The sequence below is a fragment of the Helicoverpa zea genome, chromosome 1 (genome assembly GCF_022581195.2).
Source record: "Helicoverpa zea isolate HzStark_Cry1AcR chromosome 1, ilHelZeax1.1, whole genome shotgun sequence".
Taxonomy (NCBI): Eukaryota; Metazoa; Arthropoda; class Insecta; order Lepidoptera; family Noctuidae; genus Helicoverpa; species Helicoverpa zea.
This window is the reverse complement of record NC_061452.1, coordinates 6,496,701-6,640,879: the sequence shown is the minus strand read 5'-3', so window position 1 is coordinate 6,640,879 and position 144,179 is coordinate 6,496,701. Positions and strand designations below refer to the sequence as shown.

General features: G+C 35.8%; 2 protein-coding genes across 2 annotated transcripts; one reads left to right on the top strand and one right to left on the bottom strand.

Moving 5' to 3' along the window:
• The first annotated feature begins 25,267 nt into the window (after positions 1-25,267).
• LOC124631231 (lachesin-like) lies at positions 25,268-109,478 on the top strand. The gene is made up of 9 exons (XM_047165494.1): positions 25,268-25,472; positions 62,647-62,763; positions 94,958-95,064; positions 97,338-97,523; positions 100,706-100,898; positions 107,048-107,176; positions 107,443-107,562; positions 107,972-108,142; positions 108,404-109,478. The coding sequence occupies exons 2-9, from the start codon at positions 62,703-62,705 to the stop codon at positions 108,655-108,657; spliced, it is 1,221 nt and encodes a 406-aa protein (XP_047021450.1). The 5' UTR covers positions 25,268-25,472; positions 62,647-62,702; the 3' UTR covers positions 108,658-109,478.
• On the bottom strand, positions 53,853-55,280 carry LOC124631241. The gene has a single exon (XM_047165506.1). The coding sequence runs from the start codon at positions 55,081-55,083 to the stop codon at positions 53,869-53,871; it is 1,215 nt and encodes a 404-aa protein (XP_047021462.1). The 5' UTR covers positions 55,084-55,280; the 3' UTR covers positions 53,853-53,868.
• Positions 109,479-144,179: the final 34,701 nt, after the last annotated feature.

Genomic DNA, 144,179 nt, shown 5'->3' with positions numbered 1-144,179 from the left:
TTATTGCAAAACGAGCAAATTAAAATAGGATCTTATTAACTGCAATGTTTTCCATTTGCTTCAGATGAAAATTGTTCTCAAAATAAACGTGAGATAGAAATTTCAGGTAGAAAGCAAAAGAGATTCCTGTTATACCTCATAGCAAGGAAATGTAATTAGGCTGCAATTTTCCTGTTTTGTTCAAGTGTCAATAGCACAATTTGCAATGACAGTTTTGTGTCTGACGTGTCAAAAACACACAAATTTTTCATTCTAATAATAAAATGAATATTTCATATTTTTAATGTAAAAAAGCAGTCGTCATCTGACATTCGATAGCTATGAAAAGATATCAGTAATAGACTATTATATATAAGCCGCCTTGATATGAACAAGGAGTTTGAATGCTCTGTGTCAATACAAAAAATGCGATTAATTCTTCAAGTTCTCAGCATTTGAACATTCTTAGAATTATATTGGAACGAAACGAAGGTTTATCAGGCTGACTTTTTTCTAAAATCCTATTTAGCAATGCAGAGAGAGACAAGAAAAAATCAAGGTATCAAGTCTTACGAGTTAAAGTCGTGGATAAGTCGGCACGGGCATTAAATTCTAGTCTTTGTGCAATTTAACTACTGCAGCTAAAGAGATAATGCTCTCAAAGTGATTTCACACAGTTTAGCTCTTAGTCGGCAGGGGTAGTCAGCTGGGGTATATTTATGTTATCTAATATTTTTGATACTTTATCTTAAAATGTGTACACAACGCCTTAGAGACTCGTACTAAAATTATAACACTACATTTTGGATCGAACGCTCAAACGCCGCATTGAGGAAATATTATAAGTAACCACTACGTTATAAGATGTCCTTTAACGTAGAATATCAAATATCATTATATTTCGAGATACCTGCTACCAAAATAACCTTTGAAACAAAGCTCCAGAGACCAAAAAGTGAAAACGCAAGAATTAGCGCAACCACCCCACTAACAACGACCATAATCAACCAAAGAGGTTAACATACTTCTACAAAAGTTAGACCCACTTGACCAGCATAAATACACTATGGCCGTAACATTGGGAGGCAGGAATTGCAATAGCTGCAGTGAACAGCCCGTAATAGGTCGCTAGCTGCGCAATAGACACCACAATGGCCCATTCCCCCTAGTTGACTCTTGCAGCTTGCGTGAGATGACATACTTGCCCCCGAGGGGGGGAAAAGTGTTGGCGTATCAAATATTTATTGTATTACTATGAGCAACAACAGTGAGTTCTTATGTAAAAAGTGATGAGTTTTTGTTTATTTTTATTACCTTTTTACGTAAACGTATATCCTACTGATTACTGTGTACTTTTAGCACTTTATTAAAATAACAGAACAATTGTCCGCAGTGTCATTAATTGCCAACTGGATTCATATGATGTTCAGGTAGATCATCGTTATCACCCAAGAAAAATACTGCAACATTGACAATGTTATACTACGTAGGTACTACAGTTACGGTTAAAACTGCGTTTCATTGCTGTGTCTGGCTATCGAGAATTGTCCTTAAATAGTGAATACGAAAATTCTATTCTTGGATCGAAATTAACCGTACTACCGTATCCCATAAATTTTCTAGCAATGGCAAAATTTATCCTTAAATCTGGCAGCCAATGGGGTTGCATGCTCACATATTGATATTCAACCAGCAATGCAGAGCCGTGCGTCGAAATATAAACAGCACTAACATAGCTTTATTTCAAAACGAACTTTGGTTTCCGATTCATAAACGCTGTTGAGAATTTCATTACAAGAACCTCTTGCTTTTACAGTCTGATTGGTATTTATATTGTACTCTATATTTAAGATTTTATTAAGCCTTGATTGAAGTAGGTATTTAATTAAGAAACTTCAAAAAGGACGAAGAATGTGGGTATTCTTTGAGTAATTTGGACATTATATTCATAGCTAAAATCCAATCGTTCTTTTATAGTTAATCTTTTATTTACTTTAACTTTATAGATTTCAAGAATTAAAAGATCTCTCTTGTTAATTAATAAACTTACCTCAGGTTATCAACTAAGCAGGTTTTGTTCCATAAGGAACAATTATATTAACAATTGCTGCTGAATACCCTTGTAGTAGGTAATGAGTTCCTGAGCCAGTCACACGATACCCCTTGGAATTAAGATTTTCTAGCTGCTGAACTGCCAGAGATTATAGCGTTTTCTGAGTCACGGAATGGATTTAATGGATGGGTATGAAATGCCAACCAGGCATTGACCGCATAAAGCGCCTTAACCGCGCGTTAAACCTTTAGATTGATCGACACACGCGCCTGGTCTTGAGCTAAAAGTTTCTGAGAAAAATAAACAAAATATGTTATTGCAATTGCAAACAAAACGTAGCCTGATACGCGATTCAACCAATACAATATTTTCTGAATCAGATAAAAAATGACGGTTATCAAAAAATACACCTTACAAAAATACACCCACCACAACTGGATATAAATCTCTTCGAAGTAGCGGCACTACAGTTTTAGTGAGTCTGCTAATCGCTCTGGTCGCTCAAGTACGGCTAAAATCGACTATTGAGTGTACCATATTGGTTCATAGAATGCTATGGCCTTTTCGAATAGTGGCGGGGTGAGATGTGATGGCATACGAATGAACACAAAGACACGATACTTATTTAGATTGTTATAGGCAAAATTGAATTCGTAAAATGAAAAATCATTTGTTAACGATATTTTTTTTTGTCAAACGATACGGAAATAGATTTGTACAAAGAAATACCAAATGAGGACGTGGGACGAATTAACATAACAAGGGAATATATTTCGCAATAATTTGACAATTACCCGTGTATTATTTATTATACATGGAAATCATCTAAATACAAACACTTGAATCACTAACACCAGTCTATATCCCAGCCAAAAAATAAACCAAAAATGTCTAACGAATTTTAATTACTCCAAACTAAACGACGAAAGTAATTAGGAAAATTACAGCACGTACGTAAGCTTATGGTCTTAAAAGTTATAATAGAAAGAGCACTTTGTCATGTCAAGCTTTTAGCAGCCTCTTTAATTTCTCTTTGTGCAGTAAATGAAGACATTAAATCGTTTACGTCAGGGCATAATGAGAGAAAGTAAATGAATCAGGACCTACGTACAATATGAGTTTAATGAATTGATGTAATATTACAAGGGTCTGGAGGAGTGCTGTTTACTTTATTATTGTACTTGTATGTGTAGACTTCTTCCGAGGTATATTAACCATTGAACAGGTTTTGGAGTGTCTTTATTACACAGATATTTAACCTTAATTGAATTTGTGCAACCGTAAATATAAATTTGTTTTATACCTGACCATAGTCTATCGTTTTTAATAATTTGACATGCAGATTTCAGCGGAAAAAAGGATTGCGCCTTCTATGAAATTTCATTCGTTAAAATATCCATATTACTCGGACCCTGTCAAAAAAAAGTAAAACATAGCAGAGCCCTTCAGGGTACTCGCTAATTATATTCTTTGCTAAACTTACAGCAATTACACTAACTGAAAAAAGTACGTAATAGAAAAATACAAGTGTAGCAATATAATTAAAATTTAATCTGTACGCAATAAAAGGAATGGCGTCGGTGCGTAATAAAGTCTTTGTTATGATTCCATTTGAAACAAATGAGCTCGAGACAGAAGCCCTTAAATACTAATTGCAGGTTTCAACCACACACTCAAAGCTGCAAGTTTAAAAATAAATAAATTGAAATATAAATTGCTTGTATTATCTGCTTTTTATTAAACGTATATAAAAATACAGCCCTTAAATACTAAAGGATTGGAGATAGTTTATATTAGGCCACTGCAAACTGTAGTGGCCTTACTACAAAAACTTTAACCACTGTTTTACACTTGTCTAAAAAAATGTGGCTCCAAAATGAACCATATGTCAACGTCATAATTTGTCATTTTTTTAGACAAGTCTTAAACTGGCGTTAAAAAGTTTTTGTGGTAAGACGGTAGGTGTTTATATATAGTCTACGAATTTCATCCTAGTAACCTTTCTGCTAGGAACCGAAGTATCACAGAGTAGATACCTCTATATTAAACACAAATTCCATGTACCTGCATTATACCTCTGTAAATGTATCAATTTCGAGAACAGTATTCACATACATCCCACACGAGTAATGTTATTTCAAGGAACTGTTATTTTCATCGATGTTCCTTATTATTTATATATCACTGATTAATTACAAAATGATTAAATAAATATTCGAAAATTAAATTTTGAACCTTTGTAGAATACAAAAGCATTGTGCCTGTAATACTTGTATCACAGCCCGACTCGTACTGTAGATTCAATTTTAAGAATTTGCTCCAGTCGACGTTCGCATCCTGAATAGCAATGAAGCCAAGTTATGAGTAGTGCTTTCTAAGTATTGTTCAGCGCGTTATTTTAATCTATGGCTTAAGTTTATGAAATTTTATTAAAATCTTTTAAATATTCGATCTGTGTTCGGTTTTTGATAGGATAATTTTATGGATGTACGTGAGAGCTGGCGCGTGATATTATGGAGTTTTTTTCTTTTTATTGTTTTAGAATAAGAACTTACGCTTCAAATGCACTAAAATATAGTTTTCAGCTGTTTATTAATTTTGATATAATTTTGAAAAACGAAAAAACAAAACAGAACTTGTTTTTACATTTTTGGCATTGCAATTCATTTTCATTTCATCGTTTATCTAACGTCCTAAGATGAATAATAACACTTTTGCCAACGGAAGAATCTATTCCACAAATAAGCAAAACATAATCATTCCAAAACTACCACAAATTCATTAATTAAAACCCAAACCCATATCACAGATACGTCATTTTACACCGAAAACAACGTTCGGTATACGGCACATTCACCAGTAAATCGCAGTGCTATCAAAATCTTCATACGTTTCAGTCAATAATACGCCGCTGTCTGGCACGGTATTCGCACATAGCACCAACGGAAATTGAATGTGAACTATCGACTATGGACAGACCTGACATGATGCCGATGGACGTATACATTCGACTGACGTATCTGTCCATCAGTTTGGACAAAGACAGCCATCTAGCGTCCGAAACATCAAAGACTAGTTGACATGTTTCAATTATGAACGAGTCATTGCGATTGCTTTAGTGTTTTATTTTGTTATGTTTGCTCTCGGCTATTTCGATTTTGTTTGGTTCGGTGACAATGGATTTTTAGGCCAATGTTTGGTGGTGCTGCCGATAGGGCAGAGTCAACCGTTTTATGGAATTCCTTTGTTTGTTGCAGGTTTTTGGGAAATATTTTTTTAGAACTTTTTGAAGACTCGTCAAAATAAAAACTTTTTCAAAATAAAACTACTCTTCCGGCTCTGTGTTTTTTACAAGTTATAGTTAATGACACAATGTAGGTAACAGTTAAATTATACAAACTATATTTACCTGGTTATTTAATAACCTCCCTTTCGAATAGTCTTGAAATAAACTAGCAATGTTAAATCAGCCGTGAAAAGTTCCTTTCAAAGTAATTACAATATTCCCCTATTCATATTGATTGAAACCTAATTAGTTTAATAATCTACCGTCGTATTATGGTCTAGTTCAGTTTATATTCAATATTGATACTGAAATAATACTCTGGAACATTAATTAACTAACATTTTGTCAGAATTCCGAAATTGACTGTGTGAGGCTTATGCGATAAATTTTCATGTAAACCATAAATTTCATTAAACTTTTAAGTAAAAATTATTACCTGGATGCCTGCTCTGGTATTAAAGGCTCATAAAATGTATCCGTGTAAACAGTTTTTAGGGAACTGCTTTCAGATTTTTCTGCCGGTAGATTTTCTTTAATCTACTTTTAAGTAGAATTGGTTGCGTTATATTTTTGAGATTTCCTTTATATTGCGAATGAATTTAGAAATACACACATTTTATTATTTTGCGAAAAAGAGCAGTTTTTCGTATTTTTACCGTGTCAACCACATAGCTAATAACCGTTAGTCAATAATGACCTCAAAATTATCTTAACATATCAATAAACCCATCAAACCCTACAACAGACTACACAAAAATAAAAGTTCCTACTAAATTATTATGTTTCTCTCAAAATGATCCTACCACTAATAGGCCTCATGAAGAACTTTCCTACAAAAGCAGAAAACTTTTCTTTCGGAAGCCACGTACCTAAGTAGCAAAAGATTCCCCAACTATCAGCAACTTTCAATAATCCCGGTAAGTCGATTGTAGCCAAACTTATTTGGGAAGACGAGTGCGTGTAGTCGTTTTAGATAAAGCAACATCTGCCTTATAGACTTCTCTTCAACATATATTTTGTTATTTTTCCCTATGATCTGAGCAGAAGTTTGAACGCTTCTATACTTGGTGATGGCTCTATTCTAGTATATGGAATGACGGGTTTATTCTAGAAGGAATATGAAAGGGCGCTTCTATCGTACCTTTTTACGGAATAGTTTTTGTGGAATGGTGGCTTGAGAATATGTAGAAAAGATTTCGATGAGTAACTTTGGTATATTCTTAAGTATTTTAAAGTGAGTGCAAGTCTCAGGAAAAAACTAAGCTAGATTTACTAACAATTTTTTTGTGGAAATGCTAAGGTATTCTAGAAGAAGGATAAACGGTTAATTTACCTAAAAATGACTTTATATACTGATAAGTAATATTTTGTGTTACTCCAAAACATAGGGAAATAGACAGAATTAATGTAATATGTCCATTGAAATTAATATTACTTAGTCCTGCTATTACATTATAACGCGGGTAATCCTCGATCAATCATCTAGCTGCACATGTGTAGGCCACGCTAAGACTAGAACTAACATAGGATTAACATAAATAATATCCTCGGGCCCTAACTAGGTAGTAGGTAGTATGTGCGGGACTTAAACAAAAACAGGTTTTATAACTACGGGGTGCCATAACTTACCTAGATTGCAGAAACTAAAATCTTCTGCCCTTTTTCTACTGCTTTTTCATATTTATTAATTTAATAGGAAATACATTGTTATGGTCCATTATCCCGGGTTGAGACGGTCAGATAAGCAGTCCTTGTAAAACTCTAGTACTCAATTGCATTCGGTTATACTCGAAGCCGACCCCAGCATAGGTGGGAAAAAGCTAGGCAAATGATGATTGTGATACATTATACTTATGACCAGTTCCTGTAAATAAGAAACGATTTGTTTTTCTTAGGGTGCCATCCCTAAGCAAAACGAATCGTATTGACATTTACTCTACAAGCCTAATATAAAAAATCTACCGTCTGTCATCAAATAAAGCTAGTTTTTTTCCAAAAAAAGGTTATTATAATAAAGCAGAATATCAACATGTTTTTACGCTTCCGATAAAAATCTGGTCTCTTCTCTCGTAGAGGAAACGGCGCCAAATGAAATCTTTTACAACGATCTGTTAATTTAAAAAGATGCTAATCTCTGTGTGTAGGTATTGGGCAGCTCTGTTGTTACATGGTTCACACTTCACATGAATGGCATATTTTACACTCGTGTACAATGTTATCTCGTTCAGTTTTTATTAAAATTGTCGGTTCAGTCAGGATTTACTCAGCATTTTTTACAAAACAAAGTAAACATAGATGTCTGTAGCACACCTCCGCTGCGAAACCCAAAGGGCGAAACCGCCATAGTTTCGCTGTGAGTTGTGAGTTGTTGGGCGGCGAAACAATAGCGAAATTCCCTGCTCTAACGTACAAAACTGACTATGACGTTGTCTCTTTCTAACATGATTTCGCTCATTTGCTTAGGCGCCGTCTACATCTCCGACAACGGGCGGAGATGTAGACGTTTCGCAGCGGAGGTGTGCTACAGGCAAGAAATATATCATGGATAGTTATATAGCATGAACGCTTAATGTATTGCAATTTAGTTGTTTCTGATAAGTACTTTACATACTAAATCCGGTAATAATGAGATATGTGCTACACATACTACACTTGCATATCAATACATAAGGTACCTATATCTATATGACGTTTTATTGTTATTTATCTTGAAGATAAGATTAATAACAGCTGACATTACATCATCAGACATATTTAAGATATAGGTACCTAAATTAGGATATCACGAATGTCATACAAGGACGAACGTGATCACTAAAATAATTTTATCGCTAAAATTATTTGACTTACAATCAAAACATAGACACAATAGTCAAAATTAACTCAGAAATTAGGTTTCACTTATTAAGTACTAATGTTTTCTTTCGCCCACTGTTTGCGACGCTTTGCGTGGGTTCTCGAACTTCAAAGAGGTCGAACCTTTAACCCTGTCGAATAAAATATAAATTCAATGAGGTCAGTATAAATATTTATAGTGTTTACTCTTGCACACTTATTTATAACGTTTAAAAAAATATTCACCACAACCTGGTTCATTTTTCATGATCTTCAACACACCTTAGCTTAAAAAAACATGTGTATCTACTCTTATGATATTCCATAGTGCTGAAAACCGAAACAGTACTGAACAAACCGGATTTTCAATTTCCTATCCGGACCAAACACTTTCCTTGAGAGAGCATTTTTTATACTTTCACTATTTACCTATTACGTGGTGTCTGTGTACTTTGTATGTGTGGGTAACACATGAGTAAGTTTTCCATTTTGAAAGCTCTTCCGTGTGACGTTCGATGCTGAAATGAGGTTTCTGCTGATGAACCTGTAACACACCGGCTCTTGTTTATATTCATTTATCCAACTTCTAACCTCTAAAACATATTCTGTTACCTGTAAAAATGCTGAAATCTTAAGATTAACTAATACAATATATGCGGAAATAACTTCGTCGCTCTGTCGCCTTTTCACGCCAAGACACCTAAACCTTTTTAAATTAAATAGGTACACAAATAATCCAGATCCTAAGAAAGGACAAGCTATTTTTTATCCGGGTAAGACAGTTCCATGGAGAAAAGCCAGTACTGAATACAACTGAAACTAATCCGAAACCTAGATAAAAATAAGTATCAAAACTTGAAGCAATAGAAGAATGTCGCTTTTACTTTCCTTTTTCTAAAACCTTAATCAACGATTTAAAGTTCATTAACCCCACCAGCTTCATAAATACGGGTCTTCAGCCCATTCGGTTCATGAACAGCCAATAGGCTTTATGCTCTTAATTCCCAGATCAGTAGGAAATACGAGCTAAGCCGTGAAATTGCTAAACATTTATATAACGCCTACGTGAAAACTAAATATCATTCTATTTGATTTAATATTCTTTTACAAATTGTTGGAAATTATGAATAAAAGATGTTTTGTTCAGCAATTATTGTAACAGTTTCTTATCCTCTTAGAACTAATAACCATTGTTTTATGAAAGCTGAAAAAAGAAAAAAAATGTAATTACTTATTAATTTATAATTATCATACATGTGCATGTGCAGTTAAATATTGAGAGTTATTAGAATATACTCATAAATATGTAGATAAATATAAAAATACTCATTCTATATTTTTTATTCACTGATCATTAGAATGTCAATATCAAAAGTCAGATTCCAATACCAAAACCTAAGACAATAACCGTAATAAAACCAATTACAACTCAATTCCTAAACATTCGGCCACACCACTCCGTTAAGCTTAAATTAGTGAAATAGTAAAATAGTGTTGTACGAAATTAAGCAAGTTCATAATGAATATTTATTGGTTTAATACGCAACAGCTGGGCACCGCCGGGCAAACAATCGCCACTGCATACGGGGAATTGCAACGATAAGTGGCATTTTTTATTGCTGCAACTATACTCTTCCGCAGAAAGTAATCGAAGTTTTATATGGTTATGAAAAAATATTGCTATACGACTGTTGGGAGTAACCTTTGGGTTTCTGTAGGTGTGAAAGCAAAGATTATTGGCCAAATGCTAAAATCTCAGTCTATTTAAAGCAGAGATTTGACTGCGTAACTTTATTTTATTAACGTAGATGTCAAAAGAGCTAAAGGGTCTTTAGGTTTAACTAACTCAGCCTATATAGGTAACGCTTTTGGATTAAGTTCTCACTCTGTCTTTATAAGATCTATTTGGCCCAATTTATAACAAATTGTTTTTGTTTTTTTTTTCAGATTCCCAATAAATACACAAAATGTTTCTATTGAATCAAATTTTTTTAACTATTCACTATGGATTGGATGCAAAGTTTGCATTACACCATAAAATTTATTCTAAAGCACCTTTAAACAGACATGAAAAAATACCTGATTATTGTCGCACAAAACGAAGCGTTTGTAATTTCTTTTTATATCAATTAAAAGAAGTCTTTCCTTTTATTTTTTCAACAGCCAAGCCCATTGGCAATGCATTGATTAGGTACCTACTTATTAAATAATAGCTTTAAGATAAAGTTTGACACAGTGTAATAATCTCCACATCATGAACACTAAACAGTTCAAGCTTAACTTGACTTCTTAAACTAGTAAAGACACACAAGCCAAATACTAGCATTCAAATGACCTCTAACAAAGTCTAGAGAGTAGTTTTAACCCGCAAACATGTACCTGAATCCACTTAACAGTCCCATTGTCCCATAGGCACATCACTGCGGAGTCGAAATGCTCTGTTTGTGTCGCTAAATAAACTGAGGACTGCTATCAAGCTATCAAACCTTAGGAAATCGCCGCCAATACTGTGCAGTGTGGGCTTTCCTTGAATCAATTTGTATGTGATTGTTGTGTGAGCATTCCGTGGACGATAGTTTTTTTTTTGTCTTGTTTATTTTAAATTTTGTTTACTTTAATTGATTTTGTGTGTTTCTTTTATTAAATAAAGACGTTGTGTGATGATTCTTATATTATTACTTTAAAGGTCAGTAACAGATTTAGTTAGCCGTATAACATACCGAATACCACCACTGTATAATCATAATAATCCTCATTAAACTTGCTAATGTCGTTAGCGCAACAATCCTAATAATATTGTAGAAAAGGGGTGATAAAATCAGCTGACTTTAATGGTCTCAGCCTAGACTAGGTCAAGATAGGAATACAAAGGTCTCTTTGAAATGCTTTGTAAAAAGAAAAAAGTGAGCATCAAGTAAATGTTTTAAAGCTTTAAGCTTTAATTCCACATCAGTAGCTTCTTTGTGGTAGGAATAAAATCTTTCTAAAACTAAATATTGGTTGGTACTTACTTGCTTAAAACTTAGAGGTAAGTATTTTGGTGATCGTTGCTCAAAAATAAAATCATGCATATTATAGGTGTTCATTCAGTCTAATACATTTCTCTTACTTTTTTTATAAAATATTTAGTTACTGCAATAAAGTTTACACGTAATAAGGGAATAAACAATTTTATGTTAATACCTCTCAGTAAATAAATAACATTAAATTACAACATACAAAACAGCATATTAACCACCAGCACTACATAAACCAGTAAGAGATCGAACTAAATCAAAACGAAATCCTGAACTTCCCACAAAAAATCTGAAGCTAAAATACTCAAAGTAACAAAAGGAATGTCCACTATAGTTCTGTGCGCCTGGTACCTAAGTCGTATATTCCAGCGAAGACATTGCAATACGTTTGTTTGTTCCGGACCGTATCTTCCTTTTTATAAGATGTCTTCAAGACGCAGGAGTTACGGGTCGGTACACCTTGTGAAGTTCTCAACTGTTTAAAAGGTCTTTATATTGTTTTTTTTCTTTTTTAAATCGAAGGTTAAAAGTATTTTTTTGGTTTCTATTTTATGATAGTAAAAGGCCAAATTGATACATTATTTTTTATACACATACTTATAAATTTTTACATGAAAATAGTAAGAGTATTGATATTATGTCGAACAAAGCGCTTTATACTGTAAAGATCTGTCCGTATCAAATAGGATTTAAATACAATATCGTAACATATTTTGCGATAAAATTATCGCTACAGATTATTTTAAACCATGACCAGGCATCTTAATTTGCACCATAACATTAGACGATCGTCTATACTAGCACGATAAACAAAACCATGCAGACGCCCTCTAACTTAAGAACATGATAAAATTTTATGACCTCACACGAACTCTGAAGTACAGTCAAGCTCATTCCATTGGAGTGTGTATGCACTTATGCGAGTAATATATAGTACGCGAATGTCCGTTAGCTCATAGTTTGGTACGCTTCCTCGATTCCTCACATTGTTCGGACAATGCCACGGACATGAATCTAAATGACATTTGAACTGTGCGTCATCTGACTCGCGACAAGATTTGCTTAGAGTTTTACATATTCTAAATTTTGGCGTGGATGGTATAGTCGTAAAGTCATTTTATGATTCCGAAATATTCGTACAGACATGCCATTGAGACATGCAGTGTAAGAACTTTTACCGGGAAGTATCGGTGTCTATCTGAGTATGAAATATTTTTCTTTACGATAAAAAGGTACAGCTCAAACTTTATTATTTTACATATCCTTTCTTTACTTTTATTATATTATTTATCTTCAGATCAGATTCTTAAACCAGAAGCTACACCCGATACTCCCCAACCGTGGTCACAGGACTTGACAAACGGGTAATGGTCTGTCGACTCGTGTCCAACATGCAATGTAATTAGTTGTACGTTAATTTAGACGTGTGCTGTATCTTGATGGGAGAACAAGAGACTACTCTAATATGTTCAGCAATATTGGGGATATGACGTCGTAACTGGTGATGAGACTATGAACTACATAGGATATAGCTTGCAATTGTATACATGGTACATGGTAGAATCTTTTAACGTTCCTACTTTTTACGAATTATCATAAATATAATCATCATTATAAAAAAAAAACGCTGAACAGAAAGATTTTTTTGTCACTAAATATTTCCACTCACAACCAATTGAAATAATGGTCAACAAATAAGCAAACACTAGTTCGTTGATTACCAATAAAGAATCTATTAAGAAAGCAATCATGAGCGTCTGTCACTCTCGCGATGACTGCCCGTGACGACTCGAAGTTCTCAATGTCACGATAAATAGCCCCTAATATACTTAGGTGGGGACGAGGATCCCGTAATAGCTTGGGGCGTAACGTGATTTGCTAGTTCTCTATTACCTTAATGCCCCACAAGTATTCCAACAAAGGATCTTAATATAATATCGACGAGGCTATGTACCTACTAGAATTTGAATAGTCCAACAATTTGTAGGTGTATCGAATATTAGCTTAGCGGAACTTTGTTTTATTCATATTCGCTATTGAATTGAGAACTTTTCATAATTTACAGAACCGGTTCGAATTTGTTTTAACTTAGTATACCTATGACGGTACCGGTGATGTTTTCAACTGCTCTGTTCAACTTGAACAAAGCGTTGGCTTTTGAATTGTAACCTGACCGTATCGAAAATTATATCCTACGTAATTTTTTTCGACCTTGTTATAATATTTACTGTTGCAACATTTTTTAGATTTTCTGTCTTCTTTATCTTTGCTTTCCTCATTTGTCATAGCAAGCGGACAAAGCGTATAATTAGGAAACAAAAGGAAACAAGTCATATAGGACACGATATCGCAATAAATCACATTGAGTTCTTACCCAACTCTCTTTATATATTCTTATATCACAAAGATATTATAACAGTATCACCAGTAAAAATAAAGAAGACCAAAATCATCCACGAAAACGAACTCATTATCACGATGATACATGCAGGTCACGACTGCAGAGTACCATCCACATAACACATAGGACCGCTGTTTATCGACATTTGATTGGATTAAACAGCGCTCACTAGTTACCAAATGCGGAGCGTAAAGTTGGTCGCAAAGCCACAAGTTCCGAGGTGTAATCGCTAGTTGTGGTAAACCCATCATGCTAGCACTCAATCTGTGGAAACATGGTATAGACGGACGTGTTAATAAATAAGCATGTTTCTGAAGTTGGTACTTGTAGTATGGATAAAAGCTGTAATCAAGTTAGTTATGCAGATTATAAAACCATCCTACACCTATCCAACTATTGTGGGACGTAGGTCCGTAATCTGTCACGACACTGAACTCAGTCTTCACTACATAGTATAACACAAAGCCGCTTTTTCTGTCCACATGTCCCGTTATCCCTATGTAGGTACGCTTAAATCTTCAAAACTACGCAACCGATTTTCATGAGGTTTTTTAATAGGTAGAGTAATTAAAGAAAATGTTTTTATGTATAGTAACATATATTAAATAGTGGGGAAATACTGTCATCCAGTGCTTAGCCGGAACGGGTCGCTAGTTAATTATATTAAATCATTTTTGAACACCTAATGAGTGAATTTTCTCAATCCTAAAAGTTGGTTAAAAAGACAATTTCCTAAGCTTATTTAAAGAACGCCACTTTAACGTTTTCAGTTTATTTTCTAAGTAAGTAATCACATGAAAACCGATAGTTGTTTCAGTAGAAACTCTCGTCGACCAGAAGATGATAAGTTTTAAAACATTATAAAATATCGGGAGCGCATCAAATGTTGTTGAGATGCTACTTCGTTCCAGAGAACCATATTAACCTGTTTTACCAGTTTATGAGTAGTTTCGTTTGATCGTTAATACTATCAGGTGTTTCGTTGTTTCAGTATTAGCTCTACTCTCGCAAAACTTGATAGCGGTCCGCAACTATATTCTGAGCAAAAGCATGCGAATGTAGTCAATGACTCATGTTTTTCTTATCGCCTAAAATAGGTTTGGACTTTCAAAAGAACTATTAATTGATAATTGTTATTTTTATATGTATTCGTTTATAAGTATTGTAATTATTTGTGTATAGTACTTTCTATGGGCTTTAGTTGCCTGATGTAAAGGAACAAATAAAAATAATATAAATGAGATAATAATATAGTATTTAATTAAATTGCCAAAGAAGTTTTTAATAAACAGTGATTAGTCACTGTTAAAATAGTGAAAGGTAAAAAATCTAATTTTCAATCAGCTTCATATCAATGGCGAAATACTTCGTAGAAATCAGACTTTACGATTTCCAATTCATTTATCGAAATATTTTTTTGGCAGTTTTAACAGATTTTCAGAAATTTCATATTGTTTGAATAACATTCCTTTGCATAATTTTATGTTGTTGTATTGTTTTTTTATCCTGCTAGTTACAATTTTGATCGTTGTCATCATTTCTATACAGTAGTGTCCACCAAACGACCCGGTGGAACCATTTTCCGCGACCATCTATCTCAGGCTCTAACTAGCTATCTTTTGAGCTTCGTTTAAATCTGTTCAGCAGTTTTGGTAGAAATGAAGCAGACGAACAGAGTTTTCACATTAAAACATTAGTAAAGATTTTGATAAGTTAATCCAACCAGAAATAGTTCCAATCTCACTGATTCGATGTACATCGCTGTCTTAATATCATGGCCGTCGCTATCAGCCGTCGATCGCCATCTTAAGTGCACTCCACCGAGCCGTCACTCACACCGTTGGTAACACGCCCGATATTAGCACCAACAGACATTATGATTATGATACGTGTCACTGCCCCGAGTTCTGTGCACTTGTGTGTATTATGATTTTGATGCCCCATTTTCTATGGCTTCATGTGTATTTGAGGTTTTTGGGGAAATGGTCATTGCGTAGAACTTTTTAATATAAAGTTATTGTGATAAGATTACAGCAAAAGTTTGATTTTAGCTGAAAATTAATTTACCAAGATCTTCTGACCAACGTGATTATAGAATATTAAAGCACGACAGTTAAGCGACTTAATGCTTAATTATTACAAAATGTGAACGAATATATTTTTACCCGTTTCCTAGGAACTTATTATCGGTAATAAGTGGTAATAAGGAAAGTCTTAAAAGTATTGTAGGTACCTACATGCGTAAGGCATATCAAAACACCTACGTAACATGTTTTTTTTTGGTATCTATGTATTTCAAAAAGTCTTACACATATATCCCAGCATTTTATCTAAAGATAGCTATCTAATTTTATACTTGAAGAAAACCCTTACACACACAACATTTTATTTATTTGTTCCCTTTTTACAGTTCATAAACCGTAACGGTAATGCGTTATGGTACATATTACTTTACTTTTGAGCTCATTACTATCTAATAGCAATACAAAATATTACAACATTGCTTGTAATATTCAATTCCCGTCGAGTTTAGGCCATCAAGTCGGTATAACTTGTAAAATATTCGCACTAAACCTGTGTTTGACAAAGAGGGTTGTCACGGCTTCCCTAGGTTTGCAATATGGCATTGTGCAAACTACAAACAGTTTCCGTAATAACTTGATATTTTGCGTACATAATATAGTTGTATGTGCGACTGTGTATTCCAAAGAAAATAAGTTCGGAAACATATATTTCTAAGAATAACATAAATATAATCTAAGTAGGTACTATTTACTTCCAATTACTTTCATATACATTAGACTTGAGTACGTAATTATCTAAATTATCCCCTTTTTTAACCATCTCCCTAGAGTTGTCTATTGATAATATTGGTTCATACGTAATAATAGAAAGACGGTGTACCTTGTGTCACCTTGCGCCTGCAGTAAACCCACTCTGAAAATCTATTTATAAAGGTACTTAACCAACTATTTATCGTAGCAAAAATCGACAGTTAAACATTAATATCGCAATGCAAATAATAACTCACTTATATCACCTTTAAACTTCTTGCGCTACAAACTTAGTTATACCTCCGTATCTCTAGTAGGGACATGTATCGGCGACGCGGTCGGGCCAGTAACGTGATTTCCCAAATCGGACATCTACCGCTCTGAGTGCTCTTCAAACGCTCCCTCAGTAAAAGGCATATCTCGGATGCGCACTCAGCTGGCGCCCCTTGAAAACGTGATACTCGAATGAACATACACCACACATAGCTTAGCACTTGCTGTTTATAGACTTGAAGGCAATTAGGCGACGAAATTATGATATTGAGACTAAGTGTGACAAATGGTAAGGACCAAAGGGTCAGTTTTAATTTAAATATGCGACGAGAAAAAGAGATTTTTAGCTATTAAAAATAGAAGAAGTCCATAGAACTGGTCCATAGAACTCACCTAGATAATCTAAGAAAACAACAGTTCAATCAGGAATAGTAAAAATAACGTTTTTTGTAAGAAAACTCAATTATGAGTCAAGCTCGCCCTGGTACATATTTTTTTCCAAAATGTCTATGTATTTATAAATAGTGAGTGCAATAAAGGATATTTGTAAAAGTGGATAAGTGAGTAGATGGTAGGTTTCATCTTCCCTGATGTATCTCTGTCTAAAAACTTATTTTTTACATCCTTATTTCCGTTTGGCGGAATTTTATACCTGCTTTCAAAGACGGTGCAGTGTTTTTTTAGCGAAAGGAAACCTTCCGGATAGGCAAGGATTTACGCTTGACGGATTGCGGTCCAATAAATTGGCAACCAGCGCGTATATATTTCTAGCTCTTTGTAAGGCAACAGAATCACAACCAACCTTTGTGGAGTATTAAGTTCGTATTTCGACTCCTTGTTTATTGAACTTTAACAGCTCAAGTAGTTCTTAATTTTGAATAAAAGGAAGTCGCAACCTCCTTTCAAAATCTATTTGTATAGTAACCAATCTCCTTGAATGAAAAGTTTACTATATCTTTTGTTATTGGAGAGGCGAGGATCAATAAATACTTTGGGCCACTTAATTTGAAAGGTTGATTGCTTAGAAACTTAGAATACTATGTGATAATTGTCCTCACTTTCCTTTTAGGTAATATACACTATACAATATTAAAAATACGGTAAAACATTAACCTTTAACGTCCTTTCAAAATAAACTATGTAAGTCATTAGTTGGCTTATTGAACCAAGATTAACAAAATACAACAATACTTGACAGACCTTCAATAAGTATGTGCTTCAGGATAAAATTGACATAGCTAGCTGTAGATTGATACATCATTTCCACTTGTATCTAAAACTAATATAAGCACTACACGCATAATTACATTCGCTCCTAACAAGGTCACAATTAGTGGCGCTACTAATCGTTGTGCCACTTAACTCAGTTCAGTTATGTTCACAACCTTATGACATGAATGTAACATAATTTACATTTTCAGGCGAAGATTCAGACTAAGACTTTATTAGTGCAAAAATATGCGAACTCATAAGTGTTAGTGATTTGACTACATGACAATAATTTAGCTCATATAAAAACATTGCTAGCATATGATGTTGACATCTGAACTATTTTGACTGGGGCCAAGTAAATGGGTTAATGAAGGAGAAAATTACGTCATCCATCTTAGTTGGATTCCTCTTAGCATCGCCGTGCCGGGCTTAATTCACTTCATTAATGTTTTTTTCTCTCCCAGCTTTTTTGCTACCTACTGTACGAAAAAACAAAGATAAGCTGAAAAAATAACAACTCCATAAATGAGATTTGTTGACGTTTCTCTCATCTCGTTTTGTATTACATTTTAAGAATTTTTTGTACTTTTACTTTTCGTAATGGGAAGATAAATGTGGTTAACGGGAGAGATTTAAGATTCGTGCAGCATAGACGTCTAACTATGATGTTAAATCTAGTTGATAGTTCACGGTCTAGTGCCTCTGCAACTTGTTTGAATAAAATTAATGTTGCTGATAAAGCGAGAACGTAATTAATCTGGCTGGCGACTTAAATGTATGAATTAGTTGGCCGACTGAAAACTTTTTTCGAAACCCTTTTCGTATTGCTTGAAGTACGAGAATTGGTATCGTAGTGTGAGAACTCAAACACATAGCCGCATAATTAATTAGAAATGTGAATCGATTTCTCTAAATTGAGATAATGTTTATATTCTGCAATAAAGTTCTTAATGTTTCGGATTTTTTACAAAATGAAACGCTCTTTGAGAGTTGAGTGAAAAACTGAAATTAGAAATATTTTAGCGACCATACAAGTATCTTATTTCCCTATATAGTACTTTGATTTTTAGTAGTTTAAGCTAGTATCTAGTGAGAACATATTTACTGGTCTACAAAATAAATAGTTAATTATCATAGGATTTTAAAAAGTGAATCTACAAGGAGATGAAACTTTGCACTACTCGTCAATGCGACTGATGTTCGATCCAATCGTTAATGAATAAAAAGTAACATGTCTATTGAACACCAGATGTGACTACCACGATTAACACTCCATATATCCTGACAGTGAGCCGTCAGTCTGATAACTATTAGGTGATAACATTACGAGCGAAGGTGACGAAGTGTGGGCCTGACACGAAGCGACGGCCGACCATCACAATGTTATATATGCGGGGTAACTGCGATCACAACACACGAAGGGCGTGGCTTCTCGCAATTAAGCCGATGACCCACTGGTGAATCTACAAAGTGGCCCGCATACGACGTTGATGCTTAGTCCTAGAACACTAGGGTTATAATAAATACTTAATTTAATGCCCCTGAACTGATGGCTTCGAGGAATTTATGGAAGATAAAGTGGCTAATCAGCGTCGCCGTGAAATGCTGACTTGGTAATCTTTTTACTACGGTTTGAATTCTTGGTAGTTCGTATCGACTTCCTAGAAAAAGAAGATCGCGTTCGTCTAAGAACACCTGAATTTATTAGAGATACGAAAATGTCCTTAATCACCCTAATATTGTTCTGAGTACATTTAAAACTTCCCAGTACTGCGTGAGGTTTTCAATGAGTAACTGATTTGCATTGAACAGACCGCAGTGAATTTTTATCACCCAAAGATCATATTTGACAAAAATTCGTTACAAAATAATATCTCAAAACCTATATTATTTTACACGCGTAGGTACAATCCCTGAAATTTTGATATCGGAAAATGTTGCCATAAGCAATATTGTTTGTCTATCAAATACGTATTTACGCTCGTTTTCCTTTCAGCGGGCACCATTCCAAGAGTAGACAGGGACCATGCCGGCAACGTTTACCGTACTGGATATATTGGATTGAAGATCACAATACTGAAAAGGTAGTTTTAGTGCATTGTGCTCAAATAATGGCTATTATTCATCGAGATGAGGCGAGATATTTATCTAGTCATTCACGTCATTCACACAATACTTAGGTATTATAAAAAAACGCTTAAAGAAGTTTTTCATATTTTGGAATGCTGTAATTTAAGGTGGCAAGGTATCATAATATTCAAGTGATATGTAAAATTAATTAAACAATTGTCGACATCGAATCATTACTATTATATAATAACAATCTCCTTCCCAAACCCGCAACTGCACAGCAACAGCAGTCTCAGTAACAATCCTACCGAGAATTAAATTAAGATACCACACAATCCAAGATGACTGTTATTAGTTATCAATGAATATTCATCGCGTAAGCTGGACATAGTTCGTTAACGTCCAAACATCTCGGGCCGGCACTTATCCGGTACATTCTGACGGCTGCTGCGTTATCTCAGGGCATACAGATGAACTATGCCAGCTGTTGCGTTCAGAATGGTGAACCGAATTGTAGACAAGTCTGGGTTATTGGATCTTTTGGTATCAGTGATTATGATCTTCACTTAGGTACGCATATCTTGGTAAAGGTAGACCCTTTTAGAATAATGCTGTTACCGAAAAATACCATAAAATGAATCATTATTATAACCAGTTCAAAATGAAGGCTATAAAAAAATTAGGGGGTAAGTGTGTAAAACATAAATACTTGTCTGCGTCAGGATCCCTGTCACAACTCTCCGATCCTCTCGAAATACATATAGAGAGTTGCTACCTAATTGCTACCCTCTAGAATTAAACTTTTATAATTAAACACAATACTTTTGCGCCCTTTCTTCACACTGGGAAAAGTGACAGCCATCCTGATATCAGAATAGCTGTCACCTTTGGATGCGGAATATCTTCAAAACCACGAGGGTAGCAATTGGTAGCAACTAATGGTATCTGGTAGCATTTAGGTAGCAACTCTCTATATGTATTTCAAGAGGATCTATGAGTTGTGACGGCGGTCCTGATGCAGACAAATACTTAGCTCTAAAAAAGTTAAGGATTGAAGTTACGTAATGTGGAGGCAATAATAGTATTTTTATGAATCAAGATAGCAAAACTAGAATATGGTCTGCCACTGAAGCTGACGGTCCATCTGATTGCAAGATAAGTGCATCTCGTCTCGTGAGTTTGACAGAGCCGTTCAGTTGATAAAAAAATTCTATTGATAAATCCACCAACTATTTATACCGATGATAGTATGACAATATAAAATTAATACATACCTATTGTAAAAACATGGTAGGTATTTTTGTTTTTATGCAAAACTTGAAATTGTTGATGAAAACGTTTATTTCGAAAATTAATGATTTTAATTTCAAAGCTAAATAAATCGAAATGTACGAATCCAACATCAAAGGTCCACTTAAATTTTGTGAAATTTCAGAAAATCGTGTGCATCACATCAAACACCCACTTGAATCAAATTACCCTTTAGCAGAACCACTCTATTTTACAACAAAAGCATTCAAAACTATTTCTGTGTCACAAAATTCTGCAGTGAAAGATAATGCTCGGGCGATTCTATCACGGTGTATGCCCGATATCGCTAATCCGATTTCAAGTCGGACCCGCCCGCCCGCTCGGAACATCCGTACAAAGAACTTCCATTAACTGACAAAAAACCCTTGAAACGTTTTACCTTAACGCCTTTCGCTGGCACCGCCACATCTCACCTAGTCTGTGACAATAAAGCTTATCGATGCAAGTGCCGTGTAACCAAACCTTTATTTTTATTCGCGGTTTTTTGAGCGTTCATTTGCCACGTATTTAAGATTCGGTCCGCATAGCACTCTCTTTGCTTTTGTTTTGTCGCCAATTAGCAGTTAGCAGAGAACAAAGTTTCATTTGCTTCGATTTCATTTAAAATACCGTTTAATTAAAATAGTTTACTACAAGCGAAGCGCTCTGCTTAAAATAAAGTGGTGATCACACTAAATACAATAACATTTTTGTATAATTTGATTATAAAATTTGAATGCCACGTCTTTGAAATGGATCCGTTGATTTGACAAATTATAGTAAGTAGGGACATTCATTAGAAAGCACTCCTCTTAATTTGTAATATTTTTACTGAACTCGTAATTTATTCACTGAGCCACATTTTACTTAACTTTTCGCATCGGCGATCCAAAATCCAAAATTTATAGCGATACAGTTTCGAAAATACAGTAAAAATTCAATAAACTTTCGCTGTGAATTGACAGAGGGAATACTGGGAAGTAGTTAATAGTTGAAAACTTAGTTTTGATTACAAAAGAGGGAATATTGTAGTCATTTTATATGAGCTCGATCATTGTAGTGAGCAACGGCTGGCGTTCCGAGATTTTCGGATAATATAGATAATCCACGCTGCTCGAAATGAAGCTACCGGGGATCCTTTGCCGTTCATCCGACTCGAAAATTATTTATTCATTGCCCTGTTTATGACTATGATTATGTTGTTATGTTAATACCGTAATAACCGTAATGTTCAGCATGCTTTATCATTAATGAGAGTGAAGCTTTGGTTATTATTTGTTGCTGAAATGGGTTAAGCGGTTTATATGAAGTACTTACGCTTTATGGATCGAATATATCATATTTCAATAATCGGCCACAGTGTGGTAAGTTACAAAATGATATGTATGGTTTATCAGAAAGTAAAAAAATAAATGGAGTCATCCACATTTTTGTATTCTTGTCCTTAACTTAAAAAATCATCACCTTTCAAAAATAAAGGATATAAGAATTCACCGATAACCAAATAAAAATAAAGTTAGATCGTCTATTACTTATAAGCCGGCTCTCCGCCATGCTGTTCCGGCAAAGCACTTGGAAAGCGAAGCACGAAAGCACACAGTCACAATTGGAACTCATAATGATAAGTGGGCAACGCAAACGGATCGAGACCGCAAGCTATCTATCATGAAGCAATAATATTGAACTCTCACAAGCCATCCACAATATCTACTTATTATATTCGTTTTTGTTCTTGTCTTAGATCTGAAGTCTGAACATTTATTACTGTCTTATTGCTTGTGGAGTGCTTCAGGCCGCGGGGCCAACAAGCAGTTATTATGTTGGGACTGGCGAAAAATGAGCAAGAAAAGATTTTTGCATTCTGCATCGCCACGGAACACTTTGGAAATTCCAATCCGCATAACGATTAAACAAACATTTTGGTTTTATTATTTTTCTGTTTGTTGTTTTTTTTTTGGTTTTGCAAATGGTTTTCATGAAGTGGTTGTTATTGTGTTCTAACAGATTATTTGTTCTAGTGGGTATGGTGTATTTTTTGAAATACAATTTACGTTAACTTTTACAAATAATGGCCACGGAGGTCCAGGTACAAAAATTCGAAAGTAAACGGACACTATTCTTTTAACACGACTACCCACAAAAAGAAGCGTTGTTTATAAATATGAACATTATTTAACTAGGTAGTTATTTACTAGCATTAATGCGCACATAGCCAAGATTGGCAAGAATTTATTCCGCGACACTTGGCCGTTAGCCAAGGCAATAATAATTGTTGTCATTAATTTTACAATACCGTATGTTAATACAAGACTCCCGTTTAATGGCGCGTCATATTTTTACGCGCAATCTTTTTTGTAAACCGTACTCCCATATGTTTGACTTTTTTTGTAAATTGGCGCATGTTAATTGCTCAATTTAATACGAGGTGGCGTAAAAACAGACTCGAAACGTGTCGGGTTATACTACTTTATTAGCTTTTTTTGGGTACCGGTATGGGCAAACTACTCAATGTAACCGTGAAAAAAATCATAAAGCTGAAGCTATATTTAAAACAACTTCTATTGAGACCGGTTAAGATTTTTTCAGTGAAAGCGAACATACACCAGCGAATTCAATTTTGAATGTACAATGTATTGGTTTGCGTTTGCAGTCTCACTGATGGGCAAAGCCTTCATCCCATGCTTACAAATATCCAAGCCTTTTAGCACTGAACATCCCAACCAACCAGTATAATAGTTAAATTCTTTCGTTAATATAAATTATTATGGACTCATCCATTCTAACTTATTATGAGAGGTCGGCGCATCATGTCTTCTTTCATACCTTCTTATCTGACGTCATCTCTCAAGTAACACTCTTTGCAGACAAATTGTCAATCCAGTTTTCGTTTCTTTGGTCGATCTCATCATTTATAGACACCACATTCATGTTCAAAACCTTTCTCACAGGATCCTCATACCTCCATCAACATACTTATATACAATGTGTATACAAATGTGGTACAAATACAACATGAGTATAGCCAATAAACCAAAACAAGATACTTTATTGTTAGGTCCCAAAGTATCGGCACAAAGATTCGTCGGTGTTACGCCATAATGCGTATAAAGGTACATTTGCTAAGGATTTATGAAGAAGGCCTTGCTTGGTTTATGATGACAATGGCGCGCCGCCCCGAGCACCACCTCATTTCCTCACTGAAAGTTATAAAAACATATTGAAAATGAGATTCCCGCACTGAAGACCTAGCGAATGTTATCTTGTTTCGTGATTTGCCTGTTTTTATGTACGCCTCCGAGGAAAATAAACGTATTTTAGAATACTGAGTTGTGAGTACATTTTGTCATCCCTTACATTACTGCCTCGTTTTTTGTCACGCTGATGTATTACTTTGTTGCACGTGTTTATTTAGTTTAAGTATCCTTCTATGTCGTTATAATTAATTAGATTTACTTAAGTACAGACGTGAACATGTCGTATAATTTAGTTAACAAGTTTGTAACACGTAACTTGCCATTTAGCTAAAGCTCGCTCACAGTGCCTGGATCTAATTATATCCTGTAGGTAAAGCAAACTTATGTAATTTTAGGCTTTTAGCAGCATGCTATCACATTCTCTTTCTGAAACATTATGCGGTAATTTACGACTATTTTAAATATTAACCTTATGAGTTGCATGCAAATTTAACACGGCTTTTATGTCCAACAAACTTGCACTATAACAGGATTATTATACATACAAATTGTATCATTAAAAGTTGAATATCTACATATAAATCGCATCTGCAATTTACGAGTTGAGGAGATAAGAATCGTACTTGAAGTTTCTCCAAATCAACGCTATTTCTAAGATCTTAATCTACAATCAAGAGACTGAAAAGAAGGATTAAACTTAATTTAAAAGTGAGAAAAGCGCTGCCAATTAACAATATGACACTAGAGCAAGTTAAAAAGAGCGGGCGGAAGACAAAGCTCCCGTTACGCCCGTTATCCGTGCGAAAGCTCACAAGTTGCTGTTGTCTGTTGAGTACCACTATGTACAGGCAAAGATTGTCTTGTCAAGAGCCGGCGCTCAGTGCTACGCGCCCCTTCGCTCCGGGCGGACGCTACGCCGCGCGCTCGTAGAACCCTCTCGTAGACTCGTAGCCGACACGCTGCGAAAACTTTCATCTTCAATCGTAACTTTCTAAATTGATCATTCGGTTTTTCGAGTTGGTTTGTTGATTCTTAATTAGTGATTTATGAATTGAATTGCGAGTGGACAACTTTTTCTATTAGGATTTGTAAGTATTTGTTGAACACTATTTTTTTTTTTGCAACAAAAAATTATTACATAGTGATAAATCTACAATCAAATCACAGTGATAAAAAATATAGCAAAAAAGAAACAATTTTAATTTATATAGCTCCTGATAAAATTCAGTTCATTAATATTCCCACTGCATATTCGGGAAATTTAAACAGAATATAAACGAAATAGATTTTGGGGAAAGATAAGGGCTATAATTAAATTAGGTGCTCGTCCGTGATCTAGCTCCAACATTTCCATTGACTCGTGTCATAATAAACAAAGAGAAGCTCCGATCATGGCGAAGGTCCTTACGGTTTTATTCGAGCATCCTTTGTTTTCTATTCACCGTATTGTCAAAATCGCTTTACGTTGCCAGTACGAGATAAAAGGAAAAATAATTAGTAAAACGCTTTGTAGACTTAGCTTTAGGAGGACCTTTTCTTCTTAACTAATACCCAAGAGTTTTATGTTCTCGCTTGCCTTTTTCGATGCTTCAATGGCCGGTTTCTGAGAATTTAGTCATTCATTTGTAGTGTGTGCACTATTGACGTGACGTAATAGTGACCCAAGTTGAATATCCTTCTGGCCGCTTTGGGTCTGTGAAAAGATTTGAAAAGAAATATAAATGGAAACTCGACCGCACTTACTATGCTTATGTATTTTGTTATTTTGCTATTTAAGATTTAAGATTTTTAGTTATTTCTTCCTTTAAAGTATGGTTTATTTAAAATTGATTATAATTGTAACTTTGTTATTTGCCCAGGTTTTCAATATTTCCATTGTTACTTTTTTGATAATGGCCGATGTAGTTGTAAATATTTAAAAATATGTTCAATAGGGAAAGCGGGGCTTGTCATGTTATTTGAAATGCAAAGCCCAAAAATTTGAAAACAGAATTGTAAAACAAAAAACTTTTACACGATCAACCCCAGCGCTTCATATTTGAAGCTTGAATAATGGCTTAATAACACACTTCTGACGTTGTATTAATTAATTTAAGTTAGTTCAGTAATTAGGGTGGATTCGTGAGTTTTTCGTTTGTTATTGAAACTAGCCGGAGCCGTGTTTATTGTGTAAACAAGCCACAAAGGACGGTTTTGCACATTAATGACTTAGGCCGGACGGCTACAGTTCGGAAACTAGAGTAGAAAACACATTGAACGTCGCTGCCCTACTGGGTATTATTTACGGTATTTGACTGTTAGCTTTTTGGTTGTAGATAAAAACTTTGTGTACATAACGCTCTATTGATATAGGAACTAATGTATACCTACCTTTTTTTGGTGTTAGACTTTTACCGACTTAAACCCACCTTGTTCGTTCTAGAGCCTGTGCACCACCGCCAAAGTAACTCTTTCAAGCAATCCGGAGGAACTTATACTTAATGATTAAATCCATTATCGATACACAGATATACAGCAATTATCGACAAACTTGTAACTTCAAAAAGCCTTAGAGTTGAACTAGCCACAGTCCTTATTAACAAATACCGTTTCCACAAAGCTCCTTACGTTGCTTTAAACATAATCTCGGAATTCCAGGTATATATTTCAAACGTATTAGTATAGAACTTATCCCGGAATTTCACGTTTAAATTATATAAACTTGTATATTCGGGATTTCTATATTCTGTTAACAGACGTAACACGATATATCACTTAGTCATCATATGCAGCATTACCGAGCCTTGAATACAAACCTATTTCTTATTTGTATAGGTACGTAACAGCTTGGTAAGGCTAACAAACTTTTTGGCAGCTGAAAACAAAAGACTGGCAGGTAAAAGGTCTATAAACTTCAGGCCGATGAGATCTTATGGCTTCACGTCCTTCGCGGCATAGCACGTCTATATGATAACTATGCATCATCCCTATAACCTTGATCGTCTAATCCTTGCATCTATTTTGAACCTTGGGCTCTTCTTAAAGTAATAAAAAAAAATTGTCGGTAACATCACTTTTGATGTAAAAACATCACTGGTTAAATTTTATAAATCTAATAAAATAACATAAATAAGTTTATTTTTGTAGAGTTAATTATACAGTAGCAAAGCATCCCATTGATATAAATTATTGATAACAAAGCATTATCTTTCCGGACTGAATACTGCACGAATGTGTCAGATGAATGAAAATGCAATGTCATTTAAAGTAAATACTGACTACTAGTTTTCACTGGAACTTACAAATGAGTCGAGAGTGAACTACTCCCATCATCTGGATTTCTAAATAATAAGTCCCATATACCTGACTTCAGAGGACCACCAATCTCTGTGCCAAATTACACTTCAATTTGTTGAAGACTGCGTAACACACGGGCGTAGTTACTTTTGCATTAGAATTATGTGTTATGAATATTATTGTTTAAGTATTGAATAACCCTGACAAAGCCGATAGTGATACAGTTTAGCTAGTAAATCATTTAAACGATACAGCAATTAAACTTGCTTATTACGGAATAAACCTTAGAAGATACATACAAGTTGTAGAGGGTGTACCATTCATCCACTACTAATTACTTAAGGTATTGCTTACACATGCTTCGTCTCAGCAAATGTACAACTTTTAATAGCTATACATACATGTTATGCAAAGAAGTGTTCTAGAAGTCAACATCACTGTTCATAACTTGAACATCCTTTCTAATATTATGAAACTGTAGGGTTTGTTTGAGTACGCTAATCTCAAGAACCATTGGTCCAATCAGTGTTAGTATTTATTGAGAAAGGCAATTTTTTACTGGTGTTCGTAATATGTAGTTCCTCGGAATGCGATTGAAATCGTGTTTTTTGCTTGTTACCGCCTTCCCTTTTACGGAAAGATCTGGTAATTATAAGACAGGACTTTTAGCATTTGCGTTAGGACAGCATGAACTGTTTAAAATAGTCCCTCTAATAAATTTATGAGTACCGTTTTTAATTTTAAATGAAAAGTTTTGATAATCGCTCATGGAAAGTATTTAAATACAACGTTAATTGGTAGAGTAAAAATAAAAATAACTATGGAAATATTCAAAGGTGAAAATCAATAATCCTTTCAAACACAAGTGCGTGTATATTAGACTTAATTGTATTACAAACAATAGTACGGCTGTCCTTATTTGTGAATTATTTATAAAAGGCTGATATAATTATGTTTGATGCCTCAGATATCGGGCTCAACTAAAGGCTCATACTGTCAACGTAATAAATATTACATAGCCTTTATTTACCTGCTTTTATATGTGACTAATAAGAATTAATGATACGTGAAAAGAACTGTCAAGGTTTTGAAAAATAGAACTAAAAATCTTAGAGTACGCACACACTGAAGAGTAAACAGTTGCCCCACTGTTGACCCGGGCGGTGGTTGGTAAAAAAATTGTCCGTCTAATACCGAACGAATACCTGATACTGTGTGTGGTCATCTTTATACTGATTTATGTTAGCAATATCTACAAAGAATGACTTGGTTTTGCATTCATTTTGAAATTGTTTAAAATTGCATAAATTACACCCTTTATAAGAAAGTTACCATCACCCGCGATATAATCCCGAATTATTGTTCCCCAAAATTCAATTTCACCCCACTTAGTACGAGTATACCATTAGTAAGAAAACGATCACGTTCTACCTGAGTATCGCTAGTAGGTATATCGCTTGCGACAAGCACGTTAACGAACTTACACCTGTCTTACAAGGAAACAAGCTCGAGTGTGCAGTGTTGCGGTAATTTAGGCACTAACGCTTAACCGGGGAGAGAGTAAACCTCTTTATTGGTTTCTTGGTTATGACTTTGAAGAGATAGAGAGATTTTAACCAAGTTAGCATTGTTTTTATGCATAGCTCTTGCAACGAGTGTTTGGTTTCATTTTTAGGAAGCCGCAGAATTATTTGAATCGTTCCTTAATCAGTTTATATACCTAATTATAAGAAAAAACGGTCGAGTTATAAAATAAGTGACGTCATAATTTTAAGACGCACTGGTTTCTCTACAATTTGTATGAAATGTGTTTGTGTGACTGCTGAGCTTATTATCTGTAGACTAGCTTCTGTTATTTGTAGTATGGGCTCCTCTAAGATATATACATAAAGACTAAATGTGAACATACAAAATGTTATATCTAACAACTTCCCTGCTTCATGAGTCACATGTGATACACACTATTGTGTCAGTGAAGCAGCTAAACATGAGTCAACAACTTTGCAATACTTCCGAATACACACTATTAAAGTATTAATACACCAATAAAGATTTAATAAACCACCAAATATAAGTAAAATTATTAATAAATTAATAAATTATTAATATTACTATGTACACACATACATACACTATGCAAGTACCCGGATAAGTTCAGGCTACTTATATGGTCATGTGCAGAGCAAACGACAAAAGTTCAAGCGCTTATGGCAGTTTTGACGGCCTCTTGCCAGCCATTCTTGGACAGTAGTTGTCTCATTTCGGATACCGTTAGACCAGGATTTGATATACAGGGAATATAAGAACCTAGATTATATTTTTAATGACCAAATATAAGCTAACATTTGTATTATTCAGTTATTAGTTTATGATACACTAAAATCACTTTTCAAAAATGGAACACTCTCAACTTGAATACATTTCTCTATGATATACTTTATACATATTCCCCCTTACTTATAAAATCTCTAATCACCTTCTAAGCAACATTTTATCTAATCACTACTTAAAGTCTTAAATAGTCATTAAATGTTAATTAAGACATGCTTAAGCAACGTTTATAAGTAAGAATTTTCTTAAACAGCCCTTAAGTATTACTTATCTTTAATTCACGTTTATAAGTAAGGCTGATTATGTTTAACTTCATCTCATCTAGCGAGCGTTTTCCCAACTGTGTTGTGGTCGGCTTCCAGTCTAACCGACTTCTGCTGAGTATCAATGTTTTACAAGGCGCGACTGCCTATCTGACCTCCTCAAACCAGTTATGATTATATGCTGTGTAAATACAATATACATATGTTTAACTCCATCATTATAAAAGAAGTACGTAACTATTCAGAGATAGCCAAGTTAACAAGAAATTGCATAAAAACTTACGTATGGGGGTGGCCTAAGTTATAAAGCCTGCTATTAACATCATAATAAGACACATATCAGCAACAGGTAGCATGTTTTTCTTTGATTAACTTTCGTGTATATATTACCTGAAAGTTAGTGTACCAGTTTTCCTGTAAGTTATTAGCTACCAATCAGTAGTGAGTCATGAGGATAAACTAAACATTGCCTACATATCAGAATTTGACAGAATTACATGTGCGAGATAGCGTTGGGTTTCCAAATTATATATTTGTTACACTTGGAATAAGTACGAAATATATATTATACAAAATAATATCAAAATAATAGTTTTTTTATTGCATAGAGTTCTTTTATATAATTATTATTTAACATAGTATGTATAATTGTTTCGAGTGTTGAAAATCATAAGGCAACACATATGGAACTATGATTGGGAAAATTTTGATTAGACTAAAGTGAAGATTCAACTAAAGTCTTTGGTCTTTGGCCACTGAAAAACATTTCTTTACTTTTTAAATTTCCTCATACCTAAATTCTGTTTTTATCCAAGTTTGCTAAAAATAGTATCTTGATAATTGATCAGACCCACGTTGTGTGTAAAATGCTTACAATAAATAGGTACTTACACATTATAATTTTTGCCATCATCTTGTGTACAAAATTCGAAAGTTTAGATCTTCAATAAAATATTTTATCTAGATACGGCACTTTACGTTGAAGTTACCATTACATACGGAACCAACATTGAATGCCAATATAAATATTTGTTCCGTTGCGGAAATCGAACTCTCTACAACGCATTCCAATACCGGTATTCAAGCTCCTGTAAATCAGTCCTACTTACTACAAGATTTTGCTCTGAAATATATTTTATTATGATATTTATTAATAAGTGGGGTGAAAGTGGGACTTAAGATTTTTAATTTAGGTTAGGTTAAGTTTACTGATCTAAAATACCTTACCTTCCCAATTAATTTACCACCCATCTATGAAACCATTGGTACAAGCGTAACGTAACCTTAATCACTACACCATTTTAAGCTTGTTGAGTTATCAATAATTTTTCTTTGTGTTAAAAACTTTAGAATATCTTAATATATAATTATGAATGTCACAAGTACTTTTTCACTCTCTCCAAAAAGATACATACACCACATATAACACAGCCTAACACAATTTGCCCTCGCCTTGCAAACTCGCCTACAAACTGTTGTTTTGTCCAAATTGACAAGAATGTCATAGGCACAACCGTACTGTTTGATGTGTCCCTTCGTCCAGCATACTCACCATGGAATCCTGATATTTCATGAATGTCAAAAAACTGTTCTGAAATAGTGCTAAATAGTGCCCAAAGGAAAAAAATAGTGCTCTTGTACTTGCGAAGTTATAGCCATAGTTCGATGAGTATGCTGGACGAAGGTTTCGCCCAGCATACTCACCTCCGTCCGGAGAATCTGTATACGCTTCAAACATAATTCATACTTCAAAAAATAGTTCCCAAATAGTGCCAAACGGTTTCCAAAAAGAAAAAACAGTGCTCGAATAACTTCGGAGTTATAGGCTTCGTTCAGTGAGTATGCTGGGCGTAGGTTCTACGCCCAGCATACTCACCTCAGTGCGCGAATATCGAACGAGCTATAGGTACAATTTACGTCTCAAAAAATTGTGCTTGAAATAGTGCCCAATATCAGTCCAATTTTTGCTTGACTTTTGACCTAGAAAACCATTAAATTTGATTGTAAACTTCTACATACAATACATTGAGTACAGTCGAATACAATATTATTAACTTTCTTTCTAACAATTTTTGTCTTGTGTAAATTATTAATTGTCTATGTAAGGGAGTATTTACTTTAGAATCGCAATATTATTAATTACACATTATTTTAATAATACTTTATAATAATATGATTAAGCCTTCGCGCGTCGCATGGGACCCCGGTAGCTAGGAACAATGATTTTATATATTTTGTCTAGATCACGGCGCTTGAAGGATTAAGATATCAAATGAAGTAAATCATGCATGAAAAATAAAGTTGCTGTTATTAATGCTTACATTACAACCTTTCATTGATGAAACTATTGGAAAGAGTTTTAAAAATTTGTATAACTATGTCACAGTACTAGTTTTGACTGGTTATAAGTTTTGCCTGCAACATATATACAAAAAGAAACTGTATAATTTCCTTTTTACAATTTTTCAAGATATTAATTTTATTGGCTGCAAATGACTGTTTTTATTCAGACAAACACACAATGCAATGAAGTAATAGACTTCATTTACGCTTAAAGTTTCATTCATTTATTATTATTTATAAAATATATAATAATGCATTTAATCGAAAGTTTTTGACATGTGAGAAAATACCATAATTATTTCCAATAACATGAAGTCTACAATTAGAAAGTTTAATATTTTTGTCCAAAAACATGTGTCGACGACTGTACCCCATTTTACGTTAGTATGTAGAAGTTTACAATCAAATTTAATGGTTTTCTAGGTCAAAAGTCAAGCAAAAATTGGACTGATATTGGGCACTATTTCAAGCACAATTTTTTGAGACGTAAATTGTACCTATAGCTCGTTCGATATTCGCGCACTGAGGTGAGTATGCTGGGCGTAGAACCTACGCCCAGCATACTCACTGAACGAAGCCTATAACTCCGAAGTTATTCGAGCACTGTTTTTTCTTTTTGGGCACCGTTTGGCACTATTTGGGAACTATTTTTTGAAGTATGAATTATGTTTGAAGCGTATACAGATTCTCCGGACGGAGGTGAGTATGCTGGGCGAAACCTTCGTCCAGCATACTCATCGAACTATGGCTATAACTTCGCAAGTACAAGAGCACTATTTTTTTCCTTTGGGCACTATTTAGCACTATTTCAGAACAGTTTTTTGACATTCATGAAATATCAGGATTCCATGGTGAGTATGCTGGACGAAGGGACACTGTTTGATCGTCGCGCACTACAAAGTTGGCCAGTTACACAAGTGAAAAACAAAAAAAAAGAAACGAAGTTCGAATTGCGAAATATGTGTCGTGTCTTCTGTCGGCTGTTTTAATTGGTTAGCATTTTATGGAAGAGTGTTTTAAAAATGGAAAAAATTAAAATCAATGGAAATTTTCAAATTGAAAACAAATATTTTTATTGCTTTTAAATGCTATTTAAAGTTCGAATTCGAAATAAAAAGAAAGGTATTATTTCAAAGTTTCCATTTTTAATTTTATCTATTTTGAAAATAGAACGTCTTTATTCATTGTATTTTAAATCAAAGTTCTCATTCTCAGTACTCTTCAATGTAAATAATATTTTCTTGTATTTGCTCCCAATAAAAATAAAGTTTTTTTCATACAACAAAATAATATAATTGTTACCAACAATAGTTAGACGGTTGTTGCGATTCTGTATCTCCATTCCTTCAATTTCGCTGCAATTTGAAGTGGCTTCGCGCCGCCCGTTCTATTGACGCAAAATTTTTGAAATTGGAACTCCATAATGCCATTCTCACGAGAAGAATTGTTTTACACTTCGCCATTCAGGTTGATAGAAACATTAATTTATTCTGTCTTATATGGTTTCGTTAATTTAGCTTTTAACAGTATAGTTTTCATTACTTTTAAAATTTTTGGATCTTTGATTATAAGAACAAGAAATCTGCAAAATTTTTGACTAGGTACCTAATTTTATTTCGTAACCATATTTACCCGCAACCCTTACTTCCTACAGCGAACATAACTAAAACCATTCACGATAAAAAAATAACCCTCAAACGCCGATACAAACAGCAGTGCTCATATAAACCCGGGATAGTACCCCGGAAGGGACGCGTGTTCGCCTTGCAGATAACTGAAGAAAGTGTCGAAGGACCGTCTACGTCGTCACACTATCGCCGCCTCACAGTCATTAACGGCAGTGCTGTTGTCCGAACTTATTATCGTTTAATTTATGACCACACATTACCGCTTAAGGCGCCATTAAGCCGCTCCGGGAAAGACCCCGGGAATAAATAAACCGGGAAAGTTCACATGATGAACACCCCTAACTCGTTTCTCTCTCGGCACGTGCAATCGTTAATTTCTCCCGTCACAGATCATAAACTGTTTATTGTTTTCTATTAGCCGTCGAAAGTTTCATAATTTATTTTAATGGTTGTTGCTAGTGATACCTACAAAGTGCTCTAGTCATCTTTATGGCGAATAAAAGTTATTGATGTAGCCTTGATTGAGTATACCTACAAGGATGCTTACATTTTGATTCATATTGAAGATTCACGTTACTTTACCTATTTAGTTTTGATGATTTTAAACAGATGTGGTTCGCTACGTGGGTAAATAACTTGTATACAATAAACTTCAAATGTCTTAAAACCCATATCTATTTCACTATATTTCGTTATATCAATAAACTACTACTACTTCATACAATATCTCAAATAAAAATCTCAGAATATGTGGGTACACTTGTTAACTATTATTAGGTATCATGCAATACGACCACGCGGTTTTAAAAATAAAATTCTTATTTAAAAATAGAATATACATATGTATAAAAAGAATATATATACCTATACATACAGTCTCTCAAGAAAATTGCCAGAGTCCAAACATGATGTTTATTTTCATCATTGTATGGGAAACACAGCTGATGACCACATTAATAAAGTGCCACACTCAAATAAAAGACTGTCGTGTTCACAACAAAAAGGGGCGTTGCCCTAATGAGTGCGAGATAAACAAACAATCACATGGCCACATGGTCACTGTTCCCCCTATTTCCAAGGAATATAATCAAACAAAGCCGTTCTCCACAAAAAGTTAGGGAGTTCGACAAACGATACCGACTCGTCCCTTAATAGGAAGTTAATTGAATTAGTTACTCCATATAGGATAGTGGCCATCCTTTAGTGGAGAGATTGATAGAAGGGTTCACTAGCGTCTGGGTTCAATTAGATATCGATTTATTTTGACACTTGCTCGAGATACTTAGATAATGCAATTATATTAAACCTATTTTACATCTAGGCTAGCCTACTAAGTAACGCTGAACATACCTAAAATATTAGCCACTATGGTTGATTAAGTAAGAAGATAGGTACTACGGAGTCTTCCATTCATATTAGATACAAAATCTGTTTCTATCTACACGTAACTCATATTCATCCCCAAATATCCACGTTTCACGGCCGAATAGGTACATTCGCAGACAGAAGAAAAATATCCCACGGCGTATTTATATTAGGCGATTATCACACTGCCCCGCATGATGCAGCGTAGTGCGTGGATGCGTTTTTTTCCGTTGTATGGAAATATCTCCGTTTGTATGGAAAATACGCATAGTCCAACACACTGAAAATGCATCCACGCGCGTTCATGCGGATCACGCACATACATGCGGAGAAACACGCACCCCCGCGCGTAGGTGCGGGGCGAGACGCAAGGTATGGCACACTGAATCCCGCAATGCCGCGCGTGATTTTGAATGGGCGTGACGTGTATATTTGAAAATGGAACTCGCTGTGCGTGAATTTACAAAACGCACCTACGCGCGTGAGTGCGTGAAAAACCCGCACGATGATGCAGATCTGCACTCCCGCAGGAACGCGCGTAGGTGCGTCGACACGCAAGATGCAGCGTGATGCGGGGCAGTGTGAAGATCACCTTAAACCAACAACATGTAATGCTGAGAGAGAGGATAGGGAACGCCACCTGTCATGTTAAACATGAGTTACCGACCCGTCGACTGACACCGCATAAAGAGAGATTAAGGATCCTTGTTCACATAAAAGGGGTACAATCCTTTGTACATAAGGAATATGCAAGATCTTGTAATCTTCGGAATGATGCGATTGTGTTATGTGCTGTCATCCAGTCTAGGCAGTCTAGGACGTTTGCAGTTCCTGGGATAGGATTTGAGGGTTGAGGTTTATTCTGTTTGTATGCCCCTGTTAGTTAAAAGGAGGTCTTATATTTAAGACTGTACCTAGAACCAGTGATTTACTTAAAATCTGTAAGCTATTCTTCAGGAAACACAAAATTTCGGAGTACTTGGGTATGCCTTCGTACATAAATGTTTATGTTAAAAGCTAGCTTTGTTATCGTATCAGAATTTTCGGGAAAATTCATAAACCTAAGCATATGTATATGAGAAAGGGTTTGCCAGGCAGCTATGATAGGCTCATTGACCTCTAAAGAGCATCGGTTTTCCGATACACCGCTATAAGGAACGACCTTACGGGATAATGCATGCATAATCACTTGACAGGTGGAGTGAGGTAACAGTACCCGTTATCAGTGCTCAGTTGATTCAGCTGCCTACACAACTGATATTTTATGCCGAAATACCAGGCTTAGTTTGAAAGGCTTGGAACTAGCATCTATCTAGCGCTTATCAAAAATCTGAGATGTTCAACTAGGCTCAATACGTATCAATCTGTCCGTACTAAAAAAGATTCAGATCGAATATATTGCTGCATTAAAATAATGATTTTTCTTGCATACTAACAGTTAAAGCTCCCAAGTAGAATATTAGATCGCATATTCGTAATATCTATTTGTCTACTGAATCATTCAGTACCTACGCTTTCATAACAGTGACATATCACGCTTTTGGTTTGATATTCAAAAAAAGTAACCACTTAAACATTTATCTTGATAATGTTTTATCGATTTTCTGTCCGCCCAAAAACTTGGTGTCCCCAAAAGATTTAGCTGAAATATAGTGCTCCACCAAATACGAACCTTTTTGCATACGTAACAAGAAAACTGTTGCCAAACGCTAAAAGCCATATGTTAGCTGCTAACTAAAAGCTAACTTTACTTGCCGACTTGTTACAGATTCCTATCTTCCTGACCTTTATTGGCTTAAACTAGCACTCGAGGCTAGCTACCAGTCTTCGTATATTGACAAAAAAGGCCAACGGGCCATACTAACAGGGACAGAACGCGATATTAATGACCAATTATATTTTGTATCATTTATCAGAATTCTCAGTTCACGAATGTTATTTGTCAGAGAAGTCGTGCTTTTACCGAATAAACGAACCATTACATTATTCGGGAAGAAGTCCCAGAAAGATCACAGCGTACTCATCCTACCAGCTTAACAATTCCTGGCGAAATTTTCTACTACAGATTTACCATAAGATCTCTTTATAAATAAAGCCACTTGAACAATCAAGGTCTGTTTTAATAGCAAATAAACTTCTCAGCTAATCAATTCTAATTGAAATTCGAACTTGTCAAAGAGCTTTATTTTGTCTGTGAAGAGTTGATAATTAATTTTTCGTGACTGATTGTACTTGTGCTGTTAATTACAGGTATTAATTATTGTTGAAAACATTTTGGCGGTAGGGGTTGTTTTAAGTTTTTAATTGAACGTATGATTTTTGGGTTGTTCAATATAAACATGATATAGCACTAGTTGTTCTACACGGTTCCACTCGCTTCCCTAGGGAACTAAGTTCCACTCCACCGCAGAATAAAAGTAGCCTTTGTGTTGTCTGAGACTGTACCAAATTTCATTTGAATCGATTCAGTAGATTTGGCGCGAGTTGGAGTGAGTTTTGAATTTATAATATTACTTAAGGTAAAGTTTATACATAACTCATACATTGTCTTAATGCAGTTTGCCATGAAAAAATCACAAAAACGAATTAAGTATGCAGTGCCATTTAAAATTACCTTCAGTAGTCCTAAACCAAACCAGTCGCAATAAATTGTCGTGATAAAGAAAACCACAGGCTAAAAAGTAGGCACAAAACACTGAACAAAATCGCTAATGCATACTCCTATTTGTTTTCTTTTTGCAAACTTAATGCTTTTTTCGCTTGAAAATGTAGCCATTCTATGCCAGCACTAGATAACAAATAGCTGCGATTACCACGGCTAGTCTTAGCTAAAATGAACTTGGGCTTTTAATAATGAAGACTTCATTTAGACGTCAAGAATTACTCACATTATTCGTGTGATAAAATGTGTAATAGTGTGGTAAGATAACTTAGCAATGTAAGTACTTAGTGAACTCGTAACTACAAATTTTAATTTACTCTTGCGTTATCAGATAAGGTCTAAGTTATTAAAGCCCATACTTAACAGTTAAAATTGTACCTACTGATAATACTTGTCACCAGTTTTGTTAATCATGTTTTACTTAAATTTTATCTGTACGTACAAAGAATTTAGTCCAATAGATATTCGCAAAGGGATCATTCCTCTTGTCATACCGTCAGTTCAAATCTATAGCCGTGTTTGGGAGCGTTCATGTAGAAGCGTTTGGTTGATGTATTATATCGATGGCTATACCGCACCATGCATATCGATATCTCCGTCAAATAGAGGGAACAAATACGCTAGGTATACCTAAGTACAAAATTTTAAGAAGACTACATCAAACTTTATGGTAACTGGACATAACAATGATAGAGTGATAGGTGTGTACCTACTTGGGAATGAAAACATGTCTACCTAACACAAGCTTATCTAAAAACCTTCATATTTATTATTATGGTTTATTTTATCGGATTAAAACATTTACATTTATGAGCACGTTTTTATAGCCATCGTCATAAAGGTAACTGGATAATTCAATACTTAGAGTGCAGCGAAAGAAAATTCACGGTCATTAGGGAAGGGGTCAAATTCTAAATTCTACAGACAGATCTGACATTAAACATGAGTATGTTTGACATGTCTCTGTTTACCCAGTGTTCGTTACACAAACAAAAACAGGCTCAACTACAAGAATAATAAAGTCGCTTTTGATACGCATATGACTTACAAAGATTGTGTCAGAAAAATGTACTCTATGTGGCGGAATTTAGATTCGATATGAGATGTCAGGGTCGTCGATCCGAACAGGTACTTAGACAAAAAGTTTCAATACACTGTGGCATTTCTTGCTTGGGCAGTAGGGCACAATTTGCTGCGTAAAGGTACGGGAGATTACCTAGACAGGCGGCCGACGATAAGCGCCGAGTCGTTATAGAGGTTGTCGGGGACCCTCAAAATATAAACATGGTCCAGATGTCGCAGATAAGCGAGGAGAGCTTTTTGGCCTAATGGCAGATTACTTGAGTCGAATATGTTGCGAGCCCGCCCCCTCATGTCATGACTTATTGAATGGAAAATTCCTTAAGACCTGATAAGGAAGGCCGATGTTTGATGCTCTAAATATTTCCATCGATACCAATATCCACGAAATAGGTAGGTCATCAAAGTAATTTACCGATGTAGCAATGCAAACGTAAATTATTTACATTTTAGAGTCATCTGTTGTTGGACTCATAAAGGATATATTTATTTTATCATTTTGGATTAATACTTTTCGATTCATTTTCGCTTTGATCCATTTATTTAAAATAATTGGCTATATTAAAATTGAAAGGTTGAAAGGTACTGTGTTAATACTTTTGTGAAGTACATATTATGGAAAATTGAGAACGTTGCATTTTTTTATGTATATTTTGTTATGAAGTATCTCTTTGTTTATATGTCATGTCAATCGTAGTTAATGTTGTATATTATTATATATTGTTCGTAAAAAAAAGGAACCGTGAATTACAAACAGGTGGGTTCACATTCTCACATTGAGTTGAGCACTTATTAAAGTAAAGATTATGTTCAAAAATGTTTACTATATCAGAGAAACATGTGATGCGCCTACTATAGGTAAGAGTGTCACTGAAATACACATTATTATTTCACTGCAAATTTTCGTACTCATCCGCGCCATCGGAGAAAAAAGGCTTGTTAAAAAGTACAGCTGAACCATGAGTGAAACTGCACATTAAAACTCCATTTTTATCTCAACGGGGCTCGTAACACCATTCATTGTTATGCATACACCCCTCCCCCCCACCATTCATGTGACGTCACAGCACAGACGTCGCTTGTCTAAAACAATGTTAACACATTTTTCTGTTTTGTTAGGTTCATTATATTATTATTATTCATGAAGCACCATGTTTGGTTTTTTAAATCGATTGTTTGTATATTTTTAACAGGATATAAAAAAAAATATACATAACATAAAACAACATAATTAATGCATTTTTCTAAAAAGTATTTTGTTACCATTGCTTTCAATAATTGATAAAAATATGACCACAAAAGACATACGCAGTCTGCAAAGTCTTAAGGAAAGCAGAATAAATGATGAAGTTCCTCAATGTTGTCGGCCAAGGAAATTACATAGATAGATAGATAGATAGATATTCTTTATTAGGTACACCAATGTTACATTATATAGAGTGGCTCCTTCTAATAATGTTAGAATATATGCAATTCCCTTTGCGTGATAGTTTACCTTGGGACTTAGTATGCAGCGTCCCATTACACGAGGATACTGGCTAATGAGTAAAAACTACAGCTAAAAGTCTTTAAAAAAGTAATATCTACTTAGGGAAGAAAATGCTGAAAATACCGCTAGATTTTTGTACTAACTTTTTTTGTAAACAGTTCTAATTGATATTACATTCAATTACGTCTTTATACTACGTGTTAACAATCCAAGGATTAACTCAGTAAAAAGCAAACGGAAGTTTGATAAAACTCAAAAATAAACACTAAGTAATGCTTAAACCAGAACCACTTTAGAGCTGCATAACAATTTGAAAATCAACCACAAATTAAAAATATCCTCAACAAACTCGTTGTGAAAATTGCAACGGTGCATTATAAAATCCTACTTTCTTTTTTGCACTAAAAAAATACAAACGAGCTAGGAACGCAAATTTTCTTTTAGTTAGCAAAGGCAACAGGATGATGCCGTATTCAATATGGTTGACAAAGAATTCGTACTTCCTGCGCAACTTGCACGGTTTTCTCTACTAATTAAGGTTGGCTAATGAATACAGGGGGTTCATCCGTAGTTGTCTGGATAATTAACAGCTGAGATAGGAAATATTAATATTTATAAGACTTCGCTGGAGGAGGGAATTTTCGCAAGTACATTGTATATGTTCGGTAGAAAGTGCCGCGTTGAATTTCACATAGCCATTACACACGTAATCAACAGGGTGTTTGTATTCTATTTCCGTGTGCCGTGTGATAAAAGTGTGTGTTTTATTCACTTGATTAACGGCTGGTCTAGGGGACTCCCCTCTCGGCGAAAATAATTGCAATTTACAGCGCGCCAAGCATGGTTTAGGAAACGAGTAATTTTTGTTCATTGTGTTTGTAAAATGTGTGAAATAATGGTAGCAGAAAGTGTGCCTACATGTAGGAATAAAATTTAGGAAAAATACATATTAATAAAAAATCTATAGACTACATGCTGGAAGAAATGATAAAGAACAAACGAAAAAGTATTATTTTCACCCCATAAAATTAGAGCTACCATTCATTAAAAGAAGCATACTGCCAGTGTTCACGAGACCGGTACCTCCTAAGCTAAATTAGCCGGGGGTTAAAAGAGGTCTACCGCTGTAATTCAGCGGGTCGGCTTTCAATCCGCAATCCTTTGATCGGCACTTAATTCCCGACGTTTGGCGATTGTTGCCTCATTAGAGAAATAGACATATGGCTCCGTAGTTAAGGTTTTTTGTAAACTAAGAAAAGTGGGGTAGAAATTATGGAATATAATACATACCTACTAAATTAGTGTTAGTTAAGATGAATAATGTTAAACCTAGCTTTGTTTTAATATATTACAATAAACGATAATTTTGACAGAAAATTTGCCTCAATGGAATTTGTTTAAAAATATTATCACTTTATTCAACAAAAAAGATCCTGTAAATATGACTGAAAGTCCTATCTAAAAATTAAAAAAATATATATAATCAAATAAAAACAATATTACAACATTTATTATTGAAATTCTAATTCAAACAGAATAGCTCAAACACGGGTAGGCATACTAAATAAATTAACGTACAAATAAAAACATTTTTTCCGTTCATCGTGAGCTTTAACACCTACAGGGCCGCCAACTCGGAACGTGTACCAAATAAAAATTAAACAACGAGAAATAATCCCCAAGGGCAATTATGTGTTATGAATTGTATTAACATTCACAATATGTATCTAAAAAATGATATTTTCATACGGGATTATCTATTTATATTAGTTTGGTCAAAAAAGTTTATATTCAATTTTAAATCATGAGCATTATTGTAAGTATACCTAAAATTTTTCAAAGTACAAATATAGGTACGGCGTCAAAACCAAGGTATTCACATGGGGATATAAACTTAAGACCGTAGGACCAATTTCAATGTGTACTGAAAGGCACCTGAATTTTTATTTCGTCACGCCTTGGTCAATAATTCACGCTCAGTAACAATGTTGGAAAAATACTTCCAGACCACATCTTGTACAATCAAGGACGCCCTCAAATACTTACACAAAACTATTTGAATAAAACATGTTCCACAATGCCAAATATTCAATTATGTATGTAGATACAATTTTCTCCTCAGTTCTGTTTGTCATGGTAAAATAATGAAATGTAAATAAAAGTCTTAAGTAAATGACACGAAAAAATATTTCGTCGACGTAGTAGTTTAAATGAAAACGCTCGAAAATATGAAAAACGTTTATTTGCGGTCAACAAAGAAATATATCGCATTTTTTTAACAACTTTACTCGTGATCTGTGGCCGTGTATAAATGAAGCGACAATGTGCAATGTATCTCTGCAAACATGCGTATAAATAAACTTATGGAACTTAACTGTTCAGCATAAACGGCATGCTGTTAAATGTGATTTTATTTTTATTGCGCCAACAAAAACAAATCGTTTTATGTCGAGATTTAAATTTCAGTGTTCCGCCGACGGCTGAATATCCCAACTGTAATAAGGCGATGTTTTTATTACAGTGGGCCCTTCTAATAAGCGGACACTGTCTGTTTGCGCACAAACAATCATGCCGTTTTGTAATTTTACACCTATATTCCTCTAGCAAATGAAACAAAATTACACAGACTAATAAGTTGAAAAAACAACAGACATTTTTACGGTTGCTATGTACCTAGTTTATACAATAGTAGATTTTAAAAAAATAAAAAGGATTCAGCGTCTGTGTCTGTTTTTCCAGCAATTAAGCTTATTGAAAGTGATGTATGACATAAAAATTGTTCATTTTATCTTACTTAAAATTTAATCTTGATAAACAATAACCTAACCAGGCAAAAAGCCATTTCGAATAAGTTTAATGAAGGGAAATATAAAATTTATATATTCCAAAACGAATAACCAAGAAATTATGTAGCTGCCAGGTAATTAAATACGACATAAACACCGCGCCGGGCATGTATTATAACTGCATTATGGCATAAATATTCATGAAGCACAAACTTCCAGTGGGACTGGTGACGAATTCACCGACTTATCCGCCGCATCAAGTTTACCCCATGAATATGTAGAACTAAAATAAGGGTTCATATTATAACGACCAATTACCCCAGATTTCTCCACAGTTACACCCGTCAGTAAAACTTCTGCCAAGACTTGGTGTGTTGTGCAGATGTGCTGAGAACAAATATGGAACCTACATTTGTGCACATAGTTTTTATTTTTGTTCTATAAGTGACTTCAGGAGACTGCATTCTTTGAATGGCATGGAATTAGTTATTTGATCTGAATTTCACGTGAACAAAATAGATCTGATTAAAAAAAAAGAGCAACACCCATAAACTTAATATTATATCTTTCTACGTTTTATACAATCAATTTTAACAGTATCCGATATAATACAAAATACGGTTCAGTCAAGCTACAAATACGCACATAAGAATATTATCCCCCCCAACGTCAGATCTGTTAGCAGATGAAGATAAGCCGACGCGAGTAATATGAGGTATCGCTTAAATAAAAATCAATATCGCAATCGGTTGCGAGTTTCTTCTTACAGTCCATTTGCTTTAAGAACGTAGTGCTTTCTCAAAGGGATCTCTCGGCCCTTATTTCGAGATCCTTTAGGACCACACTTGAAAAACGGTACGGCGCCTTTAGGGCCCCGCTTCCGCCCTCCGAGAAATGCCCAAGATAAGAGAGACGTTTTGGCGCCATTCATGTTTATGGCGGGGCAAATGGCCCTAGAATACTGCGTACTTATTATAAACAAGTACCTATATACAATGTATTTAAAAACGCTTCGAAAGATATTGAAAACTCGTATTTGTTCAATGAGGAGAAGCATTTGCTTGATTTATTTGGTAATTTAAATATAATGTGTTTTCTTTTGGTAGTAAACACTCGTATTTAATGGGTATATCATCTTAGATAGGTCATCTAATTAAGGCGTTTCATAAAATTATCTCCTTAACAATATTTTACACACGAAGAAAATGTAATAGTTTTTCTAAGTAAAAGTTAATAGATTCTAAGGTCGCAAAAACTAGCGATGTCAAGTGTGGACGGGACGTGACAGTATTACTTTATTTTACAAAATGTAGTCTTCGTAAAATTCTATGAGGACCGTTTTTAGAGGGGAGCTCGAAGCACCGATCATTAACACTGTATCTATATACATATACTGTGGTGTTACTATAGTTTCCACCCGAGCCGTTGATTCCAATTACTTGCTTAACTGATAATATTGTTCTATTAGAAGCTGTATCTTCTAATTTCGGTTCGTTCTATAACGATATTAGAATCCCCGTCTACAAATCCCCTGGATTGTACCACAAAAGAGAAATATTACATACAAGAATATTTTTGACGAACAAAAACGGGAACGAGCGCTCATTTTTAGGGTTCCGTAGCCAAAATGGCAAAAACGGAACCCTTATAGTTTCGTCATGTCCGTCTGTCCGTCTGTCCGTCTGTCCGTCTGTCACAGCCGATTTACTCGGAAACTATAAGTACTACAGTGATGAAATTTGATGGGAATATGTGTTGTATGAACCGCTACAAAAATATGACACTAAATAGTAAAAAAAAGAATTGGGGGTGGGGCCCCCCATACATGTAACTGAGGGATGACATTTTTTTTTTCGATGTACATACCCGTGTGGGGTATCAATGGAAAGGTCTTTTAAAATGATATAAAGTTTTCTAAAAAACATTTTTCTTAAAGTGAACGGTTTTTGAGATATCAGCTCTCAAAGTCGTAAAAAGTATGTCCCCCCCCCTCTATTTTTATAACTACGGGGTATAAAATTCTTAAAAAAATAGAGGTGATGCATGCTAATTAACTCTTTCAACGATTTTTGGTTTGATCAAAGTATCTCTTATAGTTTTTGAGATAGGTTGATTTAACTGTAATTTACGGAACCCTTCGTGCACGAGTCCGACTCGCACTTGGCCGGTTTTCAAAATGTCATTTTTGTATCTAACAACTATTGAAACGAAACAATAGCAATGAATTCCTACGCATTCATTAAAAATGTGGGGAGCAGTAGCGAAACGTTGTTAACTGTCGGCGCATTGTATGCGAGCACTAACTGAAATAAACAAGCCATATTGAACGTGTCCGAAGCGTACAAAAAGTACAAATTGGAATAGAGGCAGAGGTCCGTCCTCCATAGGCCGACAGAGGCCGAGTTCAGGCGCGGTCCTTTGGGGCACTTGCCAAACAAAGTTTTTGTTTTATCAAACTGGTAATTCACATTTTTTGTTTTATTGCCCCAAAGCTCTGGAGATTTATAGCTAACCACTTTGCATTAATTTCGCATTCATTACAGATCTCTTGAATATTGGGCGTTTTTTTGCAACGAGATTGAGTGTAAATTACAGGAAAATTATGTACAATATTTATTCAGAGTGCGTTCTGAATATTGTTATAAATTAATTCGTTTATAAAGCTTTCCTTTTCCGTTAAAATTTTGTCATGCCGACAATAAAATTATACAAATGACTTGAAGAGAGGAGAAAGGAATTTAAAATAGACTTGCTTTTTTAAATATTAAAACTTCGAAGAAATGCATTATTAAAATTAACATTTTAACATCGAAAACCCATGGAAAATCTGCTTCCCCGTTAGCGTTTAAACACGAATAAAATATTAACGGCTTGTTAAAAGTGTACTTAATCCTAATTTGTTACGACATTAAAATAGTTTAAAGTAAAACAAAGGAGTTAAGGTCACATACAAGGCGTATTCTCTTGAGTTCGGCGGAAACCGCACATAGCTTAAGTGAACCATTAATGAAGATTAATTGTTGACGACGACGCTCACTACACCATACACACTACGTAAATGTTTGAATAGATACCTATAACAGCTGAGAAAATTACGTTAAATAGAAAATTATTTTCAACCATTAATCATCATCATACTGTTATAGTCATAAAAGCATGGCATACCACATTACCTCCCTTTTATAAAGGTGACCGACAGACCATGGACATTCGTGATATATGAAATGATGAATCATTAAAATTTATTTTTGGTCGAAAGCAAAACATTGTCCTTATGTGCGGGTGAAAGGACCAAATTGTGTTAACGTGTCAACCACGCCGGGTGCATTATTGGTCTTTTAGACACGTAAAATGTTTAACGCAAATTAAATGAAATCAAAATAACGTAAGGCTTACGTTTTCATTGTAAATACCTATTATTTCTTACTAATTTAAAAAGCATTTTAGTTACTACCTATCTAAACTATACTTGTAGCATAAATCAAATCAAGCTTCCCTTACTTCTTCCAACAAAAGTTAAAAACACAGAAATGTACCCAGTTTCTGCTAATTCAAGAAATATTTAATCCAAACAGAGGAGCAATTTTTTGATGCAATGTATTAGTTTTAAGTTGTATATATAAGTTTATTTTTATTTTTTAAAATTAATGTAAATATTATGTAAATACTTCAAATAACAATAAAAATTTAAATTACTTGGTTAAAAAAAAATCCAAACAAACAATTCTACATCAAACCAAGTGAAATAAAAAATACTTCAGGTATTGTACAAAATATGAACAGTCTTACGAAAGAATTTGAAATAAACTGTTACGTTCTCTTTCCTCGAAATGTGAGACATATCGAACATGACTGGCGTAATACAATAGAATTTCGAAGATTTTGGACCAGTGAAATCCGATATCTCGCATGCCAGGAAAGTGGCAGAATTTGTTTTATTACATATTGAAAGTGACTGGATTTATGAGTACATTATTACCAATGTTCAATTGGTTTGCTTTATTTAGATAGTTGGAAATGTTTTCGGATTAAAAAAATAGCATACTTACAGAGGTACTACAGAGTACCTTCAATAACTAATTATGAAGCCATTCCCTTGGCTATCTACAACGCTCTCCTGAATCTTAACCTTCTTACATGAATTAATATCACATAGTTGATTTGGTCGACGACATTGAAGGGTTGATTTTACCCGTGATAGTACAATGTAGAACAATGTATCTAAAATTATATGTTTCATGTGTGTTTACATCTATCATTATAACTTGTCTTTAGGAAATATACACCTTCCACTATAGGTAGTAGCTATTTGTACAAGCATTACGTATAACAGATTTGTGAAGTTTGCCTAACTTCTTGTTAGGAAAAAAAGCATTTAATTTCTGTATCTTAGTAGTTTTAAGTCAAATATTGCAGGAAAAGCGCACTAATATCGTTGTAACGACGGCAAAGATTCGCTTTTAATTAAGAGTGTATTGTGTTTGAATATTCTCTTTCGATTTTTTTAAGAAATTGATTCCTTCAAGGTTGTTCTTACTGCTCAACCTTTTCCGTCCCTTAACGGATAATGCACAACAAACAGCGAACGGTTCCGTACAAAAGAGATCCGTGTTGCCACACCGCTTCCCGACGTCCTTATCTCTAGGAAGTGTCGAGTAGTTCCCATTGTATCCTATAATAGTCGTAATCGACTGCTGAGCCCGCGGCTAACGACTCTTTGATTAGAACTGAACATTAACACATTTCGCTCTTGGCACGAATTGCCTGAGAAACGCTCTGATCATAGCTATGTGTGCAGAAACTCTAATCAACTTGCAGAGACAAATACGTTGATTTATAACTATGTAATCTTGTTACTTTGAGGTTTAGACGTAATCTACACAGTGAAATTAATGTCTGTCTTCCTGTCTATATGAGTCATATTTACAGCTCATACACTGGGTAGACATGCGTAAGATTTCACTCCAATAATGTATAGTCGAAACTCAAAAGCTCTCCTGTTATAAAAAGGATCTGATTCTGAGCAGACCAATCATTATCTATAAAAATGATTGGGCAAGTTTTAACAATATTATGAAAATCTAAAGTTTGAAAATCAACCCCAAACAGTTTAATTACAAACTTCAAAAGGTAGGTAGTCAATCATTTTAAAACATTGATTTTCTGACGCATGATAAGTGGAACCAACACTTTCAAAGTTGCAAAACTGTAGCAATCGCCCTTATAATGTAATAAATACATTTAATACTAATAAAAGCTGATCTATACATATAATAAATCTGTAGAAAAGTAATTTTTGTACATTGAAGAAATTGACAAAAAAAATAGCCAGCATTTTAAAGGATAACTAACAGAACCCATTTCCATCATTTTTGTCATTTTTGTCTGTTTGTCTGTTTGTCTGTTTGTCTGTTTGTCTGTTTGTCTGTTTATCTGTTTGTTTGTTCGGGATTCACGTAAAATCTACGAATTAAATGCAGACAATGCTTATATACAAAAATTCTACGTAACTTGGTGTATTACTTAGTTTTTGTTTCATCGAAATCGATTCACTCTATCAAAAGATATGATTAATTTTGTGAATTCAAGATGTAAAATATTACGACACGCAGTCTATTTGTCAAAACTGTACATTTGAATGTTGTACTTATATTAGTTGATCGGCCTATTATTAATCTTTACACAGAAAATCAGACCTTTATAAGTAACTTCGGAAGAAAAAAAAAAATGAAAATTTTGTTTAGCCAAGGTTAAAGTAGCTCCATCTGTGGTAAATAAAATACATCATCAATTTGTCAAAGGAGCGAGGTGGTAAATGACAATATTACCATACATTCTTTATAGAGGATTATTATTTCAACAGATGGAGTTGTGTATTTTCCGTAATTCACCATATTTTAACACGTAGTGTAATTTTTCGATAGACATTTCAATAGTGTTTGTCAGTTTGCCGTGCCACATCAAAATCCAACTATAATTATTACCTTGATGAAAAGAAAATTAATAGTTCTCAGCCAAATTTAAAACGGTGCCATCTTAATTATTTTTTGAACATTATGTCAAAAATGTTGACTTTAGTGGAACTATTAATTATCATTTAAAGTTACAGATGGAGTTCATATCAGGATTTTTTCATAAACATAGTTTAGCTTATCTTCCACTAATGTGGTGGCCTTAAAACAAATAACTTTGAGTGAGTAGTATTAAGTAGACCTTAATTATTTTTTCTGATGCAAAATATGTAAACTTAATCCTAGAAGAAATGAGGATCTATCTCTCGCAAGCGCTGCTAAGCGTGAGGTAGAAGCCCAGATACAAAGAGCAGATAAGAAATGGGAGCTCTCTCTATTTAATACCATACACACGTAAAATGCTTTATGCGTCTGAAAACGTACAAATTACGCGCCGCATTCCAGAGACATGCTTACTTTCAACTTCTGATCGCAAATACACTGTTCACGATTACGAACAGTCTCAGTAAGGTGATCTTCACACTGCCCCGCATCACGCTGCATCTTGCGTGTCGACGCACCTACGCGCGTTCCTGCGGGAGTGCAGATCTGCATTATCGTGCGGGTTTTTCACGCACTCACGCGCGTAGGTGCGTTTTGTAAATTCACGCACAGCGAGTTCCATTTTCAAATATACACGTCACGCCCATTCAAAATCACGCGCGGCATTGCGGGATTCAGTGTGTCATACCTTGCGTCTCGCCCCGCACCTACGTGCGGGGGTGCGTGTTTTTCCGCATGTATGTGCGTGATCCGCATGAACGCGCGTGGATGCATTTTCAGTGTGTTGTACTATGCGTGTTTTCCATACAAACGGAGATATTTCCATACAACGGAAAAAAACGCATCCACGCACTACGCTGCATCATGCGGGGCAGTGTGATAATCGCCTAAGACCCGAGCCAAGTCTAAAAACCCTAAAAAACACCTTTTATATAAAACTACGTTTGATGTCATTTAATCACAAAGACAGAATTGTTCTCTGTTGCAAATCCTATCCACCTATATCCTATCCTAATCCAGAATGCATTGCAGGTGTGCATTGCACAAAAACCAATGGTATCCTATTCGAGAAGTCAAAAGAGTTGACCTGCCAACGTCTGCTTCTGCGCTAAGCAAGTGTTCTTCATAGTACCATCAGAATTACATTCATCGTTGAATGAGGTGAATAAATTTTCAGAAACCACAATAACAGTAGGAGCCAAAGCGTATTATCGCTTCATAGAGCTCTGATTGGCCCCAGGTGACCAAGTCAGGTCTGATTTATTGGTTCATCAGATCTTTGAAAGTGTTTCGGTGGATACTTACTGTCGTCCTGTTTACGTGTGACACAAAATATGGTATATAAACGTCCTCCGCAAGAGCGAAATTTTCCCGGTGTGCGGTAGTGACGCACAGTATACAACACTTCTGTTTCTTTTGATTTGCTGGCTCCACCAAGAAATGACAAATTGCGAGCGTACATTCTGAAAATCTTGGCAAAACTGCAGGTTTCAAGTACGAACACATGAAGTGGACTCTCACAGATACGTACATTTTGCCTATTCGTGAACTAATGCAAACATTTCGGTGGAGTCCCGGCTTAGGCCACCACATTAGGCGTGCGCGATCCTCGGGCGTGTGAGTAGCGCGGGCGCCGCGCGTGCGTCGCGAGCGCGTTGCGTGAGCGTCGCGTTTTGCTGCCCTGCGGCATTTGCAGCGCGCTCGCGGCGCGCACGCGCCGCTCTCCTTGACGTTTAACTGCTAAGGCGTTTAGCGGGCGGCGGGGATAGCGGGCGAAGGGGTCAGAACGCAACTCGAGCGCCGCGTGCTCGCCGCGAGCGCGTCGCTTGCACTCTTCAAACATGCCGCAGGGCAGCAAAACGCGACGTTCACGCAGCGCGCTCGCGACTCCCGCGCTACTCACACGCCCGAGGATCGCGCACGCCTGATGTGGGGTCAGCCTTACCTTAGTGAGTAAGTGAAACTATCCTACCCTATGCACCTGCTGATGATGATGACTCATTTTATCATCCATCCAGCTATTCCCCAACTATGTTGGTGTTGGCTTCCAGTTACCGAATCCGTTTGAGTACCAATATTTTAGGGCACGCCACCATCGTGGCGGTAAGTCCCCTCTTTGAGGAGTGGCTCGGGAGGAGTCACGGCGCCCTCACGTACCGCATGACGCAGGTCCTCACCGGACACGGTTGTTTCGGGAGGTACCTGCACCGCATCGGTCGTGAGGAGGCGCCCGGGTGTCACCATTGTGCGGACAGCCCCGAGGACACGGTGGACCACACAGTCCAGGTGTGCCCCGCATGGGAAGGGCACCGCTGGGTCCTCGTCGAGGCTTTGGGCGGCGGCGACCTCTCGCGTCCGGCCCTGGTTCAGGCCATGGTCCGGGGCGAGAGGGAATGGGATGCCGTCGCCTCCTTCTGCGAAGCGGTCATGCTCGAGAAGGAGGAGGCGGAACGCCAGAGAGTTCGCACCTCTCATCCCGGCCGCCGCGCTGGACCAGGTAGACACCATGGGCGCCGGGTGTCGCGAGATGACTCCCGGCCACCGTAGGCGTGGGTCTGTGGGCGGTGAGTTCGGGTGGCTCATCGTCCCTCTGTCTTTCTAGACGACAGACCCGTGTCGACGGCGCGCGTTGTTCCACGCGCTCCTCAAAGAGATGTCAGCAACCCCAGCGGGGCCCAGCAGGGCCAAGGCCTGCCGGGGCTGCGGGTTGTTCGAAAGAGATACCGCGGCCCTGGTACATAAAAGGCCTATGACGGAACACGACGATTTTAGTCAGTAAGAGTCTGACACTCCCTCACCGCTGCTAACCCACAGCGGGAGGGGTCATTTGATGATTTTACGTCGCTAAAAAAAAAAAAAAAAAGTACCAATATTTTGCTTGGAGCGACTACCTATCTACCTATCTTCAATCCAGTCAACTACACAAGACGATATCCATGGTAAGACTGACAGACTTTCTGGCTTCTGATTAGTCGCAGCAGCTGCAGAAAATGTACAAATGACAGCTTTGTCAGACTCAAAGCATATAGACATAGATTATAGTTGTTTCCTGTTAAAATTACTTACGCACCATACGTAATAATTTTCCAAATTGGCTGACTAGATCCAGAGATATTCACAGCGTCACAAACTTTACTTCTTTTGTTTAGATAAATGGTCACATCCACAACACAACCTTGATGAATCTATGCGACTGCTAAGTGCTAATCCTAATTATACTGTCACGTGAAAGAATGCACCTACGGGATAAGTAGTATTTTGACTATTATATTGCCCACGCAGACGAAGTTGCGGGCAACAGCTAGTAATAACATAATTGAGAAATGAAATTCATTTACAAAAAAAAACTGTCATCGTTAACGAATTGGATAAAAGTATATAAACAAATGGTGCTTATCACCTATCAAAACAAGAACAACCTTACAAGAATTCACTTTATTATATTTTAATTTCCTGCGCCATATTATACAGTACCTAATTTACCAACACAAAATGGTTCAAACATCTATTTAACGATGACCAAATAAAATTATTAATGATGTGTTTACGTGAAAGGGGCGTGTCGTGACAGATTTCTCTTGTAGATTAAGTAACTATGTTCAAATCATAAAAGCAATCTGTTTGACGTTACACAATGAAATCAGGTCTATAGAGGTACGCTTTGTTTACATTCCAGATATTAACTGTCCTTTTGGATGAACATTTGCATGGTTAATATGGTTTATTGCAGTTAATCTCTCTATTTGAACATTGGTTTGAAAGCAGATAAATTTTATCTGATACCAAAAGTTATATAAACGTGTAGGTAAAATATATGTTCAATTTATAGTCGTTTTATTAACATAATTGTCCAGATGATTTCTTGATTCATATACTTATAATATTTAAAAAAACAAAACTTTATTAATTTCAAGCAATTTAAATTCCACAAGCCCAATGAAAACTATAAACAGGGTGTCCAGTGGTGGACATTTGGAAGTTTAATAATGAAAACCTCAGTTTCTTCGCAATACAGGTTTAATAATCTGAATTCTTGACATTTTACAAAATGAAATTATAGATTTTCTGGCGACGCAACCGTGTACAATATAGAAGTGAGTAATATAAAAGTTTGCGGGTGAACGTAAAACAAAAAATAATTATTTGATAGTATCACATCAAAGTGTAACTTGTTGCTATTAAAAATCACTAGGCGTAGGTATGGCGCAGACATCTTCCCCCTCGTTGAAAGACTCCTTTCAACTACATCAGTCTTCATCCGGTAAAGATGTAGGCAAGGGACAGATCCGAGTGAGAGGTCTCCTGAAGCAACCTCTGGTAGTTTGCACATCTGCGACTCGCGTGACTCCGTCGGGCCCCGGGAACAGGCGGCTGACTCGTCCCATTCGCCAACTGAGTGGTGGGACATTATCCTCATGGAGAAGAACTAAGTCGCCGACCTTTAGGGATGCTGATTTAGTACGCCATTTTGAGCGCTGCTGTAGCTCTGCTACATATTCCCTTTGCCAGCGCTGCCAAAAATGTTGATGTATTTGTTCAAGCTTCATGTAGCGTTGAAGGTTGTTCTGGTTCTCGTGCTCGAGCGATGGACCAGGCAATGCATTTAAGGCACGCCCTATCAGAAAGTGACCGGGAGTTAGGAAATGGTAATCGTTAGGGGAAGGGGAGAGTGGGCATAAAGGTCTACTGTTGAGTACAGCTTCCACTTGTGTGAAAAGAGTACATATCTCCTCAAATGTTAAATGATTGTTTCCCATAACGCGTTTTAAGTGGTATTTCGCGGATTTAACGCCAGCCTCCCAGATGCCGCCGAAATGTGGAGCATACGTGGGAGAGAACACAAACTTCACACCTTCATTGGTAGCAAAATCAACTACAGGCTCATGATTGGTTTTAAGAAAATTGCCTATTTCCTTAGCAGCTGCAACAAAGTTGCGGCCGTTATCGCAAAATATCTCCGCTGGCTTGCCCCGTCGCGATATAAATCTGCGTAATGTCATAATAAAAGCGTCTTTGGACAAATCACTGACGGCTTCCAGGTGCACACATTTATAGCGAAAACATACAAACAAACATAAATAGGTTTTAGTTAATCGTGCACCTCGACCCTTTCTATTTAGCGTGAGGAACGGACCAGCGAAGTCAACGCCAACAGTACGAAATGGAAAATCAGGTGTGATGCGCTGTGCAGGTAAGTTTCCCATCATGGGAGTTAATGTTTTACCTTGAATACGTCTACATCTGACACAGGCATGTACTGTGCGGCGGGCCAAGTGCCTACCGTTTATAGGCCACACAGTTTCTCTTACACAGGCCAGCAACAGTTGAGGCCCGGCATGCATGTTCCGTAAGTGTTCATGTTTGAAATATAATTTGGTGAGTGGATGAGAGGCGTGTAAAAGTATGGGATGTTTTTTAGTATAATTATAATTTGATAATTCTATTCTACCACCGACTCTCATCACCTTGTCATCATCCAAAAAGGGTGAAAGTGACAAGAGAGATGATTTGCTACTTAAATTTTTATTTTTTAACAAAATATTGTACTCTACAGCAAATGAAGTTTGCTGAGCAATTTTACATAGGCTAGTAAAGGATGATTCTAATTCAGTAACACTAAATTTACCAAATAATTTATCTTTAGGATTTTTATGTCTAATATTATGTATAAATCTATTTACATACGCAAATATGCATCTTAATTTTAAAAACGATGAAAATTTATCTATTTTTAGAATTTCTGTTACAGGTTCCTGGACAACAGCGGAAGTGGATTTCATCTCAGGTAAGTCTGTTTCATTTATTGATTTATTTAAATAGGGCCAATCAGATTCAGGCTGTATTAGAAATTTTGGACCTGACCACCACAAATTAAGATTGGTAATTTGATCTGGACTTACGCCTCTTGAGATCAGGTCAGCTGGATTCTGATCAGTCGGCACATAACGCCACGACGAACTATCGGTAAGTTCATTAATCTCGGCAACCCTATTTGCTACAAATGTTTTTAGCTTTGCAGAATTACCATTCAACCAGCTGAGGACAACGCTAGAATCGCACCAATAAATGATACGATCAACCTCACATCGTAGAGAACTGGTAACTGTCTTGCACAATTTTGCAGCCAACAGAGCAGCACAAAGCTCCAGACGCGGTATTGTCGTCGGCTTCAACGGCGCCACCTTAGACTTAGCACACAGTAAGTTAACCTTTACATCACCAGCTAAGTTGTGTGACCGCAGGTACACACATGCACCGTAAGCGACTTGGGAAGCATCACTAAAGGTATGTATTTCTATATAACTAGGAGCTTCGCATAGCGTTAATCGCGGGATCTGTAGATCTGATAAAAAACTTAAATTGTTAATAAACTTGTTCCAGGATTCCAAAATATCAGAGCTAACCGGTTCATCCCAGCCCTTTTTATTGAGCCATAAGGACTGAAGTAACATTTTAGGTATAATCACGCATGGACTGAGAATACCGAGAGGATCAAAAATCTTGAATGATGTAGACAGTATAGATCGCTTGGTAACTACATCACCTTTGTTGGGAATTACAATTGATATTTGAAGAGTATCGGTTTTAGGATTCCAATTTAATCCTAAAGTATTAGTGGATCCGCTTAAACTAACCTTGTCATTTTGATCAATGACCGATGATGACAAAATACTTGGTAAATTCGACCTGAATTTACGTAGTTTAAACCCTGCAGATTTTAGAGTGTCCGACACCTTGCGCTGAATGTATAACAGCTCGGACTCACAGTTGGATCCAGTGACCAAATCATCGACATAATGATCGTGTTTAATAATATTACCTATAAATTGATCATCGCAATCCTCTGCCAATACTGACAAACACTTGGTGCTTAAATATGTAGCACTTGCGAGACCATAAGTGACGGTTTTTAGACGTAAAGTTTTGATAGGATTTGACTCATCACTTCTCCAAAGTATTAATTGTAAATTACGATCCTTTTCATCTAGTTCAACCATCCTAAAGAATTTTTCAATATCGGCTGTCAAAATGTATTTGTACTGACGAGCTCGAATCAAAATAGAAAAGATTGAGTCTTGAACATTGGGACCGACCATCTGTAGGTCGTTCAGAGAGAAACCTGAGGAAGTTCGTGCCGATCCATCAAAGACAACACGTGTCTTTGTCGTTTCACTGTTTTGTTTAAACACTGCATGATGGCAAAGATAATAGGATGGAACGGGATTTATAATCGGACATTCCTCTAAATGGCCTAGCTCTAAATATTCTTGAATGAAATTTGAATATTGTAACTTTAATTCTGGATTCTTACGGAAACGTTTTTCTAAATACAATAATCGTTTCTTGGCCATTGCGTCAGAATCTCCTAAACAATCTGGACTATCAATTAGAGGCAGCCTAACACAAAATCTGCCAGATTCTAAACGGTAAGTATTACGATAAAAGTGGTCTTCACAAGCCTGCTCAATTTTACTAAAATATTGCTTATCTGGAACTTGCTCCAGTTCCCAAAACTTTGTTAATTGAGAATTAATATCGGAATTATTGCATTCGTCACTATCACTGATTGAAACATGACACGGAATACTCTTTGGTAACGAACGATTCCTTAAACTTGGAAAAATAGGGCCGGCGACTAGCCAACCTAGCTTTGAGCTACGTAGCTTGGGCATGTTATGACCTAATGCTAGCTGATCACATCCTAATAGGTCCCAAAATAGGTCCGCACCTATCAAGATGTCTATTGCCGAAGGCTGATTAAAATTGGGATCAGCTAACTGTATGTCTCGTGGGATATTAAGTTGACTAATATCTATAGATTGTTTAGGAATAGCACCTGTTAACTGGTTCAACACATAAAATGATTGTACAACACTGTAGTCGTTGCTAAATGAATTTAATCGGGCAATGCAACTTTTATTTACATGTTCCGCTAAGTTGTTGCCTATACCAATAACGTTTATAGTATTTATAGTACATACCTGTAATGATAACTTGTTCATGAGTGACTGGCTAATAAATGAGGACTGACTTCCACAGTCTAATAAAGCACGCACTCGAAATTGCTTGTTTGTTTGAGGATTGATAACGTTTACCATGGCTGTTGACAAAAGAATATGATTTTCTACGAAATTATCACTAATCGAATTATTAACTGATATTTCACTTGAACCGCGATCTGTGTTAGTGCTATTGCTGCTGACTGTACTAGTATTACCTGTGCTAGCATTGTTAGAATTAGGTAAATGCAAGAGTGAGTTGTGTCTACGCTTGCACTCACGACAGGGACCCAACTTGCAATCACGTGCACGATGCCCAGTTCGTAAACAATTGGAGCATAAGTGCAACTTAAATGCTTCGTCTCGTCGTTCTTGAACACTCTTCGCTAGGAATGTAGGGCAGTCGTAAATCCAGTGGTCACCTTTACAGACAACGCACTGCTTAGTGACAGAGCCGGTGTTCTGAACTGTAGATGAAAACGACTTAGTGCTACGAGAATTATTATTATTATTTTGGCGTGATTGTGTAGCCTTGGGTGTGTCAGACTTGTTTTGGAACATAGTTGCTAACACATCAGCGCGATCAGTTAGGAACTTATTGAAGTCCTTTAGAGTGGGGAGATCGGACAAACTATTACGGTGTTCTTCCCACTTCATAGCAGTACGATTATCTAACTTAGGTATAAGAATTTTGATAATTATCATATCAAGCAGCTCATCTTGTTTAGCTAAGCTTGATAATGCTCGCAAGTTTTTTGTTACGTGGTCAACTAGAAACCTCAGTGATTTGTCTGATTCACGTTTGTGTTGTTGCTGTGTCGATTCAAAATATAACAATGAATTGAGGTGTTGATTTATAAGCTGGCGCTTGTTATCGTAACGATCGCACAAAAGCTGCCATGCAGTTTCATAATTAGTTTCGCAAATCTCTAAATTAGAAATAATTCGCGCAGCTTCATTTTCGAGATACGATACCAAATAATGGAACTTATGAATAGGCTTGATACGCTCATTGTTATGAATAAGCGACAAATAGGTATCTCGGAACTCAAGCCAGCGGAAATAAGCGCCATCGAACTTTGCAATTTGTATTTGTGGTAATTTAAAATCAACATGATGACAATGAGTTGACTGATCGTGATGACATTGTGATGAATTGTGCGAATCAGAATAGTGAGAAGTAGTCTTATACTTGTCAAGTTGCTCTTCAGCAATTGCCAGATGTGAGGTGAAGATCTGCTCAATTCCATCACGTTCATCAATCTCAGAGTCCATATTATCGCAATTAATAACCTCAATCTGAGCCTGTAGTTCATCGAATTTGCTAGACATAGCTCGTATTTTATCAATATTAATTTCTAACTCTTTAATTTGGGTTTTTGATAATTTTAAAGAGCATACTACATCTAAATACTTTTTAAATTTCGTTAAACGACCTTTGACCGAGCTACGTTTAGCAAATAGCTCCTTCAATTGTTTTGCATTACTGTCTTTATCTTCGCTTAAAGACATTTTGTTTATTAATTAATAGTATGTAACAACAACAAACGACAAACTAGTACTTAAGAAAGTATTATAGGTGATTGAGTAATCTAAACAGTAACACACTAATGCAAAATGAAGGAATAAAGTTATATGTTCAACTCTTATCTGATACTCCCTCGGCGACACCTGGGGCCCGAACGCAGCCACGCGGCAGCAGTGCGGTAACAGCGCGGCAGCAGCGCGGCGGCGGCTCGGCGCGGCGCGTGGCGAAGCGCAGACGCTTCGTCACCCGAACGCGGCTAGCGGTAGTCAACGTCGGGCGGCGCCGAATTCCCTGGAATAGTCGGCCAAAATATTTGAAATAATGTGAACTAGAATAATGACACGCACTATTGGGAGGGTGGCTAAGTTTAGGCCTTCAGATTACCTAGCAGAATGAAAATATCGGGAATGTAATTACTAATAGGTGTTTAGATACTCAAGTATTATTTATTTATGAACTTATTTTCATGAAATTACTGTTATTTTAATGAATTTATGATTTTACAAATGATTACGTAGGTAGTTGACAATAAATTATGGATTTTAATTGTACTATTTTAGGAGATTTACTGATTGTTTACTTGAAATAAGCCTTAAAATTGCTAGATATTTTGTTAAACTAATGAAATACACAAGTGGAGTGTACCAAACAGCGACCTTTTCGATAGGAAAAATGGGTTCAGGTATTAGGGTAAATCGTAGGAATGGCACTTAACTGATAGGCGAGACGGCTGCTTCTGGCTGCACTGGTCCTCGCTGGTGGCTGTGGTACTGATAGGTACACGAGCTGCTCGCAGATGTTGACGAAATTCTCGGACTGACGTGGCAGGCTGACGGTGAACCTCGACGGAGTAGAAGCTAAGGCTGGGCGCGGCGAGTTCTTCTGACCGACCTGGCTGGCTTAGTTGTCTTCTATTATAGTGTTCTTGCGTCTGTAGTCCTCCACGATGAATCTTTGGTAGATTTCCTTTTAGTGAGAATTCCTTTGTCTTCGTAGTCGATCCGAATTTTTGCAAATCCGTCCTGTCACGGTCGCCATTTAATGTCCAATGGTGGACATTTGGAAGTTTAATAATGAAAACCTCAGTTTCTTCGCAATACAGGTTTAATAATCTGAATTCTTGACATTTTACAAAATGAAATTATAGATTTTCTGGCGACGCAACCGTGTACAATATAGAAGTGAGTAATATAAAAGTTTGCGGGTGAACGTAAAACAAAAAATAATTATTTGATAGTATCACATCAAAGTGTAACTTGTTGCTATTAAAAATCACTAGGCGTAGGTATGGCGCAGACACAGGGGTTGCTAAGCCCCATCTGTCGCTACGAGCAATAATATCTAATCCACTTTAACGTCCCTTACAGGCGAAACCCATTCCATTAAGTCCCTTATAACGCTGCATCGAACAAACCACACCTATAAAGTAAAACATTGTTGCAAATCCTAGCACCAAATCACTTCACCGTCTAGTGGGGCTAGTGAAAATCATTTATCTAAAAGCGTCTCCCTTCCGCCATCAAAACTAAATCAAGTAGGGCGAGGAACATAAACTCGACCGCCCTTGCAGTTAGATAAAATGTAAAGGGAAGTTTGATTCACTTGGCTCGTGTGACATCCCACGTAGGAAACCCGTCCACCTCCCGAGGCCTCGTAACGACCTCTTTATACCAGCTATCTCTATTTGACTACGATTCATATCTCCGGGAGGAGGACACTTAGTCGAACATTATTGGAAACCTAGTCTGAATCCGATACCTAATATCAAATCCGAGGAATCGAATTTTATTCAGGCCGTATTAGATACACAGAGGTTTGCGAAGTTCACAATCTTGGCAACTTGTTCTTCTTTATACATTTTTACGAATTTTGAATACGTAACTTTCACCAACATTAAGACATGCAAAAAAGTTTCACGTTACCATATTGCAATAATTACTATCTGTATTCCGCAAATGAGTGCTGCGTAATTGCCACTTATACTTCTGCTGAGAGGTATAATCATTTGTGACGATTCTTAATTACTTAATTCCCGATTAACTTCTTAATTACCGGCGGCGTCGGCATGCGAATGGAGCTCTGAAAAAAGTCATTGGAGCACTTCTTAGAGGGCAAATATTGTCGGTGGCCTCCTCTTAGGAGGTTCATCTCGAGATAAGCGTCGGTGAGACGAGGAGGCCAGCATCTGGGCCGGTAATTAAGCGCATCTGCCTACGTTCAATTTTGGAACGCGCTGGATGAGTTGCCCCGCGCTCCTTGGGTCCATTTGGGAGGGTAAGAGCAAATTGCTAAACTTTCAATTAAAGAGTTGTTATTCAAACCGCTCCCAGTTCCTCGATGGAATTATATTTTATTTCACAACGAAAACTCTTATTGGTACTTGCGGTACTTGTTTTCTGCTTTACTTAGAGGCTAAGTTGAACATTTCTTCGAAAGGAAACTGTACGAATTTATTAACAATTGTGTATTTAAAAAAATTTTCCATTCTGGTTCCCTACTGCGGCTTTAAGATTATATTAGATAATCTCTTAATTTTGGTTCTGGATTAGAATTGTTGCCGATATCTTTGGGTTCATGTTATTCAATTTGAAACAACTGTGGAAGAGCAAAGTGAATACTGGTGTCGTTTATGTCTTACTCTGAACTTTTTATACGGAATAATCCTCAGAAACATTATGATTCGTTCCGTGGCAAGATTTGAATTCGGCTGGATACTAACATTTTGTTTCGCGCCGTCAGAAACAATGTAAGCGCTCGCAAAATCTTCTGCCTTTGACGTTACCTAGATATCCAGAAAATATTATGTAAGGACCGAGGCTGGCCATAATATCTTTAGCAAAAAAAATAAAGTAAAAGAGGATCTTATCAACTGGATATGGCATTATAATTTCAAATACTTGTAACTTATGATTTCAACCTTGAATCTTCGATCTATCGTGTCCTCGATACCGTGAAGGTAAGATACATTTTGGTCAAATGACCACACATTAAACCCGACCCAATTATTGGTCCTTACAATTTTCCACCTCATCAAATAACATGAGTTCTTTAGACCCTTATAGATATCTCATTCGTTTATTTAGAACTTAATAAATAAAACTTAAATAAACTCCTAGGGATTAAAAATAAAGGACAAAAAAAGACAAGTGTACCATGAAACAGCCACTTTAAAAAACGGAGTGATTGGTTCATAGGAGCAACAAAGAATTGTCCAGAATTTTTGACTGCACATCTGCTTGTTTCTAAACTCCTCTTAATTTGGCAAGAATATTAACTAGAATTAACTATTAACTATTTCGTAGAATTTACAGCATCCTTATTTTTGTAAAGTCGGTTAAAAATGAGGACTGTGGAAATTGACAGTCCTTAAAGCGACATTATATATTTGTACACTAAGAAATTTTATACCTTTCAAAGGACTTACACCAGATTAACAATATGTAAAATGTATAGAAAAATATATATTTATCCTAACAATTTTATTTGATTTGTTTCAGTAGCAGCGAGCAGTGCGCTTTCGGCTCGATGTGCGTCCGGCGCGCGAGGAGGGAGCATGCTGGTGCACCTCATAATACTTAGCACCGCCCTCGCGGCAGCCAACACCGGGAAACACGGTATGTATTTTATTAAAATTCGTCTTATTAATGCTTAAATAATAATTAGACTTTATAGGTAACATGCAGGCTTCGATCCTTCTAAAGTGTAAGTAATCAAAATAAAAATCCCAGATTAGTCCAATACCTAGTAAAAATATAAAGTTACCTAAGCTGACATTTAGGCTATCTCAAAGGTGAGTGAAATTCGATATGTTATTACTATTTTACTATTCTAAAAGATAAGTAAACACATACATCATGAAAACATAAAGCTATTCTTAAGTCCTATTACAATAAAGAAACTCATCATCATCATCATCAGCCTATCGCAGTCCACTGCTGGACATAGGCCTCTCCAAGTGCACGCCACTGAGATCTATTTATCTATAAAGAAACTGACTGCTTTTATTTATCTTTCTCACAAAATAACAACTACACATGAAAATATTAACCCTCGCAAAAAATCTTAGCGGAAATCTTCGCTTCCTTAAAAAAGATTTCTCCCAAAAAATAAACAAATGTATTGACGCGACCCTCGGCAGAGATTCATCTTGTACATGTACATTATGTAGTAGACCCCCTCGACTTAATCTGCGTGAATGTTATAATATTATACACCCTACAAAACTTGGGGGGTGAAATAAATGGGAAAAATTTAAAACTTCTTCACACTTGTATCCCCTGCAGCATTTATTGTGCGGCGGTTATATGAATGCAAATAATAACACACACTTCACCAAAGTATACATTTTAGCTGGAATAATAACATGAAATAAACATGCCACCCTGTATAACGCTCGGTTCTGGGAGCACTCAAAAAACCGCATTCGGGGACACGTGCGATGAGAATGACTTTACTCCGAGTATTTTATTTAGCTTTCATTTTCGGGTTCTACAAAGTTTTCTTTTAACAATTTCATGATCTTGTGACTGCTGCTTGTCACCTTACATACCGCTGATACGTGGCATGAGAAGCAGACAAACCTTTTTTATTTGGTAATAATTATTTTAGCTTCTATACGTCCATTGTGTGACGCAGAATTATCTGTACTTTTTTTCTGTTTTGTGTGGAATAAATTCTTGATGAATGACATTTCGAATTCTACAAACCACCTTGGTGATACCAAAACATCAAAAAATATTCTCTTTGAAATAAAAGCTACATAGTTATTCCGATATCTCTGTGTAATCGTGTGGAGGTTATTCTGCGGAATTCTGTGTCAACTGCTAGAAAGCCATATTTCATCAATATTTAAACTACCTATATAGTGTCAGTTCAGTACTTTTACAGATTACATTATAGGGTTTTTTCATTATTCTTTTCATATAATATCAATAACAGTAGCCAATACACAACTTTTATTTGGGCAACGAAACCGTTCTGGCAGCGAAAATAGCCCATATTTATAAAACAAAAAAATCCTACTAAAATCTTCTACCGCCCAGGAGTCACACATTCCTGGCGTGCAATTTGCCGGCGTGACGGCTATAGGCCTATAGTCAACGGCTATTGTTGAACGTAGGCCTCCATAAACTGCCTTGACGAACACTCCAGTCTCATTAAGGCACGGGGAAAATTTGACATAATTAAAACGGGGTCAATGGCCGCATTACAAATCCCTTGCCCCTTTTCTTGTAAAATGTATTTATTAATGTACGGAACCCGCGAAATTTAAATTGTTTTGTGAAATATTTTATTTTGCACTTCGGTCGCATTGGAGGAAGAAACTTTTGGGTTTACTTGGAAAAATCCTGGTTTTATTCATAAAAAAGTGAAAAGAGTAAAGTTTAAATTCAATGCAACATTGAACAAAAATTTTATGTTTACCATGGAACCAAAGTTGCAAACAAAACAAGTTAGGCTTAGGAAGGATTAGCTGCTATTACTATTGTACAAAACAACTTATAAATAAACCTAACAAAATGCACATCAACATAGTAAATAACAAAATACCAGTGTTATTTTGTAAACAGGAACAAAACAGCGATATTCATTGAAAACACGTTTTCTTTATCGCGATCGGAATTCGGGTCACCTCAGCAAAGCTGCATGGAAGTTTTACAGTTCAGTTATATCAGTTATGAAAGCGAAACGTTTCCTCTACGCCTTAACTTTTACTAACTATTAAGTAACTTTAGCAAAGTTTGGAAACTTAAGAAATAAATGTGGCTGGGAATAAAGCTGGTGGAAATATTTGTGTGAGATAAAAAAATCGTCGTAAGGCATGATCAAATAATATTCATCAAATACACTCAGATAAAAGTGTTGCTCAACAAATAAAATAAAATCAAAAAGCTTAGAGAAGAATAAAAGGAATACCACAGAAATGCGGGACACGCGAAACTCTCAAAAAAAGGTGTCGCATAACCCACATCCGCACGAGTGCAAACATTGCAAGATATCAGGGGACATAAAAGTCCCCTATTGACATGCAGCCACTCGAAAGTAAGATGCATTATCGCATCGGAACTCGAATATCCGATATCACACAATCCGACTGCGGCTGCGTATCTAAGTGGCGCACAAGTCACAACATCCAGGGGCCTTATGTTCTCAGGCCGTCGTTATCAAACTGTCAAACTACATTATAAGCTTGTTTACGCCAGTGTCATCTCCATAAATACACACAAACTTCTTACTACCATCTTGATACAATTACGTCTTCATGGCCCAAGTTTAGTACGCGGATTATACTATTCAAAAACATCTTTAAGGCCAAACAGAATAACATTAAGACTCAGCCGCTGTTGTTTGCAAATAATAAGAAAACAGACTTGGTAAGTTAAAAAAATTCGCGTAAAATTTGCATAAACCTCGTGGCGCCCTGTTCACTTTTCTCTACTTTCGTTTTTTATATCATCTCTTATACCGTTCGTTCCTAACTCATTTTATAACAATATCTTATTAAGTGTTTCATAAAATACTTTGAAAGAAAAAGTTTTATAATAATTGTTAATGGTGTTACTGAATGTGAGCGGAATATTTTTGTGGCAGTGGAAAATGCCTGTTCTTACCGATCTGTCAGTTCGGTGCCGATTTCTCGACATCCCTGCCTTACCCTCGTACATTTATCTACGTAGAAAAAATCCTAGTGAGAATGTTCCGTCCGAAGCCACCCTCATATATAGTAAGTAGGTAGGTAGTATTTTATATACGTTGATGGAACACGTGTTATTTCACCGTGAGCCGTGAGATCAAACATAATCGTGATGTATAATATCAGCTCTAGTTTCAGTTTACTTTGCAACAGAAATGCGCGTGAATAGGGCACAATTTTCTAAAGACCATAAATAGAATTAAGTGTATTGTCTTGAGCAAAGTTTGTAGCGCCTACACGCAAGTAATAATTCCCTTGAGTTTACTGTTTATACCGCTAAGCCTGAATAAGGATTACTGTAAACAAAAACAATACGAATAATCCACATTAAACATCATAGTATTATACGATTTCGCAGAATTCGAGAACCTAAGAAATAATAAATACTTGGTCTTGTCAAAGAAAGTGTGACTAAATTCTTTTAAAGTATGTTACTTTGACAAAATTCTGTGAAGACTTAGATGCTTAAAAAGTGTAAATAAAGATTTCTTTTGCGATAAGACTTCATTAAAACTCGAGAACTTTTCAAAAGCCAAACTTAGCCATCATAGACCGCGTTCTAAGTAAAAAGAAGACGGATTAAACCACAAACAAAATTCCACAAGTAAAAAGGGCTATTATTAGAAATACATCAAGAACCGCAATAATAACACAATTGTCGATACAAAGATGCCTAACTTTGTAAAAGGAAAAAATATATGTACGCGAGCTAACGGAGCAGTGCCTTTGTGAACTTAGAACTGAATCCCCAGAGGTTTATGTCTTTTCGGATCAGGAGGCTTACGGGAGGACGCGCGAGGAAAACTCCTTTCCTTCATAAATATTTACTTTATGAAATAACGCGCCCCGAGCTCAGCTTAGTCTTACATACTGGCTGGGACCAGGTGATAACTGGCAAATGACAAAAAACACACTCATGCGTCGTCTATTACAAAACAATATTATTATAGAAAGATTTGGATCCCTATTCAATTTTTTTTTTCAAAAATAATTCTTTACTTAATCTACTATTTCGATTCTTGAACTTACCTATGTAAAACTATCTGAGTGCTTAGTGCGAGTTTTCGTGAATTTTTTTACGGACTCACATGAGAGCGCGTATACTAAGATTTGTATGGAACAAAAACAGCTCCACCTAGTGTCAAAAATTGGAACCTGTTTTTGTTCCATACAAACAGTGTTGCCAACAGCTGTAGAAGCTTACCACCAGAGTCAACTTTTAAAACCACCAGAAAACCACTAACAAAAATTTATCCCACACTTAAAATCACCAAATTCACCACTAAAAAAATATTGTTTATATTTTATTGTAACCTAAAACAATTTAATCATCCAAAGATGTAACTCGGCAACGATAGAAAATTAAAACAGACAAAGCATTACATCTGTTTAGCAATTCATCCGACCCGATCCGAATCCTTCACAAATTATAATCGGCGTAGTAGTTTCACAAATTGTTTAGTTACGCATTTGACCAATGAATGAGTACTTAATATAATTATATAGTAGTCGTTCACCTTTTTGTTTTGTAGATGCTTTTTTGACATTCCGTGAGACTTCAAATCTCCATAGTAACTCCTTAAAGTTGTACCACAAAACTTACATTTCGCTACTTGACCCGCAGTACTTTCAACATTTCGCCACTAAATAGGGGACTTAAACCACCAGTATTAGTGGAAAATCCACTAAGTTGGCAACACTGCATACAAATCTTAGTATACGCGCTCTCATGTGAGTCCGTAAAAAAATTCACGAAAACTCGCACTAAGCACTCTGATGTATCATGTGACAATACCAAAGAACTAATCCAAAACTTATTATTCACTTTACAATTCACCCATGGACAGATTAAAATTGCTGACATAAATATATGTAAGTATGTTATTTTAGCACGTATAGGTAACATTAATTAATTTCCCTTGACAAATGAGTACACGAACAAAATAATTGAATTCCAAAAAAACACGAATACCCAGTGAAGGAATAGAAATAAATCAATTTCAAAACAAGTAGGTACTCGTACATAGATAGGGAGTAAATTGGTTTCTGCGGTGTACAGGTCATTCACCCCGCAATTTATGTAAGTAGCATTCTGGATACTCGTGTACAGCGGTTATACAGTACATTGCAATATAATTTCAAATGTATGTACTGCTGAAAGATTGTCTCTCATCTCCATACGAAAGTATGAGCTCAATGCAAATGTGAAAATGGTTTTATGATAGAAGATTTTTTACTCAGCAGAATTTTTTAAATATTTGTCTCTTGTTTCGTATCTAAACTTGCCATATTTTAATAATACGTTTAGTTAAGTTGCGGTGAAGAAGATTTGGATATCTATAGGAAATGGAGATTTGATTATAAGTGTAAATACCTATTAGCCAAGTTAATTTACAAGTGTAATTAATATTCCTAGAAATTGGTGAAATATCGTCTGTTCTATTATAAGATATGGTTACTGAGAATATCATTGATATCATGTTACGGATTCGAGGAAACTACCGAATTCCGTACCAAATGATTTTAAACTGATTTATTTACTCACCGAGCATTGTATGTTTTTCGATTCGATTCGATCAACAAAGCCAAAGCAATGGATGCCCTTTACCGCTTCGAAGAAAGTAGAATAAAAAAGTGATAAGTCGAAGTAACTGTCATTTTGTTAACAAATGCATCTTCCTTACTCTGTGGTATATTAGAAAATCTGCTGCATTCGGTACTATAAAATATTCTTATAAAAATATATTTTTCAAAACAATACTGATAAGTACTTAGCAAAAGATATTATGTAAATACTTACAAACAGAAAACACATAATTTTCCCAAGAATAATAAACACCATAAAAAAACTCACCGTGAAATTAATAAACGATACACTAAGTAAAGAAATAAAAGTAATTTAAAGTTTTTCGCTTAGGCCATTTCAAGTTTTGTCAGAATTCCGAACTTTTTTGGCTCCTATACTTTTCTAACATACGCCAATATTTTCCACACCTTGGCTCTGTTTTCTATTGATTTATTGAAGAAAAATAAACACGTAGCTTTTAGACAAATATGATTCTGTTGAAGTTTAATCAATAAAAAGTACCTGCCAGTATTTATCAGACATCTTCATCCAGTGCAGCATGTTTTGTCTTTCCATACTCTTCAATCTACCTTCTATATCTACAAGAAACATACATATAGATATCAATAAATACTACAAAAATCATATTTCTAAACAGTGGTGCCTAAATATTTAGAATTCTTGGTACAGTTATTGCAATCGTGTCAAAATATTTGAAATAAAATATTGAGCACGATCGTTTTGTTGGCATAAAAATTAGCAATCAGTTTTTATGTAAGCGATAAATTGATTTTTCTATTTACCCAGAATAGAACAAAAAAAGGTTTCGATTTAAATGCGAAATTGTACATGGTTCCATTTCAATTACGATAAATTGATCGTCCACCATCGTTTCCACTTATTACGAGCTAGTACATGAATAATAAAAGAAGCCGCAAATTACTTCCACTCAATTCCCATCCACCAAAAAATTAATTGTGCGATCATCAGCTATGAGTTAATACAATATTCAACGAATGCCGCATGAGCGATGGAGAGCCAACGACGTGTGAATCATTCATCCAAATGAACGCAGGCGGCGACGCGACGTTCGCATGCCATCCATCTGTGGCCAATGCAATACGCCACTGAAAAGTTACATCCAATTAGCAGAAACCGATGACGCGAGTACGCGTACTCCATCCACCCGCTGAATTTGACAACTGCTGTCATAGTTTAAATTTGGAATACCTTACGACCCGTTTATTTTAAGCCAGGAGTTGCAATCTATGTGTGTGGAACTTTTTTTTAGTTTTAATTGTTTGGTGCTAGCTTGTTAGCGATTACTAGTTAGGGATTCCATGTGCAAGTTGCTATTTGTTTTACACTGTTCGAACGAAAACAAAGTGTTAGTTTTTAATGATCGCGCTCGGGTATTGTAACTTTGCTTATTGATACATTGAATTGTGAACCCAATCTGCGCTATAGGAATAATTCCAATTTTGAACTACATTCACGAGAACTTTATTAACAGGTTTTTTGAACCAATTGTAAACTGGTGGCTCTAACATTTCTTAAACTTGTACATAACTACGTTAGTTGTAAATAATATTTACGGAAAATTAATATTTACAGACATGCACAACGAATTTAATTCGGTATTCATTAAAACATCTAGAAAGAAATACAAATAAAACTGAAACCGGGCGCGCTATCTCCAATAGCAATGAACGTTGAAGTGGTCGATTCATGAGAAAAATGTTTTTACTTATCTGTGAAAGTGACCCTCGCGATCTAAGTGCCTTGTTATTTTTGGTCATTAAGTGAAGACGACCAACGGTATAGTTGTGACCGACTTACTACTAAGAGGTAGAATTTTCTTCGCCACTGCTCAATGATAAAGAGTTTTTACTTTATTTTTTATATCCACGACTATGGCATAATAAGTCTCACTGATTAGTTGAATCGCAATTTACCTTTTTAATTCACCTACACTTATAAAGTTGAAAGATTTAAAGTATTATGGGTGTATTTACGTGATATATATTAAATTAGTTATTACGTTATTTAATCTAGCTCTATTCCAACAAAAACTACAAGTCTGAGTTAGGAATTCACACATCATCTCGGATCGTATTTCATCATCATCATCATCATCAGCCTATCGCAGTCCACTGCTGGACATAGGCCTCTCCAAGTGCACGCCACTGAGATCGATTTTCGGCTTCTCGCATTTCATCTCTGGATCGTATTTACTTAATACAATATCGATCAATACGTTGGTATTGTTATATTGTTGTATGTATTGTTGGTAAAAACCAATTCTGTGAATAAAACCTGATAAAGGATCAACTCTGAACCCTACCCGTAGGGCAAACAAAGGAACAAGCTAATAAATAATAATAAGTCAGTCCGACAAACTCCAACCTTTACGTGGACAGACAAAAACTTCACACTTTTTATACTACGACATGTAATAAGTATTTTCATCCGAACAACAAAAGGAATAGAAGCAAATGAACGTAACCTTCCGAATAAATACAACAAAGAAAAACTTAGTCTAAAAACAAGCTGTTAGTAGTATTGTCAATAATTATAGTAGACATTAGCAATAATGGTACACAGCACCGCAAAGTGCCTGTTTTCCCAGTTTCAAACGAAAGTTGCGGTAATAGTGGAGCCGCGGTAAACCAGGATTTTATACTTTGAACTTTAAATAAAGTTTAAAAATTTAAATATTTCGTATAAAAGACGATGAAGATGTTTATTTGTTTTAAAATTCATAGTTGTAGATAAAAAAGAACATAATTTCTGATGAAGTGGTCAGTACACACCCACGTTTCGTTCCCAGTACGGTAACACCTGGGTAGTTTATTCTGTATCATAGGGAGGGTACAATATGACTGATGTTGAAAGATAAGAGAAATAAGGGAGATGAAAGGATGGACATTGTTTTGCGAGGGTGCCGCATAGGCCAGCAATTTCGTGAGACGATCTGCTGACAGCTATCATAGAAGTTAAACGAGTAAACCTGAACAGCGGACGTTCACCCGTTTCCCCCGTTGAAAGAGGCCTAAGCCCTATTATAAACTTATATAAAATAGGCCGACGAAGACGTAAATGACGTGAATAAAATATCTCTCAAAGTTGAAACTCACTGCACCAATATTAATTTATACAAACCAATATTAATTTTGTGTAACGCGAAAGAACAAAAATATTTTATTTTGTTGTCCCATTTATACGTAAGTAACAAAACAAATGACCAAATATTTCACAATATAACTAGCAAAAGCATTATGGCGCACAAAAACATTATGAATATAAATTTTCAATTCCACTAAAAATATTTCCAAGAACTCGCGGCTGTGGGTTAAGTAAGCTTTTGGAAGTAAAACACAAATATAACACACGTTATTACATCGTGTATATCAGAAAAAATATTATGTTCGTAACTATGAATCTCATTTATTTCATCACTACATAAAGCAAATGATATTTATAAAGAACGTTATTCATAAAATAAATAATTATACACAAATTCATTACAATTAATTAACCTGCTAAGGTCACAATATTATATTTCAACTAATTATTGTTATTAAATGCTGAAAACTCTAAAATATGTACCTACTTTAAATTAACCCCTAATTTGTAATGAGAGAAACAACTAAGAATGATTTTATCGTTACCTCGATAAAATAAATAAATATTTGATAAAATAATTATTATAATTATAACTAAACTATGAAAATAATAGGCCTTTTTTTTTTTTTTTTTTTTTTTTTATCGACGTAAAATCATCAAATGACCCCTCCCGCTGTGGGTTAGCAGCGGTGAGGGAGTGTCAGACTCTTACTGACTAAAATCGTCGTGTTCCGTCATAGGCCTTTTATGTACCAGGGCCGCGGTATCTCTTTCGAACAACCCGCAGCCCCGGCAGGCCTTGGCCCTGCTGGGCCCCGCTGGGGTTGCTGACGTCTCTTTGAGGAGCGCGTGGAACAACGCGCGCCGTCGACACGGGTCTGTCGTCTAGGAAGACAGAGGGACGATGAGCCACCCGAACTCACCGCCCACAGACCCACGCCTACGGTGGCCGGGAGTCATCTCGCGACACCCGGCGCCCATGGTGTCTACCTGGTCCAGCGCGGCGGCCGGGATGAGAGGTGCGAACTCTCTGGCGTTCCGCCTCCTCCTTCTCGAGCATGACCGCTTCGCAGAAGGAGGCGACGGCATCCCATTCCCTCTCGCCCCGGACCATGGCCTGAACCAGGGCCAGATGCGAGAGGTCGCCGCCGCAAAATAATAGGCCTGACATACACTATTCGTCAATTATAGGTACCACCATCATACCGAATAGAAAGTACCTAAAATCGAGACGACCAAACACAAGGATAAAATATATTCGTAGAAATCAAATTATCATGCGGACAAAGTTGGGTCTCCCAAGGATTAATATAAAATATCAGTGTCGCACTCGCAATGATCTTCGACACAAATTAAAACTTTGAACTGTGAAGCAAAGACGGCCCCGACGAATTGTGCCGCTTCTGTCTTGCTTTAATTGCGCCTGCCAGGAGTCGTTTACAATTATTACTGCCATTGAAAAACTCTGCAGCTCTGAATACGTCTTGCGAAAATAGAAAATATTTTTTAAACTAACCTTGTTCTGACCTATTAAGATAGGAGGCAGTTTTTGCTACAGCTTCTTGGTAATTTAGAACTTGGATGTGGGGTAAATTACTTTGTTATTTTTTGGGACGTAAGCTTTTGAGAGTCTCGTTTCTTACTACACACATTAATAGTTATCTATAGACAACTACATTAAAGTCTAGGCAGAAAGTCGTTATACATAACAGTACCCTAAAGTTAGCATCTTTCGTTTAATGGCCCTTAAAGTGTCACACAACAACAAGACAAATGACTGGAACGTTTCTCTGGACCACTCTTGACTCATTATCAGTAATCTTATTACGATAGTTACGACATTGCCCACGCTACATAGACTATAGGCAGTCGTAAGTTTATTTAAATTAAAAAAAACTAAAAAACACGCTTTTTATAAAAAAACGAACTAAAAAATAGGAAATAAATTTTAATGAATTTAAATTAAGAAAACAGTGTTAAAAATTTCAATGAATATAAATTAATAATAGTGTGAATACAAAAAAAAATATATTAAAAAAAAGCGTGGGGTGCATGGCGTCAATAGTTATAAATATTTTATTGACAGATATGAGTACAGTGATTTTCATTTCGATAATATCTTAAAAAGCACCCCACGCTTTTTTTAAATATTTTTTTTTTGTATTCACACTGTTATTAATTTATATTCATTGAAATTTTTAACACTGTTTTCTTAATTTAAATTCATTAAAATTTATTTCCTATTTTTTAGTTCGTTTTTTTATAAAAAGCGTGTTTTTTAGTTTTTTTTTTAACTATTATTTATTTTCTACTTTTTAGTTTGTTTTAAAACTATTATTTGTTTTGTAGAATTAAAATTCTCTTTAGTATACAAAAATTTGACAATATTAGAGAAAACGGCTAAAGATAATTAATTATTGGAAATAAAAATTAACACCGAGTCCTGCCTTATCGACTGTAGAGAAAAATTCTAGAAAATTTTAATTAATTTTCTTACCTTATCGACTATAGATGAAAATAATATAAATTAACAAAAATCATATTTTGCAAATTGAAAAGCCTAGAAGTCGGTGTCTAATGGATGTTACTAAGTTAATTTTGCCACCGACTTCTAGGCCGATGCACCTAAAATTAGTTTTTTTTTTGCTTTTTAGTGTTTTGGGAAGTCGGTTTATTTTTTTTGTAAAAAGGTTATTTATTTAAAGCTTTTCAGTGATACGAATAGTTGTCACTATCCATACAAGTGGGAAGTTCTCATCAATACAAAGAATATAAGTCCAAACGAGGTATTTTACATATTTAGTTGTCGAGTTCCCTCGACTTTCTCTGGTCTCCATCATCAGGTCAGCCCTAAACCTTCACTGTTGCATAGGTCTTGTCAATACGAATGATTTAAGCCCAAATACGGGGTAGTTTACATATTCAGTTGTCGAGTTCCCTCGATTTTCTCTGGTCTCCATCATCAGGTCAGCTCCAAATCTTCACAGTTGAATAGTGCTTTTAGGCGTACACCTGAGTGTCAAGTTGTTACCCTATGTATGCCTACAACTTTTGAAGGTTGCCCTCGATTTCTCAGGGTTTCCATCATCAGATCCTGAACTGATGACTATGGGACCAACTAGCAGCTATTCCGAGTCGAACAAAAAAAGAATCACGTAAATCGGTCTATAAACCTCGGAGTAATCGATGTGTATGTGTAACCTCCTCCTTTTTGGGAAGTCGGTTAAAAATGGAATAATTTTATCAAATTAGTGTATTGTCATCGGTCCTCAATAAATCTACAAAGTTTGAACGAAATCCGGCCGTTTAAAGTGGGTCAAAATTGCGCCCAAAGAAGTCGGTTACAAACAAACATACAGGTGAAGCTAATAAAAAGCGTGTAAAAAGTGTAGCCTTCATTACGCTACGGTCGATGAAACAAACTTAAAGTGCATTGGTATAGTTAAACTTGTATAGCAACACTATTAAGAAGCACAATTCCCGCTATCGACGTTTGCAAATGGCACGCGACCGTAACAAAGTTTTACTGGAAGAATGTTGCAAATTAGTATAATGGTAGTCTTACCCATTAATGTAAGTCTGCTAATGTTCTAAATAAAGTGAAAGCTAATAATTAATTATGATTACAAAGTCAGCATTACCCTCGTATTAATATTTAAAGAAGCCAGTGAAATTACAGCCAACCTTTTCTCTCGGAACTGGGTGGAACGTAAGCGTACTTATCTTTAAATCAAATTATACAGATCGATTGTAACAAATACTATTAAGAATGTTCTGGAGGAGGTTTGCAAAGGAAGCAATCCGACAGAAAGGAAAAACAGGCCGCGTTATTCTGCAAACAAAACGGAGGCCAGAAGGTTTAATCTCTATGAGGTACAAATCGCTCGTTATGTAAATGAATCTCTTGCAAATTTGAATAGCTTTCATAAGCCAATTCCCTCTGAATAAAAACAATAGAATACTCTTTCAACGTTTTAGATATTACTCGAGGAGGAATTTATCACGGATCATTAATTATTTAGCGCCGTATCTAGTTAAGATGAGATAACAAGGTCTTTTTGGGGCCTTCACTTGAGTTTACGTAGCCAGTCTAGATATACGTATTCCTTTTGTATTTAAATTTTTGTTAATATTTCTTAACCTTTTTAAATATTCTAGTATTTCAATCATATTTAAAAATTAGAAGTATCAGGAATTTACATTTTACCTTTACCAACTGATTAAAAACAACTTATTGCTAATTAATATTCAGCTGATTTTGATTAATGAGGAACTTTATAGGAATAACATTGAAACATTTTTTGTATCACAAATTAAGTCACTTGCCTAAACCTCGTAGCTGAAGTTAAAAATGGTTACACTCAAAAGAGTACCTTAACTCTTTAAACATAAGCTGGTTTTCGTTATTAAACCTCCCAGCTATAATTTATTATTCATTATTAAGAAGCATTTTTTCTTATTACAGAAGAATTAATTACCACTTACACCATCGTTAAATAAACCATTGTTTCGCTGTAAATGAAACCCACCCAAAACAAAAATGTGAAATACTGCCAAGTTCGATAATATGGGAATGCTTCGCCTATAAAAGAAGTGAGATCTGAATAAGTATCAAGTTCCATACACATACCTCAGTTAAAAATAGTTACTTTTTAATGATGTTACTTGGCAAGTTTTCACACACCTTGTTATAAACCTACTAAACGCATGAATCAAGTATTTAATTTTCTATTAAAACTTGCCAAGTAACATCATTAAAAAGTAACTATTTTTAACTGAGGTATGTGTATGGAACTTGATACTTATTCAGATCTCACTTCTTTTATAGGCGAAGCATTCCCATATTATCGAACTTGGCAGTCTTTCACATTTTTGTTTTGGGTGGGATTTCATTTATTTTTGTAAGGTTGTTTATTTTATTTTTTTCTTATGATGAAGTTAGTTAAAGAAATGTCTCATTTATACTATCTTTCAGATTTTTTAATATGCACTATGTTTCTTACAAAGAAATGAACTAGATTAACTAAATGAACTAGATTTACCAACTGACTGACATGACATGTTATCATATATTATGTTCGTGGATCAAAGTTACACATTCGTTATTTTCGAAAGTGATTCACACTTGGCCATTTTCAGATTTTTACTTTACTTTGACTAAATACAAACTTTTGTAACGAATTTCAGATCGGTACGACCATTCGAAGATATATTATATAAATATAGATAAATTTAGTTCGTTTTAGTTCCTTAGGGGTATAAATTTACACCGGGTATAAAACACATTCATTATTTTGAAACCGACTCACACTTGGCCATTTTCAGATTTTTCCCTTTACCTTGACATAAAGACCTACCTCCATGCCAAATTTCAAGTCAATACGACCATTGGAAGTGGTCTAGGTTTTTGATGAGTGAGTCAGTCAGTCAGTCAGTGAGTGTATAGTAAAAATAGCGATTTTCTGACGTCAATATCTCAAGACCTACAATAGGTATATTAATGAAATTTTGTATTTTAGATAAGTGAGGGGGTCTCAATAGATACTAGAAATTTGATATGCGTAAATAAAATAGATTTTGAGTTACAGGGGGGTCGAATTTGGCCCGAAATGGTTCGTGTAATATAACCCACGGCCGGTGTGTCGCTTTTTTTGCTCGAACTTGGCGGACACACTGCCGTGTGTCTAGATTTTCAGATCCTACTTATCCTTTGTTCGCGCCATATACTTTCGAAAATCGCTGGAAACGAGTGCTTTACCTCAACGTATGCCGTTCTTAATGAGGCTTAAAATTGTAATATCGCATAAATACTGCATTAATAAGCCTTGCTGCGCTCACGAGCTTCGCCCAATAAGCCGATTCACTTATTTAATTAAGCTAAATATTTAAGCTAACCGGAGGACACAAAATTCTTCATTAATTGGGTATTGTTTCTGTGACATCCTTTTGATCCTTAAATAATCAGATAAATCAGTGCAAATTTCTGAAAGCGTACTAAGTAGCTGTTTATTTGAGAGGCTCGTATCACTATCCCACATAAACCGGGGTTTTAGTGAATAATTTACAACAGCAAGGAATACCTGCCTCTGATTTCATGTACATTTAGTAGTGAACCGACACTAAATTGGTTCCATTCATAGCTGAATGAGAAGATCAAATGCAGTCAGGACGAGGTATTTTCTCCCGTTTCACTGCAATTACTCAGCACAGTACGGCGCTGAAACTATAATTTTTGCTTTGTGAAGCTTAACTACGCCGTGTTGTTGAGAACCATTTACTGACCCTACTGTGTATACTACTCTCATTAGTTTGCGAAATTTTGGTTAATTGTTGTATGTTTTAATGGCTTTGTGAGTAACAAGTTTATCCAGTACTCTCTGCTATTACTCTAGAATTATAACTATGTGTAGGTACCTAAATATCAAATGACTAGCGGACAACCAGCAAAATCTGCAAAAGACGTTTTTACAGAAATCCTCCCTGAATACATAAAACAAAGTGTGTTCAAATCTCCGTCGTAAAATCCAGGCTCCATTTTTTCTTGATAGATGTCTTCTTGTTCCACAATTAAAAAAAGGTTCAAACAGCTGAAATTACGACACTTCATTATAAAAGTAAAAAAAAGCGGACAGTTACGATACTGCTGTCTCGAGACTCGGGGATCTCGGCTAGAGCAATAAAAATGAACAAAACAGAGTAGTTGTGCTCCACAATGACGGGGCTAGACACGGTGTCAAGTGCAGAAAATTATGTCCATTCATCCGGCGCTTGCGAGGATTATAAAACGAGGTCGCATCTTCAGCATCTGACTCCAACTGACGACAGTTTTAAGCGTTTTCAACATGACGTAAGCTCGCTAATTAATGTTTGTTGCTAAATATAGTTGTGATACTTTATTTGGAAACGTCCTAGTGGGCTTTGTGGTTGATTTGTTATAAAAGGCACGTGGGAGAATCCCTTACGTTGAGGAAATGGCTGCAACAAATAGATAAACTATTATTAGATCTCCGGGCTCTCAGTCCAGTAAGCTAAAAATACTATAACTTTTCATGGCAAATACCTATTTTAAATAATGTACCTACATCATTTTGGCAGTTCTAGAATTCAGATTTTCATATTCTCGTTATTTTATAGCATAACAGAAACAATGTACCGTTTCAATGTTTCGGTATAATAATGCAAAATAAAGGAGTTTGAACAAAAAGGTAGCGTAACAAAATCTACCCTAAACATCAGATCAACTTATTTCAGAACTTCGATAAGGTACATTGCCTTTTCACCTAAACTTGATAACCAACCTTCTTTCCCCTAAAGATGCCCTTTTCTTAAATAAACGTAGAACAAACAGATAAGTAAAAATATATGTGAAGACGATCAAAGATTCGTCGATAATGTCAAACTAAGAACAACTTAATTCGCATTAAAGTAAAAATCGGATAATTCGGAAAGGAGGTTGGAGTTCCGAGGCCAGTAGGAAGAGCCTGGATAATGTCCTCTGACACTAATTAAAACTTTGGAAACAGCGGGAAAAAGGGTTGAGAATTATGGCGTTTCGCGGATAGTAATGGCGGTGTGGTTCTATTTAATTCCCACAGTTTTTCCACTAGAAGTCTTGAATTAGAATTTTGCAGCTAAAGGAACAGATAATGGGCTTCTTTTGGATTTAAATATTAATAGTAAAAATGTCGCTTGATTTGTCCAAGCCAACACGAAACAGATAAGACTGTCGAAGTAGTTGTCAATTGTTTGTAGTGATCCGTTCGGAAAACCGAGTGGAAATGCACTACTGTGAACGCAATGAAAATTCTACATTTGAATACTTGTTCGTTATAGCCGTAATATAAAATATTTTCACCAATTCACAAAATATAAAACAAAACCTAAACATACTAAAAACATTTTCACTAAACTGTGCGAACACCCAATTAATTTTGATTTATATCCGTGTGAAATCTGTTCAATCAAAGCGAAACTAGCGTAAACGTATTTATGCCGTGAGCTGCTGATTTTGTTTTTTTCTGAGCTCCAAAAGGAAGTGGCGTATTAATTAATTCCCTCATCAATCATTTGCCGCCTTCTCTTGAACCCGACGTCACTCGCATTGTTAGAACTGAACAGCACCACGCAAAAATAAAAATGCCCTACCTACGACTGCCTCTAACGTTTTTTTCTTCTTTTAGTTATAATTACTATGACTAAGGATTTGCTTATCAAAATTGAGCTCTGTTATTTCTTTTCATTTTGAAGTAATTACAGTTTAGGCTTTGCCTTTGCCCGCCGCTCAGAAGGCGAAAAAAAGGTTGTTTATTTTTTTACTGAAAGTACTCTAGTAATGGCGGACTCGGCGAAGGCATAAATTATACCTAATATTAGATCCTTCGTATCATTAAGTAATTGGTTTTATAGCCTGCTACATACCTACTTATAATATAACACTCCTAATATTCTTTAAAGCTATGTAATTAATTTATATATTTTAATGCGTAGCTAAACTTAAAATAAAATATAAACGTATTTGTATTGATAATAAGCCAATTATCTGAATAATTTTCTTCCTTTGCCTTTGCAAGATATATTATTATATGCACAAACCCCTTTTTGTGGTATAAAATAATCTTACATACAAGCAGTTTATTAACCCAAACACTCTCATGAATGTGGGTTGTAAAAGTGCAATATGTACATTGAAATTGTAAAATTATTTTGGAAATCTAAAACAGCTTATCGAATATCGAAATATCAATCCTAGAAACAAATTCGTTATTGCCAAGTTATTTCCATTGCGAAACTACAAGGATATAACAATTTTCTTCTAATTCAGCCGGTCCGTCAAATAACTAGACAGACGGGACGAAAACGTTTGCTATTTGAAGGCAATCTTTCGACTTCCTGCCGAGTCGCCATCGACGCAATTAAGCCCAGGAAGAGCCCTAATGACTTCACACCCCAATCTTTTCGTGTACACTTGTACCGTGCAGCCGTTAACAATACTTGTGATCGGGAGATAATACGCCATTTTCTTTCTATTATGCCTCTGCTAATTGGGTACGAAGTATATTTATCTTTTGTTAGCAATACGTGTTTTTGTATTCTATTTTAATGCCGAATAGGTCGAATAAGATATTTTTGTATCTGTCTATTTTGTCTCTGTTTAAGCTTACGTGTGTTCAGCAGTGGGCATTTCTACAATGTATTTTTTTTATTTAAAGAATTGTTCTCGCTGTAATTTCAGAACAATTTAATCATATCTTACTTTAGAGTATTGTTTTTCCTCGTAATGTCTGTAAAATACTTTGTATTATTATTTTTCCTGGAACAAGCGAAAGGTTGAAACTCCTGTACCATATTCGATTAAAATTACAAGCCGAAATAAATTCGGCAAGGAACACTCTATTAAGAACTTCATAGCCAACTTTTTTTTAGGTGTGAGGATTTTTTCATTAAGCTGTTGTTTTAATTATTATAATGACTGTGAACTCCGCAACTTTATTGTTTCAATAAACATGGGTCGGAATTCGCAACCTCGTTTAACAAATTACTCGAAACAGATAAAGTTACTTGAAAACGTTTAATTCTTATCTCCTTCTTGATTGTGGCCATTTTTGTGCCTTTGTTTCAATTTGTTTAAATATTTAGCACTGTCTTTTTGTTCTTTTAATTAAATGGGTAATTTAGAGTTTCCAAAGATGTTTTTATCTAAGTTTTTTTTTATTTGAGATGCGGAGTGTCAGGATAGGCGCAGATATCGATTCCCACCTACGCAAACAATGTGGTTTCTTTATCCGGTCAAGACGTATGTCTTTTATTTTTTCCGGACAAGAGAGTGCCAAAGTAATAAAAAAGCACAATATTCGAAATAGATAATTATAGAAAAAGAACAATAATTAAAAGAATAATATACTTAAAAAGTTTGAATTAAAATCTGTCAGATGGCGTTGTTATGACCTGGCTCTAATTAAAGACGTCTGCTAAGTTTAAAAACAATTTCATTAACTCTTTCAAGATTCTAAATGGAATAAAATGACAATCATTTTTTATGAACGATGCTATGTTAAGATGTTAAACTAGTTAACATAGTTAAACTGCTGCAGAGTCCTTATTATGTCGCCATAAGCTAAGACTATTCGATAGCTACACCTTTTCCTGTCCCTTATTAATAATCGCATGCATAGATAAAGCTATTGATTAGACAAATTACAAGTAGGTAGCATGGTTGATCAACAATCTAGAGGTAGAATCAAGTTACTTTACAGAGACGTGAATTTAACACAAAAAGTGTTTTTGTCAACATTTTATATTACTTACTTCCAAGAAATATTACTTTTACTTACTATATACGAGTTAGTAAAAAGTAAATTACGACACATTTTATAGATGTTAACACGCTATTAAAGATAAATACTATTTTAAGGGTATGTTCGTAAATATAAGAAGCACATTCTGAAGGGACAGGAAATTCGGGCGCCTTTTAGGGGCCATATAACCTCGAACAAAATATACACCCTCACGAAATAGAAGTATAGAAGGGACGACAGTTAAAAAAGAACGCAATACAGCCGGCCATGTATTTTTAAATGTCTTAAGCACCACGAAAAATGCCTTGAGAAGAAATAATAAATCTGCGATGTACCGCCTTTTTACGTAGGGCGGTGCCGCTATGCATCACCTCTGGTAATAAACCCGTACCAGACGATCCTACTCCATTCTTTTATTTCAATAACCCTCAGCTTGTTACAAACTTTGAGTATTATTACACTCTTTTGAAAATAAAAAACGAATGGCGGCTCTTAGGGTTTACTGTTCATCGTTACTCAGTAATCTTTATAGGTGTTGTAGGTGGTTGATATGGCCAGAATAGAAATGGAATGGCTGTTCGAATACTATACTTCTTATTTGTATTTCATGGTTGAAATTCCATTTTGATTTATGAATTTGTATCTGCTCTAGGGAATTTTAGCACTACTTGATTTATATTTTACTCTGACGGAGAAAATGATTTGCGTTAAATATTTTCCACAACGGAGAAAAAAATCTATGCTCAGCTCTAACATAAATAACGTAAATGTCAAGTTACGTGAGAGTAATTTTTTAGCACTTTTAACATAAATATTTTATAAGCTTTTTAATGTATAACATTCTCTTAGGTAAGTATATTTCACTTCGTGTTTCTAACTTCTATACCTACATCATAAAGCCACAATTCACTTTACAAAGTTAGTAAGTCCTTAGTAAGTCCCATACAGAACACAGGTCATAAAACTACCGCCCGCACTCACGTAATCTCATTACTACACTGATTGATTTTCCTAAGTAGGTACTCAAGCAAAAATAAGACATGAAAAAGGGTAGTGCGTTTGATACAACCATCAAAACAAATTATATTAAGGCGAGAAAGTGCGATTCTTCGTCACGCGATCGCTAATGGCGTAATAAAGTTTGGAGAAAGAAAACTTGGCAACGCCGCGGCACCAGCGCTCTTTTGCGTATTTATTAACTCCGCCAATGTAACAAGAGCCACAGTCCTTCATTCCTATTACATTTCTTTTGAAAGAATCTTGAAAGACGAGTATCGCAAGAGGTCTGTGTTGGTGGTTGTGTTGTGAAATCTGTTTGCGCTAAAGTCGTCACGCGCACCCGCTGATGAGCTGTAGACGTGATATCACTCACTCGAACGTGACTCTCCTTTTATTTGAGATCCTGCGCCTAAAACTTAGTTCCACTATTAGAATTTTACAATGATCTGCCACTGATCTGTATTCAGACTGTAGCTGATCATAAAACGCAAATGATAAGACTACTTTGTTTGCCATTATATACCAAAATTTGTTTAAGAACAATCTAAAATATTAACTGGAAGAAGCTGTCGTTTAAAGTTTGTTTTATAGTCTGCGTAAACTTTTTATTTGCAGCCGTCGGAAATTTATTGCGAAATAATTCCAATAATCTTAGTTTTGGCGGTTTGCTATCCACTTTCAGGTTTCTTCAATTAGGAGATTTGAGACTAATTACGAAAATGAGAAATGGGAAAAGTTCATTCTTACCGCCATCGAGTTTCGGGCAATTTTTTTAATGAAGTCCAAAATGACTGCGTCTTTTTATGTCATGAAAAATTAATTTCCTCCCTTAATTCCTAAATAAAAAAGCTTGTTTAGACATTGTTGCTAAGTTAAGGTAAACTTGCCGTTTTTTGTTTACTACTTAATAAACGTTTTAAATGAGTAGTCATAAATGAACAAACATTTATCTTGATCAAAAGTGTAATAAATATTTTACTATGACTTGTGGTTTTATTTTAATTGGGATTAAACCTTTGGCTCGCCAGACTGTAATGTATTACTTACGTTTAGTTAATTAAGTCAGGCTCAACTTAAGTTTTAAGCGTTCATTTCTATAATACCGAAGGGAATGTGGGCCGACCCTATTAGCCATGTTTACGAACTAAACGGTTTGATATTGAGACCCAAATAGCCCGAAAGCAAACATGTTACTGATTCTGTTTACTCGTAGGTAACTATTTGTATCTTTGATTACCTCTCCTAATACGTCACACGGGGCAGGTAGATTTACTTACATTATAATAATAGTATTCTGATACATAATACCAAGTAAATAGATATTAGGTACGTCAATAGACAAACAAAACATATAAAAGTATTTATTTGAACATATCTCCTGCCCACGACTTATTGGTCTTCATTTGTCAGGTATTCAATGGAATCAAATCACCCAAATGAATAATCGCAATCATCACTCGATTGAACCAACCAAAACAGTTCGAACTTAAAAAAAAAATTGTTACAACATGATATTAGAGCATGTGAGGAGTACTTAGGAAGTTTTTTAAATAAAATACATAATATACTTAGTAATAGCGTTGTTCGAATAGATAGTTATTTCAGTATTGGAAAGCTTCACGTAATAATATAATATGTTCAAAGTCTTGCGCCGAGCCGTTCCGATATTTATATACGGAACGTTAGAATTGCAAATGGTTTCAACAGTTTACGTTCCGCGCATAGATTTGTCTCGTATTTATGGGAGAAATATATTATTTTCTTCTTCTAAAAGTAGATGTTCAGATCTGAACAAGGCAACCCAATTTACAAATAACTGTAGGTTTTCTATTCATAGGTATATCCATTTATCTGAAAAATTGTGCTGTAGATATAATTTTATGAAACAAAAAAAAAACAGTTCAAAACATAGGTGCTTCATTTATTGTTTTGTGATATTAAAATGTGCATTTAGCTTAGTTTTAGAACCCAAATTTCAGTATGTTTTTTACTTCTCATTACAACGCTCTTAAAATTAAAATGTTAGTACGTAATTAGACTGAATGTAGGAGTAGCTCATTATAAATATAAAAACAACCTCTCTAAGGGTCGTCCTACACTTTAACATTTAAATTAAGCTCATAAAATCATAACGGGATGGACTGTATTCCCTGCAGAAATGGACAAAGCATATTTTCCTCTATCTACTCACTGTTTGCTATGCCTCGTTTAACTTGTGTGTTATTGCGTCTCTTGTTCGATTATTGTTTTAAAAAATTTGGTTTCAGTTATTATAAACAAAAACATGTATTTTAGAATCTTTAAATGGCTTTTTAAAATTGTGTGTATAACTAAGAAAACGTTTTTTCTTTCCATATTCAAATGTAACGTAAAATCGAAAAAAATCTTTCAAGCAGGGACACAATTGGCAAATCTCCCCAAATCCCACTAGACAAGTCCCTTAGAAACCTTTATTGCCGATATTCTAAAGAAAATCTTGAAGACAACTTTGAAATACCACAAAACACGGTAACATAAGTTGTAGCCCACAGATAAAGGTGACGGACGAACAAAGGTTAGGCTACAAAGCAAGATTGATGGCTATTGACACTTTATCAATTTTAGTATGATTTTCTATTAGCTTTTTTTTTTTGAAGAAAATAATAATACTGTAGTCCTAGCAGGTACACCTTGTTTGTGTTGTACAGCTACAACGTAAACATCTATGCGCATGTAGGTGGGCACGCTGATTCTATGCTTATATTAAAATACATTTTTATTTTATTAACAGGAGGCTTTAGATACACTTAATGGACTATAAGAAATGCTTGAGTACTTAGTCTTTATAGGTGTAAATCTGTGTGCTAGCCTACTTGTGTTCAGTTTGTTTTTTTTTTTCCTTTTTTAATTTTATATAATAGTTATCATGTGATAATGATATTTTTATGACTTTTTGACTTGTTTTGTATACATTCTGGTTCTTCAAACCTTACAGACAGACATGTGTTGCTGGGGAGTTTGTTGCGCCACTTCTTCTTCCCAGCAAAAACACATAGGAAGTGGTGAAGGGCGGGCGTTTTTGGGGGCTGTCTTTTGTTTTTGACGTTCGAAAAGTGCTGATTTATCAGCCTAATTTGAATAAACGATTTTGAGTTTGAGTTTGAGTTTGATTAATAGACCCACTACAAGACCTAGAATCGGTAAAACTACATAAATTATGCATGAAAAGGTAACCCTTTTTCATCTTTCCAAAGTTAGGTAACACGCGAATTTTATATTCTAAAAGATACGGATAAGCTAACATTTCAAATATAGGACGGGAAAGTATAAATATTTTATTAAGGGCCAAGTGCGTTGTGGTCAATTTAATTTCTAAATTCTATCAAAGTTGTCTTATTTCGTTTAAAAATTGTATGTGTTGTATTACGCTATCGGTGACTTTATACACTCGCGTCTACAGGGAACTACTTCCCTCAACCGAATAACACTCTGTCTGTTTTTAAAGTACCACCTATACCTCCATTCTAGCGTGAAAACGTAACAGCGACGGACAGGCGATATTGATACTTGTAAAACTCAATAGAGTATATTTCTGGCATTACTTATTTAAAGGAGTTATAAATAACTGCCATCCATTCAAAAGAAACTACATTCCTAACTCCGTTCTCCAACTACATCACATTTGATAAACATTAAAGCGAAGTACTTATCTACGAAAGCAAAAAGCAATTTATAATAGTGACCAAAAGTGCACAGTAACAGGCAGCATTGCTGAAAATTGCATCCGAGACATTCAGCTTCATGATAAATGGTTCCGTCTGTCTTTAAGAATGTAGCCAGACGGTTAAACTATGGAAGGGACAAGTCATCCATCGTGACGTATCTACCTATTCATTCCGCTTTAAAGCGCTTTTGATAGAAAAATGCAGCATAATTTCGTTCTGACTTCATGCGGGCTTTGCATTAATTGCAAAAGAGAAATCTAATACTATTGTGTTGGTGCTCGTACGGATGAAAAAACATGTATTTGTAATGTGAAAGAATTTAGTTCACGTATTCTTTGTTATACTATTCCAACACAATAATGACTTCGGTTCTGAAAGATGGCAAACAAAGCGTTCACTTGCCAATTACGAGTGCGATGCCAGAACGTAGATACATCATCTACTTTCTTCAGCTACAAAAAAATAAGAAACGACCCTCTTTTCCGAAGTTTTTCCTTCGCAACGATTTCACACAAACTTGCAGCGAGAATAAATATCTCGAATATTTTTATCATAATTTCCTCGCTGCATATTTCATGAGCGCTATGGCGATGCAATTGCGTCGGGCTATCAATTAAGTACATTAGTCTGCCGAAAACACATGTAACGTTCGGGTTGGTGTTGTTTAAAAAAGCGGGTCACAAAACACAAGCTGTGCTGCAACCACATTAATAATTTATCAGCCACATGACGGCTGTTTGCTAATAAAGCGTGGATTCGCGCTGGAAATATTAATAAAAGCAGCTTGCAGCCGGAACTCGGACGGTCGGAACCGGCGCGCACTGCACGTCCAATGACAAATGACCAGTTGAAACTTTCATTTAGTTTACTATTTGAATTAAGCGACCAAAATAATTATTTAGGGTATCCGATTTTTTACTTGAGAGCTTAGCTGCATCGAATCTTGGGTATATACCAACATATTATGTGAAACACTGTCAACATATTCACAGTATCATTCACAAACTTAAGTAAACGACGAGCTACATAGGTATAGTTCGGCCACAGGAAAAGATTCGTATTAATTTTACGATAAGTTTACAAATAATCCTAAAGTTACCTACATCTACACTACACTACATTGTGCACCTTAAAATAAACAGTTATTTACGAAAATGCCAACAACACATTCAATAGTGTAACTCAAAACAGATTTCAAGCGCCTGGATGACAATACATTTCACAGCAAAATTACCAATTATTGAATAATGTAATTACTTCATAATGAAAGCAAGCATTTTCACCATTTTACGCAGCTTCGATAGTAAATAATGTATCAATTACCGGACGTTGTGCACGTCGTTATATTTACATTATTTACAATAGCCCCGTTTTTGGAACGAGGTTCCATCCACAATGATAATAAAATCATCCGATGTTTTTTTTACAATAATTTAGCTATAGAACTGATTTACATCCAGCACTTGGCTGAGGATACCTATAGCCTATTATATAGGTATGATCAATGGCCACTTTCTTAAAATAACAAGATCCTCGTTTCTTTGGAAGCGTTAAGCCAGCGGTCCTGTGGTTGATCTGGCCCGGTCATGTCGTATTTCTATTTTACCGGATAGCAAGAGTTCAGAGAAGAGAATGCACCTGTGACTTCGCAAATAAGTAGGTTCCTGCGCAGACACGACTGGTCTACTTACATTTAGATTAGCAGCTTCACACAATCATTATTTGGAATATAAAATAAATAAGCTAAGCGTGTTAATACCTTATATTAATATTCACATGTGTGATAGAATAACGCACTATAACGTGAAGTATACACAACTAATACACTGAAACTGATATGCCCATCAAAACAACCAAATCATCGTGGATGTTCTACGAATTCAAGCTTACCATCAAGTGCGTTATTTCATGTTAAGTGTAATATACTTAGAGGTAAATTAATGGAATACCTATTTGCTGTTAAATATCATTATTTACATTATATCGATCATATCGAGGTGCTGGAATTAAGAATTGAAACCAAGCTATATCGATTTCTCTAGTAATCACTATACTGTCAATTAAGCAAGTAAAAGATACAAATTAATATCACGGTAACATTAGAACACCGTTGAATATTAGCTGTAGAACCATTTGAAGCCACGTTCAGTATCCCATTTGCTTCTAATGATTCTTACTACTGCTAAGTACCAATAATGTCGATATTATCGACAGTTCTCCTCCCTAGTCTCGGTATTTGCGTCGGTTAGTACCGAACTATTTAAAGCAGCTAACTTAGCTGAATGTTGGTACTATTGTTTTAGGGAACCAGTTGTTTAAGCCGCTTGCTCTATTACCCTTTATTTTTAAACTAGGTTTTGATTCCCTCAACTCATTTTTCGGGGTTTGTTCGCATGAAGTATGTTAAATCTACTTTCGCAGTTGTATTTAAACTACATTCCGAATTTCATCGTAATCGGTCCCTTCGTCGAATGAGTTTCGTAAAAATCTGCAAACATTTTTTGCTATTTATGAAATCGGAGAAATAAGGTCGACGTATGAAGTTAAATTGACAGCTGGTTAGCAAGAAATGTTTTCAGACATGCTACTGTCTCGAAACAATATTTTCGTACTTACATATGTACATATCGGAAGAACTCGTAAGTGGTCGACCATCAACGGAGCGCCCGCACCAAGAGTTGCTTGGCCTGTAATCGAATGACATAAGTTCCGCTTAAAAATTATTTTATGTAGATACTATTGATATATAATTATATTTTTTAATAATAAGCAAACTTATAGGTATTTAGCGAGTAAATAACATTATAAATGTCTGAAGTATTACTCGAACTTTACGTTTTATTTTTTTGTTAGAAATAATATCCCTATATTTTATCATATCGTAAATCCTTATTATCCGGTATCATAATGAATCTTTCACTTTATAAGTAATCCGTATGGGTAGGTAAATGTCACCTACCTGTAGGACTAAAATTTTTAATTAATCAGGCAAGCTGTATCCGACGGATAGGTATGTGTCCTGAGATAAGCTGGGGCTGTTGTGCATCCAATATTACGCAATAAGTGCCTGTATACTCACTTATATATATAGTAATTAAGTCCGTATACAATACTGTAAAGGGGAAAATTCCAGGACGATTCAGAAAATCAAAGTTTAAAGAGAGGAAGAGTGGTCAAATTGATTAAGCGCATGATTGCTTGAAACTACTTTGCTAAAAACTGTTAGTGTGAACTAAACCAAGAAAAAATTGTTACATTTGAAAGAACAATTTGCTCAGCAACAAAAATTGATTCCCCTCTTCCTATTACAAATTATGAGGTCTATGTAACATGCCCTCGAAAATCTAACATTTCTGAACATTGAGTTTATTACATCATAATCTATTCCTTCAACACGATTATAGGTTCAAATTCCAGCGGAGTCGTTGACACCGCTTAGTAGAAATTAATGACTTTAGGTCTTAGTTTCTAAAAGATTTATAATGACTAGGTACAGGTCATTAACGAAGGCAAAGCCACGATGTCTTTAGGTAAAAAATAATCTGTTTAATTTTACCCGGAAAATAATTATCCGGCCTGAAAATATCCAATTTGATTATTAAAATTAAAAACCCATATGTTCTTGTAATTAATTGGTCACTGATAGATAAAGGGCAAAGGGACATGTATCAGGCATCGTCCTAATTGGGAGCGATCGTACGATGGCGCGATGCGTTTTTCATCTAAGACGTCGTCCTAATTGACAGCGATCGTACGATGACACGATGCGTTCTCGTCGTGCGATGAGTTCAAACATACAGATTTCATCAGAGTGTCCTATTTGAACCTCGCAAGTGAGATCGTGAGATCGTGAGATGAAAAACGCATCGCGCCATCGTACGATCGCTCCCAATTAAGACGACGCCTCAATTGTAAAAGATACGTACATATACAGCTAAACGCTCATGTAACCTTTTTTACTTCTAAACCATGAAAAATAAACTGGACTAGAATACGGCCATTGCAACACGCCAACATCTTCCCGTTAACAACAAAATGTAAGTAAGTAAATAACATTGTCATACAAAACTGACAGCCTCCAAAGTTTAAATATTCGTCGCGATATTTCAGTAGATATTGCTCGCCATACTGATTTATCATTCGCATGATGGTCCACATGGCAAGACGCTGTCTACAGGAAAATATATGGCGTCTTTGAAGCGCAGAAAGATGGGTAATTTCATTGAATTTATGAACGTATCACCGTTGATATTGCGACGTTGAAAATTTGTACGTAAAATTGTGATAAACATTGTATTTAATGGCCAGTGTAGTTGTGTGCATATGTGACGCTAGAAGCTACCCTATATAAATAATTATAGGTATCTATGTTCTACAACTCTGAACTACTGAACTGAAGTACTTCAATTATATGGCGACTATTCAATTAACTGCAATATTGAACGTTGTGAGCCTCAACTATTGAATGAACTGTGAACCTCAACTATTCAATTATAAAGACGAGTTACTAAATGCCGTTGATCAATCAAAGGGCTAGCTTTTTAGTTGTTTTCCATTTTTTTTAATGACTTCGACACTTACCTATAGGTACATGCTAAACATAACCTTCCTTCTGAGGCAGTCGGCTAAAAGCTGGCGGCGATTAACCCATTAGACGATGTAAGCCGACCCGAAGCACGAATCAGGTCCCAATCAAGTTCGTACTATTGAGATTCCACTCACGCTCTCAGTTTCTACCTTATCTTTGTCAATATTGAAACTTAATTTAGACGCTCAGCGATTAGAAGCGTAAAGTAACCTTTGGACAGACTTAAATGTAAACATTTTATGTACTGTAAAAGTATATAGTAGTATACCATATTTAAACTAATCGTCGACAATTGTGTGCATTTGTCATGGTGTCTTCATTTGTTTAAACCTCGTCAAAAAAAATTTGAACTTTCCCAATAAAGAACAAGTATTTTTTTTTGAAGTTCTTTACATTTTCTCCATATGATAGTAAAAATAGATAATATAACACGATCCTATCCTAGGTTCATAGCCTAGCCTGGGAGCCATAGGCAATATTTAGCATTATAGAGTATATAGAAAAGCTCTCCTTCTTTGTGTGAGAGGAGGCCTGTGCCCAGCAGTGGGACGATAAAAAAAGGCTGCAACTAAACCGTATATATAAAAGAATAGCTTAAGGAGCGGTCTCCTTAACTCCGAACCTAAACATACCAACATAAGCTGTAATTGAATATTATAAGCGCGTCTCATTATCCTTAATCAATGTGTTGGCGTCCATACTCTGATATTAACATGGTATGTACTACTACACCATGTAATTAATATCGAACAGATATATCTATCTACACTAATAGGTATAATAAAAGGTAAACATTCTTTTGTTTGTTTGTACCTTAAAGGCTCCGAAACTACTGAACCGATTTGGAAAAACTTTCCCTGTTGGAAAGCTACGCTATTTCCGAGTAACATAGGCTATATTTTATCCCGGTACGGGCAGTAATTCCCACGTGACGCAGGTGAAACCGCGGGAAAACGGCTAGTTACATATATATATTATACATAGCGTGATTGTTATAAAATTACAGAAATTATTAACTCTATTAGGCCTTAAGTGACTGTAAAGATTAAAGTTAGGACAAAACTTTGGCACTAATCATTATGAATAAGTTTGTAAGGTAATGTTATTACAGTTTTGTAATATGATGACTTATGTGGAGTGTGTGAGATAGTTACGAAGTTTTGATATTGTGAGTGATTTTGTAGAAACTGAAATGTATTTGGGCGACTTTTCAATCAGGTGCTCGAGCGTATAATTGAATCATATTTTTCTAGTTAATTTTCTAAGCAACGATAAGAAGCTAGTTTAATTATGTCGATATGTGTATGGTCGATTTTAATATAGGAGGTTATTCCAAATATATTAAACAGTGAATACCTATGTTTTTAATCCATAAAATCGCCTATCAAAAATCAACTTCATGTCTACATTTCAAGCAAATGTTTAATACATACACATAGTCCATTGTTAAGTCCATAAAATAACGTTGCAATACATCATGAAAAGTTTAAATTTAAAATACGACTAACATGAATAGAGATTTCCTACAGATGAGAGTAGATTGTACAAGTGTTACTGAAAATAGAGCGATTACCGCAGCTGCAGGAAAATGGCCGACTGAGTTTACGCTAAAACGGTAATACAAAAGCAATATCCAACACTTCTAGTGGCACCCACAACAAAAGCAGGATATTTTGTAAACATTTTACTGCGTCCCCGTCTGTGACGATATTGTGGACGCTGTCGCTGCAAAATGGCACTTTTTACTGCCTTCCACGAGACCGGTCGGTAACGTTACATCCCCGCCATAGTTGTCGTTATACTGAGAAATGTACTTTAAAAGTAAGAGTTTTTTTAACTCATACACTTCTTGCCTTCAGTTTTCTCAAGAAATTGGTAAAGTAAAGCAATAGGAAAACTTCTCTAGTTTCAAAAGCAAACGCTGAATTAAGACGGTGAAGCGGAAATAAAGTTTGTTTAAAATATTTATAGGAACAGGTTTTCATAAAACTGTTGTTATTTTTACGATCGATTGATCTTTATATAAGTTTGGACTATTTTGTGCCGGACTGGATGGGTAAATGCTATTCGTTTTCACAAACTAAGTATACTAACATAAGCAATGGAAAAAGCAAAATGATGTTTTGAATGTTAGCAAGCGAGCTTTCACACTTTGCCGCCTCTCGACGCTCGTTAAGGTGACAAAACATCGTTTTTAGTTTCCTCTAACGCACCGTATCTCTAGCCCAACTGCAATTTTCTCACTTAGGAGCCCTGGCTATTTACAAAACATATGAAACTTACCCACTAAAGTTGCACTACAGTGGAATTTTGTTTATATTTATAGTATGTTAAATTACGCTAGCCTTAAAACTGTGTAACATAGCGTTAATATTTTAGAGAATGTGAAATTGTTATAGTATGAATTTTGCACATGAATATTCGTGACGAAAGAATGTAGTTGTATTAGAGTCTGGGTTTCGGGATGGGATCTTTCGACCGTGACAAAATAGGTTGTGATGATCGGATGCTCCCTATTTCGATCCCGAAATATTTTGCTATTTTCGTGACAAAATTATCAGGGTATCTAACATAATAATCCTCACACAAGCGTGCTTTTAGTTTGGCTCCAAGATTTATATTATGTTAGCATTATCCTTGATAGCATAATGCTGTATCCAAAACAGAATACAAAATAGAATTTTCATACCATTAACTATAGACATTTGACATTATTTGTTCAATACAAGCTGTTGATTTGCATCCGTGCCATACTCAAGGACGTAATTATGCTAATGATTCTCGACCCAAATCAACAAAAAAATTGGTACGTAATTTTTTTTTATTTTTTTTTTTCGGAATTCCGTCAATGTCATCTAGCCGTATTTAAACTTGGCGCGTGTGTTACTGGCCTTAAAACCGTGCTGCGCCCTCACACAAACGCGAATACAAAGCATGCGCAACTATTATTCATAATTTTCATTCATAAAATTGGATTACTTCTGAAATACTACGACATTACAATGACAAAAAAAGCAGTGCATATTAGCTATTTCCCGTCTACTGTAATTCCAATCGATTATTTACGTATTATATGTCCTGCTCCTGAAGTATGGCACAAATGCAAATCAACACCTTGTATATTGTACCCCTCACTCATTCCTAAAGATAACTAGGTTAACGGTATTTTTAAACTTAATTAAGTCACAGTCTTATCCATACCCATAACAGTTATTATTCACGTAGGTAAAGAACATAGGTACAGTTAAGTTATGAACTAAACCACGAGCCCACACATCGTCACGTTACCTACATATCAAGCAAACACTTACACGGCGCATGAAATTCACGCCACCAGCGCAATTGTCCCAAACAAGATCGCGGGCGCAAGCGGTCTACACAGTTACTATCACTTGGCAAAGTTATTCGTGTCACTTCACATTTCTGAAGTTGGGACCGCGAATAACGGAACAAGTTGAAGTGGTTAGTTGACACTTTGTTGCAAGGTCCTAGATAGGTGCAACTGTTGGCGACAGTATCGCTGCAACTTTGTAGGCGCGTCCGTGATAAGCCTACATACCGGCGCTAAGTAATGGTGACGTCACGCTCATCAACCACGATACGGAACTGTGAGCACTGCTTTGTTTTTAGACTATCTAGGTTATTCGTTTGCGGCCTTGTACTAGATTTAGACGAAATTGCGAAAATGTGCCTAATGGTCCTTATATTTTTTTCTCGAAAACCTCTCACCTAAAATATCTGTGGTGTGCAATGAGTAAGTACTAAGGTTAGGGAGCATTTTATTCAATAAAATTATGTCTTTTGTATCTTATCATATATTTTTGTTTTGTTACCAGGAGGTGTGGAAGTACCGGAGTTTGGTGAGCCCATCACAAACCTGACTGTGCCTATAGGAAGAGACGCCACTTTTGAGTGCATAGTTGTCAATCTGGGAAACTTTCGAGTAAGTATTTTATTTATTTTTTAACTTAGCGTAAAGCCTGGATTATTTATAAGCTTGAACTTATTATGAATCACATTATCTAATGGTGATTAGATGATATGATTAGATGGTGTGTGAGGTAATTAGAAGATATCCTATTACGCTTCCACGGTAACAATTATATGTATATATTAACTCCTTGCAAAACATACCTACACGTACGATAGGTATATATGTAAATTCAAGAGGTACTTAGTACCTACAACAAAAATGTTTGAATTATGTTAATTTCAAAGTGTTTTCAGTTTATCGTCTACAACGAAATTCCCTTAATCAATTAGCGAAATGATTCAAACTTCAAATTATTATATCGATACCATATTCAGTGAATTTTAGCTTCGAGCCTACCTATCGTGCTATAGCAAACTGAATAAGTAATACGTTTAAATCAAGCCTTTATAACTTCGCACAATCTATATTAATAGTCTGAGTAGACAAAAAGCTTGTTCCTTCCCTCCGGCAAGTATATAATAAAGTCGAGAGGCTGAATATTAATTATGTTAGTTAAGTTGAATTAGCTTGTCGGTTTTAGGCCGAATAAACTACTAGCAACAGTAAAATTACGAAGTCGAAAAGTTTTGCTTCACCAGATTAGCGATGAACCGAGATAGAGAGCAGAATTGTTCTAACCGCACTATAAAGTATACAGCGCTCGCTATATTTAACAAGCGAATATCAGATTTGCTGCTTCACTTGAATTCTGCATTAAACTCATATTGAACTTCGCTGAATCGATTAACAAAGACATTTGAGATCGATTGTAATCATCCCTGCTTCTCCAAATTAGCGTAACATTCCTGCATAGGTTGAACTTTTATCGATAAATTTTCAAACGATTAATTTAGATCAATAAGCTGCCAAAATAAAGCGTATCACAATAGAAACTGAAGGATACCTTTACTCGCGTTACCAGGGGCCTACTGGGAGTAGTTAGGGAGCCGATTGGGGGTAATTAGGGGGCCGATCAATCCCATCCGATTCTGTCTGATCTTACACTACTGTAATGTTGTTTCCTGTGTCACGAGCTCGTCAAGGATAACGGTGTTCTTGTGATATTTTTAACGAGCACCTTATACATTAGCTATTGTTAAACTCAGATTGCTTCTGAGAATATACTAGGATACGAGTACCTATTTTCTAAAGTTTACTGAGAAAAAAAAATATTGCAATGAACCAGGGTTTCTAGGCTACTTTACAACAATCTAAAGTTAGTATTATTCCATTAGAATTATATCTTAAGGTAAATTTTATTTTCCTTACTCATTATATTTTTACTATCCTTTAAAAAACTCCAGTAGCAAGTAACAGAAAACAGAAATCTTAAATAAAATATCTACAAAGAAATGTAGGTTAGCTACTAGCTAAGGCCGCATGCGTAATTAATAAGTTTTGTTTATGTATAATTTAAGCGAACCCTTTCCTTATTTTAATGTCTAACTTGACCTGGAAATTAAGCTGGTAAAAAAGTCTGTACCAAAAACCTGTTCGTTTTTCAAAGTATTTTTAAAAATAGAAGTATACAACGGAGTCAAATCGACTCCGGAGCTTCGGAAGCGTCTTTCAATTGTTTTGGTAGGCCTCTCTCTTGTAAAAGGCAGAACAACCTACTTAATGTATTTAATTAATTTACTTTGCTGATTTACATTATTCAACGCAATGAGTTTTGAAGTGTTGTTAAGGTTAAAAGACCTCGCTTTTAGGAAATTAATGGTAGGTAGATAGAGATTAGGTACCGTAGTAGGTACTCTTGTAACACGTGTATTCAAATGAAGTTCTTAACATTGAAATAAACTTCTTTGTGTGATTTTTTTTTATAATCGAAATGGAAATAATGTACATATTAATGATTTTTCAGTCCATAAAGTGATTGATTAAAACTGACTTAACTGTAAAGGGGAATTTTCGTAAAATATAAAGTAAACTTCACATAAAATAATTTACACCACATCATTTTACAGATTAAATATATTTTATACGACATTTTTTATTTATTTAACAAAACGGAAGAGTAATTTCTCAATATAAATTACAGTTTATTTGGAAAACCATTTTTATAATACTTAGCCATGAAGTTGTGTCGCTCATTTACTTTAAAAAGAAAAACTAAATGGTATTGCTTGTGATGTGGATAGATAGGGACTGAGCTATCCATCACACATTCATGAACCCATTTTTGGAATGGACATAATGACTCCTTTTATTTCTAGAACCTTCTAAAATCTGTACTCTTCCAGGTGGGCTGGGTGAAGGCAGACACGAAGGCGATCCAGGCTATCCACGAGCACGTGATCACTCACAACCCTCGGGTATCAGTCTCCCATAGTGACCACTCCACTTGGTACCTGCATATCAAGAACGTGCAAGAAGAGGATAGAGGGCAATACATGTGTCAGATTAATACTGATCCTATGAAGAGTCAGGTGAGATACCAATATCGTCAAATAAATTGCTCTACCTTGTATCTATTTCTTCTCTCCTGTTTTATAATGGACGCGCTGAATACAAAAGACGCGATAATTTTAGAAATGAGACTAATCTCTTGCAGCGCTTGCATACTAGCAATAGTTGTATAAAATCATACAAAATCAAGTTATCCTGGGAATCGAGTAAACTTAAATACACTTCTTCACATTCTTAAATCCGTTCGGTTTTTCCGTGTGACATCGATCGGTTTGTAAGGATAGTAAACAATTGAGTACTAGCAGTGCAAAGGTGACGTTTAAAACTACCAGTATAAAAGCGCTGTTATCATCAAGTTAGGAAAAGTAAAATTTTAAAAGCTGGATATATCTCATCACTACAACTTGGTGCGTAAAATTCGAGCATCTTTTTTGAATGAACCACAACCGAGATCCTTGTTACAAAGTAATGGACTGCGGTGCACTGAATTTCAGGAACGATTTAACGAGAATGCGTCACGCGCCGAGTTGCACTTTAACCAATATACTGACATAAATTGCAACTTATGCGGTAGTGCCCTGCATTGTACTCATGCATTTTTAACTACTTTTGAAGTAGGCGAAAACGTTATTAATGAGAACGGTTATGGTTTGTGAACAGTTGGTTATCAGTAAGGCCTAAATTGAATACGAAAAATGTTATGTACTGAAACTGGACAGAACAAACCCTTAAAATGGCCGGGGCGTGATGAAAAGCTTACTTGGTCTTCGAAGTATTTTTTTTCTAAGTATATCACTTGGACATGGCCAATACTGTTTGATCTTACAGAAAACTATAAGTTGAACATAAAGGTCTCAGCACACATATGGGATCGGAAAGGGATCGTAACCGTAGCGCCTTTCGCCTCGCTGTCAACCAGGCGTCAACCTACCGTATGCACGTAACGAAAGCCTATCAGCAGCGCCTGTACGTCAACTCGGCTACGGCTAGGCGACACCGCGCTTACGCCTCGCCGCCCCCTGGCTGACGCGCAACACGAATGAAATACTCCTTGCGAATGGCGGCGTCTTTAGCAGGCAAGTCGCGGGAGGGGAAAGGGGAAAGGGTGGACGAAGAGATGTGAGCTCGGGTACGGAGAGACGTAAGCGCGGAGACGGAGAAACGTAAGCGCGGGGACGATGAGCCGTAAGCGCGGGAATTCAAGTTCGGAGCCTGTTCCGAGGCGAGGCGATTACGTTATTATTCCGATTAGTGTGCGTTGCAGTAGGGAGTTTAATACAAACCATTCTGAACGGCTCGAGGCGATACGGTGACGATCCCTTTCCGATCCCATATGTGTGCTGAGACCCTAAGCATCCTTATTATAAATATACACACAATATGTCTTTATATGCATTAAAACACAAACCTCCATTGAAGCCAATCGCACGATAGCTTAAAACCAAAATACTCTCACAACAAACCTTCGAAATCGAAGCTAGCAATATCGTTACAATAATACTTTTACCTCCAAATATAGAAAGGAGAAATAGTGGGAAAGTTCCCTGGTTACTAATAAAATTCTTAACGTGTACCCTGACCTGCCGTTGGGCATCAGTGGCCGCGTGACGTAGACACATCGGTAGCATTCAATACGCTGATTGATTCACCACGGATCTCTATTACCGTGAAAGGGTTGTGTGATTATGCTTATTTAGATTTCGATGCTGTATTTTCGAATGTTGATACCTATAGTTCGGCCATTCAGAGAATGCGTTCCTGACACGTCGCGATTGAACGATACTAACAGCGATTTACTTGCGTTGCAGTTACGATAAAAATATTTTTGCTGGTTGTTTACCGTTTTAACAATTGAGGAGCATTAAAACAACATTATTATATCAATAATCAATGAATGTAGTTACGTCGTCAGTTCAATCGCGACGTGTCAGGAACGCATTCTCTGAATGGCCGAACTATAATAGGTTTTGTTATAGTGAGACACCAGATATATACATAGTTTTGGTGAACAGTTAGTAATCGTTTACCTCAAAATGTTCTCATCAAATTCAAGGTGCTTAAGTTCGTTCATAAGATGAGACCAAATATTTAAAAAGTGGTTGATAATATGACAGCGCAATTCTGTCCACAGACAAAGAATATTAACTATTCCATAGCACTCAAACAAATTAATTAATTGAAGCATTTTATTTCATCCCGCGGCGCAATGTTTCGAACATTTAACGCCATCCGACAAACTTATTAAACGAACGAAACGCTAAAACTTATTTCAATTCAAATAATTCTTCGCTCTTATTAATCTGCTGGACTCGGAATAAATCTGTTGAAAATTATAATATTTCCGATGGATCTCCTTCAATACAAAGGTTTTTGCATCAAAAAGTGCTGTAACACCGTTATTATACAGAAGCTTCCATTTTAATTGCCACTTCTGTTTATTTTCCGTCGTTGCTTGTTCAGTACACCGGACATTAATCTGAAAAGACATCAATTTAGTACCAAAATGTGATTAGAGCATCCCGCTTAGCAATTTGGAGTAAATATTTTCTCATCGGCGATCGGAAAACCGCACAATTCAGATTTAATTTAATCAACAATGTGAACTATGTTAGGTTTCTCGATAATTAAATGATTCTGTTTACACTTGTGATGGGCTATTGATTTTAGTGTGTTATCCGATCTGAAGCTATGTTCATATAATAAACAAAAATGTTTTTAAAAACTATAATTTAAAATGATTGCTACAATATCTGAATAAAAGCACGATTAAGTTATTTTGAGTTTTAAATATGAGCAGTTTGTATCCAAGTCCTAATACGGATTGCTAAACTAATTATCATAATTAAATAAACAGTATTTTCGTTATAATCTGTAGTGCCCAGCTTGTGGATTAAATCAGAATGGTCATGGATTATATTCGGATTTAAACAGAGCCTGAAATTATGAGCTTTTATTACGCGTAAATGATCCTGCCTAACTGTGGTAATACCAGCAGTTTCGCCTGTTTCTACTTACTTTCGGCACCCAGATAAGAACCTTTTATCAAGCCTAAAATTACCTATCTCAATCATTTCAGCCGTTTAGCTGTAATAACTTTAGGAAATAACAATTTCACAACAGTCAATTCCTATCCCTAGCCTTCTGCAATCTGTCAACGTTTCAAAAACTCAACTCTTTCTAATTATGCTTCTCAATTCCTCAGATGGGCTTCCTAGACGTAGTGATACCACCCGACTTCATCCCCGAAGAGACTTCGGGAGACACGATGGTTCCCGAAGGTGGAACGGCCAGAGTATCCTGCAAGGCCCGAGGAGTACCGCCTCCGAGGGTCATGTGGAAAAGAGAAGATGGAATGGACATTGTGGTACGGGACCAAACTGGAGCGAAAAGCAAAGGTATGTTGAATGGAAATGATTTACTCGACTTTGTTTCCGTAAATAGTCGGTATTGTATTTCAGAGTGGGTATTGGATGCTGATGTTATTTTTTAACCCCCGACGCAAAAACGACGGGGTGTTATAAGTTTGACGTGTCTGTGTGTGTGTGTGTGTGTGTGTGTGTGTGTATGTGGCATCGTAGCTCCCAAACGGATGATCCGATTGTAATGCGGTTTTTTTTGTTTAAAAGGTATGTCAGTCGGGAGTGTTCTTAGCTATGTTTGGTGGAAATCGGTTCAGGTCTTCAAGGTCATCAGCTCGTTTGCTAGATGTGATAGGAATGTTACACGCTCAGTTACTTGCAAGTATATGTGGGATCTGAAATTTGAAACACTAATGTCTTTTGGAACCACTGAGCTAGTCTGCTGTTAGGGCACGAAGGTAGGAGACGTAACCCTGAACTGCCTTTTAGTAAACCCATCGAGTTTGGGCTCGTTGAATTTGTCTTGACGAGTTCTCTTCATGTTTCTGATTGACGAGAACCTGATGCTGGAAATGGGATGTGGCGGATGAAACCCTGAAATGCCGAAATGAAACGGATAAACCGATTTATATTTTTGCTGAAAATCTAGAATGTCCAAAGGTTAATCTTTATTGTTTCTCAATCTGTGCAATTCTCCCAGAGCCAGTTTGTCATGAGGATTGTTAAACAGCTCCCTTTGGCCGAGATCGCATATAGCGACCCCATCTTAAGATAAAATAAATTAAAGGAAAAATTAAGGAGCTCCTTTAAAAAGCATGAAATAAAATTAAATTATAAATTTAAAAAAACCCCCGACCCAAAAAAAGTACGCAATAATTATGACAAAAGGTTAAAAACGCTAAACCCTATAAAAAGCAAAAAATAACTTTTAACACTACGTAAACTAAATTTTGACGTGTCGGGGGACCGCTTTTTACCTTCATAAATACTTACATAAATCAAATGATACCTACCTAATTACAACATTCGTTTAAAAAAAAAAACACGTATCTAAAGTAATGAATTAGAGCGGTCCCCCGACACGACAAAATTTAGTTTACGTAGTGTTAAAAGTTATTTTTTGCTTTTTATAGGGTTTAGCGTTTTTAACCTTTTGTCATAATTATTGCGTACTTTTTTTGGGTCGGGGGTTTTTTTAAATTTATAATTTAATTTTTGGCACAATAGCTATTTAAATACTTCCTCATAATTCGCATGTTTTGGTTCTTCTAGTACAGATCATATCTATATCATTTCCATTATCATAAAAAAAGTAGATTACTCTGTGTTTGGGACTTCAATACACGAGATCACTTGATGGATGTAGCCAACACTGCCTACAGGGTGACCGTAAAAACCCACCCTTCACAATAATAGCAGACTGTAATAACCTGTAAATTGCAATAAACACGGGGTACATTGGGCATCGGTCACGCGAGCCGCACTTACCAAGAATGTACGTACATTAGTGGATAATAATAACAGAGCGACAATTCTGTGCTCCCCCTAAATACATAATATCCAATGTGTGGTACACCGTAATTTGGTTTTCCGACAAACGCGATAAAATTACAAAGCGAATATTTTAAACAATTCCATATTTCAGTGAATCAATATAAAATATAATGGCTACCTTACGCTCAAAAGTTCAATTCACAAAAGTTAAATTGAACCGAATTTCAACCTTGATCGTGAACAATTAAACAAAATAATTAACCAAAGATCAAATTTGAGACTTGATTAAATCGCTAAAGGCGACTACAAAATTTCATAGTAAACGTTATTATTACAATGCTTAGGGTAAATTTGTAAATTCCGAGGGAGGAGGTATTGTTTCACAAATTACCGGTGTAGAAGGCAATCCGAGACCCCTCAAACAACGAAATAAGGCAACGATAAAATCAACATTGAGCACGCTACCCGCAAATAGTGATTGAATGCTTGTTTCTACTGGAATTACGTGTACACTTGTATGCTACCAGAACATTGAACTGATTCGCTTAAATATTCTTGCATGCCGTCTAGCCTTAGTTATCTGTTAATGAAAAATAAAAAATACTTAAAACTATGAAAAATTTAATTAGCTAGCTAAGTGTAAAGATAAGACCTTAAAATGACGCTATTAAAAAAATCAACGCTACAATACATAGATTGAAAACGTTCACGTACATAAAAAAAAATATCTCACACAAAAAAAAAAAACATAGACTTTCTATAGTATTTTTTAGCCAAAACAAATAAAAGTACCTTCACAGCTATCTCGCCATCCATACTTCTTTTGTTTTTGTATTGTAAAATTGTATCTGTTCAACAATTTCATAGGTTAGTTCTGCTAGTAAAAACCTTTGATAAATGAACGTCACAATATTGTTAGCGGTTAGAGTTATCGGATAGAAAAATACCGCAGTTCGTGGTTGCAATCTGATTGTGGTTTGCAGTTTCATAATATAAACAGTTTAAATTCTTTATGAAGTCTGTTCATCAGTTATTTATTGTATTTTTTGTGAATATTTTAGGGTTTGTCGTAGTGTTTTGTTTTGATTTGTTTATGAGAATGATTTAAAAAGCCATTTTGCAATGGTTTCGATAGATGCTATTATTGCCTACGTATATTATAAAAGAAATGACCAAAACACAAGCAAAAATTACAATAGCGCGTCAAACCAATTCTTAATCAGTAAAAAGTAAGTACTTTTTATAAAACTTTTTCTTCACTAAAAACCTCAGCCTGCGTACAATACGGTACCTTTAAAAAAAATATGGCGCAAAAGTTAGGTAAGTGATTGGCTATGGCGAAGACTAAGCTAAAAAATATTGATGTGAAATACCGACGGATTTCATTGTATTGATGCTAGTTTTTAGTTTTATTAGCATAGGGTTCCTAATTTAATTAGGTAACTAGAGATTGTTACTAAAAGCTTGAAACATTAAATCATGTCAGGTGAAAATTAAAACCCTTTCAATGGTTGGTCGAATTATCTATGGGTTGAGAAAGTTTTTTTTTTTTTAATTTCTAATAAGTAAACAGTGACCTGAAATCCGAAGCAGCACCAAACCTTACCTACACCAAAGTAAAGTACCATTGTGTCCTATTAATTTCAATATCTACACCTACTTGCTGACACCAAGTATTATTGTTTACGAGAGTTAAAAATCCATTTTTTCAAGCAACTGAATTAAAATAAAACTTTATTTCTGACGCATTCAGGTAAAAATATACTTATTGATTAAATTCAGAAAGCACTACATTTTTCTCATACTTTCGAGACAATTCGTAGTATTTCTATTTATTCTATCTCAGGCTTATCGAATATTATTTGTAAGCTATTTTGATATGAAAAGAGTTCCATTATTCAATCCGATCTTTAGTATTAGGTATCTACGTACATATATATAGGATTTTTCCTATTTTCGTATCATTAAGAATGGAAAGCAGACGAAACCTAGTGACTCAAAATAATATTCTAGACTATGTATTATCCTTTAAAAGAGAAATATGTAGGTAATAATCTGTATTAATATTGTAAAGAGTTTGCTTGTTACTTTATGGTTGGTAAAGGCTTCGTTACTACTAAACAGTTGAAATCAAATCTTCAGTTCACTTTCAGCTAAGTGGAACATTTTGTTTGTTAGCCTTTTCATCGCAGAATTCCTATACGAGAATGTCTAATCTAGGTTGATCCGAATGCAGAAGTGCGTCTGAGTTTTGGGCAGTGTAAAAGGCAATGTCACTACCTATATAATTGGTTGAAACATGTTCACGTCTGTAGTTATAATGTGGGTAAACATGGATCTCATTATGTCCATTGTCATCCTCCCAGCTAAAAGTACTTCATAAATCAACGTCGCAAAAAACAAAACGCTACAAAATTAATAAAGCCGAAAACTATTCGTTAAATAGCTGGAAAAAATATTTCATTTGTCTTAGTTTATTTGAATGGAGCAAGGACGCCATTGTTTTTCTGAATATGTATAATACGAAAGTCGGTGTGACCGCATTTGTGGGTCTACAATGAGGCGCGCGGCGACTATTCTCGGGATGAGTTTCGCGTCCAGTATTGTTTAAAGTTTGTCGTAATTAGTAGAGTTCTGCCGTTGAATACACTTCTAGGTCTCACTGTACGAATGGTGAATAACGTTTGAATAATTTATTGAGTGTGTATGGGATAGTTACTAATTTACGGTCGTGTTGCTTTTTGAATGACGAGTTCTGTTGCAGGTTAGTAATTAAAAGAGTTTTTTGTGGTGCTACATACTAGTGCACACAGGTGCCTAATTATATGGCCTGTTTAAATGATACCTAGTAACATTTTGTTGTAAATAGGCTGTTTTAAGTTTAATTATCATCTTATGATTATGTTCCTGTATAGCTAAATAACGTATTTATCATCATCAGCCTATCGCAGTCCACTGCTGGACATAGGCCTCTCTAAGTGCACGCCACTGAGATCGATTTTCGGCTTCTCGCATCCAGTTCCTGCCAGCCGTCTTGCGCAAGTCATCACTCCACCGTGCCTGAGGACGTCCTACACTACGTTTGCCGAGGCGTGGTCTCCACTCTAGAACTCGTTTACCCCAACGGTTATCGGTTCTTCGGCTAATATGGCCAGCCCACTGCCACTTCAGCTTGCTGATTCGGCTTATTCGCACTTCAGCTTGCGAATAACGTATTTATACCTACTCATATAGTCTTTTAGACGTCACCTAGAAGTTATAGGCTTCACCGAGATTTCATAGTTCGTAGTTCGCAGTTTGACTTGACAAACATCAGCACACTCCAGTTGCCTTTACATTTTACAAACAATTGGTAATTTCGCAAACTCACAGTTATGCACCAGAATTTATTCACATACAAATCAAGCTTATTAAAGTATGTTAGTGAAAACAAAAAAACTCGGCAAATAAACTAGCATTTTATCTTGTAAAGTCGTACTTGAATAGTGCAATATATTTCCAGCAATGGTTACCGCTTTAGCACAAAGCTGGACGATTAATGTAATTAAATTTTACTGCACATTTTAAGAATTTCCAACGAACAAGACATAAATTCTGTGTAGGTACAATAATGGGGTTATTCAGCGCTTTTATAGTCACACTAAACGGCTGTGGGTTTTATTAATAATTTTACAATAGCATAATGATTTAGCGGATAAGATTCGCTTCATAAAACACGCAGTAAACATCTGGACATACCTTGGATTTTCTCGGTTTTTCCGTGCGTCAACTCTCGGATCGTACGGGCGGTGTCGCAAGTATACGGACAATAACAAATAATTGACTACTAGCGGTACAATCGGTGATACCTGATCGCGCGACAGGTAAAAAAACGGATACAAAATATCATACGGATGCGACAAAACCCGCTAGTGTGGAAGCGGTATGACACCAAAATCTAACCACCACTTTTCACTATAATATTTGACGCACGAACAGACGAATTGAGTTGAACGTGAAGTTAATGTTGTGTTCATTTCAACATTTGCCAAACTTTAACCCAATAATCAAATTCTGGCTGGCAGTAGAATGTTATTAGTACTAGCAAACAAATATCGAGCGTAAAGTTATTACACCGCGGTTTGGAACTATTTTGAATCTGTAGGTCTGAAAAATTAATCTGTTTTTAGATTTAGACATTATAATAACGTAAATAAAATAAAAATAACTTCTTTCCGTCACCAGATAAAAAGTTTTCTATGTTTAAAGCTAGACCCCAATATTGAATGTAGTTGAAGAACAAACATTCTCACTTTTTTTTTCTAGGATTTAAGATGAATCCAATTTCATTTGTTTTAAACATACCTACCGCACCTACAGATATATGTAATTACCAAGTAAATAGTGAGTGTAAACGTGGATAGATGTGAATGATACGGAGGTGAGGTGACTGATTATAGTGTGAAAGCTGGACAGATAAGAATGGGAGACAAAATATATTGCGCGGACCTACGTAAGATTGGATGAAAAAGAGAAAAATATTTAGAAAGTAGTGTCTAGTTGCCAACAGTATTAGGTTTTCTGAGAGGGCAAATACACTTCTCAAGCCACGGAATTTGCCAAATTACGTGTTAATTTTTGTAGCGAAGTTTCAGTTTCTTGAGACAACTTATCCTCAGAATATTAAGTAACATGTTTGCCATTGTTCGCAGTGCTATCGTACCAGGGTGAAGTGTTGAAGCTGACCAAAATATCACGTTCAGAGATGGGCACATACTTATGTATCGCCGGTAATGGGGTCCCGCCTACAGTGAGCAAGCGGATCCACATCAGTGTACACTGTAAGCCGATCTTTATAACATTTCATGTATTTCGTAGGCAGGCAATTAAGCAAAATGAAGCCGTAAAAAGATTCCCTTTTTTACAACTTGAAAGTATCAAATCTCACTCCGGCGGGGAGTGTAGTTGATTTAAAAAGGTCTTGGAGATAATTAAGATAATTTAATGCTGTTTCGTAAACATTTCTTCGTAAATCTTTCAGCGTTGGGATGGTGAATTTAAAAGAGCTTCTAATGATGTAATTTAACTTATTGGTTTTTTTGTGCAGTTCACCCTGTGATCCAAGTACCCAATCAGCTGGTGGGCGCTCCGCTGGGTACTGACGTCACCATAGAGTGCTACGTCGAGTCATCGCCCAAGTCCATCAACTACTGGGTTAAGGATCCAGGTAAAAAGACGCTTGATAATATTTTAATCATATTAGAAGATAACGTTTATTGCCTTCACAGTCTTCATACTTAGACATAATTTGAATACGATAACAAGTCAAGTTAATTTCTGGCGATCATAAACATAAAATTATGATACCGTAATAAAAGCAAAAATCATCTTACATCCCGGATTGAATATAAATACGCTTTAAAAGTCCAACATTCCAATTTTAATACCGTTTGATTAACTCGGCTGGCAGGTAAGGCATCCGCGATAAAAGCGAAACAAATTATAAGGCAGCCATAAAACTCCTAGGTGTCTGCACGAAGTTTTTACATTTTTCATAAAACTTCCGCTGAGGAAAGATGAAATTCTAATATTGAATTTGAAAACAAGTGTGTTTTAAGTAATAAATTGTTCTGCAGGTGAGCTGATCATACCTTCGGAGCACCACGTGATGTCGGTCAGACAAAAGTCAATGTTCGAAGCTGAGATGACAATGACTATCAAGAATATTCGAAGGGAAGACTTGGGGAGCTACATCTGCGTCGCTAAGAATTCCCTTGGTGACGTCGAGAGCAAGATAAGATTATACGGTACGTTCATACTCTCTTTATTCTGATAAAATAACATTGTAGGACACACCGCATACTTTAAATATCAGCTTTTGGACATTCGAATACAAATATTTGCAACAGCAAACGCATATAAAACGTGTTCAATGACTCTCAAATCTGCATTCCAATTCACAAATACTTTAAATAAATGCAAAATCGCAATTAACTTCGCATATTGAAGTCACACGTTGGTTATTGTTTTGATGGAATTTAAAAACAAACTTTTTGGTGATGTCACAGAGATTCCTGGGAACGATAGGCATGCATACCAGTACCCTGATGTTCGAGCTACCTCGGATGATGAGTACGGGAACAACGCCTATGATGATGAGGATGAGGATATCGATAGCATGAAGAGTAACAGAGTGCCAGATAGAGCGAATAAGTGGTACTCCAATGATGGTAAGGTGACGGTGATGACAGCCACCGGGGCCTCGTCGACCATCACAACGACGACGACAATCTTCCTGTGTCTAATCAAAAGTCTGCTATAATTACTATAACTGCTACAATAAATGTTTTTCCTTTTTTATCGTCAGCCCTGATGCTAATTCAGGTAAATTGTCAACAATCACAGCCTGTAATTACGTTTGATTGGAATAATTTCTGTAGGCATCGTTTATTCTTTTGTTTTTTAGAGTCGGCGAATATTTTGTTTCATAGTTTTTTATTCCATCAGCGTGTAACGTGATAATAACTAGTCTTATAACGTTGTATATAGTTTGTAATAGGCGAATATCCGAACTGTTTGTAAGAATATAAATAATAATAGTAACTCATTTCTGATATTTATTGTTAAATACATTTACGAGATCGTATAAGATTTAAGCAAATGTTTATAAATGAATGTGCCATGTATATTGCTATTAACTTGAATAGAGACATTTATATTAAAGTTTTTATTGGGCATGGTAAATTTAATTGTAAATAATATATTGATATGTAAGCGATAGAGGACATATTTACTTAATGACTTGTTTGAGACATATGAAACAGTTAATAGTTGCCGAGTATATACAACTTAAAGTTACATTTTCCAGTGCTTACCCTTCAGCTGCAACTTTTGTACAAGATACAATACGTAGTTATAGATTTACTGCCTAAAGTATCTCACCACTTAAACAAACTTGCTATTGCGTTCCTGAGATTTGTTCAACAGATTCTGAAACAGTTATTAATGGAATATCAAAAGTTGCAGATGGAGTAATTTCCGCGTATATCTAAATAATGTAGTCGAATAATAATGTAACTTCTTCCGAACAATGTACGTTAATATCCTGATCGTTACAAAAAATAATAAAATCAAGGACATGTCGCATTGCCTCTTAATTTCATCCAAAACCTTCGTTTCTCGAGGACTTTAATACCTAATTGAATATTTCACGGCGTTCTATGCTAATGTTGCGAGGGGTGATAAATGGTAATGATATTCTTCGTTATTCTGACTAAAATTCATACGTTTTATAAAATATAACCATTTCAAAACACTACCTAATTGTATTTTAGGTTTTATGCTTTAACAACTCTATTTTATTCGCCATCTTTTTTATTGCTCTGTTACTAAAACGGTTAAGCAGAATAACTTAAAACGGAAATATTGCAGAAGAACAACTCAAGCCAAATTCCAGACTTTTATATCCGAATATTATTCTTTTTCAACTGCGAGAGCGTTTTACGGCACTAATTTAAAGATAGCAAAAAATAATTATTCCAATTTTAAAATAGACCTTTATTCCTTCCTCATTCCTTCATTTTTTCTAAGAAAGAAGAAGGTGTTGTATCTTCCATAGGATAGAAAACAAATGAATACTCCGACAATTTAAAGATGGAACCGTCAACATCTTCCATCTCCCTCCCGACACTACCCGGAATCCTCGCACTACAGTGACAGACGAGCCTATTTGTATTTGATCACACGTCACTGCCTAGAATCGTCGTATTAATGTGGACCACTTACGGTATTACACGGAATCTACGGAACATTTGTACTGAAAGGTAAGCAGATTTGTACTTAGTTCATTATTGGATTAATTTACGAAATTGTAGTGATTCAACTAATCCTAATTTCAAAAATTGACACTTTGATATCCCACGTATGGTTTCGGCCATCAATGAATATTTAATTGAAACCATTTAGCGGAAAAACTGACGCAATCAGAATTGCCTTCCCCGAAAGCAGAATATCCATATGTATACAGAATAAATATCATACAGTTTTATGTGCAAAATGAAGTAAATAGACATAATATTTACTGTTTATTGGTGTGACATATATATACCATGATATGTCAAACTGTTTTCCACTACAAGCTTTAACTATCATTCAAATTAATATAATAAAATTGCAAGTTTTTATTTACACCTACAATATTTAGCGACATTTTCTTACCACAAACGAATGACTGAAGACCATTGTCTTACATTCCTGAGCATTTTTTATGTCCGACAGTTTACAGGTTTCACAAGTTCGATAAGGCGTAAGCGACATTAGGTAAGTCCCCTGTCAATTGGGATCTATGGGCGTCACTGATAAAGACCAGTTGACGATCGATGGAACTGCTCGAATCTGTCAAAGGTATTGGTCTAATTGCATGGTAATTGCGTTACACTAGAGATTTACTTTTGATCTACACATTGCGTGATTCCTGGTATATGACAGGTGGAGTTCTAAGAATAAGGTTCAATGGATACGGTAAATTAAATATGATGTCCTGTAGTACGTGCTAAGTCTTCGTACCAGCAGCATTTGTATGGTGTTTGACGGTCCTAACCTTGCTAAAACAACTTGCACTGCACGTATCCAAATTATAACAGCATTCTAGAGTAAAATGTCAAAACATATTCTTAAAGCACCTTAAACCCACACATTCATAATTTCGTCCGACACCAAGAAGCAATATTCCCACCGTATTATTTAAATTTAGCTGCAGTTTTCGCAAGAAGCTAATACTTTGGTCTCATGATAATAATATACCTGCACAAAGTCGGGTACCTAGCCTTTAGCTATGCCGTCATATGCACAAATATTGTTATAAGTTTACGCTACTAAACTTGCTTTCATATTTAAGTTTGATAAAGAACTTTATTGGGAAAATCGAATTCTAATATAGTGTGTATTTTGTAGTGTGAGGTTTCCATCAAATGTTTCATATAGTATAAGTTCAATTATCTTTACTGCTTTATTATTAGCATTGTTTTGAGAGCTGAATAACATAGTTCTCTGCAATATGACGAAGTTTAGAATATTTCAACGGATATATGTTATGGACCAAGTGATAAATTGAGCAGTATACATAATGCCCGGTCATTATGAAAAATGCCCAATATGAGAGCGCAATTTGATAATAATTATTCAAATAATCAAATTGACCGGGCACTATACATATTGCCCGTGACCTTTTGGGCAAAGTAATACAAGCAAAGTAATAACATATTTATATTCATTTTTTTCTTGTTATTGCCATTTAATTTAAAATAAACTAAATATTAAACCACTTAAATAATCAGCCTCATGATTTGGATTAATTATGAAGGACTTTCTTCTGCCTTAAAAATCCACTAGTTTTTGCATTTAAAAGTTAAGGAAAGTCATATTTAAAGGGTGCTTATTAAACAGGCTCCTTTTTAATATAATTATTCGCCCCGAATAATGTATGTTGCCTTCTAAATTACTAAGTCAGCCACAATTAACGAGCATCTAAATAATACTATCTCAGCCACTCGTTATCTTCTAAGTAAACCGCTCTAAATACAACTCCGCATGATGGTTATTTTTTAGCATCTAAATTTGTAGCATGCGTATTGAATAATAAATTTATAAGATAGATATCTTTGTAAACGCTTTTGTTTGATAGTGTCTCCACAAACGTGCGCGATTCTGTCTTAGAAAAATTTGTCATGTCTTGTCAAGTTGTGCTCTTAAAAATAAAACAAATATTATAGAAATCTAACGACTTTTAATTAAAATATTGCCGAATCCCAATAGGTTATGGGCCCAGGCACATAACTAGGCATATATTTTAATTATTAGTTCGTTAAGAGCAAGGATTATTTCCGATATAAAAGTGACCATAAAATGGAGGTTTCAAACGGAATGAAAATCGAGAAGTTTGATGGAAGAAATTTCAAACAATGGAAATTTCAAGTGAAATGCGCATTAAGAGCGAAGGGATTAAATATAGAGAAGGCAAGACCTTTAGAAGCCGGTTCGCAAGTGCAGTGGGATAAAGATGATGGTATGGCCATGTTTATCTTAACCTCTTCGATGGATTTAAACCAAATATCGTTAATAGAAAACTGCGAAACCGCAAAACAAGTGATGACAAAACTAGAAGCTATCTATGAACAGAAGTCAGAATACAACAAGATGTTAATTCATGAGCAGTTTTATCAATACTCGTATAGTGCCAGTGACACGATGGCACAGCACGTGTCAAAGGTTGAAAGTTTGGCAAAGCAGCTGCGAGAGACGGGTGAGAAAATAAGTGACACCGCCATTATGACGAAGATTCTAAGCACGTTGCCATCAACGTATCGTTCTCTTAGACAAGCATGGTTGTCACTCGATGAAGATCGTCAGACCATACAAACTCTTACGTCGCGTTTAGTTGACGAAGAAGCCAGCCTAGCCAATGAATCGAGTAGTGAAAACGCGTTAGTTACGTCAAAAAGAAATTTTAAACCTAGAAATGAGGACAAACAAAAGACGTCAGAACCAACGTCAGAACAAAGAACTCACAGATTCGTGTGCTACAATTGTAACAAAAGGGGTCATTTCGCAAGAGAATGCAGGATGCCTAAGAAAAGGTACAATGAGAAGAAAACCAACAACATGGCGTTCAGCGCAGAAGGTTGCTCATCTGAACATGATGAAGACGCATGGATTTTAGATAGTGGAGCATCGAAGCATATGACCTACAGGAGAGAATACTTCTGCGAGTTGAACGAATCTCAATGCAACAATTCCGTTAAATTGGGCAACAAGCAGAGTATAAAGGTATGTGGCGAAGGAACTGTATTAATAGATAAGAAGGTTAATGGTACATGGGAGAGATGTAGACTTGAGCATGTGTTGTATGTACCTGATTTACGAAGAAATCTGTTTTCTGAAGGTGCAGCTACTAGAAGAGGATATGTCATAGTGAAGAACAATAAGAATGCTATGATAATGAAGAGCAATGTTGTTGTTATGTGTGCACAGTTGCAAGAGAACAATTTATATGAATTGGATATAAAAACAATCAAACAAGAATATTGTAATGTTGTGCAAACGGATATAAAAGTTTGGCATGAAAGATTAGGACACTTAAATGTCAAGGAACTTCAAAATATGTCAAAGAATGGTGTGATTCCAGTTACATTGAGCGGTGATCAGAATTTTGTTTGTGAAGCATGTCAATATGGAAAGCAAGCAAGACGCCCCTTCTTGAAATCTACCCGAGGTCCAACACAACCTGGTGAAATTGTGTACAGCGATGTGTGCGGTCCTATAGAAGAACCTTCTGTATCGGGTATGAAGTACTTTGTGTTGTTCAAAGATGGAGCTACAAGCTATCGCCATGTTTACTTTATGAAGCATAAGAGTGAAGTATTTCAATGCTTTCTGAAGTACAATGCCATTGTGAAGAATAGATTTCAGCGTGATTTGCAGATACTACATACAGATAATGGTACTGAATATGTAAACCAAGAATTCACATCTTTTTTGGAGAGTAAAGGGATAACGCATGAACGTACTGCGCCGTATACTCCACAACAGAACGGGAGAGCAGAAAGAGAGATGCGTTCTATCATGGAATCTGCAAGAACAATGTTATATGCAAAGGATATTCCTTTAAACTTGTGGGCAGAAGCTGTTAACTGTGCGGTATATTTGTTGAATAGAAATACATCAAGCCAGACGGGAGATGTTACGCCATTTGAACTGTGGCATGGAGTGAAGCCTAACTTACAACATATTAGAATATTTGGATCAATTGGTTATGTACATGTTCCAAAGGAAAAGCGAAAGAAGCTTGCCAAGAAAAGTGTGAAGATGTTGTTAGTTGGATATGACCATGACAATTATAGAATGTATGATCAAAATACCAAGAAGATTACAATATCACGAGATGTTAAGTTTGATGAATGTAGTATGCTGGAAGAAAGAAAAAGATATGTAGAAATGACAGTTGAACAAGAAGAAAAAGAACATTCTACAGTATCTACCCCGCTAAATGAAACCCAAACTCAAAATGTTGAACCTGAAGAAATATCATCAGATGAAAGTATGAAGAGTTTAGAAGATATGGATGAAAGTTATGTTCCTCCAAGAGGTATAAATTTGATGCAGGAAGAACCAAGAACCATCTCATTACGTCCTCGTCGAGACAAAAGATTAGAAGCAAATTTCACAGAATATGAACTTCCAAACAGTTATGAAGAAGCTATAAAAAGTCCAAATTCTCATCTGTGGAAGAAAGCTGTAGCTGAAGAGCTTCAATCACATGAAGAAAATCAGACATGGATACTGACCGACAAAAGTGAAAATGGGTGTTTGCTATAAAGAAGAATAGAGATGGAGAAATAGTACGATACAAAGCACGACTGTGTGCACGAGGGTTCACACAAGTCAAGGGCTTGGACTATAATGAGACCTTTTCCCCCACAAGCAGGTACGACTCGATTAGGGTGCTGCTGAGCATCGCTGCTAGAGACGAGCTTCACATCGAGCAGTTTGATGTGAAGACGGCCTTCTTGTTCGGTGAGCTCTCTGAGGACATATACATGGAGGTGCCAGAGGGATTGGAAACTCAGCCTTCCAAAGTCTGTAAGTTGATTAAATCTATATATGGTCTTAAACAATCGTCGAGATGTTGGAATGAGAAGTTTAGTTCTTTTCTAACTAGTTATGGTTTCCAACCGTGTCCGTCTGATAATTGTGTTTTTGTAGGATGTTTTAACGATGTCAAAGTAATATTAGTTATTTATGTTGATGACGGATTATTATTATCGAAAAGTAAAGATGTTTTGTCAGATATATTAAATGGTCTTAAACAAAAGTTTGATATTAAGATTTTAGAATGTAATTCATTTATTGGTATGGAAATAACTAGAGAAAAAGATTGTATAAGTATTAGTCAGAAACAGTATATTAAAACGATAATAAATAAATTTAATATGTTTGATGCTAAGAGTAGTAGTACTCCTGCTGATGTAAATGTACATTTGTCTAAGAATACAAGTAAAGAGTCTGTTAATTTCCCATATAGAGAAGCAGTGGGAGCTTTGCTATTCTTGTCGTCTGTTTCTAGACCTGACATAGCTTATGCTGTCAATGTTGTTAGTAGGTATGTTAATGACCCAGGTCCTTCACATGTTGTAGCTGTGAAAAGAATCTTGCGCTATCTAATTAATTCTAAAGATATGTGCCTGATAAATTGTAACGTCTACCTTATAAATTTAAGTGGGAGTATTGAATAATAAATTTATAAGATAGATATCTTTGTAAACGCTTTTGTTTGATAGTGTCTCCACAAACGTGCGCGATTCTGTCTTAGAAAAATTTGTCATGTCTTGTCAAGTTGTGCTCTTAAAAATAAAACAAATATTATAGAAATCTAACGACTTTTAATTAAAATATTGCCGAATCCCAATAATGCGTTCTAACAGTAAACTTCTAAAATACTATTAAATGACATCATAAAATTTATTTATTTAGCTTCTAATTTTTTAACTCAGTACGTTTAAAATGTAAGCAAGCAACATGCAGCAAGCATGGCTTCTGTCACGGCTCCGGTGCTGCGGGGCTCCGGCGGTCCCATGCGAGCTTATCGTCGCAGATGGTTTTCACGCTCACCGCCGCAGCTTCGGCTTGCTGGCCGGCTCAGCCGGCCAGCCTCAGCCGCGTCGGCGAGCGTTAAAACTACCTGCGCCTCAGCTCGCAGGCCGCCTCGCCCCTCCACACTTACGCGGTTGTGAATTGCACTCTAGGGGTAGGACAGACAAGACTACGTGGAGTCGGTTTTGCAGCGATACGTTTTCGTCACATCATCCTCCGAGCCTTTTTCCCAAACTATGTTGGGGTCGGCTTCCAGTCTAACCGGATGTAACTGAGTACCAGTGCTTTACAAGGAGCGACTGCCCTATCTGACCTCCTCAACCCAGTTACCCGGGCAACCGTTACGTGGGATACGTTTTCGTCACTAACTTCAATTTTTTGCTTTATTATCAAATTGCCCAACTGTCATGTAGCAATATAATAATGCCCGTGCAATGTGATAAATAATGAAGTTAAGATAGTTATTAATCACTTGGCCCGATAAAGCTAGACATTATTCATAATGCTCGGGCATTATTAATAATGCCCGAATTAATCACATGGTCCATAACATATACACCTTTTACCCTTTCCCTCATCAAATATCAGAGGAACTTATTGCAACAACAGTTCACAAAGCAGCTTTTTTTTAACGACGTCAAAAATCATCAAATGACCCCTCCCGCTGTGGGTTAGCAGCGGCGAGGGAGTGTCAGACTCTTACTGACTAAAAACCGTAGTGTTCCGTCATAGGCCTTTTATGTACCAGGGCCGCGGTATCTCTTTCGAACAACCTGCAGCCCCGGCAGGCCTTGGCCCTACTGGGCCCCGCTGGGGTTTCACAAGGCAGCCTGACATGGAATAAAACGTATCGGTATGTATATTAAGTACATATAGTTATTAACGTAATCATAATCAATATTGTTCCACATACCATATGGAACAAAAGAAATTCCTTCAATACCATTACAGTACGAATTACGTTCAGGCTAATTAATTCAATTAACTTGACTACAAATGCATCAATTTGCGTTATCCAATTAAGTGATGATTTAAATTTAGTATCAAATAAACAGTATTTCATCGATGTAATTCTCCTTTGAATGTTGTGGTAGATAAGTAAATAAAGATATTGACCGCTGCAAAGGTAATCTAATTCTGGCAATTGTGTGGGTAGTCAGATTAAGTACCCTAGCCACTTAAATAAGTCAAGTTAAAGGTGATAGCCCACTCATACTCTTATTTTATCCGTTGCGGCGTTGGTAAACCTGGTAGTCATGCTGGCCGACAAGTAGGTAGGTAGGGGTCCAAATAAAGTACACAATTTGGTAGAAATTGAGACTTTATTTAAGCCAATTTCTGTTGCCCTAACCACGAATAGATCTTGAGGTAGATAGTACACTGGGAACACTGGCCTGAACCGTAGTGCAGCTCTGACGGCGGCCCAGCTCCTTCCCAGGTTGCACTTCCAGGTCTCCAGCAGGACCCAGGTAGTTCCAGACAGGATCAGGTCTGGTCTTTCACTCGCCGCCAGGTAGAACGTTGCCTAGCGAGGGTTTAAAGAGGAACGTAGAAAAACCGAACGTAGAAATCCTGGAAGCGCAGAGACAAGGCTAGCGTTAGCAGAGCTTGGGCCACGTTGCCGGGTCCAAAGGTCACAGTGTCCCAGCAAACAAAGTGAACTAAGAACAGCTGCTTTAGACAGAAATTTAGCAAGAAGAACACCTTACAATAGTATTTAAGCAATGCATGGAAACTTACCCCAGCGGGATTTCCGATTATAATTAGTCTAGCACAAATAAGTAGAAATTAGGCAGGTACGCAATAATTGAAGGTCAACTAAAAAAACATGTGACGCAGCCGTCACGTCTGATGCAATTTGGTCGTCTGCCTGCGTCTCCGGCCCGAATCCACTCGAGGCACCACCGTCGCGCGCGGCGAAACCAGTTCACCCGTTTAGAGATGCGTAGGCGCAATAGTTACGAGGACCTTTGTGTAAATAATTAATATTGGGTTCCGTATATGAATTACGTCAATTTGAATATTAGATTAGTTGTATTTATTTAGTTTAATTTAGACTTATTAATTTTAGAATAAATCTATTGTGATTATTTGTATTTTTTTTTAATTTCTAACCTATTCTTAGAGCTAGCAAAGTACAACGTTACACCGTAGCCATAATATGGATCTAAAACTGAAAATAGCAATAAGAAAGGATACACTATAAATCAAAAAAATATCCAAATATTCAGAAACAATTTATTATAGAGTTGTGTCTTAGGGATTTTTTTGCAGCGTCCGAAATTACTGAATTTAGAAGTATTCAGAATAAGGTATACTATCTTATGTTCTCCCTAATGTACACTTTGATGTACTCCCTTATCTACTCTCTGAGGTTCTCCATTATGTACTCCATTATTAACTCCGTTATATACTCCCTGAGGTTCTCCCTTAAGTACTAACTTTTGTTCTCCCTTACGTACCCCCTTATGCACTCCCTCATATTCCCTCCCTCATATTATATCCCTTATGAGTACATAAGGGAGTACATGGAGTACCATGAAGTTCTCATATAATTCTCCCTCATGTACAACTTTATGCACTCTCTCATCATATCCCTTTTGTACTCCCTTATATACTCCCTTATGTACTCCCTTATGTACTCCTTTATGTACCCCCTTATATACTCCCTTATGTACTCCCTTATGTACCCCCTTATATACTCCCTTATGTACCCCCTTATATACTCCCTTATGTACTCCCTTATATACTCCCTTATGTACCCCCTTATATACTCCCTTATGTACCCCCTTATATACTCCCTTATGTACTCCCTTACATACTATCTTATGTTCTCCCTTTTATACCCCCTTATGTACTCCGGTATATACTATCCTTCGTACTGCCATATTTAGTTTACAAATAGGAACTTAATTTACAGACTCCCAAATATAGGATAAAAAATATCACGAATTCTCTGTAAAATTACTTTAATAGAACATATTGAAAAAAAGTATCAAACAAATCCAATTTACAATACAGTGTAAAATAAAGCAAGGAGAATTCATAGCCAGTCCTAATCCTAATAGTATTGTACTTTGATGACATTCTAGTAAAATTGTCTGAATTCTCCAGTACTGAATATATTTTACGCGTTTCCCAACAAAATATAAGCGAATACACGTCCAGTATGTATAAAGAAAATCAGTATTATTGATAGTAAAATGGAACATATCTATGAAATGGAATTACATATTTATTCTGTTAACCAGTTGTAGATTGTTTACACACTTACTTAAATTACCTATATGTACTATTCTGTTCAAGTACCAATGCAACTTTTCTAAGTTTGTATGTACTTTCTAAGTATATCTTGGACACCGATGGCTGATAAAAAGGTGAAGGAAAACATCTTGAGGAAACCTGAACTATGTAGTCTGAAATCACCAACCCGCATTGAGCAAGCGTGGTGATTAATGCTCAATCCTTCTCCGTGTGAGAGGGGGCCTGTGCCCAGCAGTGGGACAATAAAAAGGCTGTAACAGTAACAGTATTATTCTGTTAAAGTATTTTATTTTAAGCGTTTATTTTAAGTTTACCGAAGAAAATTCATCAAAAGAAGTCTGCCTCGTGCAACCGTGCTCATTGATCTTCATTTTACGTTATTTGTCCTTATTCACATGTAAATACTGTATTTTTTCATGTTTTTTTCCTATCGTCACAACAAAATAATTGAATATAAATAAATATAAAAGGGAAAATATGTTAGGGATCTAGTTAGCGATATTCTAAGAACTGCGTAATGATAACCAAATACAATATTATATTGTTGTTATGCATATTACAAATATGAGAATCAGGTAGTTTTTCAACATCCGAAAATGGACGAAAATTAATATTATATTGATAAACAAAATAATTACACTAATATTCCAATAATGAGGTACATGAGTACTTTTGGTTTAGCAACATTACGTTCAAATGTTTTAGTGAAGCCGCTTTCGGCAGCTTTTGATATAGTAAACAAACTTCACATCGGACTGTTTACATGGTTAATATTTGTTACATTTCAGCTTTGTATTACGAGGACCCTTTATCTTTACAGAATAACTCAATGCTAATAATTCTAGAAAAGATAAAATGTATCTTCGTCTTCTGCTAACTCCCCTAAAATGTTAACCTCAATACACTTTACTTACTTATAAAATAATTAATGGCTTCCACAACTTTATCTGAACATCTCACTGCATTGCACCGAAACTGACCTCATTATGTTATTGGTCTTAAGCTCAAAATCTGCTGTATCACGGGTTAAGTAATTGGGCGGCAAATTAGCTAAGCCCGAACTGTCAATCACTATAACCCACTTATGCGTGCCGGTCGAAGCGGTCAGATTATGTGTTCGTATTTTCTTAATTGTAATTAAGTTAAAATGTAAACCATTTCAGTATGGTTTAAATTAAAAATGTGCTATAATAAGTATTGTATCTTTCTGAAAAATCTAGTGAAGAACAGCGTTCTCTTTGTAGTACCTGTTAGTTGTTCTAGTTTTTTTTTTCTTGACTTTAGATGATTTTAGATGTGTTGTATATGCGTAAAACAATTTGCCAATCAAATCTGTTTTCATGACACACAATTTATACAGTTTTCTAGACGTTCCTTCAGCTGACGTTGATCTCAATATTTCACTCCACACCACAAAGTCACACACGGTGTATCGACGCCATCAAACAAAACTCACGTAATTGAATTACGCATGTGTTCCCGAGCAACATAAGGAGAAGAGTTGAATAATCACCATTATTTTTCGTCGAGACAAGAGAGTGAACTCTCACAAACGCCCTTAATTTGGGCAATCTAAACATTGCAGAGCAAAAGTGATTGATGCCTACACCCTCGCGCCGTTTGTGTAACAAGTGTTTCTACGTGACAGTAATCAAGAAGAATGCCGCCATTGCTTTACAGGAAATTGATAAATCAATTCGAATTTACAAGCAATATAGTCCGTATTTAATTATGAATAATGTTCAGTTTTGATTAGCTTCGCGTTTAAATTGAAATTTTGTTACTCTTGCAATGGCGGAACTGTTGTGTACTGCAAAATATTATTTAACAACTTTTATGACTGGTAAAGCTGTAATAATGTTTGACATTTACCCATTTATTACCTAGGAATATTTATATTAGACGTAAAGATAACCTATATTAAAATAAATGGATTATCTTAATTAAACCACCAATGCCTCTCGTCTTTAAATTCTAGCGGTCCATCAAATAAAATTCAACCACAAATAAGTATTTCAACACCAAATATTAAATCCGTTCTTACCGAAAACTGAAAATCCATTCAATTCAAAACAAAAGTTTGAGTTTGCGATTGTGGAATAAGTTATTTCACAAACTAATTCAAACTATCTATTGTTGCAAATAAATTATCTTTAGTTTCGCAGCGCTAATTGTTTTTCTAGTTGATGAAAATGCAAACAAGCTTTTCAGTGCAGGTGGACGATTGAAAACAAAACAGCGGGTAGGTTACGTAGCTGCAAGCTCTATCAACCAGTCATTCACACTACACGCGTATTATTCAACGAACACTGAAGCAGTTTTACGTTCACATACACAAAGAGGTTTGATAACTACAAGTGCACCTGAAGTTTCTTTGTGCGCAAACATACATGTATAAACTAATAGCGGGTATAATTTGCCCGAGTTGCCTCAGCCGCAGCATACCTACCCAACTCAATGTTCAACAACTCAAAGTTAGGGCTGGGTTTAGCCCAAAGCTGTATAAATGTTCTATTTCAATTAGCCCAACCTTTCGAGTACTTCTAAATTCGTTTCTATAGTTGTCCAGCCTAATTGAAGTTTGGCAGTGCAGTTCAATGAATTCGGTTTCAATTGACACTTTCATGTTTCAAGTGTTTGTCGTTCTCAGCTTCGAATGAAGTGATTCTAATTAAAACTTATATTAAACGTCTTACTGTAAACACCGTCGTTATGGTTTGCGAGGAACGCAAGATTGCTATTCAAGACTTAGCTTAACTATGAGCAATTAAAACTGTTGTAATTGTTTTGATAAATATCTTGTAAGTGGAACTTCAAGGCTTCAAGCTGAATAAAAATAGCTTCAATATTAAACTTAGCCTACCTAGCTGCTTTTAATATTAAACTTTTTGTAGCAACATTCACATAGAAAATCTATTAGGTGCCTATTTATAGACCTTTAGGTAAGTGTTTTCAAGCGCTTAAAATATGAACTGAAATTTACACTTACTATCACACAAAATGAGAATAGTGGTAATAAAAAAGCCTATAAGTAAATTTCATACAAAAGACGACTACAAAAAGTAAAACCCCATACAAAAGATACCTCAAAAACACAATATTCGCTCTAGCATCCCTATTCCCCGAACACTTTATCGACGCAGTATGAATGCATAGAGGTTAATGCACTTGTCAATGTCAGTTCGTAACACGTTTCAGCCTATCGGACCGTGTCTGTGCTCCGCTAGTTGGTTGAAAAATATACACTCGAGCTATTGTTCGGAATTTTTATCGAATAGTTTACACAGGAATGTATGCAACCCTTCGTAGTTTGTTTAAGATGTTTGTTTGCTATCCCGTTTTTTGTGGGAGGAAGTGTATTTTTATATGCTTATGTTTTTCTTTAGTGGGAAGTTATGGTTAGTGGTTATATATTTTGTGGGCGATTTTGTTCTGTTTTGTTAAGTCAAAGCTGTGAAGTAGAACAACAACACGGATGCTGTAGGTATTATCTTGACACCAGAAAAGTAAATAAAGATTTCTATAAGTATTATTAAACGTAACTGGAGCATTTCTCACTGAAACAATACTTTCATAAAACCAAACTTTGATTGGCAGCAAATAATTAACGTTAAAAGCACCGTAAAATTTGATCATAAGAAACACGATTTTATATCCGCCGAAATAAAACAACTCAGGAAAATAAACTTAAAACAGACCGAACTCCAGAACATTCTACACGATATTAAGAAACTTTTAATCGAAATGAACTGACGGAAAGCCAAAACATATTATTCTCAAAGACATAGAACACCTGCCTTACAAAAAGTTATCTTAAATTAAAGTATAACCTTCTTGAATGAAATTATTTAGGTCTAAAGTTAGAACAACTGTTGCTTTCAGACTTAGGAAAATTTCATAACCTCAGAATATATGTAATGAAGAAACCAGACGTTTTTGGGCAGAATATCAGTGTCTGGGTAGATATTGGAATATTATCTACAAGGCCTTGGAGTGTTTAAATGAATTTTGATGGCAGAATTCTCTTTGAGTTTACTCATATTTAGGCTAGAATTATTTTCTTTGTGGAGAGTTTTTTAGGGGTTTTCAATCAGTCGTATTCATATTCATATTCATATTATTTATTTGCATTCCACAATGTATAAAATAGGTGTAACAATATGGCTTAGAGCTAGGTACAATTGTGGACCCTGTAGGGCACAGCAAAATAAAATTAAAATTAAACTTACAACTAACATAATAATTAATAAATCTATAGAGAGAAACAAAATATGTATAAAAATCCAACAATTGACCTTATTATTAAACATAAAAAAAATTGTGTAGGAACAAGCATAAGATTAGACAACTAAACTATAAAACTATAGGCTATAAACAATTAAATAACAGGTATTCACTAAAAGTACTAAACAACAAAATACTGCAAGATCGGAAAGTGTGATGTGTTATGTACTGTGTTGTGTGTAGACAATATTGTTATCGTTCATGTATTCGTTTATTGAGTAGTAGGCTTTGTTAGTAAGGATGTTTTTGAGTGCGCGTATGAATTTATTTTGGCTTGTTTCATTTTTTAAAGATTCTGGTAATTTATTGTATATTTTGATAGACATTACATAAGGGCTATTGGTGTGAAGTGTCATGTGTGAAGAGGGAAGCATTAACATGTTTTTGTGTCTGACTGGACGATTGTTGTGTTTATTTCCGCGGGTTGTGAAAAAGTTTATATTATTTCTTACAAATTTACATATTTCCAGGATATAAATAGATGGTAGTGTTAATATTCGATACTTAATATAAATAGGTTTACAACTGTCGGTTTGCTCTATATTTTCTATTATTCGGATTAATTTCTTTTGGAGGATGAATAGGGTATTGGCGTCGGTACTGTTTCCCCACATAATAATTCCGTAGCTGAGCCATGAGTATGCGTAGGCGTAGTATGTGGTGATAGCAGTTTGTTTGTCGGTCGTTTTTTTAACTTCTCGTAGTGCGTAGCAGAATTTTGAGATTTTTGAGTGTATATGTTTGATGTGTGGCTTCCAGGAAATGTGTGTATCTATAATGAGACCTAATAAGGAGAAATTGTTAACAACCTCTATATCAGTGCCGTTAGCTGTAAGGTTGATTGTAATCGGAGCTTTTTGACGTGGATGGAAAGTCATTATCTTCGTTTTTTTGTAATTTATTTCCAGGTTGTGCTCGGTTAACCACTTTGTTGTTTTATCTAATATTATTTTAAATTGTTCATTGATATCGTTGACGTTCTGGCTAGTGGTAAGTAAGGATATGTCATCTGCGAATAGCACACATGGTTCATGTATGATTTTTGGTAAGTCGTTGATATAAATAATGAATAGGAGGCATCCTATGACACTGCCTTGTGGGATTGAAGCATTAATGATCTTTTTGTCGGATCTGACATGTGTAATTTGTTTCCGGTCGTGGTCAAAGAAATCTATTTCGACATATTGCTCTCTGTCTTTCAAGTATGATTCAAACCAGTTGTGCGTTATTCCGCGAATCCCTATACCGTGTAATTTTTCCAGAAGTATTTTAAATTGCACTTTGTCGTATGCTTTGGTCATGTCTAAGAGTATTCCTGCTGCGTACTTCTTGTCATTGAGGGCATTTATTATTTCCTGCATATATTTATAGACTGCCAGGGATGTGGATCGTTGTCTACGAAATCCATGTTGAGCTTCGTCAAAAACTTTAAATTTTTCACAGAAATTATAAACGCGGTCACACATGGCTTTTTCATATATTTTAGATGACGTGGGAAGAAGAGCTATTGGTCTGTAGTTGCCAGGATCAGTTTTAGTATTTTTCTTATGTACTGGTTTGATAATACTTTTTTTTAATTGATTTGGAAAAATGCCTTCGTCAAAGGACTGGTTTATACAGACGCAGTAAGGTACCGCAAGTTCCTCAGCACATTGCCTAATTAATGAGGGGGGTAACTCGTCTATACCGTGGCTTTTTTTGTTCTTTAGAGATTTTATAATTCTTTTTGTTTCTCGGATATCTAAAGGACGAAGGAAGAGGGTATTTTCTATACGGTTAAGGACAGGTACACCTTGGGCTTCACTGCTACTAGGATACGAGGATGCTTCACCTATTTTTGCAAAGAAGTTATTGAAGTGGTTAACTATTTCTTTAGGGTTTTCTATTAAAGTGTTATTTATTTCTAATTTTATGTTATTTTTATTCGAACAAGTCTGTTTATTAGTCCGTTCGTTCACTATACTCCACATGGTTTTAACTTTATTTTGTGAAGTTTTTATTTTATTGATATATTGTAATTTTTTGGATTGAGTCACTACTTGCTTCAATAGTTTTTCGTACTTTTTATAGTAGTTTTTTAATACGTCGCTATTTGACTTTAAACATAATATTTTCAGTAACCTTTTATTTGTGCACGAATGCTTAATGCCTTTTGTTAACCAGTATTTTTTATAAAATGTTCTTAATTTTATTTTTATTTTAGGTATGTGTTGGTTAAGGGTGTCAATCAATATTTCGGAGAAGGCGTTGTAGTTCTGGTTTGCGTCCTGTGACTCTATTAAGACTTCTCTCCAATTAATGGATTTTAAGGCAGATTTGAAAGATTGTATATTTGTTTTAGTATATAGGCGTTTCTCTGTGTACCATAGTGTTTGTTTTGGTTGTTGTGGTATATTGAGATCTATAATTGTGCAACAATGATCTGAGAATCCTAGATCCTCTACTGATGAATTTGAATCTTTAGTAGTAAAATTCGTAAATATAAGATCTAAGCATGTCGAGGCAGTTTGTGTTATATGTGTTGGATGTTTGATGTGTTGTGTGTATTTATATTCGGACATAAGATCTATAAACTGGTTGCACTTATACTTCGGCCGTTCAGAGAATGCGTTCCTGACACCTATCAGTTAGTCACGACTAGTGATGGGCACAACATAACACTGAGTTCGTTACCGTTCCTTCAAAATGAACCGCCGCATTATTTTAAGATTATTTTCGTTTTAAATTGGCGGAATCATTTGTTTTATATTTTAGTTATTTAAGTGGAAACCAAAAAAAGGTAATATTCATATAATAAAATTGTTTTATTTATTCTTTGTTACAAGTACATTGAATTGAATGTGCGAACAGAATATTAATCAGACTCCGATTTGCTTGAGGAGGTGGTGTCTTCATCATCATCTTCGCCTACATGTATAATTATATTATTATCAATAACAGAATCAATCCTGATATCTCGGTCTAACAAAAGCCGGGTAATCAAATAAAAACAGATCGAAAACACTTGAAAAACGTGGTCTATGCGCACGAAACGACAACGGACGACTGTTTTAGCGTCACAAAATGGCGGCCCATAACGCCATTTGGGGTTACCATTTTTAATCTAAGTATAAAAATGCGGTTTGGTCATAGTTTTATTTTTATATTTCATAAACGTTATAATTAAGTCTTATAGTCCATTATTTTCCAATTCTTAAAAAGAAAATCAAAACGTATTATTTTATATTATAACTGTATAAGAACAGATTACGATACTTGCCTGTTATTTTTAGCACAGCACTACAAAATATAAACCGCTGACATAACCTTGTAATAGCGCAGTATAGATTTAGAAAAATATTGTTTACCAAGTTATTTGACACTCAGTTTGGCACAAAATTATAACATTCATTGATTATTGATATAATAATGTTGTTTTAATGCTCCTCAATTGTTAAAACGGTAAACAACCAGCAAAAATATTTTTATCGTAACTGCAACGCCATTGCAAAGTTACGTCGTCAGTTCAATCGCGACGTGTCAGGAACGCATTCTCTGAATGGCCGAACTATAGTATCATTTTTTAAAACATCTATATTGAAATCGTAATAATTGTGTAGTACCAGCTCTAGATAATTCTATTTTCTGATAGATTATTATTTGATTGGATGAATTTGTAAAGTAATTTCAAACTTAAACCTGTAATTCCAGACGTACTTTAGTGAGATTCTGAAAATTGAAGGATTATGGAAAAGCATGTCTTAAGGTTTAGGTCAGTATATTTCCAATGCTGTAGAATATTTTGTTGATCTGATTGTTGATAATCAAGTTTTGGAATCGTGTAGGTACTACATAGGCTGAATAAAGCTTTCAACCTTTCTACCGTAACAGACACAGTTTCTTGGGTAAGTACGATTATTGAGAACGTCATTTTAATACACATTGTTAAGACCTCAGAGGAAGGAAAGATAGCAGATATGTCATAAGGAAGGTGGGTCAGGCGCTTTCTTTAAGGTCACGGTAACGTACGGTAGGCGTGATCAAAACGATCAGTTACTAGAACGTTCGGTTTCCTTGTCAGATCACCAATCTGTCAAAGTCCCAGAACACCACCATTTCGTCGCGATACTTTCTACTTTCTTTGAACATATTGCGTTATGATAAGTCTGCTAGTCATTTTGTTCTCCATGGTTAAGACCTACAAAACCTAAATTGGAAAAGTCAAAGTCAAATCAATTTATTTCATTTAAGTCTCTAAACGCACTTATGGACGTCATAAATACAAATAAGTTCGGTTCTAGTTACCCATTCCAGCAAGATACTCTATGGTGAAAAACTTGATATTTACGAGTTATATCCTAAAATATGGGGGATTAACTGTCAGGCTGCACCAGCGTGACGGGCAGGCGAAATTAAGCGATAACTAATGAAAACCGTGCAACAATGACACTCGAGTTGGCGTAGAATTTAAGCTGTCTCGCCGACCGCAGCTGGATTGGACATTATTTGGAGCAGCGCTTAAAAGCGTAGTTTTATAACTTTTATTTAATGTAGGTATTACAAACTTTATATTGCTTATTTATATAAAGTAGGTACATAAGTTAAGGTAAAAATGAAATGCATTGTTAATTAGTAGCCGCATCATAAAGTCTGACTGTGTTATAAAAATAAACAAACAAGTAAGTGTGTATGGCCTTCGATTCGAGGCCAAATAATGACTTGACATTAATTCTTGACAGTCTGTTAAGAATACTCTTAAATCCCATACAAAGGTTCTTTAAATCAATGTCTCAGACACGTCAAGTCTGACCAAAAATTCAACTGTGCTTTACATCACTAAGACACAACACGTAACGAAGACTGACACGCTAAGCACAATGACTTACGCTGCTAAAGCCTCGTACAGACTAGGCGTTCTAAGGTGCGCGTAGTCATTTACGCGTACACAGGTACGAAACTTCAGTTAGAGTTCACGTATACAATTCGATGACAAGTGCTGACGCCCGCCTCGTAGTAAGGTCACAGATTACTTAATAGCGTGCATGGGTAGAGCTTAGGTATGTTGGTACAAACTTGCGTAGTAGCGTAGACTTTGTCTAGCGCTTTTCTTTGTCGAGAGTGGGGCGAGTCATTTCAGCTTAGACGATCTAGGCACTATAACGCCTAGTCTGCACCAAACCTAAGGTTTCCATCCACACCGCAGCAAACAGAGGTCGAATACTAATACTGAAGTTAGTTCGGTTAAACAGACTTGACCTCACAGTTAAATAGAGCAAAGTCAAATTGTGCTTGACCATGAAAGGGTAAGGTCAGAAACAATAATTTATTCGTGGACTTCTAAACATTTTGGTGAACATTGTTGACACTGTTTTTGGGGCCATTAGGCCGTGTCCAGATCATGCCACGTGTCTTTATAGTTTTGGCAGCTTACTGTGGTTATGTTCCTAAATGTTAACCAATAGTTATAATCTAGGGAACAGGGGACCCATTAAGCACTAAGCACTACACAAGACTTTTCAGAACTGTAAATCGAAATAAGGATTTAGATAATAAAATATTTAGGTAAAGATTATAATTATAATTTCAACACCTGGCACAATTACAGCGCTTTTACTCCAGCGGATTTTCCGCTCAGTTTTCCCGAGCGACAACGCGTGCTTCATAGAGGCATTTTCGCTCGTATACGAATGACAGCTAACGGTTCGAAAGAAAGCCAAAACGATGCGACAGATTTTTACCGCTCGGTTTTGCTATGTACCGAAAATCCGCTGGTGTGAAGCGCTGTTACACTCAAAAATGTATAACGCAGTAAATAAAAATAGTTTCAAAGTATCGTATTATAAGCAAAAATACAGTCTTTGGTTTGAGCTGTGAGGATCAACTTGCTGTTTAACCCTTGTAACACCGCTATGAAACGCGATACCGTGTCGAAACTTTTCCATCATTTTCCTTTTGTTCTGTTAAGTAGTCTATTTTTCTACGAAACTACGGAACAAGTAGGTTGGGTTCATTCGTGGTTTATTTAAGAAAAAAGCTTTTTTAAATGAACAGATTTTTTTAAATTCTATAAAGCTTATGTTCAGATTGTCATCATCATCATCTCAGCCATAGGACGTCTACTGCTGAACATAGGCCTCCCCCTTTGATCTCCACAGATACCTGTCGGAAGCGACCTACATCCAGCGTCTTCCGGCGACCTTTATAAGGTCGTCTGTCCACCTCGTTGGTGGACGTCCTACGCTGCGCTTGCTAGTCCGTGGTCTCCACTCCAGCACTTTTCGGCCCCATCTGCCATCTGCTCTGCGAGCAATATGGCCTGCCCATTGCCACTTCAACTTGCTAATCCGGTGGGCTATATCGGTCACTTTGGTTCGTCTACGGATCTCCTCGTTTCGGATTCGTCCAGATTGTGTTATGTTTAAATAGTAGATATAAAGTTTTTTTTTCGTTTCATTTATAAACATTATATTTTATTTCTACATATTTTTTAACCTTATAAAATATTATGACTCGTCCGCATAGTGGCCGCGGCAAGCTTTATGTAACCTCAAACAATCAGTGCTGTGCCAGTCACTGATTCTCTTTGTTATAAATGTGTTTATTTTATAATTATTTTCAGCTAGTTATTACGAAACACCCCTTCATAATGCAATAAGCTGATTACTGTATTCATTATGTGATGAAAACATTTTAATTATTAATTTTGATATAAGTGTCATCGTTGCGGATTAAATATTCATTTATTTGAGTAGATAATTAATTCATTAAGTTTATTATTGAAACAGTAGGTACTTTTAAAGATTGGTTTGATATAAGTACATTGTAGTTTACCTTACCGGCAGTGTTATTGTATTGTGGGATATACTAGACTACTAAGTCGTCCTTCTACAAATGCAACAATACTACGTGAAAATAGACTTATAGATAATGAACCATAATTACCTACTAAAACAATATAGACGACATTAAAGCTCTTCTACATATGAAACAACACTTTAAACAGTTAGGTATTATTTATAACGCCTATTAAAAGCTAGAACAACCTTCACATCACCTCAAGCTAACATATTAAAACATTAATTTCAAATCCTAAATCCATTTACAACATTTCTTCAACACACCAAAAATTCTAGCACCAACATACAAGAGTACATTAAAACGCAATTTATTCGCGCAATCTTAACTAACGTTTAATTAAAACTATTAGGTAGCAACCCTGAAAGTTGGGCCACGTGTGATAGGAGTTCCACCATGGAGAACAAAATTGTTAGCGGAGATGCCTTAATTTAAAATCGCCTAAAAAGTAGCGTGCCAAAATGCGGGAGGATCGTTACTGTTTTCGCCCTTATACACTTTCTTTGGACTCGACCATTTTTTGTAATACCAAAAATCGTTGACAGCACCCAGCGTTGGCCGCGTTAGTTCACTCATCCATCACTGATCATTTTGGTCATGCCCAACGTACGATTTTGACCTATAAGATGTCGCCTGACCTACCTGCAGTATAGCATCTCCACTAATCTTCCTTACTCCGTGGCTTCAACCCTAACTCAGCTATATAGATGTGGGTACTTGATAATGAACATTCTAGAAAGACGGGCACGTGGCCAGCCCTATCGCTCGGTAACTGATTAGGAACATATTAGACTAGGCGACTGGAATGTGTTATTGCTAATTGAATTAACTTGATTTGTGTTTACAGGGGTTAGTGATAATGTGTTTGTGCGATAAGCTAGCTTTGGGGTAGTTAGTAAACTTGGATCGGAAAAGGAAAAATAATTTAATTTACTTAGAAAATATACCTACCTATTATTATTTTCTGACACAAATTGAAATCTAAAATTTTTTTAGAGATCTTTTTTTTTCCTGTTTTTCTTAAAACAATTTATCGAATAGGTATATAGGTACTGTCAAGCTGAAACGAAATCTGCTTAGGCAATAAGAAGTTAAAATAAAGCTTTTTATGTCTTGCGTCTTGCGCGACTCCATCCATCTACTTATTTTGACATCATTAAAACCTACTATTTTATATAAGGTTACCTATTGTACATTTTGAAACAAAAAAAAAACATAAATATGAACCGTGAATCCCTGTGTGAGTCAAACTGATATTAAGCTAAGCCGTTACATTTCATTTATAAATGAGTACCTATGTAGATAGTAGTTTAGTGGTTCACAATTTTAGATCTCGGTCTCTCGAATTCATGCATAAATATTCTACTTTCGGAATTAAAGGAATGCGAAACCCTTTTAAAATAGAAGAGTTTATTAGGTCAGTGGTAGTCTTCTTTTAGATGGAAAATAATGCATTTTTATTTATTTATCTACTAAGATGTCTGTAGCTTGGTCTGCAAATACAATGAATGAGAGGTCTAAAAATGAACACTGCGTTATTATTTATCTTTTATCACCTTCTAGTAAATAAATCAACATTACATCTTTAATAAAAATATACCTATAACACAAAAAAAAATTAGCCAAATTCAAGCAACAGTGATAACAAGCATGGTATTATAAAAAAGCAAAACTTGATCAAAACATATCCTTCACGCTATTCATTCATTCAAAATTAGAATCAGTTTTGTATCAAAAGAAACCAGACGCAGGTCTTTCTTGAAAATTGCATTAAAAATCTATTTATCTCTGTCTAATTTGTAAACCTATCTCTTTCATTTCGTGCGTGACGTCATTGACGTGTCTTTTGTTTTAAACGTTTGTTTTCTCTTTCTTACATATTATCTATCTCTTTCATTTCGTGCATGACGTGAGTGGCGTGTGTTTTGTTTTAAACATTTGTTTTCTCTTTCTTTCATATTACCTATCCCTTTCATTTCGTGCGTGACGTCATTGGCGTGTGTTTTGTTTTATTCAAACATTTGTTTCCTCTTTCTTACAAATCAATCTGTCTCTTTCATGTGACGCGTGTCATATGAAGCTGTTTCGAATTTAAAAGTAGTGTCTTCGGTTGAACGACTTTTATCAATTTTAAAATTCGAACACCTGCTCGAATGTTCTAATTATCTAAATGTTCAGCATGAGGTCAATGGAAGACTTTTGAGAAAGAATTTTAATAAATCGGTCCAGGCAAAAACGACGAATTGAGAACCTCCTCTTTTTGGGAAGTCGGTTAAAACATAATAACACATAATTGAAAATGGCAAGTAATCGTTTAAATGTAAAAATTAAACGTACAATTCAATAAACCGATGCCATATCGGTCGGAACAACGGCCCACCGTAGGCAATTAAAATATTTTCAATTTTGTTACACATTTCCATACCACCCAATATTGGTACAAAATATGCGGTTTGTACGTGGCAAGTGTGATGGGAACGAAATCATTGTTTCCAATTCATTCGGTTCATTTTAAACGTGATGTTTTTGATGGGTTGTAAGCTGTACATTCGGTTAAAATCGGTTTTGCTTATATTATTTAATTAGGCTTTTAAAAGCTGTTTTGTGGACTTAAGTAGCTCCAATTATTTATCGCAAAAGCCTTTATTTACACGTTACTTTTATCCACATTCTCTAGCTTCAGCCAGCGGTCTCACCTATTAGAACTGCTCTGCACTGACGAATTTTTCAAATCGTACCAGCAGTTCCTAATATTAGCACGTTTAAGCAAAGTCAAGCAATATTATAAGTAGTTATATAATATTTGTTTGATTTGTATCCTTAAGAAGAAACTATTAAACTGATGGACGAGTAAAACCGCAGAAAACCACTAGTACCTACTATCAGTAAGGATACATAGCAAAAGCGGGCATCAATATTTCATACGACTGAGCTGTCTAAGGTGCATATACCTACATAAGATGCTGTTCCAAACGGTAAGGTGCCGAGTTCCCAGCTTATATTTAGATATAGCATCTCGATGTCTTTGCACCTGATCAATATTGCTTCGACCAAACCGTCATAAAGCTTGAAGGATCGTTGACCTTCTCGGCAAGATAGATACGGTAGAAACCTAAACTGCAAATGAAAACGTCAGAACTTTTGATTGAAATTTTAAAATCGTCCACGTAGATTGGTCATCTAACAAAACATATTCACTAAAAACATAATACGCATTTTTGTGACCAATCTTGTAAAAACATAACATATTTTTTTTTATATTTTCTATTTTGGAGTCTGTGTTAAATTGCTTACCTTAATATAATATCGAAGTTCGTGTTTCCACAATAGCAAAGCTTAATAGTTCATGTCCAAACATATTGCCAGCAACACCGACTAGGTAGGAAAACAACTAGTTTCCCGTTGACTCTTTAAACTTGAACTAACTTTCTTTATACCCAGAACTACTTGGGAACTCTCTACAAAGTCTTAGCTTCGGTCCTTTTTTAGAGAAAAACAAAAGCAAATCGCTGCAGTTCAAGAATAGACATCAGAAAGAGGGTTTTAAATGCGGGAATTCAATAACTTGTTTCATTGCTTTTAAAATAAGAAGCAATTATTTTTAAGAACACTCAAAGAAAAATAGTGATATAATTTTATTGTTTTTTTGTGCACATGTCTTTTACACATGCAGAAGGACATTCACGGAATATACCTACTCGTATTAGGTAGGTAAGTAATTCCTTGAAATTATCCATACCATAATAAAGACAATCTTTTTATCGCAGTTAAATTTTAAACAGATGGACAATAATCATAATTTGACCTCGCACACACACGGCAGCGACATCAAACTATGCTAAAAAAATACTCCATTAAAAATTGATAACCCCTAAAAGCTCTATCAAATATTAATATTGCACTGCAAATCTAACTTGCAAACCATAACAGTGTAGACTAAGTTCTAATACCTAAATACACAGGATAGAGTTGAGAACACGGTTCAATGTGCTAACATTATCAATTCAGTGGAGGTGAGACTTCCGACCGTGTGTACACTGGCCTGTCTTTAACTTCTGCCTATTTTAATGATAGCTTAGACTTTCATGGACAATGGGCAAACACATCATAATTGTCTAGAACATCGTTCGATATTTCCTCGTATTGCAGACATAAGATAATATAGATTGGGTAAAAAATTTGAAAGTGTTAATCTTACACAAGTCTACAAATATACAGTGTGATTCAAAGCAAGTACATAAGTTCTTTCTATCCTCTCAGAATACTAAACGACTTGGATGCACTTAAGTATCCAGTAAGCATCTCACTAAGCTCAGCTTAGACGAGTTAAATTCCAAAGGATATTAGTAAAAACACTATTTGCTCCAACATTTCGCGTTGTCAATGAAAACTAATCTCCACCCGAGTGACACTTAACAGGATCAAATGTACGCTGAATGTGTATGATAAGGTACACAACGGGACCCTAATACTAGCCGAGTTCATTGCCCCATAATTAAAAACAAAACAAACCTATAACAGAGCGATAAGTACTACGTATATTGTATTTAATTTTCTCCAATCTGCAAACACAAGCCACGCGTCTGATATTCCAAATTTAAATTCCCCGCGCATTTAGTAAACAATGTAATTGGTCGGGGCACTACACTCGATTGAAGCTGGAAATGCAGACGTGTGTAATTAAGTCTGTCTCGGGTGCAGGCCTTTTCGAATCACAATGAGTCCGAGTCGAGCTCACGGAGCGTCCCACACAAAGGCGCGAACTGAGCTAATGGCGCGTGCATAATCCGCACAAGTCTCCCATTCACGAGTAACTGGCAAATTTTTCAACGATGATTTACGAACCCGTCTATATCTGACGCTGAACATTTGACAGCCAAATTGTTATGTGCTGTCACTTGATTTATTTATTTACCGCAGTACCAAGCGGTCGTTAATGGAAAAAGTTTTGAAGTCTGTCTATTTTGGATGGTTTACAAAATATATTATTTTACGTTTCGTAAACAAATGTACTTACATAAGTTACTGCTAATATCCTAGTCGGGACTTAACAGAGTGGGTAGTCGTCATAATGATATTGCGGATGTATTTTGTCATTGTGTAATGGAGTCCACAAGCGCAGGGACGTAGCCTGCTGGCCCAGATAATAATCCCTTACAACCTAACCGTCTATGATCGTTAAATATTCCACATCGATTGACATTACATTTACACGAATATCTGTAATAGTCGTTACCAGGTAGTCAACGCTTCAATGTATGCTAACTGGATTAGCTTTACAGTGAGAATTTAATTGTAGAGTTAAATAAAATTCCTTTTTATTATACTAACACACAATCCGGTATTTTTATTGGAATAGGCATTTCATTAGGTACTAAAGTGAAATAAGAGATGAGCTCAAAATTCTAAATCGCTCGTGATATACCTATGGCCCAAAATGGTTGCCCATTCTATTTTCATCATTTATGTACCGACGGTCATCATCAGCCTATCGCAGTCCACTGCTGGACATAGGCCTCTCCAAGTGCACGCCACTGAGATCGATTTTCGGCTACTCGCATCCAGCTCCTGCCAGCCGTCTTGCGCAAGTCATCACTCCACCGTGCCTGAGGACGTCCTACACTACGCTTGCCGAGGCGTGGTCTCCACTCTAGAACTCGTTTACCCCAACGGTTATCGGTTCTTCGGCTAATATGGCCAGCCCACTGCCACTTCAGCTTGCTGATTCGGTGGGCTATGTCGATGACCTTGGTTCTCTGACGGATTACCTCATTTCTGATGCGATCCCTCAGAGAAATGCCAAGCATAGCCCTTTCCATAGCCCGCTGAGCGACTTTAAACTTGTGGACCAGCCGTACCGTCAGTGTCCACGTTTCGGCTCCGTAAGTCATGACAGGTAGGACGCACTGATTGAAGACTTTCGTCTTTAGGCACTGTGGGATCGACGATGTTAGGACTCGACGTAGCTTCCCAAATGCAGCCCAACCCAACTGAATTCTCCTATTCACCTCGTCCTCAAAGTTGTTTCTACCTAACTGCAATGTCTGCCCGAGGTATACATATTTCCGAACAACTTCGAGAACGGCACCGTGTATCGCAATCGGTTCCGGTAGAACATGTTCATTGAACATGACCTTGGTTTTGTCCAAGTTCATCCGTAGGCCGATGCGTAGAGAAGATTCAGCCAGGTCGTTCAGCATTTGTTGTAGGTCCTGCAGCGTTTCTGCCATGATGACGATATCGTCAGCAAATCGCAAGTGAGAGATGTGTTCGCCATTGATGTTGATGCCACGTCCTTTCCAGTTCAGCGTCTTGAACATATCCTCCATTGCATTAGTGAACAGTTTCGGGGAAATAACATCCCCTTGTCTCACTCCTCGATGCAACGGTATGGGCCTTGTTTGCTGATTTTGTACTTGGACGGACATTGTAGCGGCTTCGTAGAGACATCTCATCACTTGGATGTATCGCCAATCTACTTGACAACGCTGCAGGGACTCCAGAACAGACCAGATTTCAACCGAGTCAAAGGCCTTCTCATAGTCCACAAATGCTAGACACAGGGGCTGATTATACTCTTCGGTCTTCTGTATAATCTGCCGCACTGTGTGGATGTGGTCTATGGTGCCGTATCCGCTCCGAAACCCAGCCTGCTCCGGTGGTTGGAATTCGTCGAGTCTTCGCGCAAGTCGGTTCGTGATCACTCTTGAGAACAGCTTATAGACGTGGCTTAGGAGGGAAATGGGTCGATAGTTCTTCAACTGGGTTTTGTCTCCCTTTTTGAAGAACAGGACGACAACACTCCTACTCCACGCCTCTGGAGTTCTCCCTTCAAACAGGACGGCATTAAAAAGCTTCTGGAGCTCCCCCAGTACGGGCTTTCCTCCTGCTTTTAATAGCTCTGTTGTAATGCCATCCTCGCCAGGGGCTTTTCCATTTTTGAGCTGTCTCAGAGCGATCTCGATTTCGCCACTGCTGACTTCTGGCAGGTCTTCGGTGAAATGGCGCGTTAATGTGGCTCTAGAATCCTCATTTCCGGGATCAGGTCGAGATGCATGCGATGCGTATAATCGGCCATAGAAATTTTCCACTTCCGAAAGGACTGCGGGCACCGAAGAAACGACTTCTCCACTTGTTGTGGTCAGCTTCGTCAAGTGGCTTCTTCCAAGAGATTGTACGAACACCTTTGACCCCCGATTCAGCTCAATTGCTCTTTCAATGTCAAGAGTATTGGAGCACCGGAGGTCACGTCGTACGTGCTTGTTGATCTCTTGGTTTAGAGCCCGCTTAGCTGACGAAGTGACAGGTGGGTTTTCACGTCGTCTCTTCATAAGCCCTAATGTCTCTTCCGAAAGTTTTGATTTCTTGCCCTTACGCTGCATGTTACAGAATCTCGAACCTTCCTCCCTGAGGATCCGAACCACATTTTCGTGGTTCTGGTTAACGTCTGTTGTGGTTTCCACGGCGGCAAATCGGTTCTCCAAATTTGACTGGAACGTTTCAGATCCTGTCATGGTTTGGAGCAGTGTTGGTCGGAGCCTGGCCTTCATCAGACGGAAACGTTCAGCCTTGAAGTTGATATTCAGAGAGCCTCGGACAAGTCGGTGATCGCTACCGGTATTAAACCTATTGATCACGGAGACGTCTCTGAATATGTGCTTCTTGTTCGTCATGATGAAGTCAATCTCATTTTTAGTCATAGTGTCGGGGCTTTGCCACGTCCACTTCCTTTGGGGCTGCTTTTTGAAAAAAGAGTTCATCAAAAAGAGCCCCTCACGTTCGAGGAAGTTGACGAGCATTTGCCCCCTATGATTCCTGCTTCCAAATCCATGGGATCCTACTGCCGATTCGCCGCAAATCTGTACTCCCACTTTAGCGTTAAAGTCCCCCATGACAACGGTGTAATGGGTCTTTGTAGTGAAGTGGAGGGCCCTTGATATGTCATCAAACATATCCTCCACTTCATCGTCTGAATGTGTCGAGGTCGGTGCGTACACTGACCGACGGTACCCTAATAAAATACTATTATGTTACAAAAGGTCTAATATAAATGTTAACAAATCAAAACTTGGAAAGGATTCTAGGTCACAACATACAAATGACAAAGAAAATCCGCTCCGGCTCCGAATGGAAAAGTACCGAACGAACGAAAGAAAAGCTGGGAAAGTTATAATTGATGTGTAAATCTGTTATCGCCTTCAGATATTAAGTTATAAAAAGAAGTTGTTAACATAAATTGGAAAAAAAATATCGTTGCATGATTTTTTTATAACCTATCATAAGGTCTTTATTATTATTTGAACGTTGAAGACACACAATAAAATTTTAAAGGCTATTTGCTGTCGAGTAATCTTACGAAATTACATGATGTAAAACGGGTTTCATGTCGAAATAGATTGAGTACAGAAAAAGAACGCCTTTCGAAGATATTTTTTAATATAATAACGAAAATTTCGTCACAACAAACTATCCGAAAAAATAGAAAAAAACATAATATGTTTCTATAAATTTTACGGCTGACTGACTTTTTTAATAATTTTGTTATTATATTTCATGGTTATTTCAATTATTTATTGTTGGTTGAAGATTGAAGTTTTATTTTTACAATATTATATTCTAGTTTGTCTTTTTTATATGTTTGTTAAGATCACACCTGATTGGAATGACTTTATTTATATTTCAGAGGGCAATGAATTTATACTTTTCATAAGTTTTCAAATCAAATAAAAAAAATTAGGTGCCAACAATAATATGTCAAACACGGGTCAATAAACTGTAATGGAATTTATGCTTGTAAATTAATATTCAATGCCGATTCTAGGTATTCAAAAGTCTAGTAAAAAATTTCTAGGTATGAATTCTGTCGTATGATTACTACAATTCCAACGAAATTGGTAGGTACCTTAAATGTATACTGTTTGTGATATATCAGACAAATAGTTACAATTTACAAATAATAAATTAAGTCGTATTGATCCAATCTAAAATTATCTCTCCATTAATTGACTAAATCTGCGATCAACGACCATACACCATAAGTGTATGATTCCACGAACATCCATATTTGCGTAAACCTGTCAAACTCAGGCTTCCTTTAACTCAATCACGTGCGTTATACATGTGACTTACTTAAACTGCCATTACGTGTGAAAACCTCCTTAGTAACAAACAGTAAACAAGATTTTATTTTCCCCAATTTCATCTGTATCTCCATGCCTACAAAATTCATTTATCTTGTAGAAAAATATGGGTCTATCAACATGGTAGTTTTCCCAAGTATTGCCTAGCGGGTATCAGACAATCAGTATGGTAATGACAGATACCTAAATCAGATATTTGACAGAGGCCTAGTTGAATATTCTTCTTGTAACATCCATAAACAAGGCCGCTTATATCGTTTTCATACTGATTTAAGATACTATAAATAATTGGATGACAACTAAGTAAGTCTATTTTAATGGCCCACCCTAAACTTAGTGCTTAAAGAGACTTTGTAAGTGTAAGTACTAATGATACCCGAGACAAAATAAATCCCAGCGCTGTGTACGAGTCAAAAACGTGTGTTTATTTACCCGACAAGGCGGTGTTTATTCCATTTGTGCCGTAAAAGACCTGTGTGCTTGTCACAAGGATATGTACGCACATTGTTACCCAAATGTTGGTTCAAACCTACGAAATGTAGTAGTGAACAATGAAATAGAACGCGGTCGGGTTTCAAAGGTTTAAGTAATGCGTTCGTGTTAGAACCGCAATTAACGTATGCCCTTCCGGGAGCTGCGGTACAATAATTAAACGCCGAGGGTTGGGGCTTATGTAAACGAGAGATGGAAATAAAACAAAATCTGATTTTAGATGTTTTTTTTACGATTTTTTTAATTGTGTGTGTTTTTATAGGTACCGGTATTGTTTGGTATTAACGATTTAAAATAAGGGAACATTACAATCGATACAGTCTTGCAATTAAAACTTGACCGACATACCATACAGTTATCAAAATAGTGTGTCACAACAGCATGAACTGGCATACGTTTCCAAGGATATTAGTATCAAACACACATCCTTTTCTGAAAACTTATCTAAAAAAATATCTGCAAAGCAAAACCAATCAGTTCTTTTCAAACCCGTCACTTTTAAACGCAACTATGCGAACGTTTAACATTTACTGAGCCATTTGTCTCTCCAGACTAGTTACAATTCATGATCGCAATTCAAGGAGCTCTCTACAGCGGTTTCGTTTCTCGCAGCTAAAAGGACTGTCCTGTGACAACTTGCTAATTCCAAGAAACTTTGGTTCCACCTCGACTTTGTCATTCCGGATCATGTCACGTAGAGAAACTCCGAACATTGCTCTTTCTATAGATAGTTGACTGACTTTGGGATTCGTGAGACTGAATGTATGGTACCTATGAATTTTCGTTACGCGGCTGTCTTTGGTAGAACATAGTTAGGAAAAAGGCTAGACAGGTGATGTCTGTGTCTTCAGTGGAGTTTTTGAATAGATACTGTCGCTTTAATGGTTAAAAGCTACATAGTAAAACTGAGTTTTCCTATAAGGAATATCTCCATAAAAATATAACTACGTGTCCATGTGTTTGGACTTTTCCCCGAGCATAGGTTAATGTTCGTAACAAGAAAAAGTCAATACAGACAGAATCTTTAAGCCTTTATCCATACTGGAAGGTAAAGTATCCTCAGCAAAATTTTTCAAAGTAAATCCTAAAGTCAAGGTTTTTTACCTGCAAAAGTTTATCTTCCATCCTGCTTATAATAATCGCCTTAAATAAGACACCTACGTTAAAAATACAAGTTCGCATTAACTATTGTTGCCATTATATTCCCAAGAGACTGGAGAAAAATTAAGTTCTCCTGATGGTGCCGTACAGTTGGCAAATAAAAAAAATATCACCCCACTTATACTCAGAGAAATCTGGAGCAAGAACTGTCGGACGTAAAACTGTAATATAATAATAATATCCCCAACATTATACAGAGTTTTCAAGTAAGTTATTTCAATGAACTTATCCGGAAAAACTTATTTTCTTGTTTTCGTATACCTTATGTTTTATTTTAAATAAACTAGTTTGGGTTATACGAAATTTAAATGAGGTCCAGTCAAGAAAAATGTAGGGTGAAATCGTCTTTTTTGCGCCATCCTCCTGAAAGCAATCAACGGAAAATCTTTATTCAGTAAAGGCTAAGTTTTCCTAGAAGCAAAAGTCTTAGTGCTTAAATATGGAAAGGAGGTCCTGTAGAGAACTATATCTACTAGCTTAACATATTGATAGGTTAATATTATTAAGAGTCTTAAAATAAAACATTCCAATGAACTTAATAAGTACCGTAAAAAAGATGGTGTGTGGTTTAAAGCCCACTCGATACAACATACCAAAACCCAATCAATTAACTCATCATTAACACGTTAGCATCAAATAGTATACCTTCTTATAGCATGTATTGAAATGAGACAAAATGTGTCACGATTGATAATATTTAAATAAGTATATCAGCGAATATTATGTATACATAGATAGAGGCAGAGCTTAATCAAACCTACTGAAACAGCATAAAAATAAAAAATCACACAAACATTTTCCCAATACATAAATGAAACAGAGCATTTCAATCGACAAGTTAAAGGCTTAAATTTTTGAACATTGAATTAAAATAATCCTTTACCAGTTACACAAAATCCGGAACAATAAACGTTAATGGAGGTAACTATGATTCGGAGCGTGTCGTCGACATTCGCATTTTGAACAAAACCGTTGCGTCCGCCGCCGGCGCTGCGTCCTCACGTCACTCTCGCTAACTTTTAATAGAGTTGAAGCATACGAATCCAATTCGAAACTCTGATAATATGTGATAATATACATTTGGGATTAACACATCTATTTCATGTTTCCGCTCTATAAAATTGTCCAGGAGTTTCATGACCGGAACAACTTAATTTGAAATTGATGTGCTTTACCAGTAACTTGATGATTTGCAAAAGCATTCGTTTAGGTGTTACAAAATTAGACAATTAGGTTCAAAAATTATTTTAAGTTAAACTGCTATAATTAAAGCATGACTAAAACAATGGACTATAATAGTGTTTAAGCTGCAACCTGTAGACCAACTAACAAAACGTTAGTGTCGTAACGAACAGTCTCAAACTAGAATAGTCGCATAGTTATTTGCTCTCTAAGTATTACAAACTGTCCAGACTTCTCGCCATAAACTTGGTCGGCGCTGACCACTACTGACCTCATCTGAAACCATTTTAATGAACAATACATTAATACCCCAGACTGTAAATTTATTATAAAGCTCAACAAAGAAAATCGCTTTGAGCCGAAATACAATGTAGGTATTCCATTTAATAATACATGTAATCGAATAACCTACATCAAAAACACATTACCAAATACTTCATAACAGTTATTCCACGTTGATGTTACCTTTTAAAATACGCAGATAACAATACACAGCTGTCAGGCTAACACTTTTCATTAGCTACATAATTCTAAATTAATTGTAAATAACGCGCTTTGTTTCGCCGCTTATAAATCTCTTAAAATATGCTTAAGCATCCCAGTTGGTAACGTTGTTCCTATTTGCTTTATTAAATTTTACCCGTAACAGTCTTCAGGAGGGAAATTTATTTCGGTGTCTGTGAGTGCGGGTGTGTTTCATTATTCTTGAGCTAAGCCGCGGATTAGATTAGCAGCCTCTCACGGCGCTTCTTGTCAACCAATGCATATTACATTAAGTGTAAACTAGACTCGTTTCTTTATTTAGATTGAGAGAAACACTCTTGACGGAAACCGTATTCATGAATACGAATGTAAGTAGGGATTTTTTATCTCAGCAAAAATATCTAATCAGAGAAAACACGATCTTTAGAGCACTTTTATTATAATTTATTCTTTCATATCTCGAGAATGTTCCCAATATTTAGATGTTCGTATAAATAAACCATGATATTAAAAGAAAAATATAAACGTTGACAGGATTACGGTGACCTGAATTTGACGTACAAAGTCCGTTCTTATGAAAATCGTGATATTCCATTTCAATTATCTTCACGGATTTGCGACATCGAAATCCTGTCACAAAACAAAGTGACGACTGAGAAATGAAACAAATACTCAGAAAGTGGGAGCTGTTCTGGGTCCAAACCGTCCCCCGACACATGACGAATATGGGCCAGAGGGGATTATGATAACAAATACACCGCGGATGAAGGGGTCAAACTCACTTTATTTATCCGACTGTACAAGATATTGAATTTGTTGTCTGCTAACCATTTTCGCGATTTTCCCGTATCCGTTAAATTGGAAGGCAAACTTACATTATTTTCAACTGCTACGCTTTTATCCACACAAAGAAGGTATTGCATGAATGAGACGTCTCACGAACGATGGCACTAGCACACAACTAAACAAAAAAAAACAAATGAAAGCTATCAAACAAAAACTAACAATAGAAGATGCAGATACAATAAATTGAGGAATGCAAATCTCATAAAACAAGCACCGTCAGATAGGAGGAATACAAAGCCGCTGCCAGACGGGTGCAGTTTGTGGCGATAAAATTGCGCTAGAATTATTCCGAGCTGCCATCTGTCGCGCTGACGAGATACCTGTCCGACTAACCTATGTATGGGGGGAAGCGGCTGCTCCAATTAGGTATTACATAGACTTAAAGTGTTGTTTATTTTATGGCTAATTGGCTGTACATCAAATTGCGCTTGTTGTGATCTTTACTTGAGTTCGTTATTATATTTTTAAGTATTAAAATTGTATATTGTTTTATTTGACGGTTGAATATCAA

Bases quoted from the DNA above. Each gene is read 5' to 3' on its own strand.
- LOC124631241 (XM_047165506.1), bottom strand. From the start codon at position 55,083: ATGAGAGTCGGTGGTAGAATAGAATTATCAAATTATAATTATACTAAA.
- LOC124631231 (XM_047165494.1), top strand. From the start codon at position 62,703: ATGCTGGTGCACCTCATAATACTTAGCACCGCCCTCGCGGCAGCCAAC. The intron at 97,524-100,705 runs GTGAGATACCAA...TCAATTCCTCAG, and splicing joins CTGATCCTATGAAGAGTCAG to ATGGGCTTCCTAGACGTAGT. The intron at 100,899-107,047 runs GTATGTTGAATG...CATTGTTCGCAG, and splicing joins AACTGGAGCGAAAAGCAAAG to TGCTATCGTACCAGGGTGAA.